General features: G+C 40.3%; 2 protein-coding genes across 4 annotated transcripts; both read right to left on the bottom strand.

Moving 5' to 3' along the window:
* Positions 1-9753: 9753 nt before the first annotated feature.
* Positions 9754-11421, bottom strand: CARTPT (CART prepropeptide). Its single transcript, XM_003408092.3, has 3 exons — positions 11266-11421; positions 10729-10812; positions 9754-9908 (listed from the first exon to the last, which is right to left on the bottom strand). Exons 1-3 carry the CDS (start codon positions 11419-11421, stop codon positions 9801-9803), a joined length of 348 nt encoding a protein of 115 aa, XP_003408140.1. The 3' UTR covers positions 9754-9800.
* Positions 11422-62809: 51388 nt separating this feature from the next.
* Positions 62810-143220, bottom strand: MCCC2 (methylcrotonyl-CoA carboxylase subunit 2). Of its 3 annotated transcripts, none has more exons than XM_003408091.4 (17): positions 142950-143220; positions 139124-139190; positions 133503-133587; positions 124709-124810; positions 119341-119468; positions 117893-118005; positions 109671-109784; positions 100905-100969; positions 95909-96008; positions 95700-95795; positions 92333-92405; positions 89136-89212; positions 86840-86906; positions 81386-81542; positions 74940-75054; positions 71561-71646; positions 62810-68283 (listed from the first exon to the last, which is right to left on the bottom strand). In XM_003408091.4, exons 1-17 carry the CDS (start codon positions 143076-143078, stop codon positions 68166-68168), a joined length of 1692 nt encoding a protein of 563 aa, XP_003408139.1. In that variant the 5' UTR covers positions 143079-143220; the 3' UTR covers positions 62810-68165. The 3 variants fall into 3 exon arrangements, with proteins under 3 accessions (XP_003408139.1, XP_064129034.1, XP_023401300.1); XM_064272964.1 differs by lacking the exon at positions 142950-143220 and adding an exon at positions 142723-142943; XM_023545532.2 differs by lacking the exon at positions 139124-139190 and having other exon boundaries at positions 142950-143055.
* Positions 143221-144179: the final 959 nt, after the last annotated feature.

The following is a 144179-nucleotide window of genomic DNA, read 5'->3' as shown; positions in this document are numbered from 1 at the left end:
ATGGAACAGAATTGAGAACCCAGATATAAATCCATCCACATATGAGCAGCTGATATTTGACAAAGGCCCAGTGTCAGTTAATTGGGGAAAAGATAGTCTTTTTAACAAATGGTGCTGGCATAACTGGATATCCACTTGCAAAAAAATGAAACAGGACCCATACCTCACACCATGCACAAAAACTAACTCCAAGTGGATCAAAGACCTAAACATAAAGACTAAAATGATAAAGATCATGGAAGGAAGAATAGGGTCAACGTTAAGAGCCCTAATACAAGGCATAAACAGAATACAGAACATTACCAAAAATGATGAAGAGAAACCAGATAACTGGGAGCTCCTAAAAATCAAAAACCTATGCTCATCTAAAGACTTCACCAAAAGAGTGAAAAGACCACCTAGAGATTGGGAAAGAATTTTCAGCTATGACATCTCCGACCAGCGCCTGATCTCTAAAATCTATATGATTCTGTTAAAACTCAACCACAAAAAGACAAACAACCCAATCAAGAAGTGGGCAAAGGATACAAACACGCACTTCACTAAAGAAGATATTCAGGCAGCTAACAGGTACATGAGAAAATGCTCTCGATCATTAGCCATTAGAGAAATGCAAATTAAAACTACGATGAGATTCCATCTCACTCCAACAAGGCTGGCATTAATCCAAAAAACACAAAATAATAAATGTTGGAGAGGCTGCAGAGAGATTGGAACTCTTACATACTGCTGGTGGGAATGTAAAATGGTACAACCACTTTGGAAATCTATCTGGCGTTTTCTTAAAAAGTTAGAAATAGAACTACCATACAACCTAGAAATCCCACTCCTCGGAATATACCCTAGAGAAATAAGAGCCTTCACAGGAACAGCTATATGCACACCCATGTTTATTGCAGCTCTGTTCACAATAGAAAAAAGCTGGAAGTAACCAAGGTGTCCATCAACGGATGAATGGTTAAATAAATTGTGGTATATTCACACAATGGAATACTGCGCATCGATAAAGAACAGTGAGGAATCTGTGAAACATTTCATAACATGGAGGAACCTGGAAGGCATTATGCTGAGCGAAATTAGTCAGAGGCAAAAGGACAAATATTGTATAAGGCCACTATTATAAGATCTTGAGAAATAGTATAAACTGATAAGAACACATACTTGTGTGGTTACGAGGGAGGAGGGAGGGAGGGTGGGAGAGGGTTATTTACTGATTAGTTAGCAGATAAGAACTAATTTAGGTGAAAGGAAGGACAATACTCAGTACACGGAAGGTCAGCTCAACTGGACTGGACCAAAAGCAAAGAAGTTTCCGGGATAAACTGAGTGCTTCAAAGGTCAGTGGAGCAAGGGCGGGGGTTTGGGGACTATGGCTTAAGGGGACTTCTAAGTCAATTGGCAAAATAATTCTATTATGAAAACATTCTGCATCCCACTTTGAAATGTGGCGTCTGGGGTCTTAAATGCTAACAAGCGGCCATCTAAGATGCATCTATTGGTCTCAACCCACCTGGAGCAAAGCAGAATGAAGAACACCAAGGTCACACGATAACTATGAGCCCAAGAGACAGAAAGGGCCACATGAACCAGAGACTTACATCATCCTGAGACCAGAAGAACTAGATGGTGCCCGGCCACAACTGATGACTGCCCTGACAGGGAGCACAACAGAGAACCCCTGAGGGAGCAGGAGATCAGTGGGATGCAGAACCCAAATTCTCATAAAAAGACCAGGCTTAATGATCCGACTGAGACTAGAGGAATCCCGGCGGTCATGGTCCCAAACCTGTTGGCCCAGGACGGGAACCATTCCCGAAGACAACTCATCAGACATGGAAAGGACTGGACAATAGGTAGGAGAGAGAAGCTGATGAAGAGTGAGCTAATTGCATCAGGTGAACACTTGAGACTGTGTTGGCATCTCCTGTCTGGAGGGGAGATAGGAGGGTAGAGAGGGTTAGAAACTGGCAAAATTGTCACGAAAGGAGAGACTGGAAGGGCTGACTCATTAGGGGGAGAGTAAGTGGGAGTATGGAGTAAGGTGTATATAAGTTTATATGTGACAGACTGACTTGATTTGTAAACGTTCACTTAAAGCTCAATAAAAATTATTGGAAAAAAAAAAATTGAAAGGGTCCAACAAGATTCAGGCAAGAATATCTGGAAACAGACCTACACCAAGATACTCCTCCTCCTTCCCTAATAGGTTTAAGAGGGATAGGTGTGTATACTTCCAATTTGGATGACACCTTAAATTTATGCTGTGAAGTAATCCCATCATAAGGGTAGGGAAAATGCTAAAAAAGAAAGCTGAAAAGATACAGGTAGGCTCAAAAAAAAAAAAAGATCAGTGTCCCAGGGGAGCAGAAATTCAATGCCACGAGCAAATGGAAGCCTGGGGGCTGCTGGGCTAGAGATGCAGAAGTAGACAGTGCCAGCTACGAGTTTGACTCCTGTGGAGTAAATGGACTAAACTACTCTAGAGAACCAGGCCCACTCCTCGAAGCCAGGGCTGGAGTGAGGCTCTTCCAATCTTGAATACAACCTTTACTTTGTTCTCACTGTTGTAGATGACTACCTGAGGCTATAGCTTTAATCCAGTGAAAGAGGAGGACAATTTCATGGCCTTGAAACCAGGAATTTAATCAAGCCACTTACTGGCTAAAATCCAGAGTCATCACTTGGAAGAGAGCTGGCTAAGATGCCACCAAACCATCTATTTCTAGCATTACCACAGGCCAGGAGACCCAAACCACCACTGTAAAACCTGGCTCTCAGCTTGGAGACTGTCTTAGTTTCCTGGTGCTGCTATAACATAAACACCACAAGTGGGTGGTTTTAAAGAACAAAAATTTTTTTTTTCTAGTTTTTAGAGGTTTAAAGTCCAAATCAGGGTCTCAGCCATGTCGATTTGTTCCTTGTCAATAGCCCTGAGTATTCCTTGATTCCTTGGCAATCCTCTCATGGCATCTGTCCTCCTCTGTGTGTACATGGGTCTCTGTGTCTATACTGCTCTTTATATAACTCAGAAGTAGTTAGGTTTAGGATTCACCCTACACTAATAGGACATCAACTCTTTGATTGATTACATTAGATTGCCTTATGGAAAGTGATTACATTACATTAAGTTACATTACCTTACATGTAAGGTAATTGCATTACTACATTAGATTAGGTTACGTCCACAACTAGAAGGGTTAGAATCCAAGACATATTTTGAGGGGACACAATCCAATCCATAACAGGGCTCAAAGGCCGAGGAGAGGCAATCACAAAGCTGCTAGATGGTGGGGGTGGGGGAGAATACTCTCCTATTTAAAATGAGCCAGCAAACCCAAATTCTAAGACACATGAAGGAACTAATGGTAAGAAAGACAATAGAATCAACCATCAGGACAGGAAATCACCCAGTAACATTTGTTTTATAAGTACACTTGTAAAATATGTTTTTTAAAAAGGTGAAACTAAAACTTCAAAAACAATAGCAAGATGGTATCATTATTTAATGCAAAGTTAAAGTGTGCTGGGTTCTTGTGCCAGAAGAATGAACAAATCTGCCTTGGTAGAAGTACAGCCAGAATGCTCTTTAGGAAGAAGGACAGGGAGACTTTGTCTCACAAACTTTGGACATGTTATCAGGAGGGAACGGTCCCTGGAGAAGGACACCATGCTTGATAAAGAGAAGGGGCAGCAAAAAAAGAGGAAGACCCTCAATGAGATGGATATTGACACAGTGGCTACAACAGTGGGCTCAAGCATAGCAAAGATTGTGAGGATGGCGCAGGATAAGGCAGCGTTTTTGTTCTGTCATACACAGGGTTGCTACGAGTCAGAACCGACTCACCAGCACCTAACAACAACGAGAGAGAGAGGGCATATATGTAATTATCTTGTTGTTAGTTGTCATTGAGTCAGCTGTGACTGATGATAACATTATGTGTGGTCTTTAAGGTGTGTGTCAATTGGCGGGGCCCTGATTCTCAGTGGTTTGGCAATTATGATGTAGTTTAGCAGTGATATAATGATGTAATCATTTCCATGACAAGATCTGATGTAATGTGATCAACTCCATGATGGGCTCTCCTGTGAGTAGCCAATCAGTTGAAAGGGAGTTTCCTTGTGGGTGTGGCCTACATCCAGTATATGTGAATTTTCTGGCAAATCTGACTAGTTTTTTGCTCTGCTTTAAAGCCTGCATTCAGTTCATCAGCATCTGACCTCCAGTTCTTGGGACTTCAACCAACAGCCTGCCATCTTACCTGCTGATCTTCAATTCATCAGCCTTCACATTGGTGAGCCAGCAGCCTGCCTGCGGTCTGACCTGTGGATCTTGGTTTCGTCAGCCCCTGCAGCTATGTGAGTCAGGGGATGCCTGATGCCTGACCCATGAACTTGGGACTTGTCAGCCTCTACAACCCCATGAGTCATTTCCTTGAGATAAATCTCTCTCTCCTTCCCTCCCTCTCTCTCCCTCTCTCTCTCTGTATATATAGGCATCACTGGTTTTACTTCTCTAGAGAAACTAGCCTAAGACATAACAATGAAATATTGCCCAGTCCTGCACCATCTTCATAATCTTTGTATGTTCAATCCCATTGTGTCGGCTGTTGTGTCAGTCCAACTCATTGAGCATTTCCCTCATTTTTACTAACCTCTACTTTACCAAGTATGATGTCCTTTTCTAGCAATTGGTCTTTCCTGAAAAAAAAAAAAAAAATCTGATGAAGTGTCCAAATAAGCAAGTTGAAGTCTGGTCACCTTCTCTTCTAAGGAGCATTGTAGTCATATTTCTTCTAAGGATGATTTATTCATCATTTTGATGGTCCATGGAATATTCAACATTATTCACATAAACAGTTACAGAATGAACCATTTGCTTCTCCTCCTCAGCATATGACTTTATGTCCTGCTCGCCTTGGAAAACAGAAGCCATAAAAGAACTACCCCAACTTCCTGCCAACTCACCTATAAAGTCACCGGCATCTGTGAGCATTCCATGGCCAAGCTGTCCTCCCACACTCTCCCTTTTCCCCAGAGCTAATCTTTCCCCTAAATCTGGATGTTATACTCTCATCCCTGACAGGAGCCTCACTCCATCAATTACCTCCTCTTTCCTCTGAATTTTTAACCTTTCCCTTTCTACTGAGTCCTCTTCTCAGTAGTTCAGGGAACATCAGCTAGAAATATTTGGGTAAACTATTCTCAAGGCAAAACAGTTGTGCTGAGGCCCTCAAGAGTAGAGACCCTGAAGAGCACACCCACCCATATGAAGGTAAGGGAAATAAATAACAAACACATTAACTAGGTAAGAGAGTTATACTCATCTTCCCTGGTGGTACAGTGGTTAAGAACTCAGCTGTTAACCGGAAGGTCATGTCCACCAGCCGCTCCTTGGAAACACTATGTGGCAGTTCTACTCTGTTTATAGGGTCGCTTTGAGTCAGAATCAACTCAACAGCAACAGGTTTGGTTTTGGTTTGGTTTATCAATGAGAAAAAGAAGACTGAGATTTGAATCCAGGACAACCACCTTCCTCACTTCTGGCCTGGCTTTCTCCTGAGATGTTCCTGATCTATGAACATTGATTACCAAAATCTGCCTGGTATCTGATCAAGACAACAACATACACCTGTGAGAGCCCAGGGACCTCTATACACGGGTAGACCCCTGGACCTCTTTCCATTTGTCATTCATTTTTTAAGAGTTCACTAGTCTTTCAGTTCCACAAGTGTATCAACCTCTATCCTGCCTTTGGACTTTTGCACATATGGTACCCTCTGTCTGAAGCACCCTTCCTTTCTCCTCCCTCCATCCATCCCTGCCCATGGCATGATTGGCCCCTTATCCTTCAACTCTTAACTCAAATATCGCCGTCACTGCTATCACAGTATCCTTCATAGAATTTCTAATGGCTTTTTATTTTGTTTGTTTTTTTCTTAATAATTGTTTTCCCCACTAGACCATAAACTCCGTGAGGACAGAGATCATGTCTGCCTTGCTCACCATTATGTTCTTTGCACCTAGTACACGGTAGACACTCAGAAATGTGTGAAATGAATGAATGAATGAATACATTAATGAACTGTATTAAAAACTAGCTTAGTCTTATCTAGCTCGGTGGTTCTAAGAAAGGAAACTGAGCAGAACTACCTGACAATCTTATTTAAACCACTCATCCCAGCACCCTCCTCCCTAATTTCACTATTCATTCATAGATTCAGATGCACCATTATCAGAACTGGGAATGTGTTTAGGGACCATATGTCCCTTCCAGCCCTCCAGATTCTGGCATGGTTTGAGGGGTGTAGTATCAGTACTCTGTGTGGGAAGCAAAGTAGTCGTGCATAATTGAGAAAAGTCCCTTAGTAATTTTCATATGCCATTTCCATCCCCCTGCGAGAATCTCTAAGGAGCTCTGGTGGCACAGTGGTTAAAGCAGTTGGCTGCTAACCAACAGGCCAGCAGTTTGAACCCAGCAGCAGCTCCATGGAAAAAGACATGGTAGTCTGCTTCCATAAAGATTACAGCCTTGGAAATCCTATGGGGCAGTTCTACTCTGTCCTATAGGGTTGGTATGAGTCAGAATCGACTTGACAGCAATGGGTTTGGGTTTTTTTCTTTTTTAAAATGAGAATCTCTAAAGACTTGTTGTGGTGCAATGGTTCAGTGCTTAGCTGCTAACTAAAAGTTTGGCAGTTTGCATCCCCCCAGTGGCTCCACAGGTGAAAGACCTGGTGATCCCTCCCTTAAAAATTACAGCCAAGAAAACTCCATTGGTCTGTTCTACTGCATCACATGGGATCACTATGAGTCACAATCGACACCATGGCACCTAGACAACAAGATGAGCCTCCCTGCTCTAGGTAGATCATTCCCGTGCCTTGTAATGTTCCCCAGATGTTTAGATGTGGCTAGTTGTCAAAGTTCAGACCCCTGATCTTTCACTGACTCTCTGAAACTGGTCTCTGAGCCTTTCATATGGATGACTACTTTTCTCATTAAAACTTTCTTTGATCTTTAAAGTTCTTGTCCCCTACCACAGGGACCTCAAATCATTGAACATACTAAGGAATTCTATCTGAAGAGAAATTCTAATATTTATAAAATGAGAAGGTTACATTTAACCATTATAAAAGGTATATCTAACAAGTCACTCAAGATTAAATATTGCCATCATTAATATAAAATGTCATTGGCACCATGATCTTAAAATCTGGTCTCCCAGACAAAATTTTTAGAAAAAGCCTTTGTATGCCCCAACCAAAGATTCCCCATCACCAATGCCTACCTGGTAACCACTTGTCCAGACCCTTTAGTTTTATTAGACAAGAAAAGAAGGCTGATATACTAGGGGTATGGAGGAGGAAGACGAGATAAAGGGGTTTAGAGCAGAGTTACTATTCCCTTCTTTGAACTACAAATTCCCCCAGCATCTCTTGCTTTCAGGGGCCACAGTCCAGGTTGAAGGTTGAAGCAGGAAGTAGTTCTAAGCATTAGTCACTGAGGGGCCTGTGAAGCACTAATCAATGTTTAAAGCAATTAACTGATCATCCTAGGAGTGACTCAAATGTGAACAATTAAGGGGCTCAATAACGGGGTTAGGATTTTAACTGAAATGCTCTTTGGAAAAGTAACAAAGCATGAAACTATTAAATAATTCTTTGCGGTTTTTAAAGATAAGAAGGTACTACATTTTAATCACTAATCAGCCTGTTAGAGGGAACTCAAATGGAAATGTAACCAAAAAAAAAAGCACATTGGCCCTCAGTGAGCTCGTTTCAATTAAAAAACAAGGTGGTTTCTGGAGAATTTGGAGCCCAAACAACCTGTTAGATTGTCTGACGTGACATGGACAATTCTTTGGAGCCAGAGGGAATAGAGCTGAAATCATGATTTAGGATCAGGTGACTTAAGCCAATTTTTTTTTTTAATTTATTGTGCTTTAAGTGAAAGTTTACAAATCAAGTCAGTCTCTCATACAAAAAGTTATACACACCTTGCTATGTACTCCTAGCTGCTCTCCACCTAATGAGACTGCACATTCCTCCTTTCCACCCTGTATTCCCCGAGTCCATTCAGCCAGCTTCTGTCCACCTCTGCCTTCTCATCTCACCTCTAGACAGGAGTTGCCCACATAGTCTCATGTACCTACTTGAGCCAAGAAGCTCACTTCTCACCAGTATCATTCTCTGCCATATAGTCCAGTCCAATCCCTCTCTGAAGAGTTTTAAGCCAATTTCTTAAATCTCTCTTGGCCTGTTTCCTCCTCTGAGAAATGGTAATAATATCTGTCTTGCAAGATTATCAAGAAGAGTAGACATGCTAATCATCATAAGAACACTGTAAATAGTGATTACATATAATATTTTCTATCAGCATACTATATCTCCCCATGAATCAGGGCACATACTTAATTTTTTTAAGTTCTACTATTATTCAGATGCCTCTTGAGTTTGTTGTTAGCATCTGTTCCTCTCATAACATGACTCCTTAAATGTTACTTTGTCTGGTTTAAACCGTTGGAGATGTGACCTCAGGCAAGCACCCTGAAGTATGGAAAGGCTACTAAACCTCACATTTAAGATTATGTATTTCTTGGGTCAAGTCTGCACCTAACAATTTTTGTTTGCTTACCTCAAAAGTATTTCCTGAAATGACTATTTTTTCCTTTGAATAAAGCATTTTCCCAAGATTGTATATTGACTAGTAGAAAAGGTTGGGTATCACACCCTCAGGAGCACCTGATCTACCTATTTGCCTTCGTTTGGAACAAACTGCAATCCCCAAAGGGTCTGTGTTTTATTGATGTAGAATGGGTAAGATGAGTTGCCAAAACAAAAGTTCTGATTTTTCAAATTGCTTTTTATTTGGCTAAAATCTGAGACAATTGATCCTTTATTGGTCTCACTGTTAAAATTAAGGGTCTTAGTTTTCAAAATCACATCGGCTCAGCACCAACCATCCCTATCTCACCATGCACACTTGCAGCCCTCTCCACTGCAACCAAAGAACAATAAAACCAAAACCAAACCCACTGTCTCAAAGTTGATTCGACTCATAGCCACCCTACAGGACAAAGTAGAACTGCCCCATAGGGTTTCCAAGGAACTGCTGGGGGATTCCAACTGCCTATCTTTGGTTAGCAGCTGAGCTCTTAACCACTGTGCCACCAGAGCTTCTCAAAGAACAATAGAGTATACCAGAGCCTGTGTGAGAAACTCCTAATTAATGAGCAAAACTTCTTGGGGGCTGAGGTATCAGTCTCCCAATAGATTGCTATTTTAAAAAATATTTCTCTTTGAAAACAACAGCCTGATTAGTCTCATCATTCCTGCTTGAATTTCTTACACAGAAACAACGATGCAGGATGCACAATTATTAAAAACACTTTATTATGTATAATTTGTACATGCTTCAATTTGTGTTTCTTCAGGCGACGAATTTTCCAGGTGATGACATCATCTACCAAGATTAGCTACATCTAATTTTCCTCCTGCAGTGCCACATACAAAAATACAGTTTTCAAAGCAAAATTCCCCTTCTTTAAACAAAGATACACAAGAGCTTGCTGGACAAATAAAATGAGAAAAGAATACTTTGCACAAGTATCAACATCATACAAGACATTACCCTTCACACAGTAACTTCTAATGTGTTCTTTTATTTGGGAACAGCAGGAAAAGAGCCCCTTCTCCCTCAGAGGGAAAGTGCAAGCTTTGTTGCCAAACTCCAGGGGTAAAGATGTGGTCCTCCGGGGGAAATAAAGGGAGGGGGATGAATAGAGGAGGGTGGCAGCCCCTTCATAAGCACTTCAGGAGGAACGAATTGCAGGAGGTCCCTCGGGGACAGTCGCACAGCTTCCCGATTCTCGCTCCTTTCCGCACAGCGCACTGCTCGCCGGCGTCACACTGCAAACAACACACGTGTGGTCATCTGGCGTGAGCAACCCTAGACTTCCAAGGGGCAGTCTCCCCGTCAACGTGATTTCTGCCTCTTGGGAGGGATGGATATCTCCCATCACCACCACGAAGGGGGCCTCGCCCTCATCATTTCAGCTAGATTACATTAAACAAATAAATAAAACTTTTTTTTTTTTAAGTATTGGGACCCTCCTCCTTTCCTCCCATCTTTTTGAGAAAGAAAATTACATATATATATATATCACATTTCCCAGCTCTTGCCCTTCCAAAGAAAAAACAAACCAAAACTTTTATCGAAGAAATGAGCAACACTTTCCCACAATTCCTGATCCCAGCTCCCCTCCTCCTGTGGAGAGAAGAAAGATTAAAGTGTGTGTGTGTTGGTGTGAATTGTTTTATCCAAGGAAGGTGACCAGCCCTGAATCAGGAATTTTGATCCAAGAACTCGGATCAAAACACTGGCAGTGCTCCAGAAGGCAGGGAGAAATTGGGGGAGCAAGAACTGAGTGGATTCACCCCCAACTCTGACACTTCTTCCTGAGGTGAACCCAAAAACTCATCCTCAGGAAATACTCTTTCTCACACAGACTCAAGAGCTGGTTCCTGCCATAGTTGTTCAGTCCTCTGAAATGTCAGGTCTACCCTTTGCCCTTGGAGACCGAGGGAGGAGGGCTGGCAGTGTAAGCGAAGGGGTGCCCACAGAATTCTGCAAACCTATTGCCATCCTAGGGAGAAGGTCGTGTGTAAGATTCAAGGTGGTGTGTTTTCTCTTGGAAAAACAGAGTAGGGAGTTACCCCAAAGCCTTACCATGGGGACTTGACCGTACTTCTTCTCATAGATGGGAATGCGTTTACTCTTGAGCTTCTTCAGGACTTCCTGCAGCGCTTCGATCTGCAATACACCGCCCCGGAGCTCGAAGTTGCCGCCTTGGCTGCGAGCCCAGCCCAGGTGCTCACTTCCTGCCCTAGTTATAAGGTGCCCTGGACCCACACATATTCTGAGAGTGGGACTCCGCGACAGCTCAGGGGAGAGGAGGGTGGAAAGTTAGAGGAAGAGAGCGGTCGTCCTGGAGTCGCTGAGCTGAGGCTCGTGTTGATCCGAAAGGCAAAACGGGATTCCTTCTACAGACTGCCCGTGCAGCCCATAAGCTCGACAGACTACAGACTACAGTGGAGCCCATAATCTGGAGACAATATTCGGATAGCAGCGGGTACCTGGGCTTTGCGCTCAGCTCCCCGCGTTCTGTCTCTGGGAATGGGAGTTGGGGCTAGGGGATAGGAGGGCATGCAAAAGGAAGGGACTGAGAGGCAGCCCAAGGGGCTCCGGGGCGAAGGGGATACCGACCAGCTCCTTCTCATGGGAGGGGTCCTCCACAGCGGAGTAGATGTCCAGGGCTCTGGGCTGAAGCTCGGTGTCCTCCTGGGCACCGGCGCCCAGCAGAGGTAGCAGCAACAGGGCGGCGGCCAGGAGTTGCAGCAGCCGCAGGCGGGAGCTCTCCATGGTGCTGAAACTCGGCGCTGCTGGGGCACTCTGCGCTCCCGCATTTTATAGCAAGCCAGAACCCGGGTGCAGGGAGAAAGGAGGGGGCGAGCTACGAAAAGGGTATGGAGGAGGGTCCGGGTCAACTGTTTGTAGGCAGCGCTCCGCGGCGGCTTGACGTCAATGCCCGCCGGGCTCCAGGCGCCGGGGAAAGAAGCTCTGCGCACAGCTTGGCTAAAGCTCAGAGAACACGGACCCCGCGCCCCTAAATGCGGTCAGCCCCGTGGCAAGGGGCCCCCCAGCTGAAGCAGGGGGGCAAAGGGTGAAGGAAGATGATCGGGAGGGGGGTTAGTAAATGGAAAATGCCTTCGGAGAAAGGAGCAGGAAGAAAAGTCCCTCTCCATCACCTAGCAGCGGCGGCAGCAGCGCAATCTACCTCGCCAGCCCTGCCTTTCCCCTCACCCTCGCCGGATGTATGGCAGCAAGAAGAAGGTCCTGCCTCCAGGCAGGGATGTATGCTGAGCACCTAACTAGGCAGACAGACACTCGGGGGTAGAGGAGGCAAACATACTACACGAAAGAAAGAGAAATCGCGGCTATCTCCAAGATGGGTGTGTTAAAGATGAAGAGGAGGCAGGGGAAACAAACCAACCCCGACCAGCGCGATGTGGGGAGTGCAGTACTGCCTCCACCACTTACAAGCTGTGTGACTTTGGACAAAATAAAGACCCTTTCTGAGACTTAGCTTTTTCTTTTGAAAAACGGTTTTAAATGATGTACATCACAGGGTTATCAGGAAGATGAAATGAAAGATTGGGTATGTAAAACTCCTGGCCCTTAGCACAGTCAATGTTAACCCTCCTTGCTCCTGCCTTTTGAGCCTTGAGACTTTCCATGTGGCCTGAGCACTATCTTTCCTTAAGGCAAATTGAACCATCCTCAGAAACCTCCCATTCCCCAGCATCCACCCACCCCATCCTCCACCCACATACCCAGAAGCCTGTCCAGAAAGAAAGGAAAAGGGGGTGAAAAAAATGCAGCTCCCTGATTATAAAAATATCTTCAGAGATCAAAAGTCAATGGTGAACTAGGTCCTCAGGGACTTGCGAAGACACAGTTTTTTAAAAGGTTGTTGTCCTTCAAACCTGAATGCAAATGAAATTCTTGTAGAAGAGGCAGATCCTTCCCCCTTAGACGTAGAGGCCTATTCCATGGCTTCTTTCACCACACCTTCTTTTCCTCAACTGCTCCATTACTGACACCCCAGTGCTGGAGAGTTGCCCCAGTCCACTTATTTCCTATTCCCTACCCACCACCTCCATCTTCTTCTGCCCTCCTCTAATCCAGGTTTCACTAGAAACCAGTGTTTTCCCCTTTAAAAAGACATCAATGGCTTCCCTTCCTACTAAGCACTAAACCTATTTCCTCACTCTAATTTACAAAGTGCTATATGATCTGCACCCCCTAACCTCATAGATTACCACTCACCCCAGAACCCTCCACTCCAGCCTCACTGACCTTCTTTTTTTTTTTCCTCCAACAGTCCAAGATCATTCCACCTTTGAGGTGTTTGCACTTGCTATTCTTTTTTCCTGCATCTCCAAATGGCTGACAGCTTCTTGTCATTCAAATCCCAGCTTAAATGTTCTTAACCACCTAATCTAAAATATCCACCAATTTATTCTCCCACAAAGTGCTCTGCAGATAATGTGGATCATGGGAATAGTTAATACAAAATATGTAGCCGACCACTTCATTTATCAAGTGTTTAATTGTTACCCAAGTGCACACTGGGAAGCAATTCAAGAGGTAATATCTCTTCTGATGAATAGCACACATATTAACAGCATCAAAATATTTGGCTTTGGGGTAAATCCAACTTGAAAAATGTATATAACTCCTTCCCTGAGCCGTGTCTTTAACACACACCTTTAAATTCTGTACAAAAAAATCTTCAGTGGTAGCACATATTACTACTTAAACCTCACAGAGATATTTGGCACACAAGGCAAAAACTACCTCCAGTGATCTTAAAAGTATTCTAAGCTTCAGAAGAATAAATAGCTCCACATAAGATTTAGCTTATACTTCCCTAAAAAAAAACAAAAACCAGTTACCGTCAAGTCACTTCCAACTGACGGCAACCCTATGTGTGTCAGAGTAAAACTGCTTTCCATAGGGTTTTCAATGGCTGATTTTTTGGAAATAGTTTGCTAGGCCTTTTTCCAACATGCCCCTAGATGGACTCAAATCTCCCACTTTTTGGTTAGCAGCCAAATGTGTTAACCATTTGCACCACTCAGGGACTCCATCCTTCCCTAAGGATGTGGATATTTCCAATGCAGTACTGTCTCTCAAACTTTGTTCTACCCAGACACAGGTAATAGCTTTCCTTTCCGGCCACTTATACTGAAAAAATAACTGAAAAGTTCAAATCCTGTTAGGTTGGTGCTATCATCTTCATTAACGAAGACACCACATTTAGCTGGGGGGGTTAGGGAAAGGGTCCTTGGACAACCTTGTGAAGCAATCCAGGGGGAATCTTGATCATTTATATGTCATAATGCTTTTTGCATCTGTGAAGAGAATGACTTGATAAACTGTCTTTAGGAAGCACGGTACAGAAAGACAGACAATTTTCTGCCCACAAGATAACTTATGTAAGTTATTAAAGGAAGGGAGCAAAGGCATAAGATGTTCCACACCATGTTCTACACCATGTAAGATGCATGAAATTCTTCACACCATGCCATATCAGGAAAAAATTTTATGTTATTGCTAGTTGGTAATCATTCCCTTAGACCTAATCACTGTTTCTCTTCACAGATATAGAAAAGGGAGGCAGGTCACCTTGCAAAAGAGAAGCAGTGACTAGGGTGTGTCTATGGAGATTTACTGTGGACAAACCCCTCTGAACCACCCCTCCTAAGATAGAGTCAGCATCTATTTCTGCTCTGTGAAATAGCTCAAGGAGGGACATCTCATCAGCAGTAAAATCTACTGGCACTTATCAGAGAAGGAAAATTTAAAGCTTGGGAAAACCTCTTCTTGTCTCTTAGAGTTTTGAATCTTTCACTATTAAAAAAACCTAATAACTTATTTGTGGCTTACCAAGACAAAAAAAGCATCCCCTGGTTTTTAGTCCAAAAACTCCTTAGAGAATTAGGGCTGGCCAAATCACTCGATGAAGACTCTAGACTCCAAAGACGTTAAATAATAAGAAGGCGATAGAATCCAACACCAAAATGAGATTTTCTCCCAAGCTCTAGGACTTCTCTCTCCCTTCCTCCTTCCATTCTGAATCACTTCTTTTCTTATACAGCCGAGAACACCGTTGGCCTTTTGGGTTGTCATGTTGCTTAAATGTCAGATTACTTTGTTATCCATTAACCCCTCTCTCCACTCTTCACCCAGGTCTAGCTCAACATTAAAATTTCTTTCATTTCACTGGCTCCTTAAATATTTGTGTTTGAGATTGTTTCTCTTCACTTGTATTAGCTACCCTTTCCTCCAGGTCAAACATCACTCTGTTCTCTCTGGTGCACATTTACAATCTCACCCTTTCGTTTCTACATTGTCTGTGCTACACCCTTCCTCCAGAAGAGAGATTAATTTCCATTGATATTCATCTTGTGTTTACCAACTTTCAATCCACAGCCTTCCAAAGGAACAGGCATTCACTCTGATCTGACTGAAAGCCTTTATCACTACTTGGAAGAAAACAATCTTCAAGTAAATGACACTTAGTTGTGCACAGTTGGGAGGTGTTAAAGATGCAGGAGGAAAGAATATGTGCTTCACAGGCAGCCTCTGAAGGAGCAAAGCAGGGGAAATTAGACAAGACTTTCCATTCAATTAAAAAAAATTTGAGTGCCGCTATGTTCAAAGCACTGCTAAGTGCTGTAAGGACTGCTAACAAGACAGAGTTTTTGCTTTTGAGAATCTTTGGGCTTGGTCATGTCCACAAATACCCACAATATAAGAATCCAGTGAGGTGAGGATCCTAATGCAGATAGAGAAGCCCAGAGATGGCAGAGATTAATTTCCTCTGGAGCAAGGAACTGTCATGAAAAAATGGCATATGAGCTGCTGGGTCTTAGGGAATGGGTAGAATTTCAGCAATAGCAAAATCCCACTTTGGGGCTTTGGGAGCAATTGGGCAGCATGAGTGAAATCATGGAGATAAGGACATCAGGGGAACAGTGCTATTCCCCTCAAAAAAAAATGTGTAAGTCCTAATCCCTGTACCTTTAAATGTGACCCTGTTTATAAATGAAATTTTTCTTTTGTTACATTAGTGAGGCCATACCAGGATAAGGTGGGTTCAAAACCTAGTCACTTCTGAGTGGTATCTTATATAAAGAGCAGAATTGGCCCAGACACACACAACAGGAGGAAGGCACACACCATATGAGAACCCATCTATAAACAAAATAATGCCACAGATTTCCAGCAGACACCAGAAACTAGAAGAAAGGCCTATGAAGGAGTCAACACAGCCGAAACCTTGAGTTGCACTTTTAGCTTCCAGAACTGCAAGAAAATAAATTTCTGTTCTTTAAAGCTACCTACTTATGGTATTTTTTGTTAAGGCGGCGCTAGGTAACTAAGACAAACAGTGAGTGGTCTGGGGTGCTGGACAGTAAACAGTGGAAAACAGTGGAGCAAGAAAAGAAAAGTCCAGAGCAGCAAGTGAAAGTTCCAAATTAGGATTCAATGAACAGGAGGTAATAGCATAGGTAAACTCAAAGGATTAAACTTTTCAAATACTAAAACTAAGAGCAATCTCTTTGGCCATAACAATCTGGTCTAAGAAAAGTGACCCCCACCAGATATGGGAAGGTATCTCTGACACAGAGATACCTGCCCTGGGACAAGGGAACCTTTCTTTGAGTACCAGCACAGTAGTACCCTTTGCTGGGGTGCAGCAGACAGAGCGGCATACCTATCTCACACTTCCTGAGCCATTCTTCTCTTCTAACTTTTCTGGATCCAGACCTCCTAAACTCACAGGAAGTGTAGGATTAGCATTAAAGCACCAGACTAGAATGCCCTAAGAGATGAACTATACCATTAAGTAGAAAGCAATTTGAACCCTTCAATGACTGCTCATTGCTGAGAGATTCAAGTTAACTTCCCAGTGTGGTGTCAAAATTTCTCATAATTTAGTCTTGGCACATATTTCCAATCTCATTTTCCTCAACTCCCAACCAGTCCCATCAGAAGATGTCTTATATTTTATTTTGCAAATACGCCATAGTATTTTCTTAATTTTGCACTGAATAAGAGGAACAGGCCCGAGTACACTGTATAACAAATAACCTCCAAAATCTCAGTGACTTCAAAAACACAAAGATTTATTTCTCAATTATGTTACATGTGCATCAAGGGTTGAGGGAGTGTTCTGTTCATCACGGTTCCTCAGGGGGGACTGACAGAACAGCCTCTATCTCTGACCTTGCTGCCTGTGTTCCAGAGAGAAAAAGAGTTCTAAACAGTTTGAACCAATAATTAAAAGCTTTTGTACAGAAATGATACTTCACTTTTTTTTCCAGTTCATTAGCTTCAACTAGCCACATGGCTCCACCACCGTAAAAGAGGCGTAGAAAGTACAGTGCTACCATGTACCATGTACCTAGAATGCAAATATTTGTGGAACAGCATTAATGACTAGCACGTGCACTCTGCATTTGAATGCTTCTGCCTTGACCATATTCTTCCCTGTGTCTAGAATATTCTTGTCACACCTTGAGCATCCAACAAACCCATGCTTCAAGACGCATCCTATCCTTAGCCTTCAGCAATACCTGATCCTTCTCACCACTAGATTTGCCACATCTTTCTTTCTATAGAACTTTCTATGTATGTTTATTAACACACCTAACAAACATTACATCACATTATGGCTAGCTGTTTATGGCTATCTCACTTGCTAGACAGGGAGATCCTTAAGGGCAGAGAATATATCCAATCACATTTGCACTCCCAGGGTTTACCATGGTGCCTGATACACAAACATGGAGGAGAGAGTTAGTTGCTATGAAATGAAAGATAATCCTAAGACACTAACTAGATGACCATCAGTAAACTACATAATCTATTATAGAATTGATTCATCAAGCAGTTTAAAAAAAAATTTTTTTTTTTTAAAAAGCACTGAATATTTAGATTATCACCCTTGTAGCAGGGGGGAAAATATGCCAGAGAGGGTTGAAATAATTTCACAGCTAGCGAGTTTCAGAAATAGGATTTCTGGAGTACAAACCATAGTCTCTCACAACAGTTTCTCCTGTGATTAAGTGCATTTCAGTTGCAAAATGGAAAACTTTTCCCAAATGCAAAACTTGCTGTGTCACCAGGAAGAGGGTTATTGTCTCCACACTCTTGTCATAGACTTCGTCTTCATTGCTTTTCCCTCACACTTTCTTACAATGTGGGAAGAAAACTGGGCATGATCACATCCTAAAGAATCTTGGGAAGTTTAAAACCTGCCCCTGATCACCAATCTCCAGAACACTTTGATGGACTTAGATCAGCGATATGGGTGAAGCGACCCCTGAACTAGACAGGAGTTTGGTTTAGATGTCATCTAAGGCCACTTTCAAAACCATGATTCTGAGAATCTTCTATGCTTCCTTCAGAACTTATCTAAGTGAAGTCTATTTCTTTTGACATAAACTATAACCTCAGGAGAAACAGAATGCCGTCTGGCATTATCCAAAGAGGCAGAGCCTGAGGGCAAAAGTATATTTTATAGGAAGAAGGGCCATCAGCTAGTCTTTCCTTGATTTTCTAGGGGATCTCTGACCCTGACATTTACTGTGCATTGGCAGAAGTTTAATCTGGTTCTGATTTTAACAAAAGATTCATCAAGTTGGCTTGGCTTACCAGCTTAACCAGGGCCCAACTTCTTCTGCCTTGCAAGCTAGATGTATTGGCATTTAGATCTTTGCACTTCCAATCAAGCTGCCTCTCTAAAGCCAGCTTGGCGAGGGCTCTGAGATGGATGGGCTAGCAGTCATTCCCTAAGCTCCTCCAACATTTGTTGAAAGCCCATGGGAACTGTTCTTATCACTCAGGAAGGTGAGATTAGACTGGGACTTCGAGAAAACTGAAGCAAAGAGGATGGTATTGACAGGCTTGCCCAAGGTCATGTGTCAAGTTTTCCTCTCCTAGTAACTGACTCCAGGAAGACAATTGTTGGAAAGCCCAGTTTAGCTTTATGAATGGGACAAGACATGGTAGGCTCTTTTATTTCCGTATAGAAGAAGCTTAGAGAGCTTAAAAAAAAAAAAAAAAAAAAAACCCAGTGCTGTCAAGAAAGCTTAGGGGAGGAAATTCAATCAAAAGAGGAGTACCAGGGAAGTGTCTTAAAGCTACATTTGCCATACAGAGTTCACTGTTTGGGGGAAAGCTTTGGGGGTGGGGGGGGGATTATGAAGATTCCAGGGGGTGCCAAAGACCCTCAACTTCCCTCAGTGCCCCATAAGTTTTTACTCTTCTCTAAGGAAGATGGCTTTTCAATCATACTCTCCTCTCCTAGACTGCCTCCGGGGCCTCTACACCCATTCATCTGAGGATGTCAGCTGTTCCCTCTCTCTTCTGTGTGTCATGGTAGTCTGTGGTTACTATTCCCTCTGGCCAAATGTACAATGATATGTTTATATTGTGGTACTATTTCCAAATATTGAGTGTCCCTCCCTGGAGGAGGATTATACTTTGGGCACCTGCTGAATTCAGATGTGGCCATGTGACTTGTTTTAGCCAGTGAAACACAAGCAGAAGGGTGATGTGTCATTTCCATAAGGAAACTTTAAATGTCAGTACATACTTTGCCCTGCTATTAGCTCTGTGTTCCAAATAGAAGCAGATCTGTCAGCCTGGGTTCTGGAGGGTTCTGGAGGGAAGAAAATGTTCAGAGAGCTACCGTCAATCTTTAGTGAACATGTAGTGTAAGCAAGGAATAAATATTTGTGGATGTAAGCCATTGAGCTTTGGGGGTCATTCATTTCGGCAGCAATTCAGCCTCATCTGACCAATACAGGTAGCAGACTAACATGTCCATCAACATATCTCTTAGATAGTATTAGTTAACTATTACTGCATAAAAATTACCCCCAAAACTTAGTGGCTTCAAACAACACATATATATCACCTCACAGTTTCTGTGGGTCAGGAATATAGGCACAGCTTAGCTGGGTCCTTTGCCTCAGGATCTCTCACAGGCTGCCATCACAAGAGTCAGCCAGGATTGAAGTCATCTCAATAAGTGGGGCAGGATCTGCTTCCAAGATCACTCAGTAGTTGTTGGTGGGATTCACTTCCTCATGGACTGTTGGACTGAGGCCTCAATTCCTTATTGGTTGTTGACCAGAAGCTCCCTCGGTTCCTTTTCTGGTGGCCCACTCCATCAGAATAAGAAGGCAAGAAGAGCCTGTGAGAGAATACTAGGCAAATGTCTCTCTAAAACTAATCACAGAAATGCCATCCCATAATTTTTGCCATATTCTATTCACTGGGGTCCAGCCCACACTCAAGAGGAGGGGATTAGAAAAGGACATGAATACCAGTTGGCAGGGATCATCGGGACCCATGTTAAAAACTGCCTACCACAATGACTTCATCAAAAAAATAAAATCAAAAAGTATTGTTTAAGAACCTAAGCTTGAATAGTGAGGTAAGAGATAGAATTGTGGAATTTTATAAGCAGGGCCCAGAGAGGTTAAATACCTTGCCTAGGAACACAAATAGAGGTAAAGCTGGAAATAAAATTCAAATCAGTGTTATTTCCACAGGCAGAAATAAGTGAAAAATTAAATAACAATAAAAGACAAATTGCATTCAACTGAAACAGAAACTGGGGCACCAATTGCTAACTGAATGGCTGAATAAATCACTCAGACAGCGAGTAAACTAAAAGTGCAGGGAAGCCAAGCTCTTTAGGTTGGGTCAATCAGAAAAGGTAGGTCACGATAAAGATATAAGCCTTTGAAAGGTAGAAAGGTCTGGTTGAGCAGAGGAAGGGAGTAGTCAAACTAAGGCTTCTTCAGGGCCACCCACAGATATCACAGAAATGTTGATGTCACTATTCTTCTTTCTCAATCTAAATTCATCTGATGGCTTTCTCCAAACTTGCATATCTCTGGCTCATTGTGTATCAGGCTGGGGGCCAGTTAAGAGGACCCTCTGGTGGAAGTATCAGAATCAACTCGAAATTTTTGTTTTTCAAACTATGTATTCTTATACTCTACCCCTAAAATCTTGGGTTCCAGAATCTCTGCGGAAGAGGGTAGTCCAGCTCGTGTCCTTTGAAAACCTTGCCTCAAGTGATTCTGATATAACCTCACGGATATACGCCCCTTGTTGTGTAGGATTTTATCCTTAGAAATTAATAGAAGTTGTCAAGGATTTCATTTTACTTGGATCCACAATTAATGTCCATGGAAGCAGCAGTCAAGAAATCAAAAGACACATTGCATTGGACAAATCTGCTGCAAAGGACCTCTTTAAAGTGTTGAAAAGCAAAGGTGTCACCTTGAAGACTAAGGTACACCTGACCCAAACCATGATATTTTTAATCACATCATATGCATGTGAAACCTGGACAATGAGTAGGGAAAACAGAAGAAGAATTGATGCCTTTGAACTGTGGTATCGGTGAAGAAGATTGAACATACCAGGGACTTGCAAAAGGACAAACAAATACGTCTTGGAAGTAGTACAACCAGAACACTCCTTAGAAGCAAGAATGGTGAGACTGCGTCTTATATACTTTGGACACGTTGTCAGAGGGATCAGTCCCTGGAGAAGGACATCATGCCTGGTAAAGTACAAGGTCAGAGGAAAAAAAAGAAGACTATCAACAAAATGGACTGACCCAGTGACTGCAACGATGGGCTCAACAATGGGGATAACAACAATTATGAACATGCCGCAGGACCAGGCAGTGTTTCATTCTGTGATACATAGGGTCCCTATGAGTCAGAACCAACTCAACAGCACCTAACAACAACAGGTTTGTCATGAATAAACTCATTTCGTTTCTGCAAGGTAGTCATGGGCAGGCGAACAAGTAAGACCTTACAACATTCATTTACAACCAGAGAATTAACAATTACAGTTGCAATGTTAGTTCAACGCTTAGAGTCCAAATCTTTACACTTTTACCTTTTGTAAGTGGTCTCAGGAGGAAGACTTGATCACAACTTCAACTTGTGGAGGTCTCTCATAGCTGGGATTAAGGTCAATTGTGCTACACAGAATCGCAGTTCAGATTCTGAGTCTTTGGAGAGAGTCAGACTCCAGACAGAGGTTTCATCTCTGCCTTTTCTTAGTAAGTGAGCAGAAATTCAGGGTTGATATGTGGAATTCTCACCTTGGCCTCACATGATAAAGCCCACTGTGGCATTAAAGACTAGTATGTTATGTCTTCTTTCCAGGGTTAGAGATCAGTTGAATATCACAACTTTTCTTCAGGGTCAGAGATTAGGAAGGTTGTTTAGAATTATGTCTCAAGCCTAGTTTACAAAATTAACTATGTTATGTTTTCTTTTGTCACAGCATGCCAGGTCAAAGTCGACTTCAAGGTTGTTTACATTCTTCATATACTTCAGATGTCCAAGTTCAGAAATTTTCTAAATAACTTTCTAATGACTTACAGGTTTCTAACAGCTTATAGTTAATATTAGAGAGTCTCATAAATGTAGACATAATTCTATTTCTAAGCTCATATTACAAGTGCTTATACTTATGTATTTTGAAATCATAATAGTGACTTATACCTTATGGTACTTGAGAGCATCATAGAAACATACAGAACACCCCTAATTAAGGACTACCGCTTAGGTTCTCCAAATTTGTATCATCTTGTGAGGTGTCAGGGAGCACATTTTGCCCTACAAAGATCTCCAAGGACAAGTCTTTTTGAACTTCCAATACCTCTTACTCATAAAACACAAATAGCTCGATCACTAAGCCAGTATAGACAGGTAAAGTCACTTTTAATGACTTTATAGCAGAGGTTTCCATCATACCCTTATGTAAGGTGTCATGGACACATCCCAAGTGGCTTTCCAAGAGTGCATGTCATACAGATATAAGCCCCCAAAATAGTAAACAAGCAATTTAACTTTGATGAAAGTCTGAGCAGATAGTGTGTTCGCAGTTTTGCAGATGATATAACTGATAGTTTAAGTAACTGGGCCCAGGACTCCAAACAAGTAGGAAGGAGTTTGGACCTCTGAAACCCTAGTGTTTTGTTTTCATTGTCCTTTCATTTTATTTTTATCAACTTTATCATAACAAAGAGGTGGGAAAAAGAGGAAGCAAGAAAAAGAGAAAATAAAACTCGAATTCTGAAAAATGTTTTAAATATTGTAAAAGACATTCCTTGATGGTCAGTACCCTCCTTGTAACTTGAAAAACCAAATAAATCGTTTTCCTTGGGGAGTTGGAAAATGTCCAGTTAAGTCTCTAAGTCCAATCTTTGACTTTCTTTCTGAATATGAAATAGGACTGACCATTTTATGACTGAGACCATAAGCTTTGGACTAGGATCTGTCTTGGGGCCCCATCAGAGATCTTCTCCCTGGGTAGACAGGAGCTGTCTTTAAAGATCTTTTGGCTAGTGGAAGAGCGAAGTCTCACCTTGTGCCGACACAAAACCCAGCATGCCTCACTGAAGAGTAGAGACCCAGAGGAGCAACAGCTGTGAGCATTTATAATGCTTTTTGCCCAGACGCAAATGTCATTTTCTGCCATTTGCACTATTGGCCAGGGTAACTTTCAGATGAAGACATCACAGATGGACACTGGCTGGCACCCGCAGGAAGTCTCAAATGAACCATAGCTATAGCTTTGCCTGCAGTGGCTGTCAGACATTTACAGAAATCCATCTCTCCCTGTACTTAGTAACAAACGTCTCCTCAGGAAAAGAAAAAAAAAAGACTTCAAAGAAAACTGTCAAGTTCATTTTATTTTCATTTCTGAAGCAACAACGCACATAAAAGAGCAAGTAGTTTCTAAACACCATTAACTGTGTCCTAGGAATCTTCAGATTTGCCATAAAGCAGTTGATGTTTGAAACACATCAAGGGAAACTTTGAAATAATGCTCTACTCCCTTCTTATACACTCTCTTTCCCCACCCACAATTCTGTATAAATACCTCTTAGGTCTGGAGTTGTAGACATAAAACTGATAAGGGCCCAGGCACAGATGAGTAAATCAGTATGAAGTGAATAGCGCTGGTGAAGAGGTGCTGGAAGACAGGTAAAACAGCAATTTTGCACACAAGGCTTTATGAACCCATTTCTCTGACACACAGAATTGAGGCTGGAGTGGCATTATGGGGAAACCATAAAGCTGAGGTTTCTAACTTGTTGGCAGATTAGAACCAACTGGGGAACTTTTAAGATACTACCACAGTATAAGCCCAGCAGCCCAGGTGGCGCAACGGTTAAGCAATTGTCTGCTAATCCAGCAGGAGAAAAGACCTAGCAATCTGCTCCCATAAAGATTAAACCCATTGCCATCAAGTTGGTTTGACTCATAGTGATCCTACAGGACAGAAGAAAACTGTTCCATAGGGTCTCCAAGCCCATAGTCTTTATGGGAGCAGGCTGTCACATCTTTCTCCCACAGAAGGGCTGGCAAGTTCAAACCGCCAACCATATAATTAGCAGCCAAGTGCTTAATCATTAAAGCTAACAGAGCTCCTTCCCGTAAAGATTACAGCCTAGGAAACCCTATGGGGCAGTTCTACTCTGTCCTATAGCATTGCCATGAGTCAGAATCAACAACACAGAACACAACAACAACATGTAAGCCCCACCCTCAGAGATTCTAATTCGATTGACCTGGGGTGACACCAACAAAGGTCATTTTAAAAGCTCCTTACCACCAGAAAACTTCTAGGAACTTAGCAAAGTTGCAGGGTACAAGGTCAACAAACAAAAATCAGTTGGGTTTCTATACACCACCAATGAGAAGTCTGAGAGGGTAATTAGAGAAACAATTCCATTTACAATAGTATCTGTTATGGATTGAATTGTGTCCCCCAAAAATGTGTGTCAATTTGGCCAGGCCTTGATTCCCAGTATTGTGTGATTGTCTACAATTTTGTCATCGATTGTGATTTTCCTATGTGTTGTAAATCCTGCCTCTGTGATGTTAATGAGGCAGGATTAGATGCAGTTATGTAAACAAGGCAGGATTCAATTTACAAGATTAGATTGTATCTTGAGTCAATCTCTTTTGAGATATAAAAGAGAGAAGTGAGCATAGAGACAGGGGGACCTCATTACCACCAAACCAGAAGAGCCAGGAGCCTATGTCCTTTGGTCCCAGGATCCCTGCACTGAAAAGCTCCTAGACCAGGGGAAGATTGATGACAAGGACCTTCCCCAGAACTGACAGAGAGAGAAAGCCTTCCCTGGAGCTGGCACCCTAAATTTGGACCTCTAACCTCCTAGACTGTGACAGAATAAATTTGTTTGTTAAAGCCATCTGCTTGTGGTATTTCTGTTACAGAAGCACTAGATAACTAAGACAGCTTCTAAGAGGATAAAATACCTAGGAATAAATCTAACCAGGACCTGAAGGTCTTATACAATGAAAATTATAAAATGCTGCTAGAAGAGATTAAAGAAGACTTAAATAAATGTAAAAATCTTCCATGTTTATGGATTAGAAGGCAATATGGTTAAGATGCCAATACTGCCCAAAATGATCTATAGATTCAACACTGATCAAAATTCCAACAGGCTTATTTACAGAAATGGGAAAACCAATCCTCAACTTTATATGGAATGGCAAGAGGCCCTGAATAGCTAAACCACTGTTGAAGAGAAGAACGAAGTACAACTCACGCTTCCTGATTTTAAAACATACAGCCACAATAATCAAAACAACCTGGTATAGTAAAAGGCATATCCCATATCCCATTGCCATTGAGTCAATTCTGACTCACAGTGACCCTACAGGACAGAGTAGAACTGCCCTATAGGGTTTTCAAGGCTGTAATCTTATGGAAGCAGACTGCCACATCTGTCTCCTGCTGAGCAGCTGGTGAGTTAGAACTGCCAACCTTTAGGTTAGTTGCCAAGTGCTTAACCATTGTGCTCCAGGGTTCCTTAATAGACACATAGACCAATGGGATAGAATTGAGAGTCCAGAAATAAACCATACATCTATGGTCAACTGATTTTTGACAAGGGTGCTAAGTCTATTCAATGCAGAAAGAAAAGTCTCTTTAACACATGGTATGGGAAAACTGGATTACCACATGCAGAAAACTGAAACAGGGTCCATGCCTCATACCATACAAAAAACAAATTTAAAATGGATTAAGGACCTAAATGTGCAATCTAAAACCATAGAATTCTTAGAAGAAAATGCAGGGGCAATGCCTTAAGGCCTAGCTTTTAACAATGGATTATCTAATTTAATAACAAGAACACAAACAGCAAAAGACAAAATAAATAAATGGGACCTCATAAAAATTTTAAAAATTTGTTCATCCAAAGACGTTACAAAAAAAGAGAAAAGATAAGCTACTGACTGGAAGAGTATACGTCCAATAAAAATCTAATAATCAAAATATATATAAAACTCTGACAACTTAACAAAAAGACAAATAACCCAATCATAAAATGGCCAAAGGACTTGAGTAGACATTCCACCAAAGAGGACATTAAAATGGTGACCAAACACATGAAAATATGCTCAACATCATTAGCCATCAGAAGAATGCATGTCAAAACCACAATGAGATACCATTTCACTCCCACTAGGATGGCTAAGGCTAAAAAAAAGAAAAAAACAGAAAAAGGTTGGCAAGGATGTATGGAGAAATTGGAACCCTTATCCACTGCTGTTGGGAATGCAAAACGGTACAGCCATTATTTTATGTGGTGGTTCTTAAAAAAACTAAAATAGAACTACCGTCTGACCCAGTAATTTCACTACAAGGTATATACCCACAAAACTTGAAAGCAGAGCCTCAGAGACCTGTACACCTGTGGTCCTTGCAACATATCTGCAATAGGTAAAAGGTGGAAACAACCTAAATGCCTGTTAACAGGTGAATGGATAACTAAAACATGGTACATACATGCAATGGAATACTACTCAACCAGCAGGAGAAATGAAGTCTTGACACGCGCTATAATGTGGATGGAGCTGGGAGACATGCTGAGTGAAATAAGCCAGTCACAAAAGGATAAATATTGTATGACCTCACTATAAAAAGACAAGAAAAGGCAAAAGTAAAGAGACCAAAGTTTATTAGTGGTTACCAGGGGCAAAAGGGAGGAGGAAAGAGGGGTGTTAATGGTGATAGAAAAATCACGTTGAACAACAGTAGGGTTATACCGATTATTGTAATAGCCATCAATAAGTTGTACACCTGTAAAAAGATGAATTGGCAAAAGCTGGGTGACAGATATATTTACAAGAACAACAAAAATAAAAGAAATAGCTTTCTGAAGCTGCTTATATACAACCAAAAACTTCATAGGATTTGGTTCCTTGGTTTGGAGGTTTAAGGTCATTGTTTCATGGGATATCCCAATTAATTGGCCTAATAATGAGTTTAGCACTTCTGTTCTACCTTCTGGTTCATTTCGTACTGCCTGGGGTCTTAAAAGCTTGCAAGCAGCCAGCCAAGACACGAAAATTGGTCTCAGTTCACCTGGAGCAACAGAGGAAAAAAGAGAGTCAGGAATAGAAGGAGGATATGGAATGTATGGCTAATTGCATCCATGATCAATCATCTCCTTTGCTATGAGACCAGAAAAACTGGATGATGCCCAGGTACCATTACTGAACATTTTGATCAAAGATTCTATAGAGAAGAATCCTGATCAAAAGGGGGAAATGCAGAAGAGAATGTCCAGTTCTCATGGAATCTAGACTTTCTGGAGCTATGAAGATCAGATGAACCCCTGAAACTATTACCTTGCGATAACCTTAAACCAAAAATATCCCCTGAAGTCATCTTAAAACCAAACAATAATTTAACTTAACTAGTAAAAAAAGGTCTACCAAAACAATATGCTCTTTTAAGATCTATATGGGATCAAACTGACAACAGCAACTTGAAAGATTAGATAGGAACCTTAGGTGGGAGTAAATTTACATTAATGGCAGAGGAACTACTCAGAAAAGAGGGTGAGAATGGTTACACAATTTAAAGAACGCAATCAATTTTGCCAAATTGTACATGCAGAATTGGTTGAATTGGTACATGTTTTGCTGTGTATATTCTCATCCACAACAACAAAATAAAAAGTAGGGGAGAGGGGAATTAATGAGGGAGTTATATTACTCTATACCATAGAAAACACTAACAGGCAATTTAGCATAGTATTTAAGGTCATTGACTCTGGGGCCAAACCACCTGGCTTGAAATACCAGTTCTGCTACTTAACAGCTGTGTGACCTTGTGGAAGTCTCTGTGTCTCAGTTTCTTCCTCTGTAAAATGGGAGTAAAAGAGTCTGCCTCTTAGAATGGTTGTGAAGGTTAGAAGAGGTAATAAACGTATATAAAGCTGTTAGAACAATATCTGGCCATAGTAAGGGCTCAACAAATGCCCACCATTATTACTACTACTGAAAAAAAGCTCTTCAGGTGGAAGTTAGGAGTCCCTCGTGGCACAAAAGTTTAAGAGAGCAACTACTAACTGAAATGTTGGCAGTTTGAACCCACCCACCCAGAGGTGCCTTGGAAGATAGGCCTGGCAGTCTGCTTCCAAAAGGTCACACCCTTGAAAAGCCTGTGGAGCACAGCTCTACTCTGCACACATGGGGTCGCTGTGAGTTAGATTGACTGGACAGTTGGTTAGTGGAATTTGAAGTATCTCAGTCTTATAACTAGTTGAACATCATCTGGACTTTTGGGTCAGTTTAGCTGTGTTCTAGCTTAAGAGACAAAACTCAGATATCTACAGGGGCCAGCAAGTAATGTAAGGAACAAAAAGGGCCAGATACAAGGCAACAGAGGTCTTCAGATTTCTTCAAAAGATGAAAACTTGAATTTTTATGTGAAGCTTCCCAATTTTAAAAATTTGACAGTTGACTTAAAATGAAATTCTTTGAAGATGCACAAGGCAGCAGCCTTAGTTCCCACCCACAGCGTTTCCTATGCTGGATCCTCAGATGACCTGTGTATCTCGTTCTGTCCTGGATAAACTAATACGATTGAGGAAAGAGAGGACAAGCCTGCAGAGCTTGATTGCGTGACCTGTAAACATTGGCCCCCATCAGTTTCCAAGGGGAGGGGTTCGAGTGGGGTTCTCATTTATACACATGTCTTTAATTGATGTACGACAAGGCTGTACTTGGGGGAGACACAGGAATATTCCCATGACCCAAATTGGTGACCCTGACCTTAAGAGGCTTTACCGGGACTTAGACAAAGATGTGCCACGGGGACCAGGACTTTAAAGGGAACTCAATAAAAATAAGGAAGGGAATATTGACTCCCCAAAAGAGCACTGTTGAGCACTTTTATGAAAATCATTAGTGTGTTGTACAGAAAAAGGCACAAGCACTGAAGCCAGACAGTTACCCCGTATGACGCTGGACAAACCAAACCATCTTTCTGAGCCTTACACTCCACAGCCTTGAAATGCACATAAAAATGCCTCCCCCATAAAGTTGCAATGATTAGATATAATAAATATTTAGTACCCAGCACTGTGCCTGGCACATAGAATATGCTCCATAAACTCCCAAACAGAAAAGGCAACAATTTTCGTTCCTTGGTAATCTAATCAAAGCATATCAGAGCCCTCACAGTTAAGAGTTCTTTCAAACGTCAAGTTTAATTCAAAATTGCTTTTGCTTATCTACAGCAACTGAAAATCAGACATTCGTTCCACAAATAGGAATTTAAACACAGGTAATAAACGCCTTTTCCCATCAGAGCTCTTGCTTTCTCCTAGCGTTTTACTAAAACAAAAAAAAACAATCCTGTTGGCACCAAGTAGATTTTGACTGTAGACAGAGTGAAATGGCCCCACTCAGTTTCCAAAGAGCAGCAAGGCTCTGGTAATTCCTATTGCCCACTGAGTTCTGCTCACTTTTCCACATACCTCAACTATATTACAGTATTTACTCTACAACCTGCCTCTCAGCATACCAGGATTTGAACAAATCACAATTTGATACCCACATATTTGTTGCCATCGAGTCAATTTCGACCCACAGCAACTCTATAGTAAAATTGCCCCAAAGGGTTTCCAAGGAGTGGCTGGCGGATTTGAACTGCTGACCTTTTGGTTAGCAGCCAAGCTCTTAACCGCTATGCCACCAGGGCTCCCTAATCACAATTTAGTGGTCTACATAACATCTCCTGACATAGCTACCCTTGGGAAAGAGAATTGTGTCTTGTTCATCTTTTCATCTTCTTCAGATACAGAAATGCCACCCAGGAGACCAAAATTATACCCAGTGGACATTCCCCCAGCCTCTTTGTGCAAAGCCCCACCTAGCCTCCAGCACTCACTGCTAGTTCTGAACTCGTATTTCCATCTCGGTGGGCTACAGTCAGGGCTTACCATCTTCCAAGACATCCACCCGGTTTGGGAATCATATTCAATTTAACTCCACAGACATGTAATGATTTCTCTGTCCAATCACTCTGCCAGGACCCTCTGAAGGAAAAGAGAAACATTACATGGCCCTTCACCCAAGCCCCCCACAATATTGTGTCCCATGTTTGCTTGAAAGGATGACATTCCATCAGTGGGTAGACAGCTTTTTATTAATAATTCTCTGCTCCATAACTCTTCACCAAGCCATCTCTGATTCAGATGCCCTGGTCCAGGAGTGGAGTGGGTTTTACTATTAACTAACGTAACTGATTATTTTTAAACAGAGAATTTTTATGTCCAAGTGGATCCCCTTCAAAGCAGATGCTCCAGGGAATAGTATGCTGTTGCTGTTAGTTGTTGTCAAGTCTACTCCCACTCATGGTGACCCCATGTACAACAGAGTAGCACTGTGCTCTGTAGGGTTTTCAGTGGTCCTGTTGTTGTCGTTGTTGTTGTGTGCCGTAGAGTCTATTCCGACTCACAGCAACCCTACAGGACAGGATAGAACTGCCCTTTTGGTTCCCTACAAGGCACACAACAATAACAACAATAAATCTTTACAGAAGCAGGTCGCTGGGTCATTTCTTCTGAGAGCCGTTGGTGGGTTCAAACCGCCAGCCTTTTGGTTAGCAGCCGAGCACTTAACCATTGCACCACCAGAGCTCCTTCAATGGCTTTATACCTATACTCAAAACCTCAGGCCCTGCAGCGTTTTTGTTGGAAGGTTCGCTATAGTTGATCTAATTAGCAAACAGTTATTGAGCCCTTATACACCAGTATGATGGAGAGATGCAAACATTTCTTTGTGCTTAAGCAATGCCTAGGCTGCCCTGTGGGGGCATCAAACAATTGTAGTAAAGTGTGAGATGAGCTGTAAAAGAGGAAATTGTGAAACGCTCTGAACACTGAGCTGTGCCTGAGTTGTTGTTAGCTGCCTTCGAGTAGCACCCTCACATGCACACTCATGGGGGCCCCATGCACAATGGGATTAGATCCTTGTGATCCATAGGATTTTCATTGGCTGATTTTTAGAATATCACCAGGCCTTTCTTCCTAGTCTTAGTCTGGAGGCTCCACTGAAACATGTTTAGCATCATAGCAACACACAAGCCTCCACTGATCGATGAGTGGTGGCTGTGCTTGAGGTATGTTGGACAGAAATTGAACTCAGGCCTCCCACATGGAGGTCAAATATTCTACCACTGAACCACCCCACTGCCTCCTGAGCTGTGCTTCCAGCCCCTTTCAAATCCCGTTCTCCAATATAACAGCCATTGTGATCTTTTTTAAACATAAATTGAGTCTTGTTCCCCTGCTTAAATCCCTTCACTGCTTACCTTTGCGCTTAGAATAAATTCCTAACATCTTTCATGTCTCACAAAATCCAAGTGTTCTGATCCTTGCTGACCTCTCCACTCTCATATATTTATTTAAAAGGAAAAAAAAGTTGCTATCGAATCAATCCCAACTCATGGTTACCCCATGTGTATCAGAATAGAACTGCTCCATAGGATTTTCTTGACTGTAATCTTTACAGATGCAGTCAGGCAGGCCTTTCTTCTGTGGTGCCACTGGGTGAATTCAAACCAACAACCTTTACAAGTCAAGTACAAACTATTTGCGACACCCAGGGACCTTTTGGAAGGCCTACTGGATGGGGCTAGAAGCCCATTCCTCTCCCTCTCACATGTGCATTCACATACACATGCATGCATACACACAACACCCATAGGCATGAGAGGAGGGGCAAGCCACACAAAGCACACCAGGGCTCTGCAGAGGGAGACACAAACCTGCCCAAGGGCATTGTGCCTGACAGTGATCTCTTGTGAGGTACAATTTGGGGTTTATTTTAAGATCTTAAAATCCTGGCCCATCACTCCCAAGTTCTTTCCCAAGGCAGTCTCTGTAGGGCCTTTGCTCTGGGGCTCCTGTCTAACCCTGCAGAGTCAGTCGCAGGACGACCTTGACACTGCCACCTGGGACACGGGTGTGACGGTACAAGTGAGGGACTGTGGACCACTGGATGACATCATGCATGATCTAAGCCCTGGATTTTCAGTACAGTACAAGCTTCATCATAAGATCTGACAATACAGATCCGATGCCTCCAGAATGGAATGGCTAAGATTCCTTTTCCTAGTGACCAGGCAAATCGAACTGAAAGGGCTGTTGGTAATACCCTTTGATTGTAGCTCAAGGGCTATTTCCCTGGACTAAGCCAGGGTCTTGTCATTAGCTTATTCTTTTATAGCTGTACCCACTGGGGGGATTTTAGCTCTAAAATATATAACATTCGAGAAATGGGAAAAAAAACTTTTATGATTTATAGTGAAGAGGTTGGGGGGGTGTGAATAATTTAGTATTTTTAGGATAGAATGGAACTTCTTATTGAACTGTAACCCAGAAGAAAAGATGCATTAGAGCCCTGGGAGGCGGGGGAGGGGGCAGGGACATTCAGTAGATTCTAATACCAGAGCACCGCCAAGTGTGCCAATAACAGTAAGTTGTCACTAACAGAGGCATCATCACTCTAGGCCACACATTGCTCAAAGCATTCCTCATGTAAACTGAGGACCAAGAAATATGCCATTTTCAGATGAGGAAACTAAGGCTCAAAGAAGTGACATGGTCACTCAGTTTGTGAATGGTAGAGTCTGAGGTCCCTTGTTAGTTGCTGTTAGATGCTGTGAAGTGGGTTCGGACTCATAACGATCCTATACACAACAGAATGAAACACTGCCCCGTCCTGCGCCATCCTCATAATTGTTACTATGCTTGACCCCATTGTCGCAGCCGCTGTATCAAACCATCTCATTGAGGGTCTCCCTCTTTTTGGTTGATCCTCCACTTTACCAAGCATGATGTCCTTCTCCAGGGACTGATCCCTCCTGATAACATGTCCAAAGTATGTGAGATGCAGTCTCGCCATCCTTGCTTCTAAGGAGCATTCTAGTTGTACTTCTTCCAGGACAGATTTGTTCGTTCTTTTGGCATTCCATGCTATATTCAATATGCTTTGCCAGCACCACAATTAAAGGCATCAATTTGTCGCTCTTCTTTATTCATTGTCCAGCTTTCTCATGCATATGAAGCAACTGAAAACACCATGGCTTGGGTCAGACACACCTTAGTCCTCAAGGTGACATCTTAGCTTTTACACACTTTTAAGAAATCTTTTGCAGCTGATTTGCCCAATGCAATACGTCTTTTCATTTCTTGACTGCTGCTTCCATGGGTGTTGATTGTGGATCCAAGTAAAATAAAATCCTTGACAACCTCAATCTTTTCTCCTTTTATCATGATGTTGCTTATTGGTCCAGTTGTGAGGATTTTTGTTGTCTTTTTGTTAAGGTGTAATCCATACTGAAGGCTGTGGTCTTTGATCTTCATCAGTGCTCCCAGTCCTCTTCACTTTCAGCAAGCAAGGTTGTGTCATCGGCATAATGCAGGTTGTTAATGAGTCTTCTTCCAATCCTGATGCCCATTCTTCTTCATATAGTCCAGCTTCTCAGATTATTTGCTCAGCATACAGATTGAATAGGTATGATGAAAGGGTTCAGCCCTGACACAGATCTTTCGTGACTTTAAACCGTGCAGTATCCTCTTGTTCTGTCCGAATAACTGCCTCTTAGTCTATGTACAGATTCCTCATGAGCACAGTTAACTGTTCCAAAATTCCCATTCTCCACAATGTTATCCGTAATTTGTTATGATCCACGTAGTCAAATGCCTTACACAGTCAATAAAACACAGGTAAGCGTCTTTCTAGTATTCTCTGCTTTCAGCCAGGATCTATCTGACATCAGCAATGATATCCCTGGTTCCAATCCTCTTCTAAATCTTGCTTGAATTTCTGGAAGTTCCCTGTCGATACACTGCTGCAGCCGCTTTTGAATGATCCTCAGCAAAATTTTACTTGCATGTGATATTAATGATATTATTCGATAATTTCCACATTCGGTTGGATCACCTTTCTTGGGAATAGGCATAAATATGAATCTCTTCCAGTCCGTTGGCCAGGTAGCTGTCTTCCACATTTCTTGGCGTAGAGGAGTGAGCTCTTCCAGCACTGCATCCATTTGTTGAAACATCTCAATTGGTATTCCATCAATTCCTGGAGCCTTGTTTTTTGCCAATGCCTTCAGTGCAGCTTGGACTTCTTCCTTCAGTACCATCGATTCCTTAGGTCCCTAGGTGGAGCAAATGGTTTACACTCAACATTAACCTAAAGGTTGGTGGTTTGAACCCATACAGCTAAACTGTGGAAGTAAAGGCCTACCAATCTACTGCCTTTAAGATTACAATCAAGGAAACCCTACGGAGTAGTTCTACTCTGCACACATAGGGTGGCAAATAACAATGACAAGTCTGAGCCCAAAGGCCATGCCTTCTGCCACATGGCCCCATCTGTTCTTCCTGCAACCATCTCTGTGCCTTAAACTGGGGGGTGCGGGGTGGGGTGGGGAGTTAGTGAATAAGCCAGGGAAAATGCAACTTGAAATCAAGAAGGAAGCCACCCTCCACAGACCTGCCATGCTGTCCTCTCCCTGCCCCCATCCAGGCTGCCTCATCATTAGCCTCCCCTGGGGCAGATGGCTCTCAAGGACCTGCAGGAGCAGAGGGCAGAACAAGGACAAGTGGACAAAATCCTCAAGACCCTCATCTCCCACTATTCACACTGTCCTATTCACCCACAAGCACAGGACACCTGGGGACTTGGCTTTGAAACATGGACAGCACTTGGCATTAGTTACCACAGTTTTCTGAACCTGAAAACAATGTACTTTTTAAAAGCTGCCTTCTTTCAAAACTCCACAGATGGAGCTGAATCGAATGGGTGCCGTTTAAATATAATCTAGCATAAGTTTCTTTCTTGATAGAATAGTAATAATAATAGTAGATGCCCACTATTTACTGAATAAGGTCCCTGGGTGGCACAAACAATTTGTTCTCAGCTATTAACTGAAAGGTTAGCAGTGTGAACCCACCCAGTAGCACTGCAGAAGAAAGCCCTGGCAAACCGTTTCTATAAAGATTGTTGTTGTGTGCCAGCAAGTTGATTCCAACTCATAGCTACCCTACAGGACAATGTAGAATTGTCCCATAGGGTTTCCTAGGCTGAAATCATTACAGGAACTGATCGCCAGGTCTTTTTTCCATGGAGTTGCTGGTAGGTTCCAACCACTGACCTTTGGGTTAGCAGCCATTGCACTGCCAGGGCTCCTTCCATAAAGATTACAGCCTTGAAAACCCTATGAAGCAGTCCTACTCTATAACACATGTGTCACCATGAGTCAGAACTGACTCGATGACAGCAGGTTTGGCTTTTTGATATTTACTGAATATCTACTAGGTGTAAGGTGCTTAACATGAATTATTTCTGAATATATAAGAAATAATGTCCACTATACTAACATATTAACAGTTTTTAATAGTCGTTCATAGTACCGTAATAGTTACAATTAAAATATTAAAATACTTTATTTATCCATTTTTAATCATTAGTAAAAGTAACAATTTTATCATTTCAGACCTAGCACTTTTTTATATATAATTTATTTTCTTGTTGCTGTTTGTTGAAAATATATATAGCAAAACATACACCAACTCAACCATTTCTACATGTATAATTCAGTGACATTGATTACATTGAGTTGTACATCCATTCTCACCCTCCTTTTCTGAGTTGTTCCTGCCCCATTAACATAAACTCACTGACCCCTAAGGTTCCTGTCTAATTTTTCAAGTTGCTGTTGTCAATTTGATCCCATATAGATAATTCTTAAAAGAGTATAATCCTCAAGGCAGACATTCTTTACTAGTAAAGCTAAACTATTGTTCAGTTTTAAGAAGACTTCAGGGAATATTTTGGTCTAAGGTTTAAAGGTTATCTCAGGCCAATAGTTTCAGGGGTTAATCCAGCTTCCATGGCTCCTGAAAGTCTGCAGTCCGCGAGAATTGAAATTCTGCTCTGCATTTTCCACCTTTTCAAAAGATTCTTCTACAGAATCTTTGAACAAAATGTTCAATAATGGTAGCTGGACACCATCTAGTTCTTCTGGTCTCATGGCAAAGGAGGCAGTTGCTCATGTAGGCAATTAGCCACACATTGCATATCCTCCTCCTATTCCTGACTGTCTTTCTTGCTCTGTTGCTCTAGGCGAACAGAGACCAATTGTTGTATCTTAGATGGTTGGCTTGCAAGCTTTTAAGACCCCAGGCACTATGCAATGAACTAGGAGGCTGAACAGAAGCACTGAACATATTAGGCCAATTAACTGGAATGTCCCATGAAACCATAACCCTAAACCTCCAAACCAAGGAATCCCATGAAGTTTTTGGTTGTACATAAGCAGCTTCAGCAGCTACAGACCTAGCACTTTTATAGCACGTATAGTTTAGAACATTTTGTCCTCCTAACGATGTTATTACTCTTTTTTTTTTTTTTGAAAATCAGGAAACTGAGGCTGAGGAGAAGTGATTTAACCAAGGTCACACAGCTAATGGGTAGCAGAGCTATGGGCCTAAACATCTGATTGCAGAGTCTAAGCATATGACCTCTCTGCTCTTCTCCTTCAAATGCTTAATGATTTTCCACTGAGAGTTCTTGAGAGAGCAAACAATGACTGCATAAAACTAATTGTAAAAACAATAATACTAAGCAAATTCAGACAAGAATCCTTCCCTGGGACAGAGCCAGAATCCCATACAATTGGTGGAAACATTTTTACATGCTGGGTTAAGGTCAAAATAAATGATGAGTGTTTAATGCTACCCATTATAGAGATTCTAATGTTTTTAAGATTAAGTAAATACTTAGAAATGCTTACATTTGGTAACTTGTCCAGTGTCACCATTTATAAATTAATGGGCATGGTTTGTGATGTATTACCTGGATGTTTGTGGGTGACCAGCCAAAAACCCATGCAGATGAATCTTGGGGACAAAACCCTAAATATTTTATTGTGTCCACACGCATATGTGTGTATATGGAAGTACTTGTGCGTATATAAGCATGTGTGTGCACGTGCCATGTGTGTAATGTACAGCAACCTGCAAGGTTTACTGATAGGAAATAGGATACTCAGGTACGATATATAATGTGTCCACCATCACACAGTTACATGAGTGATGTTGTGTTGTAAGGTGCTGTCAAGTTTGTTTTGACACATAGCAACCCCATGTAACAGAACAGAATGGTCCCATAGGGTTTTCTAGACTGTAACCTGCAGGTCTTTTCTCCCACAGAACTGCTGGATAGGCTGGAATCAGCAACCTTTCAATTAGCAGCCCAACACTTAAAGGTTACACTACCAGGCTCCTTACATTAAATGGTAAAGCCAGGATTTGAAGCAGATCTAATCCAACATCTTGGTTATCACTTGTTTTTCACGTAAAATTCTATGGAGCAAGTTTGATACAAGCTGGGAACATCTGCTTTTGTAGCATGTTTTTTAGTACATCATAGACTAATTGTTCCTTCCTCCATTTTCTAAGTGGGCTATTTTAAACTAGAATATATAGTAACAAAAAAACAAGAAATTTTGTGGAAAACATGTCTATGGATACTGTTATTAATTTATTATCTTTGTTAGTCATTGAAATTGTGATCCTTATCACAATGGTGACCAGCAGGATAATTCTGAACAAGATATCATCTACAGAGCAGGCAGGGGATGATCAGACCTCACGGTAACTGGGTCACACAAACAGAAACAAAATGCCTGTGAGCTCTGCTCAGTTCCTTAAAATGCTTGATTAAAAAACATAATTTACATTTCTTTGCCTTTAGCCACAACTGTGAGGCAAGTGTCAACCTTTCCCTTTGCTTTAACTCTAGCTAACCCAGAGGTCATTTAAGATAACTTCCCAAAGGTCGCAGTACACATAGAAAAGGATATTGGCTGTCAGGTCCATTGAGTTTAAGATTCAGGCTGCTTTCAGCCAGAACTGACTTTCCTGGCGTGGGGGTCCAGTTGCCTTAGCCCTCCACCAGCTCAAAGAACAAAGGGACCCTCTTGGGAAGGCCTGCTCTATGCTGTTTATGTTTCTCTCTCTCTCAAACTACTTCAGAGATCAGGATTAGGGTTTAGGGATAGGTAGGGCTGGATTAAAACATAGGTGGGTCCTAAACACTGATAATCTGTGGTGCCCACTCCTCTGCTTACTCATGTATTCAAGATATGTTATATTGGGATATGTGAGTTTTATATGTATACTCAAAACCACATGTATATATATGTGAGTGTGTATGTCTTAGCTATCCACGATGTAACTTCTTTTTATACGCAACTATAATATTAGTGAATGAATGCAAAATTGGTGTATGTCATTTTAGTTGAATATGATGAACTAGATTATAAAATTTTTAGTGGATGCAGGGTACTAAGATTTCTACTATATTCCACATTTTCTACAAAAAGAATATTTCACATATTCTACAACAAAGAAAATGAGTCAGTGAATTCATTCCTTGTTTTAACAATTAATGTAAAATACTGTTGATCTTCCACAATGAAAAACTGACTTTGGCAATTTTGCTTTAAATGGCTAAAACTTCTATTTTAATGTTTCCTCTGTAGTAAATGCTATAATTATAAATGAAAAGATGTCAAAAAGAAAATTTAATGATCAGAAAATAAATATTACAACAAATTACTATATTTTATTTTTAGATAGATTTTTCATCTTTAACGTTATAATTAAAAACATTTCTTTCTATTCTTTGCCGTTAACAAACTCTTCAGTGATTTTATCACAATTAAGCTGCCGAACAATATCTACTTCCATAATAATAAAGATAACGAATTGAGTCTTTCTTGAATCCTTGTATGCTGAGAGTTTTTGAGTCTCTTTAGGGACGAAAATGAGTGTTTGGTTGTATGGTTTGTGATCGTTAAAGTCAGGAATATGTGTAAAGCAATTTCAAAATTGGGAAATATGTGTTGTATTTTAACTTCTATTATGAAATCGTACATGCCTACATAAGTAAAAATTTTTTTCCTGAACTTGTAAACTTAGTTCTCATATAAGAATGAAATTGTCGCACTTCTTTGTAAATGTTTATATTTAAGTCATTGGAATAAGCCTGTACTAATTTCTTGGATGCCTTCATGAATTCTTCATCAGGTATATTCACTTTGTTTAAGAAGGAAAAATCTATTTGAAAGAAAGTCATACACTTTCACCCTTCTTTTCATGCAAGAGGCAAGTGTGTCAATAATGGTGTAGTATGTGGTCATGAGAAATTGATCTCCGGCACTCAATGAAATTTCTGGAGCTCTTCCGTCATTTACTTGTTTCTTTCTAATGCTTCTGTGACAGTGAACTGCCTGATAATCAGTATTCGGCAGTATTTGTTTTGTTGTCTTTTCAAATTTTTCAAAATATTCTCTTAAATTATGTAAACAGCCTGTTAATGACTGGTAGAGATCTATGCATGTCTTTAAATTTACTTCTGAATCTTAGGGGGCTTGACTTGTCCGATGAAAATGCTGCAATATATTATTCCACATAACCAACATAAATACATACTCTAGTGTTCACATTTTGTTGGCAATGTTTTCAGCTTCTCTTTTGGTATCTCCTTTTTTTAATTTGGTCTTCAGCAATATTTGCTAAGACATCTAGAATCTCAGTGTATGAGTTCAGGATTGCACTTGTTGCTACAGCAAGCACTTCCCAATGTGGATTAGAAAGACATTTTAATACTCAGTCATTGCATAAATATGTTTTTAAAAACGTCCGCCAGTGAGTAGAGGCAGTAAAAAATGTGTAGAGTAACTGAACAGCAGAAAAGAACCCAACTGCTCCCAGACAACAATCTACTGCCCTACTTCCTACAAGATGAAGCGAATGTGCAGCACATGGTATAAAAATGGCATGGTTGTTATGTTCTAAAATTTTCCTGTGCGTGCCTTTATAATACCCTGACATATTGGCAACGTTGTCATAGGACTGGCCTCTGCACTTAGAAAAATCAATTTTGCAAATTTCACATGACTAGTAAAGTACCTGATTTGCAATTTCTTCACTGGTATGACTTTTTAAGCTAGTAAATGTGATAAATCACTTGTCAGGTTTTCCATTCTTTGAAGATACGTATCTTAAAACAATACTTAGCTGATCTGTATGGGAAAGATCAGGAGTGGACCTACAGACAAACTGAAATACCAAGCTATATTTATGTCACTAAAAACAAATGATCAAACTTTACACTTATTAAGTTTAATTCTTCACATGTTGTTTTAGGTAAATTCAATGGATTGCCATTTCCTGTGTTACCATATTTGGAGACGTGACCTGCTAAAAATGGATCAAGCTGAACAACAAGTTCAAGTAAACCCCAATAACTTCCATTTTGTGAGGACCCAAACCCTTCATTTTTTCCTCAAAAAGATAGCCTGAGTTCAGCAATTGTTATAATGACAGCAACCATGCTTTGCAAAACAGTTTTCCAATACTGATGCTATGCAGTAATTTGTGTTTCCAGTTTATGAGTCAAGCCAAAACCAAGTCTTCGGTTTAAATATGACAACATACAATATCTGTGATTTGAACTGTTTTCATGTTTATCAATCATATTCGAGTTGCACTGATCGCTAAACCCATCCATAGCAAATAGAGAATTAAATGATTTAGGACTGAATAGTTTGCAAACAAAACAATACTCAGAGCCAACTGATGGAGAATATAGTAGCCGCTTCTTCTTACAATTTTCACCATTAGTTTTGCACCCTACAAATATATTCTGGCTACAGAACCTTGTTCATTCACCATCCAGAAATTTTCGACACAAATTTTCAAATGATCCACTGTGATGCTGACAATCACTTGGCCCTCTTTTGATCCAATAATTTATATCATTATTAGAAAATTATTCCATAAAGCAAGATCTGTACCTTTGTCATATATGGGATCCTCAGATACAACAATCGCAGATTCTAAAGCAGCTTCACTTTACACCATTATTCACTTTTTTACTACAGCAAGTAATGGATGCAGAATTTGGAACAAATTCTGTTATATTCTTATTGTTATTAGTAATTTCAGCACTAGTGTTACTAGTACAATGATTTGCATCCATGAAATTTGAACATTCAATGGAAGAAGTCTCTTCTGATTCCTTACATTTTAAAAAGGAAGTTAATCTTGGAATCATCTTTAGGGATTCACAAATCCTTTACTTCTTATCTTCTGTGAGTTTCCATTTTTGTACTCCACTTAGCTGCTGTTTTATTTTACTTGGATATAAAATTATGCCACTTTTTAAGTTTGTTTCTACCATAGAAAATAAATTTGAATAATTGAAAATAAAATGTGTAAAATAAAACTTACATTTGAATCTGGACATTAACACAAAAATTTATATTTGAAAATTAGTAATTAAAAAAATTGATTTGAAACATGTAATTTTGTTCTTCAGGTCTGAGATAATCAAAAGAAATAGTATGTACAAGACAGTTGGGAATAATTTCATTCATTTGTCCTATGATGTTTGTTGGCACTAGTTTTTTTTTTTTTTTTTTTATGATGTTTGTTGGCAGGCCCTTAGCAGAGCTCCACAAGTGTTTTTCATCTTGAAATCATACTTTAAAACTTGCATGTTCATTTTCTCTCCTTTGATGCTGCATCTTCACAATTCACTGGACTACTAGTTATGCCCAACGGGGGTGAACGAGCGCAAAGAGCATGATGCAAATACAAGGGTATGCTCAACCCGAAGGCTGGTTTTGGTTTGATTTGCATAGGACCAGATTTGCATTGGGCAAATCTGCTGCAAAAGACCTCTTTAAAGTGTTGAAAGACAAAGATGTCACCTTGAAGACTAAGGTGCGCCTGACCCAAACCATGGTATTTTCAATTGTATCATATGCATGGGAAAGCTGGACAATGAATAAGGAAAATAGAAGAATCATTGCCTTTGAATTGTGGTGTTGGCAAAGAATATTGAATAAACCATGGACTGAGAAAAGAATGAACATATCTGTCTTGGAAGAAGTACAGCCAGAATGCTCCTTAAAAGCGAGGATGGCAAGACTATGTCTTACATACTTTGGACATGTTGTCAGGAAAAATCACTCCCTGGGGGTCACCCCGGCACCCCTCCAGGGATCTTGGTGCAGCGGGTAGAATAATGGGGAGTAGGAAGGCCAGGGGATCTCTGAATGGTGCAAACTGTTAACTCTCTTGGCTGCTAACCAAAAGGTTGGAGGTTTGAGTTCACCCAGAGGTGACCTGGAAGAAAGGCCTGGCAATCTACTTCTGAAAAACTATCATTCAAAGGAGAATGAAGATCACCAAGGTCGTACGATAACTATGAGCCCAAGAAACAGAAAGGGCCACACGAACCAGAGACTTACATCATCCTGAAACCAGAAGAACTAGATGGTGCCCGGCTACAACCGATTACTGCCCTGACAGGGAGCACAACAGAGAGCCCCTGAGGGAGCAAGAGATCAGTGGGATGCAGACCCAAATTCTCATAAAAAGACCAGGTTTAATGGTCTGACTGAGACTAGAAGAATCCTGGTGGTCATGGTCCGCAAACCTTCTTTTGGCCCAGGACGGGAACCATTCCCGAAGACAACTCATCAGACATGGAAGGGACTGGACAGTGGGTTGGAGAGAGATACTGATGAAGACTGAGCTACTTGTATCAGGTGGACACTTGAGACTGTGTCGGCATCTCCTGTCTGGAGGGGAGATGGGAGGGTAGAGAGGGTTAGAAACTGGCAAAATGGTCATGAAAGGAGAGACTGGAAGGAGGGAGCAGGCTGACTCATTAGGGGGAGAGTAAGCAGGAGTATGGAGTAAGGTGTATATAAGCTTATATGTGACAGGCTGACTTGATTTGTAAACTTTCACTTAAAGCACAATAAAACTTATTTTTAAAAAAAAAAATCTATCATTAAAAATCCTATGCAGCTCCCACTTTGAAATGTGGTGTCTGGGGTCTTAAATGCTAACAAGCGGCCATCTAAGATGCACCAATTGGTCTCAACCCACCTGGAGCAAAGGAAAATGAAGAACACCAAGGCCACACGACAACTAAGAGCCCAAGAGACATAAAGGGCCATATGAACCAGAGACCTACATCATCCTGAGACCAGAAGAACTAGGTGGTGCCGGCCACAATCGATGACTGCCCTGACAGGGAGCACAGCAGAGGACCCCTGAGGGAGCAGGAGATCAGTGGGATGCAGACCCCAAATTCTCATAAAAAGACCAAACTTAATGGTCTGACTGAGACTAGAGGAATCCCGGTGGCCATGCTCCCCAGACCTTCTGTTGACACAGGACAGGAACCATCCCCGAAGACAACTCATCAGACATGAAAGGGACTGGTCAGCGGGTGGGAGAGAGATGCTGATGAAGAGTGAGCTAATTATATCAGGTGGACACTGGAGATTGTGTTGGCAACTCTTGTCTGGAGGGGGGATGGGAGGATAGAGAGAGAGGGAAGCAGGCAAAATTGTCAAGAAAGGAGAGACTGAAAGGGCTGACTCAAGAGGGGGAGAGTAAGTGGGAGTAGGGAGTGAGATGTATGTAAACTTATATGTGACAGACTGATTGGATTTGTAAACGTTCACTTGAAGTTTAATAAAAGTTATAAAAAAAAAAAAAATCCTATGCAGCAATTCTCATAGAGACCAGACTTAATGGTCTGACTGACACTTGAAGGACCCCAGTGGTCATGGCCCCCAGACCTTCTGTTGGCCCAGGACAGGAACCATTCCCAAAGCCAACTCTTCAGACAGGGATTGGACTGGACAGTGGGATGGAGAGGGATGCTGGTGAGGAGTGAGCTTCTTGGATCAGGTGGACTCTTGAGACTATGTTGGCATCTCCTGCCTGGAGGGGAGATGAGAGGGTAGAGGGGGTAAGAAAACCAAAAACCAAACCCACTGCTGTCAAGTCGATTCCAACTCATAGCAACCCTATAGGTCAGTGCAGAACTGCCCCATAGAGTTTCCAAGGAGCACCTGGCAGATTCGAACTGCCAACCTTTTGGTTAGCAGCTGTAGCACTTAAGCACTGCACCACCAGGGTTTCCAAGGGGGTTAGAAGCTGGCGAAATTGACACGAAAAGAGAGAATGGAGGGAGGGAGTGGGCTGTCTCATTACGGGGAGAGCAACTGGGTGTATGTAGCAAGGTGTATATAAGTTTTTGTGTGAGAGACTGACTTGATTTGTAAACTTTCACTTAAAGCACAATAAAAATTTTAAAAAATATGTCCTATGGAGCACCGTTCTCCTCTGATACACATGGCGCTGCCATGAGTTGAAACTGATTCAGTGGCAACTGGTGTTTTTTTTAGGAAGGCCAGGAACTTGGGAAGCCCAGAGCTGTGGAATAAGGGCCAGAAAAATTGGCTCACAATCTCTATTTTGCCCTCTACCCTCTGGGCAACATTCTCTCTCTTTTTTTAAATGATACATATTTTTAATTTTTCTAATAAACTCTAATTTTTGGAGCAATAAAAACTGTTCATGTTGATAACATCCTGTAAATCTTTGTTTGTTTGCCATCACACATACCACATTTAGTTAAATGCAAGGTGTGAGTTTCTAGATCTGCCCTCAGGGAGGCCTCTGGGTCCTCAGAGGCCCAAGGAGGAGGAAATAGGGCTAAACCTGGATTTCTAGATTTCTTTGTGAAGATGCTGAAGCTGAGAAAGGCCTGCACAAGGGAGATTGCAGTGTCTGTCCCAGAGATGGATCAAAAGAGAGAATGGGCAGTCCTCTCTCCTGGGTATTTGGGACAATTGCTTCTATCAAACCTGGTCTTTCTGTTATTGTCCCACCCCCATCACCACCCTGCCAGTGAAGTACTCTTTTCTTTACTCCTGCCTGCCCCCGTCTTACTCCTTCTCTGCAATTCTTCACTAATTCGACACATTAAAATACTCCACCAATTGTCCAAGAATTAGTCACACCACTCAATTATTCCTTGAGCTCTTTATTACTGACAATTAAATAGTTCTTGGCTCAGTCATGAGACCTACTATGTCTCACTAAAAAAGAAATACTGTTTCAACCATTCTCACTCCTACAAATCACACACTCTTTCAAGTCGGCAACAAATGCCTGTAATTGAATATCTGTTGAATAAGTAATTCTTTTACATAATATTTTTTTTTTCTTTTTGGGGACACTGGTTACCAGCCCCACAACATATCAACACCCTCCCTTCTCCACCTTGGGTTCCCCATCACCAGCTTTCCTGTCCCCTCCTGCCTTCTAGTCCTTGCCTCTGGGCTGGTGTGCCCATTCAGTCTCGTTTTGTTTTATGGGCCTGTTTAATCTTCGGTTGAAGGGTAAACCTCAGGAGTGACTTCATTATTGAGGTAAAAGGGTGTCGGAGGTGGGGGCATACTCGCAGGGTTTCTCCAGTCTCTATCAGACCAGCAAGTTTGGTCTTTTTTTCTGAGTTAGAATTTTGTTCTACATTTTTATCCTACTCTGTCTGGGACCCTCTATTGTGATCCATGTCAGAGCAGCCTGTGGCGGTATCCAGGTACCATCTAGTTGTGCTGGACTCAATCTGGTAGATGCTGTGGTAGTTGTGGTCCATTAGTCCTTTGGGCTAATCTTTCCTTTTTTTTTTTGTATGATATTTTGTTGAGTTTTTGGTGAAAGTTTACATAGCAAGTTAGGTTCCCATTTGACAATTTCCACACAAATTGTCCATTTATCACAATCCGTCAACATTCTCACTTTCTTTTTTTTAACAGTTTCTACATGTACAATTTAGTGACATTGATTACATTCCTTGAGTTGTACAACCATTCTCACCCTCTTTTCTGAAATGTTGTTCCCTCATTAATATAAACTCACTGTCCCTAAGGTTTCTATCTAATCTTTCTAGTTGCTGTTGCTACTTCGATCCCATATACATCATTCTTAAAAGAGTATAATGCTCAAGGCGGAACTTTTTTTACTAGTTAAGCTAAGCCATTGTTTGGTTTTAGGGAGATTTCAAGGAATATTTTTGGTTTAAGCTTTAAAGATTATCTCAGGGTAATTGTTTCTGTGGTTCATCCACCCTCCATGGCTCTAGGAAGTCTGGAGTTCACGAGAATTTGAAATTCTGTTCTGCATTTCCCCCCTTTTCATCAGGATTCTTCTTTGGAACTTTTGATCCAAATGTTCAGTAATGGTTAACTCACTACTGAAGTTACTCCTGAGTTTCACCCTTCAGCCAAAGATTAGACAAGTCCATAAAACAAAACAAGACTAAATGAGCACACCAACCCAGGGACAAGGACCAGAATGCAGGAGGTGACAGGAAACTGGTAATAGGGAGCCCAGGGACAAGAAGGGGAGAGTGTTGACATGTTGTGGGGTTGGCAATGAATGTCACAAAACAATATGCATATTAATTGTTTAATGAGAAACTAATTTGATCTGTAAACCTTCATCTAAAGTATAATTAAAAAAAAATAAATGTTCAGTAAGGGTAGCCAGGCACCATCCAGTTTTTCTGGTCTCATGGCAAAAATGGCAGTTGTTCATGGAGGCAATTAGCCACACATTCTGTATTCTCCTCCTATTACTGACTTTCCTTCTTCCTCTGTTGCTCCAAGTGAATAAAGACCAATTTTTGTGCCTTAGATGACCTCTTACAAGCTTTTAAGACCTCAGGCACTACCCAACGAACTAGGAGGTAGAACAGAAGCACTAAATGTGTTATTATGCCGGTTAACTGGGATGTCCCAGGAAACTATGACCCTAAGTCTCCAAACCAAGGAAGCAAATCCCATGTGGTGTTTGAGGATAAATAATATTTAAATTTTTTTTTCTAATAAACCCTAATTCTTGGAGCAATAAAGACTGTTTATGTTGACAACATCTTGTAAGTCTCTCTTCTTTTTTTTTTTTTTCCGCTTTTTGCCTTCACACATATCACATTTAGTTAAACACCCAGTGTGGATTTATTTACAGAGTGAAGAGATTTTTAACATCTCCTCTGCCAAAGATCCCTTGATAACTGCTGTCTCTTAGGGACAATGTGCACCTCTGGGGAATTCTTCCATTAGCCATGGTTCATCGCCACCCTCGAAATTTATTTTGTTTCTACATGTGACTCTGTAAATAGAGAAGCCTAACGTAGTGCTTTGGCATTGAACAAGCCTGAGTTCAAATCCCAACGCAGCCACTGTTTCTCTCCTACATGTGCATAAAGAGCCGTGTACATGGAAGAGTGCTACAACACTGTCCTTAATAGAAAAACATAGGAAACAACTCAAATATTCATCCCTAAGGAAGTGTATTCACGTAACAGAAATTACACGAGAGTTAGAAGAAATGATGCAGTACAGACAATGACAACAGCTCACATTACCAAGTACTTACAGGGGACAACTGGACAAATTTCTGTTCTGTAGCTGGTGATTTCAAGTGCACTCCCACGGAGCAATATCAGTAATGCTTGACTGAAAATACAAAAATTCAGGATAAATCTATATCATCAATAGAAATAAACAATTGAACCCATTTGCTTTAGAAATGGACAGCCAGTGGCGTCTTTTTTTTACTATAAAAATACGTCTTTAATAATAACAACGCCAACAACAAATACCAGTTTGCAGTGCAATGGGCTTGTCTTTATACATGGCCTTTCTAGCCCTGGGTTTGTAGTTCTGCCAAGATGATTTGCAAGGCCACGGTCTTGCAAAGGGATTCGACAGTTTACCATACAAATAAGGCACATAAAACCTCTGCAGGAATTGAACAGTTTACTATGCAAATAAAGTGACTGTGGTCTACCGAAAGGATTGGTCAGTTTTGGTCTTGGTGGGAGGAGTGAGTTTATGAAAGGACCAAACCCACAGAGGTTGAGGGGAACCTCAAGAAGAACAACCTGGGGCAGAGTGTGTCCTTCGGACACGGGATCCCTATGCTGGGAACCTCCTAGACCCAGAAGACAGAGAGAGCTGTAACATTAGAGAAGGTATGAGATGGCACAGGATGGCTTGAGACAGTGCAACCGCAGGAGCAGTAGGAACCAGCGCTAGATGGCTGCAGTGGGCTTCCTGATCCAGAAAGCAAGAAAGCTGAGCACCTTCAGGCAGGAGGCTTGCTGGGTTGGTGGAGTGGGGTGCCTCTGGGCACTATGTCAGTGGAGCTAAAGAGCTGTAACACTTGCCCGTGCAGGGTACAGGCCAAGCCCAAACTGGGTCGGCCCAGGTCGAGAGCAAGGCCTGCCTACAGGCACAACCAAGAAGAAACTGAGAGCTGTCTTGGTTGGAAGCTGTCATAATTGAGGATCTACATCCTGTCTCCTGAATTGTTCTTGTTACTTTCAAATTGATCCTGATTCTGAACTGTAACCTGTTACTTCCCTAATAAACCCAATAACTGTTAGTATAGTCTGTAAGTTCTGTGTGGCCATTGCAATAAATTATTGAACCCAGCAGAGAAATAAAGAGTGGCACGGGAGGGACAGTTGGGGTCAGAATTGGTAAAAAGGTTGGAGAGTGAAGGTATGCCTGACCTCCACCTCATAGAAATTATCACTGGGCTGATCTTGATTCTTCCCTCCACACCTCCTGTGAATTTAGATGGCTTGTCATACCCCTATGTTACACAGTTATTGAGCACTTTTTGTGCCAGGCACTATTCTAAGTGCTTTACATGTTTTAACTCAATTAATCCTCAATAAATAAATAAAGTAGGCATTGTTAGAGTCCACATTGTATAAATAAAGAAATCCAGGCAGAGAGATGATAGGAGATTTGCCCAAGGTCACACAACTAGTAACAGTAAGGCTGTGAATTAACCCAGGCAGCCTGGCTCCAGATGTTGTGATCTTATAACCATATCGCTGTTTCTGTATTTGAATTAGCATAAACAGATGTTAATATAAAATGTGAGTGGAAAAAACAGAATGCAGAATTTTATGTATCATTTACAGAAACTTAAAGAGCATGTAGGTATAATAACAATACCAGGTATTGGCTATAAACATAAAAATGTATAACGTAAAAGTATTTTTAAGTGGACTGGAAGAAAAAAAAATCTGCTACACTAAATTCATGACAGCGGTTCTCTCTACGGAAAGAGGGGAAAGCAAGATCTGGGGCTGGAGGGGAGGTGATAAAAGAGGATTTAACTGTATCTCTAGGAGCCCCTGGGTGGTGCAAATAGTTAAGCACTCAACAACGAGCAAAAGTTGGCGGTTTGAACTCACCCAGAGGCACCTTGGCTCACCATGAGTCGGAATCCACTCAACACCAACTAACAACAACAATTGTATCTCTAATGTTTTATCCCTTTTAAAAGGAAATCTAGAAAATGAATATTATAAATTTCTAACACACTTCATTCTGGTTGATAGAAATATGAGTGCTTGTTCTATTATCCCTTGGATTTTTCAGTATTTTTTAAATCTCACAATAAAAAAGTGAAAAACAAAGGGAAAAATGCACAAATTTCAGCTGTGCTATTTAATAACTGGAATCTTGAATAAGCTACTGATCTCAGAGACTCGGGTCCTAATCTATAGAGATGCCAAGGATATTATTACTGCAGCCCTAGGGCTATTGCAAAAACTATGAGGTCATGTGTGTAAAGTACCTTATTGGTGCCAAGGAAATGGTAGCTATTATTTTCGAGACTTAGCCTAGACATGCCTAGGACTGACATAGTCGGAGCAAAAGTGACTGAGAGAATGTGAGGACTTTGAATTTATGGGTTTCTTTCTTAAAATTTTGCAATATGAGAGGTACTTTAAAAAGAGGAAAGGTGATGGAAGTGCTGGGCTGGCCGTATCAGAAATAAAAAACAAACCTATAGGGTCATAACGACCCTATAGGGCAGAGCAGAATTGCCCCATAGGGTTTCCAAGGAGCTGCTGGTGGATTTGAACTGCTGACCTTTCGGTTAGCAGCCATAGCTCTTAACCAGAAAAGAAGAAAGTCAGCCTACAAAAAAAAAGGTCTTTCTTTTCATCACAAGTCTGGAAGAGAAACTTGTACCAAAATGAAGAGTCATTCCACAAGTTGATCTTTTTTATTGTTGTAAAAACACATATAACACATTTGCCAATTCAACATTTTTTACATGTACAATTCAGTGACACCAATTACATTAACGATGTTATGCAACCATTACCAGTATCCATTGCCAAATTTTCCATCACCATAAAGAGATACTCAATGCTTCCTAAACAATGACTCCCCTTTTCTCCCTCCTTCCCACCTCTCGTAACCACTAATAAACTTTGGTCTCTACATATTTGCCTATTCTAGATATTTTATATAAGTGGGCTCATACAATATTTGTCCTCTTGTGATTAACTTACTTCATTCAGGATAATGTTTTCAAGGTTCATTCACATTATAGCATGTATCAGAACTTCATTTCTCTTTACGGCTGAGTAATCTTCCATTGCATGTATATGTTGTTGTTGTTAGGTGCTGTCCAATGGGTTCCAACTCATAGTAACCCTATGTACAACAGAATGAAACACTGCCAGGTTCTGCACCATCCTCACAATCACTCCTATTTTGGGGCCCATTGTTGCAGCCACTGTGTCAATATATCTCATTGAGGGTCTTCCTTTTTATCACTCTCTATTTTACCAAACATGATGTCCTCCTCCAAGGACTGGTCCCTCCTGATAACATGTCGAAAGTACGTAAGAAGTCTCACCATCCACCCTCCTAAGGAGCATTCTGGCTGTACTTCTTCCAAGACAGATTTGTTCCTTCCTCTGGCAGTCCATGATATATTCAATATTTTTGCCAACACCGTAATTCAAAGGCATCGATTCTTCTTCCGTCTCCATTGTCCAGCTTTCACACGCATATGAGGTGATTGAAAATACCATGGCTTGGGTCAGGCACACATTAATCCTCAAAGTGACATCTTTGCTTTTTCAATAGTTCGAAGAGGTTTTTTGCAGCAGATTTGCCCAATGCAATGTGTCATTTGATTTCTTGACTGCTACGTCCATAGGTGTTGATTGTGGATCCAAGGAAAATGAAATCCTTGACAACTTCAATACTTTCTCCATCATGACCTTGCTTATTGGTCCAGTTGTAAGGATTTTTGTTTTCTTTATGTTGAGGCATAATCTATACTGAAGGCTGTAGTCCTTGATTTTCATCAGCAAGTGCTTTAAGTCCTCTTCACTTTCAACAAGCCATGTTGTGTCATCAGCATATCACAGGTTGCTAATGAGTTTTCCTCCAATCCTGAGCCACGTCTTTCATATTTATCCGTTTATTTATCCATTCATTTGTTGATGCACATTCCACAAGTATTGACATAAGGTACTTGGAGTGCCCATTTATCATCATTTTTGCCACCCAACATCTAAACCCCCTTCCTGTGCTTGGGAAATCTACCATTGTATAAATCTTGGTGGGAGACAAGGATACAACTTCCTCAACATAAACCACAAAGGACAGATACTGGCTGCCTGTGACTCCTGGCCTCTAGCCACAGCCAGATAACCTAAGTTTGGTCAACTGGATGTTCCCACCTTACAGCCCTGACTTAGACAAATGTGACAAAGAAGCGGAGCAATTCAGCGTTCACTGTGCTGGCAGCAGCCGTGGTATCTGGTATGCAAGTGACTGTACCAACTATGCAAGGGCAATGACAGCAGCACCCTGGCCAGGATGCTCTGGAGCAGAGCCTTGGCTGCCATTCCTGTCACCTAGGTTCCTAACCCTTGGTTCCTCCCATCTTTCAAGCTTGGTCCTCCATGCTCTTATCAATTCTAGGAATTAATCAATATCCTCTGATCAATTTAACTTACATTGTTTGCAATCAAGAATTCTAATGGGTACACCCTGCTGTATGTAAGGTTCTGTGTTTGGTGAATGAAAGCTACTAATGCAACTATAAAGGCTTTGGGAACAAAAAGTCTTAGGTTTAAATCCCATTTCTGCCACATATTGCAATGATACCATGGGCAAGGTATTTAAAATTTTAAGCCTTGGTTCCCTCATCTAGAGATCAGTACTCACCTTATAGAACTGTTATGAGAATTGAATGAAATAATGATTAGAACATTCACTAGCTTGCAGGAAGGGCTATGATGATAATGATGAAGAAGATGGTGAAAAAGGAAGAGAGGAATGGTTCCTGTCCCCAGGGAGCCAAAGGAGAAAGATTAAAAAAAAAAAAAAAAAGGGACATAAAAATTTATGCCATAAGGACTCTGGACTGTACCTACTGTAAAGAACTAGAAAGCCAGTCAAAATGTACAAAACAACAGTTTTCAGACATTAAGCACCAGGCAGTGCAGGGCTGTGATCCCTAAAAAGAGAAAAATAAGGTGAGCCCAGCACAGTGAGGGAATCCAGAGTATGGTTACCCTGAGCTGAGGGAAAACGAACCCATAGTATGGGGGAATGAAGCTTTGAAGCTAATCACCTTTACTTCAGTTTCAACAACATTATCACCACAGAAGAAATCTTTTTAGGTCCACATTTTAATGCAGTTTTTTGTATCAATAAACAAAGCAGAAACTTGCTGGCACTTTCCATATCAAGAAATCAATTTTTCTAAGGCTCAGTTCCATTTTGCATTCATGTGTCCACATAGACAAAGACGCAGTGATTTGGGCTTGAGTGAGCCTTTCAGAAACACCCAGTAATTGGTGCCAAACATATATCAGAGCTCAAGTGACAGAAATCAAGCAGACTTTCTGACTCACTCCATCTTTTACGTCTTTAGTATAGCACAGCAACCCTTCTGCAGTAATAACTCTTTCCTCCCATGTCAGACTTTGTACTTGTCTCCCTAGTCATGGATCTAGTGACAAGATGAGAATGGAGTGGGACTTGAGGATGCTAAAAAAAAAAAAACAGACCCATTGCCATCAAGTCTATTTAGATGCATAGCGACCCCATGCGTTACAGAATACTACTACTGCATGGGGTTTTTTTGGCTGTAATTTTTTTTTAATTAATTTTTATTAAGCTTCAAGTGAACATTTACCATTCCAATCAGTCTGTCACATGTAGGTTTACATACATCTTACTCCCTTCTCCCACTTGCTCTCCCCCTATTGAGTCAGCCCTTTCAGTCTCTCGTTTCGTGCCAATTTTGCCGTCTTCCCTCTCTCTCTATCTTCCCATCCCCCCTCCAGTCAAGAGTTGTCAACACACTCTCCAGTGTCCACCTGATTTAATTAGCTCACTCTTCATCAGCATCTCTCTCCCCGCCCCCCCCACTGACCAGTCTTTTTCATGCCTAATGAGTTGTCTTCGGGGATGGTTCCTGTCCTGTGGCATCAGAAGTTCTGGGGAGCATTGTCTCTGGGATTCCTCTAGTCGGAGTCATACCATTAGGTATGGTCTTTTTATGAGAATTTGGGGTCTGTATCCCATTGGTCTCCTGCTCCCTCAGGAGTTGTCTGTTGTGCTCCCTGACAGGGCAGACATCGATTGTGGCCGGGCACCAACTAGTTCTTCTGGTCTCAGGATAATGTAGGTCTCTGGTTCATGTGGCCCTTTCTGTCTCTTGGGTTCTTAGTTGTCCTGTGACCTTGGTGTTCTTCTTTTGCCTTTGCTCCAGGTGGGTTGAGACCAATTGATGTATCTTAGATGGCCGCTTGTTAGCATTTAGGACCCCAGGAGCCACAATTCAAAGTGGGATGCAGAATGTTTTCATAATAGAATTATTTTGCCCATTGACTTAGAAGTCCCCTCAAACCAAGTTCCCCCGACCCCAGCCCCTGCTCCGCTGACCTTTGAAGCTTTCATTTTATCCCGGAAACCTCTTTGCTTTTAGTCCAGTCCAATTAGGCTGACCTTCCTTGTATTGAGTGTTGTCTTTCCCTTCACCCAAAGCAGTTCTTATCTACTGATTGATCAATAAAAAGCCCTCTCCCTCCCTCCCCCCTTTGTAACCACAAAAGTATGTGTTCTTCTCCGTTTTTTCTATTTCTCAAGATCTTATAATAGTGGTCTTATACAATATTTGTCCTTTTGCCTCTGACTCATTTCGCTCAGCATAATGCCTTCCAGATTCCTCCATGTTATGAAATGTTTCAGAGATTCGTCACTGTTCTTTATCGATGCGTTAGCATTCCATTGTGTGAATATACCACAATTTATTTACCCATTCATCCGTTGATGGACACCTTGGTTGCTTCCAGCTTTTTGCTATTGTAAACAGAGCTGCAATAAACATGGGTGTGCATATATCTGTTTGTGTGAAGGCTCTTGTATCTCTAGGGTATATTCCGAGGAGTGGGATTTCTGGGTTGTATGGTAGTTCTATTTCTAACTGTTTAAGATAACGCCACATGGATTTCCAAAGTGGTTGTACCATTTTACAATCCCACCAGCAGTGTATGAGAGTTCCAATCTCTCCGCAGCCTCTCCAACATTTATTATTTTGTGTTTTTTGGATTAATGCCAGTCTAGCTGGTGTGAGATGGAATCTCATCGTAGTTTTAATTTGCATTTCTCTAATGGCTAATGATCGGGAGCATTTTCTCATGTATCTGTTGGCTGCCTGAATATCTTCTTTAGTGAAATGTGTATTCATATCCTTTGCCCACTTCTTGATTGGGTTGTTTGTCTTTTTGTGGTTGAGTTTTGACAGAATCATGTAGATTTTAGAGATCAGGCGCTGGTCTGAGATGTCATAGCTGAATATTCTTTCCCAGTCTGTAGGTGGTCTTTTTACTCTTTTGGTGAAGTCTTTAGATGAGCATAGGTGTTTGATTTTTAGGAGCTCCCAGTTATCTGGTTTCTCTTCATCATTTTTGGTAATGTTTTGTATTCTGTTTATTTCCTGTATTAGGGCTCCTAGGGTTGTCCCAATTTTTTCTTCCATGATCTTTATCGTTTTAGTCTTTATGTTTAGGTCTTTGATCCACTTGGAGTTAGTTTTTGTGCATGGTGTGAGGTATTGGTCCTGTTTCATTCTTTTGCAAATGGATATCCAGTTATGCCAGCACCATTTGTTAAAAAGACTATCATTTCCCCAATTGACTGACACTGGTCCTTTGTCAAATATCAGCTGCTCATACGTGGATGGATTTATATCTGGGTTCTCAATTCTGTTCCATTGGTCTATGTGCCTGTTTTTGTACCAGTACCAGGCTGTTTTGACTACTGTAGCTGTATAATAGGTTCTGAAATCAGGTAGAGTGAGGCCCCCCACTTTCTTCTTCTTTTTCAGTAATGCTTTGCTTATCCGGGGGTTCTTTCCCTTCCATATGAAATTAGTGATTTGTTTCTGTATCCCCTTAAAATATGACATTGGTATTTGGATTGGAAGTGCGTTATATGTATAGATGGCTTTTGGTAGAATAGACATTTTTACTATGTTAAGTCTTCCTATCCATGAGCAGGGTATGTTCTTCCACTTAAGTATGTCCTTTTGAATTTCTTGTAGCAGAGTTTTATAGTTTTCTTTGTATAGGTCTTTCACATCCTTGGTAAGATTTATTCCTAAGTATTTTATCTTCTTGGGGGCTACTGTGAATGGTATTGATTTGGTTATTTCCTCTTCGGTGTTCTTTTTGTTGATGTAGAGGAATCCAAGTGATTTTTGTATGTTTATTTTATAACCTGAGACTCTGCCAAACTCTTCTATTAGTTTCAGTAGTTTTCTGGAGGATTCCTTAGGGTTTTCCATGTATACGATCATGTCATCTGCAAATAGTGATAGCTTTAGTTCTTGGCTGTAATTTTTATGGAAGATCACCAGACCTTCCTTTCGCAGCCCCACTAGCTGGGTTCGAACTGCCAACCTTGAAGTTAGCAGATGAGTGCTAATGATTTGCGCCACCCAGGGACCTTTTAAGGACACCAGGCATCCTTTATAAAGCAACTGCCCCAGGTAAGATTGTTACAAGGTCTTCAAAAAAGAGTGAATTTGGGATTCAAGATTTTCAGCTTCATCTGAATCCATCCAGATGCCCCCATTCCAAGTCTTAAGGTCCCATTCCTACTGGGTCAGTGCCCTAATTCTCATAGGAGAGATGTGTCAAGGCTGTGAATTCAATTAAATATTGTGTCTGATTTTCCGCAAGATTGGCTTTGTGGCTATTAGAAACGGTTATTTTAGGGCTGTCATTGAAGCTCTCTGGTTCTCTGCGACTAGAGTTGAGAATTTAAAAACCTAACCTTGCCATTTTCTTCCTCTAAATGCTCCAGGCTACTCGGAAGAATCTGTCAGAGGCAATTTCCCTTTGTATTAATCATTACTGCCACAAGGCCAAGTACAGCAGTGGCTCGTTCCGCAAAGGCACTCGTGTCAGTAGACACTTCATCACAATTAACCACATGTGAGATAGTTTAGAGATTGGATTTGCCACCAAATAGGTTTCAGCACCAAACTTAAAAAAAAAAATTTTTTTTTAATTTCATAGTTCTTGAAATTTTAAAACTATAGATGAAAGGTTATAAATCTGTGGTAATATAACTATATCGGGGGAGAAGGAAGAGGAGATGGAGCTGGTTCTGTAAATGAGCAAAAAAATTTATTTACTATAGCAAGAAGTAAACAGATAATTTCTAAAGTCGAAAAGCAAAGAAATGTGATTATATATGCATTTATATAAGATATGGAGCTAATCAACAAAACAGCAAAATACATAAATGGTTAAAAGTGGTTGCCTCTGTGAAGCAGAGCAAGGAATGGATGAGGAAGGTGGAGCAGGGAGCTACTACAAGCCTGTTTGTTCTAACCATTTACATGTATTACTTGATTTGAAAAAAATTTTTTTAAGGAGTTTAACGAGGCTCAAAACACGCAGGATGTTATATGCCAAGGAACACGCCCCACCCCCAAAAAAACTCATTGCCATTGAGTCAATTTGGACTCATGGCAACCCCATGTGTTAGAGAGTAGAACTGCTCCATGGTGTTTTCTTGGCTATAATCTGTACAGAAGCAGATCACCAGGCCTTTCTTCCACAGTGCCTCTGGGTGAGTTCAAACCACCGACCTTTAGATTAGCAGCCAAGAGCAAACCATTTGTACCACCCAAGGACCTATACCAAGGAAAGGCATTTAAATTTCATCCCAAGTGGTAGGGAGTAAACAAAAGTATTTAATCAAAAGTGTGGCATAGTCAAAAAAAATAAACGCTTTAAGAAAGGTCAGGAGGGTCTGTACATTCTATACCTGACCTGATTCTGCCATCTCAACTTACAAATGGCAGCCCTTCAGATCTTAGAAATACTGATTACATCGCCCCATAGTCACTCTCCTCTAAGCTAAATACCCACTTCCTTCAACATCTTCTGGATTATGCTGTTCACATCCTCCAGATCAGTGGTACCCAACCTATGATGTTGCTATGGATTGCATTGGACTCGCCCAAAATATGTGTGAAATCCTAACCCCTATACCTATGGATGTAATCCTGTTTGGAAAAAGGGTTTTCTTTGTTATGTTAATGATGCCGTATCAGTGTAGGGTGCGCCCTAAACTTAATCTCTTCTGACTTATAGAAAGAGCATATCAGACCCAGATGTGCATGCAAACAGGAGAACACAGTCTATCTGATGAGGAGGGAGGCACATGATTCTGCAAGCCCAGGAACTCCAAGGATTGCCAGATACTAGAACTTGAAACAAAGGACAGCCCTCTAGAACCACACCCTGAATTCAGCCTTGTAGCCTCCAGAACTATGAGAAAATAAATTTCTGTTCTTTAAAGCCATCCACTTACAGTATTTTTTGTTACAGCAGCACTAGCAAACTAAGACACAGAGTAAGGAAGACGGGAGAGTCACAACGGCACCCAGTTTTCTGGGCTGAGCAGCAAGGCAGATGCTGTTGCTGAGAGCAGGACTAAATGCCTACCACCTAGGCCCATCCCATAGGCCTTCCTAGAGGCTCCAGAGAAATGGGAGCATTCTCATCACCTGTGTGTTTGTGTAGTTGAAATAAGCCTGAAACCTTTACGGATCTAATTCAATTGTGGGACTAATTTATTTGATTAAAAATAATCTCAAGTTATCCACCATCCACATTGGTGACAAATCTTCCCTTCTTTAGTCTAGTTATGCTTGGCTGGATGGGATGAAGTGCCAGAGGTCCTCAGAGACCTCAATCCCCTGTTTAATCCACTGAGAAGTTACAACACAGGCAGCAGGGCATAAAGAAATGACTCAGAAACAATCCTGTGGAAGCAAGATGTCAGCTGCTTTCCATTATGTCATATTATGTAATATATTCTTTTGTTTTTGTTCTGATCTTAAACTTTTTCCATCACCTTGGATAAATTTCATTAGAAACATTTAGCTATTGGTAACCACTCAAGGGAAGTACGTATACAAGGCAAACCTTCATCTGTACTGTGAGTTGTACCAAGAAAATTTATATACGACTGTTATGGATTGAATTGTGTTTCCCAAAGAATATATACTGAAGTCCTAACTCCTGGTAGGAAACCCTGGTGGCGAAGTTGTTAAGAGCTATGGCTGCTAACCAAAAGTTGGCAGTTCGAATCCATCAAGCGCTCGTTGGAAACTGTATGGGGCATGACCTTGTCAGGAAATAGGATCTTTGAAGATCTTATCAGGTTAACATGAGGTCATACCAGAGTTGCATGGGTGCTAATCCCATCTGAGTGGTGTTTTAAAAAAGAAAACAGACTTGGGGAGTTAGACAAAAAAAGGACAGCCATATGACTACAAAGGCAGGTGCAAGCCAAGGAACACCAAGGATTGCTGGCAGCCACCAGAAGCTAGGAGAGAGGCAGGCATGGAACAGTTTCCCTCTCAGAACCTTCAGAAGGAATCAACATGGCTGATAGCCTAATTTGGACTTCTAGCCTCCAGAATGGTGAGACAGTACTTTTCTGTTCTTTAAAGCCACCTACTTTGTTATTTTCCTACGGCAACCCTAGGAAACTAAGGCAACAACCTAAAACTTAAGATTTTAAATTCACAGAAGTATCTTAAAATCAACAGTTGCCTCATTTTGAAGTCTACTAATTGAGCCTTACCCTGTGCAGTCATTCTCAGCTTTGACAATGCATTGGAATCACTTCGGGAGCTTTAAAAAATGACTAAATTCCTCAGGTGATTTTAATGTGTAGTCAGGGGTATGAATCACTGACTTAACTGAACACTTAGTGAGAAGTTAAGTTTACCCTACCCTGAAAACGGGAGAGGGAGAGAAATGTGTAATGACTTAGCTAAAAATATAACAAACAAACAAAAATCCATTCCCATCAAGTCCTTTCCAATTCCTGGCAATCACATGTGTTACAGAGTGGAGCTGCTTCACTTCGAGGCAGAAAGGTGTGGCAGTCTACTTCGTAAAGACTTACAGCCTTGAAAACCCCATGAGGCAGTTCTACTCGGTTCTATAGGGTCTCTATGAGTTGGAATTGACTCAAAGAAAGTGGGTTTGGTTTGTTTGTTTTTTCATCTTTATAGAAGCAGATCGTTAGGCCTTTCTCTCACGGTGCTGTTGGATCGGTTCAAACCGTCAACCTTTAGGTTAGCAACCAACTGCAAACTGCTTGTGCCAGAATGGTGATATCACCTAAGCAGAAATTTATCTTAGAATCTTAAAATTTTAAAACTAGAAAGGAATTCAGAAATCATCTAGAGCAGCGGTTCTCAAAGTGTAAGCCTCAGACCAGCAGCATGAGCATTAGGTGGAAAGCTGTTTGAAATTCCTGGGCCCGTTGCAGGCTTAAGGAATCAGAAACTCTGGGATGTCAAAAAAAAAAAAAAGCTATATTGTAACAAACCATCCAGTTGATTCTGATACAAGCTCAAGTTTGAGAACCACGGCTCTAGGGCAATTACAGTGAGCTTTAAAAAATATGGAATTGACTCCCCAATGATTTAGATTGAAGCATATTTTAAAATCTACTTAGCTGATTCTAATGTGAAACCAGAGTGAAAAAACCACTGATCTTCCCTCCCCTTTATTAAGAAATAAAGAAATGGAGGGGTTAGCCAAAGATTAGACAACTAGTTAGCACCACCACCTGCCCAAGAACCCAAATCCCTTAATTCCAATTGAGCTCTTTGCAATAAGCAATTATCTTACTCGGGATGCTAAATCCATTCTAATACGGATTTAAATTATGATCCATACATCAAAAATTTCATGGCTCCTTTACTTGCACTGCTCAGTTCTAGTAACTTGATCCTGTGCTGCTTGTTGTGTTGCCATGGAGTCAATTTCGACTCATGGAGCCCACATATGCGCAGAGTAGAACCGCTCCATAGTGTTTCCAACGCTGTCACCTTTCAGAAGCAAATCACCAAGTCTGTCTTCTGAACCACCTCTGGGAGGACTGAAACCACCAACCTTTAGTAGCCAAGCATTTAACCACTTGCGCCACTCAGCCACCTGATCTTGTGATTACCTTTTCTATATCCCTCATGATGGACAGTTATCTAGTGCTGTTACAACAGAAATACCACAAGTGGAGAAGGCTTTAACAAATAGAAATGTACTGTCTTACAGTCTAGTAGACTAAATGTCCAAATTCAGGGAGCCAGCTCCAGGGGAAGGCTTTCTCTGTCAGCTCTGGAGGAAAATGCTTGTCATCAATATTCCTCTGGCCTAGGAGCTTTTCTCAGCGCAGGGATCAGAGGCCAAAAGGATGTGCTCCCTTCCTGGTTCTTCATTCTTGGTGGCATGAGTTCCCTAGTCTCTCTGCTCACTTCTCTTTTATATATTAAAAGAGGTTGACTCAAGATACAACCTAATCTTGTAAATTGAGTCCTGCCTCATTAACATAACTGCCTCTAATCTTGCCTCACATCATAGAGGTTAGGAATTATCACATCAGAGAGGAAGTTTGGAAAATCACATCAGATGACAAAATCAGGGACAATCACTCAATATTGGGAATCATGGCCTAGCCAAGTTGATACACATTTGGGGGGACACAACTCAATCCAAAACAGAGAGATAAGTTTAAAAGCCAGGCCACGTTAAAATCAAGAAAAAGTACAAAGATAAAAATATCAGTAGCCCCAAAACCTAGTTAACAGTTGATTTCCTTATAAAGTAAAAACAAGAGCTTCACAAATATTTGCAAGCATCTATAGAATAATGCAAAGTGTTAACATTTCAAAGGGATTGTTGACAATGTTTACCAGTCATATAAGACCATCATCATGGCCTTAAATGTACCCAAAGGTCACTTAAAGTTACCTAAGAAGTCACTTAGTTCTACCGCCTGTTTCTTGGTACCAAACCCAAAAAATCCATTGCCATCGAGTCAATTCCAACTCACAGTGACCCTATAGAACACAGTAGTACTGCCCCCATCGAGTTTTCAAGTAGTGCCTGGTGGATCTGAACTGCAGACCTTTTAGTTAGCAGCCGTAGCACTTAACCACTACACCACCCCGGTTTCCGTTTCTTGGTACAGCTGTATTTAATTATCCCCAGAGGAAGACTGTCAGATTCTTAAGGCAGAATTCCAATTAATGGTACCCTAAAATCTTGTTCAGGGACATGTTTCATTGAGTAAAAGGTTGCAATAAATCATCTCCCTTGCAATTTACACACACAATCCATCTAGCTGGTGATGGTAGTGGGAAATCACATCTCTTCTGTTTTTAATGTTCCTCATATTCAAGGACAAATACCCTCAGTTGGAAACCCTGGTGGTGTAGTACTTAAGTGCTAACAAAAGGTCGGCAGTTCAAATCTACCAGGTGCTCCTTGGAAACTATATAAGGCAAGTTCTACTCTGTCCTATAGGGTCACTATGAGTCAGAATTGACTCCACCACAATGGGTTTGGTTTGGTTTCTACCCCGAGTTGTAGCCCTGGTGGCACAATGGTTAAGAGCTACCACAAGCTATGGCTGCTAACCAACGGGTCAGCAGTTCAAATCTACCAGCTACTCCTTGGAAAACCAATGGGGCAGCTCTACTCTGTCCTATAGGGTCGCTATGAGTCGGAATCAACTTGATGGCAACGGGAACCCTCAGTTTATTCATCTGTCTCCACCATCATTTTTACTTAGTTCCAATGTTCCAGTGGATTCATTTCTGAAGCCTTTTTAAAATGTGAGCCATAAACTTTTCACCAAATTTAAAAATACAAAGAAACTTTTTAACATTTGCCTTGCATGACATGCTAGCAGTGAGAGTTTGTTACCGCAAGGATCAAAACCTGACTGGCACCAGCCAGTGCTTTGCACATAAGAAGCATCCACAAGTTAAGCAAATGATTAATTAGTTACTTATACATTCAACAACAGAAGCTTCTGCTTGCGTAGGAAAAATGATTTATTTATACAAATTCTATTTTGAAAACACTTTTCTTGAAAACTGGAAAATGGAAGCAATCTTGTCTCCCTTTCATTCTTCAAGTACCCAGGGAAGCAAATTTAGATACTAATAAGCTGCATATTTGTAAAATTCTAAGTTACTCATATTGTCCTATAAAAGTGGTAAAATAAAACAACAAAAATAGACCTGCATATTTTGGTAAAACAATTGTTTATTGTTGGATATGCAAAATAACCTAATTGATTTAAATGTGGTTTTAGTAATAACTGTCATCTTCCTAAGAAAGGCACAACTCCTAAAATATCCACTAATCCTTGGCTTAATGGTTCCTACCAAAGGAATAGCATCTAGTCTTGACAAAGAAAATCATTTTGTTTTCTGACATGGATGCAAATTTTAATTGAAAATATTTAATATAATTTGCTATTTTAAAATATTTAATGTTTTCCTTCTGAAAAGGCAACCTACCTCTGAATTGTGATCACCTATCTGTATACCCCCCGAAAAACTCAACTGACTTCCTGACTCAAATGAAGCCCACAGAGAACACTACACGCAAATGTTTCAAATATTAATTTTATTAGAAAAACCTTTCATGGTGGTGTTCATGGTTAAGTAATAAAATCAATTACTTAATTTTAAAAACTACGTAGTCTGAGTTTATCAATTACAGTATGAGTTTTTTCGTTCTTGCAACAAATATTTGTGCACCTACAAAGTGCGAGGCGTTGAAATACAGGATAAACAGGAGGATGCTTGCCCTCAAACAGCTTACATTCCATTCTAGCAGGTGGAACGATATTAAAGAAATATTTAAAATAAGATGATGAGTTTGACATAGAAGAAACGGATGGTGTTTTGTAAGAACTTATAGCAGGACATCTAACCAAGTTCAGGGAAGTCACAGAGATATCCTTGAGGAAGGTGTTTAAACTGAGCAAATGGAGTGCTTAAGTAGAAGAGTAAATACTTAAGCAGAAGGAAGAGTGGAAAAAGAATGGAAGCAGAATAGTTCAGATAGAGGGAAACCTATAGACCCTAAGGTGGGAAGGACCTGGTAGATTCAAGGAACTGGAAGTCATCCAGAAGGGCTGCAGCACCGAGTATAAAAAGATAGTCAAGATGAGACTGAAGAGGTATCAAGCAAGATCATGGAAAGTATTAGGGGTCTGGCATTTCTTCTCCAGGAAACCACAGACACTTTCTACATCAGGGAGTAGTGTAACTGTTATGGATTCAATTGTGTCCCCCCAAAATGTGTTCCCAGTATTGTGTGGTTGTCTTCCATTTTGTGATATGATGAGATTATCTTATGTGTTGTAAATCCTAAATTCTATGATGTTAATTAGGCAGGATACAATCTACAAGATTAAGCTGTATCTTGAGTCGATCTCTTTTGAGATGCAAGAGAAGACAGCAGAGAGGAGACAGACCTCATTACCATCAAGAATGAAGAACGAGGAGGGGAACCCATCCTTTGGACCTGAGGTCTCTGTGCTGAGAAGCTTCTAGATCAGGGGAAGGTTAACGACAAGGACCTTCCCTAGAGCCAACGGAGAGAGAAAGCCTTCCCCTGGAAACCGTTGCCCTGAATTTGGATTTCTAGCCTCCTAAACTGTGAGAGAATACATTTCTATTTGTTAAAGCCATCCACTTGTGGTATTTCTGTTATAACTAAGACAATGACCAAATGTGCACTTCAGAGTTGTCATTCTAACTACAGAGCAATGAACAGATTAGAGTAGGTAAGACTGGAGTCAGGTAAACAACTTCTAAGTCCTGTGGTGGTAAGAGACAAAAATGAGTGAGATACATGGATAGGAAGACTCAACATTGTGAAAAATGTCAATTCTACTCTACCCAAAGCAATCTACAGATACAATGCAATCCTGATCCAAATACCAACGAGATAGAAAAACTAATCACCAACTGTCTTAGTCATGTAGTGCAGCTATAACAAAAATACCACAAGTGGATGGCTTTAACAAAGAGAAAGTCATTCTCTCACAGTCTAGACGACTAGATGTCCAAATTCAAGGTGCCAGCTCCAAGAGAATACTTTCTCTCTCTGTCAGCTCTGGGAGAAGGTCCTTGTCATCAATCCTATATGGAAAGGAAAGATGCCCCAGATAAGCAAAAGCATTATTGAAGAAAAAGAACAAAGTAGAAGGCCTCACACTACCTGATCTCTGGCCTACTATACAGTCACAGTAGTCTAAACAGCCCGGTACTGGTACAACTACAGACACATTGACCAATGGAACAGAATCAAGAACCCAGATATAAATTCACCATCTATGGTCAGCGGATCTTTGACAAAGGACCAAAATCCATTAAATGAGGAAAAGACAGTCTTTTTAACAATTGTGCTGGCAAAACTCGATGTCCATTTGTGAAAAAAATGAAACAGGATCCATACCTCACATCATACACAAAAACTAACTCAAAATGGAACAAAAAACTAAATATAAAACATAAAACAATAACAATCATGGCAGAAAAAATAGGGACAATGCTAGGGGCCCTAATACATGGCATAAATACAATACGAACCATAACTAACGATGCGCCAATGCCAGAAGAGAAACGAGGTAACTGGGAGCCCCTAAAAATTAAACACTTAATGCTCAGCAAAAGACTTCACCAAAAGAGTAAAAACAGAACCTAGAGACTGGGAAAAATTGTGGGCTATGACATATCCAACAAGGGTCTAATCTCTAAAATCTATAGAATACTTCAACACCTCAACAACAAAAAGACAAATAATCTTATTAAGAAACAGGCAAGGGATATGAACAGACACTTTACCAACGAAGACATTTAGGTAGCTAACACCACATGAGGAAATGCTCGAGATCATTAGCCATTACAGAAATGCAAATCAAAACTACAATGAGATAACATCTCACCCAACATCACTGGCACAAATCAAAAAAACACAAAATAACATATGTTGGAGAGGTTGTGGGGAGATCAGAACTCTTAAGCACTGCTAGTGGGAATGTAAAATGGTACAACCGCTATGGAAAATGATATGAAGCATCCTTAAAAAGTTAGAAATAGAAATAACACATGATCCAGCAACCCGACCCCTAGGAACATATCCTAGAGAAATAAAAGCCATCACAAGAATAGACATATGCACATCCATGTTCATTGCAGCATCGTTCACAATAGCGAAAAGATGGAAACAAACTAAGTGTCCATCAACAGACGAATGGATAAACTACGGTACATACACACAATGGAATACTAAGCAACAATGAAGAACAATGATCAATCTGTTGAACACTTCACAACATGGATGAATCTGGAGGGCATTATGCTGAGTGAAATAAGTCAACCACAAAAGGACAAATACTGTATGAGACCACATTATAAAAATCTGAGAAAAGGTTTACACACAGAAAAAAATAATCTTTGATGGTTACGAGGGAGGGGAGTAGTGGGGAGGGGAAATCACTAACTAAATATTAGACAAGTTAACTTTGGTGAAGGGAAAGACAGCACACAGCTTGACCAAGGCAAAGTCATAGAAGCTTCCTAGACACATCCAAACACCTTGAGGGACCAAGTTACTGGGATTGAGCACTGGGGACCACGGTCTTCGGGGGACATCTAGTAACATAGTTCATAAGGAGAATGTCTTACATCCTACTTTGGTGAGCAGCATCTGGGGTTTTAAAACCTTGCAAGCGGCCATCTAAGATACATCTATTGGTCCCATCACATTTAGAGCAAAGAATAATGAAGAAAATCAAAGATACAAGGGAAAGATCAGTCCAAAGGACTAATGTACCACATGAACTACAGTCTCCACCAGCCTCCTCCCAGAAGAACTGCAAGGTGCTCAGCTACCATCCCCAACCACTCTGACAGGAATCACAATAGATGGTCCTGGACAGAGTGGGAGAAAAATGTAAAACAAAATTCAAATTCACAAACAAAAGACCAGACTTACTGGTCTGACAGAGAGTGGAGGAAACCCGGAGACTATGGTCCCTGGACACCTTGTTAACTCAGAACTGAAGTCCATCCTTCACCCAAAGATTAAACAGGCCTATAAAACAAACAATAACACATGTGAGGAATGTGCTTCTTAGTTCAATCAAGTAAACAAAATCAAACAGGCAACACCTGCCCAAAAAGCAAAGACAAGAAGGCAGGAAGTGACAGGAAAAATGGATGAATGGACATGGAGAACCCAGGACAGAAAAGGAAGGGGGAGAGTGCTGACACATTGCAGGGTTTGCAACCAATGTCACAAAACAAGGTGTACATAAAATTTTTAATGAAAAATTACTTTGTGCTGTAAACTTTCACCTAAAACACAATAAAACTTGTCAAATATAAAAATAAATAAGATAATCAATAGGTCTTGATGACTGTGTTAGAGGTTCCTAAAGACACCCAGTCTGGTGTACTTGTTATATATGCAGGTCTAGAGCTCAGAGAACTCAGTTAAGAACTGTCCACAAGGAGTCATCCAAGCTTAGATGGTGACCGAAGCCCTGAGAGGGGTTGAAATGGCCCACCGAAAATAAATCAAGGTACAAGGAACACATGGATTTAAGAATGAGAAGATACTTCTGTATTACAAGTAGTCCCCAGCTTACAACTGGGTTCCATTCCAATGACTCATCGTAAGTTAGTTCTGACCTAAGTTGAATACCTCATTTTTTTTTTTAGTTTTCATTATTATAGTCTTTTATTATCAGTAGAAGAAGCCCTGGTGGCACAGTGGTTAAAGTGCTTGGCTGCTAACCAAAAGTGGTTCAAAACCACCATCTACTTCACCGGAGAAATATGTGGCAGTCTGCTTCCATAAAGATTTACAGCCTTGGGAAACCTATGGCGCAGTTCTACTCTGTCCTATAGGGTCGCTATGAGCTGGAATTGACTCGATCGCAGTGAGTTTGGTTTGGTTTCGGTTATTATCAGTATCTTTATAAATCCAGTCTTTATTTGTCTTTGGGAGTTGGTACAAGAATGATAACATCAGCAAATTACACACTGCAACACTGTATGTGGTACATATTACTAATGATAAGATGTATCAAAAAAAAAAAAAAAGATGGTCGTAAGTGAGGTTCATTGTAACTCAAATACTTGTAAGTCAGGGACTACCTGTATTTGTATCTTTTAGAATAAGGACATATTCATATATTACTAATAAAAATTAAAAACAAATATAGGAAGGGGAAGTAAGAATCAGTAGAGAAAGAGAGAACTACAAAGGAAACCAACAAAGAATTGTCAAAGAAGTTGGTAGAAAACCTAGTGTGTTAAATCATGGGAGTTAAGAACAGCATTTCAAGGACAAGCGTTCAACTGATTAGAATACTACAGAAAGTAAAATCAGATGAAGATGGAAAAGAATCCACTAGTTTTCGGCAACATGGAGGTCAATGGGGGCCTTGGAGAGGGCTGTTGGCAGTGGAAGCCAGAAAGGGGTACGGTGAGGAGAGAATGGGTTAGGAAATACAGCCCAGAGTATAGACAAATTTGACTATGATGGGAAGAAAGTAAGATGGTGGCTGGATGGAAAAGTAATAGATGCCTTTTTTAAAATAAGTGTGTCAAATATCATCATGCATAATCAGCAAAGCATTCATTTCAGTGGAAATACAACTTTATGTTAATAATTTCAGTAATACCTGGAATTTACAGTAACAGAACTTTTCATACTACTTGTGGGTTACAAAGGAATCCATAAACCATTCTCTTCATCATTGGTGATAAAACTAGGCCAAGAGAAATTTCTCTGAGAAAATTTAAAAGGGGTTTATGTTCATCAAATAAATGTCCGCATTGATTTTTTTTAAGTAGAAAAGTATAGTGCACTGTGATAAGAAAACAATTTTATTACAATAGCCACATGTTCAAAAATCTTAACATTTTAAGGCTACTAAATGTGCTAACTTTAAATACACGTCCAACGGAAAACACTTCACTGCAGTTACATCCTAAAGGTGCCAAAGTCAGTCTTCTGGATTGGTGCGTTGAGAGCTGCACTAATACTGAGACCCACGACAAGTCTGGTGTCCACTGGATCAATGATTCCATCATCCCACAGCCTGATAAAAGAACAGAAAGTAATTATGAAGTCACCACCAAACTACCGTTTATATACTCCACACCCAGAAATGCCAAGATGTTTGTCTTCAGGGAATATAGGGGTCTACTAATTAGCATCTGTGTACTGCCATCTTACAACAGAAACCATGCTCAACGGAGGACGGAAGGAAAGAAAAATGACGTGAGCTTAGTCCCAATTCACTATAGAATGTCATATTAAATTTAAGGCATAGCAACTACTTACTACAAAAAAATCTCAAAATAATCCCTGATTTTAAAATATTTTCACTTCAGGGAAAACCTTCCTGTCCACACAATGTACAAATTAAGTTGGTTCATTCTGGTGAATGTTGAGAACCGCATAAACCTAGGTAACAATCTTATACATCTCCACTGGAGAGGGTGTACCCCGCAAGAGTTCCCCCAAATTCTTAAGAAACTATGAAAATTACTGAATAGGTGTCAGCACATTTTACTAACAAAATAAATGCCTTTGGATGTAGTTCTTCGAATTTTTGCAACAACTGGAAAAACAAGTGATAACTTTAAAACTGCTTTAAGTAGAAATATTAGTTTGCTTTTCATCGATAATCTTAAATTTATAAAGAAAAATGAATGAGAAATAATGCTTTTTAAAGGTTATTAGTAGGTGGCAGTTTTCCTTTCTCTAAATAAACTGCCTTCAGGATCTGAACATAGCATCAATTATTAAGGCACACAGACAGAGCAGGAATCAAATCTTTGCTCATAAAACATTCATAAGAGGGACTTTGAAAGTATCAACAGCCAATAAAAGAAAGCCACCCTTGTAATTTGTAACCCATGTCAACTGATCACACCCCCTTCTGCAGGCTACAGCAATGATACAGCAGGCCCAGTAAGAAGTGGCTGATTAGTGGTGTCCATTAAAAACGCTGAGGTAATCAAACACCTGATTAAAGTTTGATTATAAGAACAACTGAGCAGAACAAAACCAGTGTGTTGCATTTGTGATATGTAAGGATTAAGAAAAACTAAGGACATTACAGTAGCAGACAATGACAGAGCTCTCTGAAAAGACAGATCTAGCCATGTTCAAGCCTATCCAGACCAGGGAGTTTTATTGTTAAGCCAAACCCAAGGAAGGTGTCCTAAGCTGGCTTGAAAGCCCTTTCATCTTTGAGAGAAAGTTGCTGTCTCCATGTCACCACCTGTTTCACAAGGAAGGCTAGGCATCTATACATTAATAGAAAAACCTTACTGTCTTTTAACATTTATTTCCAGAGATAAGTCTGTCTGGGTCATCTGTTCTCCTACCTTGAATGTAATCCATTAGAAAGAAAGAAAAAAAAAGGAACTAGAGAAAAATGTACAACAAAATTCAAACTCTCCAAAAAAAAAAACCAGACTTACTGGTCTGACAGAGACTGGAGAAACCCTGAGAGTATAGCCCCTGGACACCCTGTTAACTGAGTACTGTGGTCACTCCTGAAATTTACCCTTCAGCCAAAGACTGCTGTTGTTGTTAGCTACTGTCAAGTTGGTTTTGACTCATAACAACCCTCTGTACAATGGAATGAAACACTGCCTGGTCCTGCACCATCCACACAATCGTTTGTATGCTTGAGCTCAAAGATTAGACAGGGCCATAAAACAAACAATAATACACACAGTTCAACCATGTATATGAGACTAAATGGGCATAGGCACATCAACCCAGTGGCAAAGATGAGAAGGCAGGAGGAAACAGGAAAGCTGGACAAATGGAAATGTGGAACCCAAGGTTGAGAAGGGGAGAGTGTTGACATGTCGCAAGGTTGGCGACCAATGTCACAAAACAATATATGTATTATTTAATAAGAAACTAAATTGTTCTGTAAACCATCTAAAGTGCAATAAAAAAAAGACGCTGATCATATGAAAACAATAAAGGATTCGATCTTTTTCAAGAGATGACATCTCAGCGAGGGCTGGAAGACAAATGAACAGCTCACATAAAATATGCCATTTTTCAAAGTTTAATATTTCAACTGTCTGTGAATTTCAGTCAAAATCCTACGTGAAAAAACTGTAGGTGAACTTGCAGTACATATTTTGTATTTTATCTTAAATCTCCTGGATGGTTTGCTAGTTCTCCTTCGCTTTTACTGGCTACTGTATAAGTCTGTTTAAATGATGGCAAAAAGAGGAAAATGATTATTTCTCAAATCAAAGACTGTAAAAAATATTTTGTTCTTAATTAAATGATGGCCCACCACAACAAAAATATGCCTGTAAATTCTTTTGTAAAGACATGTATTTAGCAAGGGGAGAAACAAGACTTTTTTAAAACCCCAAATGGTATTATATGAACTCGGACACTAATTACGCTCTTGAAAATAGGTATGCTTCATCTTTGCACACCAGCGGTTAAGAGCAGTGCCTGCCAGGAAGGATGCGTTCCAATGACTGAAATGGATCCTAACGCTTGATTTTCCTTTCTCCCTCTTCTCCAGTTTGCCTTCACAAGTACCAGTCATAAATCACAGCATAACCTAATTTTAAAAGACACAAATAGTTGTTTTCTTTTTTCCATCTGCCCAAGGGATAAAAGAAAAACATGACGCTTATCCTTCAGAGTGGAGAACATTAAAGTTGTTGGGAAGAAAGAAGTCTGAAAGCCCATCTCCAGCTGAGACAAGCATGATAATTTATTACCTCATTAAGTGGTATAAGAAACAAACAGCTAGCAGCTGCAATGCGCATGAGGTAATTACTTTGCACTGACACACGAACCCTGGCTGTGACTAATCACCTCCTGAATGTGCCAGCACACTTGTTAACAAGCGCCAGTAAGTTTTCGATTTCAGGCTTAAATGGGGTAAAAACAAAATAATCAAAGAGAGTGGTATGACAGGCATCCACATTTTTAAGTAAAAAAATAAAGCCTAAATCCTGAAAGTGAAACAGTCAGGATTGTAACTCTTAAGTGCCCAGCTCCTAGCATGGCCCAGAAGCCAGGGCCTGAAGACTTCGGCACCTCTGGCTGCAGTGCCCTCCAGTCACTGGGGCGGGGGACGGGGTGGCAAATGGTGGTGGATCCACAGCACTGGGAAGCCTGGGAAGAGGGACAGTGTTTCAGCAGCAGGCGTTCCCGTTAGAAAGAGGCAGCAGCACAAAATCAAGCGTGTGCAAACATGATTTTTTCATTCCCACAGGGCTGGACCATCCTGACTGCTCAGACCAATATAAAGCTGCGTATAAAGCTGCCCTGCCAAGACGCCCCCAGCAGGCAGCGAGCCACTGGCTCCTTCCTACCTTGCACTGGAATAATAAGGGTTTCCTTCCTCTTCAAACCTCTTAATGATGGGCTCTTTTAAAGCTGCTTCATCAGCACTGGAGAACTGAAAGAAGAGAGACCGTTAGAAAGCGGGCTTCAATGAAACAACAGATCCTGTTTAGATGACCTCAAAAAAAAAGGTGCAAAGGTTTTATGAATAATAATATTATAACTTCCATAAGCAGAATCAGGTATAGATTAGAAGTGATGCTTTAACATGCATTACCTCACCTGAGACACGAGTAACAAGTGAGTGCACCATTACCTCTCCCTTATCAGAAACAACATCTGAGGCCACTTAATGGAAAGTCAAAACCAAGGGTACGGCTGTACTGCAGCTGGGTACAGTAACACATGTGAATGACACAACATAACAAAGCGGCTACGTTATATATAGCAGCCCCTGTTTAAAAAGGTGAAGTATCTAATTTTCACTCGAAATGGCTAAAATGTAAAAAATTTTAAAGCTTAAGGGGTAAACATCAACCACACCTTGAATAAACTCTTCAGTCAATTTCCTGGATAGTCGAGAGATATTTCTCCCTAATTTTGCCTATCAAGTATTACCAGGAGCAAGTGATAATTAATTCAGATGTAAAAATCTTCGTAAGAACTTATTTTGAAATCCTGAAAAATATTTTCAACTTAAAAAAACTCCCACACCAAAAACAAAAGACTTATTTCAAATAAATCACCCCTTCTTTTCTGTAAATACTTTAATATCATTTTACAGATCAGGAATTTGGAGGGAGGTCCACTAGTGCCCTGTACTTTCCTTTCACATATGAAAATAGATGAATTCAGAATTATACGTATATCAAAAAAAAAAGAAATCACCATGCTAGGCTTCTTGGATACATAATCAATGCCCATGGAAGCAGTAGTCAACAAATCACGCAACATACTGCATTGGGCAAATCTGCCTCAGGAGACCTCTGTAATATGGTGAAACACAAAGATGCCATTTTGAGGACTAACATGCACCTGACCCAAGCCACAATATTTTCAATTGCCTCATATGTATGTGAAAGCTGGACAATGAATAAGGAAGACTGAAGAAGAATCGATGCCTTTGAATTATGGTGCTGATGAAGAATATTGAGTATACCATGGACTTGAGGAAGAACAAATAAATCTGTCTTGGAAGAAGTACAGCCAGAGTGCTCCTTAAAAGCAAGGATGGCAAGACTTCACCTCATATACTTTGGACATGTTATCAGGAAGGGACCAGTCCCTGGAGAAAGACATCATGCTTGGTAAGGTAGAGGGTCAGCAAAACAGAAGAAGATGGATTGACGCAGTGGCTGCAACAATGGGCTCAAACATAGCAATGATTGAGGATGCCACAGTGTTTCACCCTGTTGTACATAGGACTGCTGTGAGACAGAACTAATTTGACGACACCTAACAACAACAACGCTAGGCTTCAGAGTTTAGGACACATCTTTGAAATATCTGGTAGGATTTCAAATCCCACCCTGTTCACCCCACCCCCACAGAGCTCTCCCTTTGCTTTGATACTAATTGATACTAAAGTAAACCTGAAACCTCAACTCAAGTCTGTAGAGCTCCTGCTGCTCGGAAAAGACAATCAGGGACGTGAAGCATAGATAGGTGCATTCAAGGAGTGCGGTGCGATGGATCGCTTTTCTGGACTTTCTCACCATGCTCTTGTAAATCCCACCCAAGTGTTTGGATGGAAGTATACGTATAAGATAATTGTGGCCTATCAAGGGGATTGGACAGCTTGCTAATAATGCAACTAAAGTTCGTGGCACCCATGTCAGGGTGGGACCATTCAAATAAGGTCTATGGAACCCTAATGAAGGGAATGGCCAGTTTTGCCATTCCACTAGGCCTAAAATGAGGCATCCCAGAGGCAGGAGGAGGCATGGTGAGCCAGGAGAAGAAAGCTGAGCACCTTCAGACAGGAGGCTTGCTGGGGAGTAGGCTGCCTCCAGACACTCAGTCAAGCTCGGTTTGCAGACCCACGGAACCAGAGCTAAGCACCTTATGGCCAAGGCTTACTGGTGGAGTGGGGTGCCTCTGGGCACTTATCAACAGAGCTAAAAGAGCTTTGTAACACTTGCCCAAGCAGGGCAGAGACTGAGGGGCCAGAGAGAGGCATGCCTGCAGGCATGGCTGAGAAGATGCCATCCTGATGGAAGAACTGTATCCTAAGCGTCCCTGAACCTGAATTGTATAACCTGTTAGGTCCCTAATATATCCCGTAATTGTGAGTATGGTCTGTGAGTTCTGTGTGGCCATTGCAACAAATTTTCAAACCCGGCACAGTAGTAGAGAGCACTGTGGGAGGGACAGTTGGTATAAGAATTGGTAAAAATGGAGAAGGGAAGCATGTCTGCCCTCTGCCTCACGGGAATCAGCCTTGGGCCATTGATTTTCTCCTTCCCTCTTGTGAAGTTACAGGAGGTCAGATGCTGCCCCCAAGCCATTTTTACAGGGAGGTGGGAACACCCTTCTCTGACTTTATATTTCCCCAACCTTGCAAACTAGGTGGTTGACCAGATGATTCCTGAACACCCTGCAAACTAGGTGGTTGATCAGCTGACCCCTGAACAGCAGGGCTGAGGACCTGAAAAGGTAGGACCTCTTCTACTTCATTCCCTGCTGTGCTGAGGCAACAGTGCACCTGAACAATTTCAGGAACCTGCAGCAATCATTTTCAGGCTTGTTGCTTATACAAAATAGTTAAAAGTTTTAACAAAAATTAATGCAAAATTTCAGAAGACTCTAACAGAGACACAAACAAAAGAATCAGTTTTTAAAAGCCACTTGCTGATTTGCCTTTCATCAAGTCTCCACTGCCCTTTCCATTTTTTCTCTTTTACACTTTCACAGTATAATCGCATTATACATTTCTCATTAGGCAACCGGAGCCCTCCCACTCAAGGTATCCTTAACAACTGAAATGTAAAATACAAAAAAAAAAAAAAAAAAAATCTGCTGCTTTAGGTCATAAAATCAAAGAAATAAATCAGATGTATTTATATCTCACTAATCGAAAATGACTAAGACTTAAACATCTTTATGCTTCACACAGTCACACGCAGTTTCTGAAGTGTTTTCTTGGCAATTCTGAAAAACCTATAAACTATCACAAAGAAGGCGCCCCAAATGAAACAGCTTTAAAAGAAGAAATGTAGAAAATGTATGAGTAAGCCAAAACCGCTGAAACAACTTCTAGGTCAGCTTTTGTCCAAAAGAAAGCCAAACAGTTCATTCCGGAATCCCACCTACCCATGAACACAGAGTGATTCTGGGCTCTCTGCTCCTTGGTTCTGGGTGCTCACCGGTGAAAGCCTAACCCAGAGATGGATAAGGAGTGGCATTTACCTGTTTCCCTTCCCGTGCTTTTTGGTCCTTTGCTATTGTTGCTAACACACTTGCTGCCTGCTCACCTCCCATCACTGAGACGCGAGCATTTGGCCACAGGTAAAGAAATCTTGGACTGGGGGAAGAAAAAAGGAGTCAAATTAATTCATTGTACAACACAGGTTTGCTAATTGTCAGAGGCCCATGTTTCTCCTTTATATAAGTGGCTCTAATTCTAGTTCTAGCTGCGTATTACAATCATTTGGAGAGCTTTAAAAAAAATACCAGACCAATCTCCAGGGATGGAGCCTGAGCATGGATGTGATTTTTAGGCTCTCCAGGTGATTCTGGCATGTAGTGACAGTTGAGACCACTCCTGTAAATGATCCCAACTGAGAAGCTGAGCTAATACACTTTGAATACATATACATGTTTTTATAGACTTTATAATGCAATGTAACACAAACCTCCAAAACTACATAATTACATAAAGTAGAAAGAGTTTCTTGAAATGCCAGTCACTGATTCTCAACCCTTCTGATGGTTGGATACATTTGTCTTCCTTTTCTTTCTAGAAATGTACTAATATAGTATCACCATTATTATTTATCTTCAACAAAACAAAAAATAAAAGATCACGCCATAATTCTCTTTTGCAACTTAAGCTTTCATTAGCAGTCCATCTTGGAAACCATTCAAAGTTAGTACACAGAAGTCTACTTTATTCTTTTTAATGGTGGCAGAGCACTCCACTACATGGCTGTACAACAGTGTATTTAATACTTCTCTACCTATGAGCCTTCCTAATTTTTTGCTTCTACAATACTTCTGTAATAAACTTTCTTGTACTTATCTATCTGGGCACTTGCAGGCATGTTTCCACAACAGAAGTTGCCAAGTTGTTCTCCACAGTTGTTGTATTACTATATACAACAACTAACAGTGTTGAAGTGCACCTGTCTCCTCAGACCCCCAGCCAATAATGGGTATGGGATCACCCACCTTTGCCAACATAATAGGCAAAAAAAAAAAAAAAAAGGTTCTGATTTAAATTTGCAACAAATATATTGATTCACTTCAGAAAAACCCGTAAACAAGTCGTCATCTTTTGTTTTTAATCCATTTGAACATGCAAAAAAGAAAGTCTTTTCTTTTTCCATCTCCAACAATGAGATACTTTTTGAGGAAGAATGGGAGTGCACAGGAGCAAGCTTTCTAAAGCTCTGCTCGGCAGCCCATTTGGATGGGAATATAGTTGCAGTCATGAGCCAGACAGGCTTTCTTTTCAACAAATGACATTTGAACCACTTCAGTCAACATACAGCAGGCATGATAACCCAAAAAGCCAAAAGCACACATGGCATAAGGATAGTAGTGAATTTAAAAAAAGATTAATTCATTCACTAAGATGCTCACTGAATGCCTACAGTACACCAGGCTCTGCTCCATGTACTCAGGATACACAGTGAACAAAATAAGGCAAAAATCCCTGCCATTATGGAGCTTATGTTATAGTGGTGGAAGACAGACTATAAATAAGTAAAACCTCTAGTATGCTAAGCCAAAAACCAAATCCACTGCCATCAAGTCGATCCGACTCATTGCGACACTACAGGACAGAGTAGAACTGCCCCATAGGGTTCCCAAAGAACATCTGGTGTATTTGAACTGCTGACCTTTTGGTTAGCAGCCATAGCTCACCATAGCTCTTAAGCACCGTGCTACCAGGGCTCCTCTAATATGTTAGGTAGAGAAAAATAAAGCAGAGAAGGCGATCAGGAATACAGAGCTGGGGAAGTCTGCAATTTCAGAGAGGGGCCAGGGTAAAGTCATATCACCAAGAAGGAGTGGAAGGAACCAGCCATGCAGACGCCTGGATGGGAATTCAGGTAGAAGGAAGAGCAAGTTTGAAAACACTGAGATGGGAGAACACTTGGCACATTTGAAGAATAGCAAGGAAGCCAGTAGGGCTGGATTAGAATAAGCCAGAGGGAGAGTGGAAAGAGGAGGCAGAAAACTCACTGCAGGCCAGATCAAGGGAACTGAGTTCTACTTCCCAAGTCTACAAATCATTTTACCGCTGTCTCAATGCCCTCAGTCGGAGGGGTCCCAAATCTACCGTTCCTCAATGTTTTAAAATGTTTTAAAAACAATAATGCCTGTGATGAATGCATCAGTGGATCTTTTTAATTTTTTTTTTAACTAAAGTATAATACACATACAGAAAAGTACACAAAGCTCTGATCAGGGTCACAATAGATGGATCCTGACAGAAAGGGAAAGAAATGTGGAACAGAACTTCGAATTCTCTAAATCTAGGCTTACTGGACCCATTGAGACTGGAGGAATCCCCGAGACTATTTGCCGTGAGATACTCTTTAAACCTTGAACCGAAACTATGCCCTGAATTCACCTTCTCCTGAAATAGCAGATTAGCTCCAGAAGTAAAGAATGTCACCCTTGAGTACTGCATTCTTTTTAAAAATCATCTATATGAGACCAAATGGACAAGTTATTCTAAAGCATAGACGAGAGGGTAGGGGGGAGGGGCCAGTTAGATTAAATAAATGAGAATGGAACAATATAGAACAGAAATAATGAGAATATTGACAGATGTGAAGAATACAATCAATATCACTGAACATTAAGTATAGAAATTATTAAATATGAGCCTGTTTTGCTGTGTATACTCTCACGAAACATAGAAAATATTAAAAAAAAAAAGTACACAGAGCATAAACATACAGCTCAGTGAATTGCCTACCACAAAGTGAACACTACCAAGTCAAGAACACTTCCAGGGGTCCAGAAGCTCTTTGCATGCTTCCTCTTAACCACTCTTTCCTCCCTAAAGTAACTAGTACCTTGACTTCTAGTATTATAGTATAAAAACCAAAACCCACTGCTGTCAAGTCAATTCCAACTCATAGCAACCCCACAGGACAGAGCAGAACTGCCGCATAGAGTTCCCAAGGAGTGCCTGGAGGATCTGAACTACCAACCTCTTGATTAGCAGCTGTAGTGCTTAACCACTACACCACCAGGATTTCCATTACAGTATAGAGTTGCCTATTTTTAAACTTTACCATACAGTGTGTTGTTCTGTGCCTGGCTTCTTCCACTCAACACTGTTGTTTGTAAGATTTTACTAAGTTGATGCTTATAGCTGTGTAGCACAATTTATCCATTCTACTGTGGATAAAAGTGTAAGTCCTCTCCACTTTGGGGCTAGAAATAATGAACAGTGCTGCCAGGAACATTCTTGCGCAAGTCTTTTGGGGTGCATGTGCACCTATTTTGGTTGAGTAGAGTTGCTGGGCATGCATCCATTTACTCCTGCCAGCAGTGTATGAAAGATCCACATCCTTATACCAGCCCAGTCTTTTCTACTTCAGCCATTCTGTTGGGTGTGTACTGGTTTCTCATTGTGTTTTTAATTTGCATTTCCTTGATGACTAATGAGATTGTACCATACCATTTCGTGTTTATTGGCCATCTGAATACCTTCTTTTGTGAAGTGTCCAAGTCTCTTAGCCTTTTTTCTATAAGTTTGTCCAGACACAAGTCTTTCTCAACTACATGTTACAAACACAAAAATCTACGGCTTCCTTTTTTTCACTCTCTTAATGATGTCTCTTGGTGAAATTTTTAATTTTAATGTAGTCCAATTTATCAATCTTTCTCTGAATGGTTAGTGTTCTCTGTTCCTATTTAAGAAATCTTTCTCTAGTCCTATATTCTAAAGTGTCTGCCAGAAGTGCCTTTCACATTTATATCCACAATCCACCAGGAATGACTTTTGTGTATGATGTGGAGACAAATTTTCACTTGTTTTCATGTAGAATCCAGTTGGCCTGGCACCATTTATTAAGAATGCATCCTTCCTCCACGACCCTTCAGCACCATCTTTGTCATTAATCAAGCACCAATAAATGGGTTGATTTGTGTCTGGCTCACAATTCTAATCCACTCATCCACTTATCTATCTTGCACAAATACTACACAACCTGCATTGTTGTAGTTACTGCAACTTTATCACACCAGTCAGTGTTTCATTCAGTTGTACACAGAGTCACTAAGAGTTGGAACCAACTCGAGGGCTCCTAAAAACAACAACTTTATTGTAAATCTTCATATCTGGAAAAGCAAATCTCCCCTCCTTCCTCTTCTTCAAGAGCATCTTGGCTATTCTTGGCCCTTTGTATTTCCATTTAAATTTTTACAGCCAGCATAAGTTCTATCAAAAAATTTTTTAATTAAAATTCAAAATAAAAAAACTGCTAGTATTTTGTTTGGGGCTACATTGAGATCAACGTATACCAAATTGAAAGAGAGATCAATTTGGGAAGAATTTTAATTCTTTATAGTTTTGAGAATTCTAATCCATAAACTTGGTATATTCCTCTATTTATTAAGACTTTTAAATTTCTTTCAACAATGTTTTACAGCTTTGTGTATATAAGTCTTATAAATTTTTCATTAGATTTATTGCTAGGTGTTTGGTGTTTTTTGATGCTGTTGTAAATGGAATCTTTTTATTTCATGTTCTAACTTGTACTAAAATTTTTCTTGTTTTAGTATATTAACCTTGTAGCCAGCAAGCCTGCTAAACTCACTTATCAATTCTAACAATTTATCTGTAGATTCTTCTGGGCATTTTATGGGAACAATTACGTTGTCTTAGAATAATGAAATACATTTCCTTCTTTCCAATCCTTATGTCTTTTATTTCTTTTTCTTATCATACTGCACTGGCTAAACACTCCAGCACAATGTTGAATAAATGCGGAAAAAGCAGGCATTTCCTTATTCCCAATCTCAAAGAAAAAAAAACTTCCAACATCTCATCATTAAGTATGACATTTGCTGTAAGTTTTTTGTAAGTACCCAATATCAGATTAAGGAAGTTCCCTTCTATTTCTAGTTTGCTGAGAGTTTTTATCATAAGTGGCTGTTTAATTTCATCAAATATTGTGTCTGTAGTTCTTGAGGTGATTGTATAATTTCTCTCCTTTATTCAGTTAAAGTACTGAATTGATTTTTAAATCAACCTTACATCTCTAAAATAAACCCAACCTAGTCATCTTGGATGAACCTTTTTATATATTGCTGGATTTGGTGTTACTGGTTCATTTTTACATCTATATTCATGAATGAAATTAGCCTATAAACTTCCTTTCCTGTAAATGCCCTTGTCAGGTTGATAATCAGGGTTATACTAGCTTCACACAACAAATTGGGAACTGTTCTTTCTTTTTCTTCTTTCTAGAAGAGTTTTTATAAGACTGGTTTTATTTCTTCCATAAATGTTTAGTAGAATTGAAGCTCTCTTGGCCTGCAGTTTTCTTTGTGGGAAGATTATTTATAAAGCTACTTACATTTTCTATTTCTTCTTGTGTCTGCTTTGATAAACTATATTTATCCATTTCATCTAAATTTACTGGGCATAAAGGTATTTTTTATAATAGCCTCTTAATATCTGTAGTCATATCCTGTTTTCCACTCTAGATATTGGTTATATGTGCCTTCTCTAATTTTCAGTCTTGCCTAGGGTTATTGATTTCATTAACCTTTTCAAACAACTTTTGGCTTTATTGATTCTTCTATTTTATGTTTGTTCTCTATTATGTCCTTTTTCCTATTTTCCTTGTGTTTTAACATGCTGTACTTTTTCCATCTTCCTGAGCTAGATGCTTGGCTGAACTGATTTTCAGCCTTCTTTTCCAGAATATACATTTAAGGCTATATACCTCTCTCAAAGGAAGACTTTAGTTGTATCAGAGAAGTTTTGATATCTAATTTTTCATTATTAGATAGATATCTGCCACCAAATAGATTCCGACTCATTGGGTACAACAGACTGAAACATTGCCCAGTCCTGCGTCCTCTTCACAACTGCCAGCACACTTGAGTCCACTGTTGCAGCTACTGTGCCAATCCATCACCGACGGTCTTCCCCATCCTTGTTGGCCCTCTGCTTCACCAAACACAAGGTCCTCCTCTAGCGATTGATTCCTCCTGATGATGTGTCCAAAGCAAGCAAGTTGAACAATGTTCTGCTGTGATCCATAAGGTTTTCATTGCTAATTTTCAGAAGTGTATCACTAGGCCTCTCTTTCTAGTCTAGTTTAGTCTGGAAGTTCCCCTGAAACCTGTCCACCGTGGGTGACCCTGACCGACAACATAGCTTCCAGCACCACGGCAACACATAAGCAACTACAGTATGACAAACTGAGGGCGGTAGTTTTCATTATTAGCCATTTTAAAATATTTCTTCATCCCCATTGTAGATTTCTTCCAAGTAGTATCTTAGTATTAAATTTAATTTCACCCCTTCAGATGACACAAAGTATGGTATAACTGATTAAAGTTTGTGAATGCCACCCTATATTTTAAATAAACCTAAAATAAACTGACTATAATTATACTTGAAGTATGTTTCAGATACAATCATGACAACCACCTACCTATATGCTCTGCCACACATCCCATAGTTGCCAGCCCCATATGACCCCCCAATGATGACGGTTATCTTAGGCACATTGGCACAGGCTACGGCAGTCACCAGCTTAGCACCGTCCTTGGCAATTCCTTCAGCTTCATAGTCTTTACCAACCATAAATCCTAAGAGAAAGAACAGAGCCTGTGGGTGATGGCATTAATGTCAATTCCCCCAAGGGTACTGTAAGTACATCTTGCCTTAAATTAATTTTACTACAGCCCTCCCACCCTAATATTTATACGTGAAATATACCCCAAAAAAGTTTGCTTTAAAAGGTAAAATAAAATTTTCTCCAATCACTTTCTAAACTTTCCTAAGATGGTTCATCTGATACACACAAGATCTTCTATAACGATGCAATTTATCTTCAAAAAATTATCTCAAAACAGTAGCTTGATGATGAAAGAACGTGACATGGCAAGCCAGGGAAAAAGTACAGTGATAAGCCCAACAGAGAGGGCTTCAGTATGCACTGACCTGGTTTAAAAATATGGATTATTCCTTCTGAAATGCTGCTTTAAAACCCTGATGAAGTGAAGATTAATGTTTTATAGAGATGGGTAAGAGTCCTTGCCAGTGACTCAATAGCAAAATTTTAAAAACTCATTATACAGGGTCCTTCCACTTCTTCAAGCCCCTCAACTCTGTTGAAATTGCTCTGTAGCTTCACTGTGAACTCTAGGCCTTGGACTCCTCCTTCTTCTCCCCCTAAACACCAAGACAGGCTTTATTTACCTCCCTACCCAACCCAGTTTCCAGGGAAGGCATTTCATTCATGAACCACAGACTTACTTGCCCACTTGATCACCACTATTCCTGCTCTGTAAATCTCCAGTATTGGGTCATTCGATTCCACCAATATTTATGGAGCACCTATAGTTGATGCTGGGGGCACTACAGTAATGACATGAACAGTCCTGGCCTTCAAAAAGCACCTTCTGCTTCCTCCAGGTACCCATCTCCACTGGGCCGTCAGAATAGCCCAGAAACCCCCTTAGCTACCTCATCTTGACTACCTGTAACATTTCAACAACAGCTGTCTCAAATATCAACTTTCTTCAAGCTCTCATGGCAACCCCGCTCCCTCACTGCCTCCCCCCTCCGCTATTCCTGTAGATGATTCTGCCTTCAAAAAGGAGATTGACGCCATCTCATTTGACCTTCTCCAAGCCTTCTCCTTTCCACCTCTAAAAAAAACTCTGCATAAAAGGCAAAATGTTGATGTACACTGAGTCTGTTCACTTCGGCAATGCAATTGATGAGAACATCTTAAGATCCTGGTGAAGAACCAGATGGTATCCGGTGGAAAACCAGCACCATGAGTTTAAAGAGCCTGCAATGGCTGCCATCTAGGAGCTCAACTAAGCCCAGGTATTGATCATAGATGTATTATCTCCAATCTCTGAGCAAAAGGAGGGAATGATTTAGAAAATAATATTGGAATCATTATTCCCTGTCCTTGAACACAGAGAATGTGACCCAGTTGGGGCTGGGCTCACAAGGATACATCAACCGTGCCCTGAAGTATAATGACAATTATCTTTTTCTATTAGCATTCAGTGAATGCAAAATTTGTTGGACCAATGAAGGCCCTCCTGTCATTACTGAAACCTGTATTAAGAAAGGCAATTCAAAATGTAGGATCACAGTTTCTAGCCAATCTAAGAAAAGGTGAAGCTTTCAATGGTTTTGCCCGTTTTATAATGTTAATATATACTGACGGCTCTGTAACATTCCTTGGGCTTGGTCAGACAGGCTCTAGCAGTGTGCTTGTCTGTTTTCTCACTCTTGCCTATTCTGTAATATTCTTCGGACACAGGCTGACATGGCTCTAGCAGTATGCTTGTCCATTTTCCCACTTTTGCCTTTTTGAATATATGCCAAATAAAACTTTCTTTTTGCTTTACTAAAAAAAAAAAAAAACAAAAAAAAAACTTCTGCATAATCATGCTCCCTTTCTTCCTTTACTCTTATCTCTGTGAAAAAAATGAAAAGATTGTTCCTGAGCCCTCTTCTCTCCTAGATGTTCTTATCTATTCCCACAGTTTTAAACATCATCTCCATATTATAATGTTGTTGTTGGGTGCCATTGAGTCGGTTCCAACTCATAGTGACCCCAAGCACAACAGACCAAAACACTGTCCAGTCCTGTGCCATCCTAACAATTGTTGCTATGCTTGAGCCCACTGTTGCTGCCACTGCCACTGTGTCAGTCCATCTCATTGAGGGTCTTCCTCTTTTTTGCTGACCCTCTACTTTACTGAGCATGATGTCCTTCTTCAGGGACTGATCCCTCCTGACAACATGTCCAAAGTATGTGAGACGCAATCTCGCCATGCCCCCAAGGGGCATTCTGGTTGTACTACTTCCAAGACAGATTCGTTTGTTCTTTTGGCAATCCATGGTATATTCAATATTCTTCGCCAACACCACAATTCAAAGGCATAAATTCTTCTTCTGTCTTCCTTATTCATTGTCCAGCTTTTACATGCATATGAGGTGACTGAAAATACCTTAGTCCTCAAAGTGACATCTTTGCTTTTTAACACTAGAAAGAGATCTCTTGCAGCAGATTTTCCCAGTGCAATGAGTTTTTTGATTTCTTGATTGCTGTTTCCATGGGTGTTGATTGTGGCTCCAAGTAAAATGAAATCTTTGAATATTATGATGGTGCTTACATTTCCATCTCCAGCAAAAACACCTTTTCTGAGTTCAAGATTTATCCAACTGCCTCTGTATATCTCCAACAGGATGTCTCACAGGTCCCTCATGCATCACTGCAAAACAAAATTCAGCCTCTGCTCTTTGCCCCCCACCTAATCAAAAGAGCAAAACAAAACTAAAATGTAAGTATCTTCAAAGCACAATGTTTAGCTTAATGTTGGTTAATAAACCATGGATCATTATTAGAAACAAGGCCCCTGGACTAATTCAACTTCAATATCATTTTTATCTGCCCTTTTACATAGTTTGCTACATAGGGTCCTCTTTCAGGCTACCCTCTGGATATCACTCCTCTCAAAACTCATCAAATCAAATATCTAAAACTTAAATACAGCACCAGGTGAAGATATTTTATTTTTTAGTACCATTACTATTTAAAGTCATGTTGTTAACAACCAGACTGTTTACCTTAACTTCTTGGGTACAATATTTTCTAGGTGGACTCAAAATATACTTCATTCCATTTTCAAAAAAATGCAGACCTCTACTTCCTCAAAACTACAATCCCTTTAAATCTGTTGGCTATCTATCGTAGTTTTTACCAGAAATAAATATCAAAGGCTTCCAAGCATTTGCATCTTTTGCACAGCCATTCTTTTTCTGGAACCTCTCCTAAAAAAGTATTATTATAAAGAGAAAAAGCTTTATGTACCTTTACCATATTATGTGTCACAGCAAAAAGGGCAGGGGAAATGATTTAAGTCACAAATGTGATGAGAAAAACCATATGATAAGCCACTAAACTATGTCTGAAAAAAAGAGAGTGACTGGACGAAAATATACCAAAATGTTACAGAAGTTGTTTTACGGTTGTTTTCTACTTTACTGTCTTTTATAACGTTGTTTTAACGAACAAGCATTACTTTCATACTGGAAAAACATTATATTTAATGTCACCTTCCTTCTTAGACTTAAACATTCTTAAACATTCATAACAAAGTGGATGGAGTTAGATACTGCGCTCCATGACTATCTCTGCGACGTTATCAGCTTGTATCGATGGAAGAGTGCCTGTAGCATTCCTTGGACTTTCATAGCTTGTCATCAAACTGTGTGCAATACAGACTGTTGTTACTGATGCTCACAAAAAATCTGTACTTTCAACAAATATTGTATGAGACCAGTACTGTAAAAATTCATGAAAAGGTTTCATACAAAAAGAAACAATCTTTGATGGTAATGAGAGTGGGGAGGGGTTGGGATGGAAAAACACTTAATAGACAGTAGACAAGCAGTAACTTTGGTGAAGGGTAAGACAGTACATAATACTGGGGAAGCCAGCACAGCCTGTACAAGGCAGGGCCATGGTAGCTCCACAGACACATCCAAACTCTCTGAGGGCCAAACTGCTGGGCTGAGGGCCGTGGGGTCCATGGTCTCAGGAAACATCTAGCTCAACCGGCATAACAGAATTTATAAATAAAATGTTCTACATTCTACTTTGGTGAGTAGCATCTGGGGTCTTAAAAGCCTCTGAGCAGCCATCTAGGACACTCCACTGGTCTCACGCCTTCGGAAGCAAGGAAGAATGAAGAAAACTAAAGACACAAAGGAGAAATTAGTCCAAAGGACTAATGGACCACATCTACCAAGGCCTCTACCAGAATCAGACCAGTACAACTAGATGGTGCCCAGCTACCACCACTGACTGCTCTGACAGGGATCACAAAAGAGGATCCCAGACAGAGCTGGAGAAAAATGTAGAAAAAAATTCTAACTCAAAAAGAAAGACCAGGCTTGCTGGCCTGACAGAGACTGGAGAAACCCTGAGAGTATGGACCCCAGACACCCTTTCACCTCAGTAATGAGGCCACTCCTGAGGTTCACCCTTCAGCCAAAGATTGAACAGGCCCATGGAACAAAACAAGAGTAAAGGGTTTTATTTTTTTACTAGCCCCGGTGCGGGGACTGGAGAGTAGCAGGAAACAGGAAAGCCGGTAATAGGGAACCCAGGGTTGAGAAGGGAGAGTGTTGACAACCGTAGGGCTGTTAACCAGTGTCATACAACAATGTGTGTACTAACTGATGAGAAACTAGTCTGTTCTGTAAACCTTCATCTAAAGTTTAAATAAAAAAAAAAAACTGCACTTTAGTATGACCTAAAGGATGACCGTTAAAGTCATCATTTGTGTCTTTTTTGTTTGATCTTGATTTTTTACTTCTGTTTGTATTTGATTACTTCATTCCGTTTGCTTTTTTTTTTTTTTTTTGGTGAGGTGAACTTTTTTTTTAATTGTAATAAATATGTATGTAACAAAACATTTGACATTTTACATGCCTTTTTTTTTTTTTTAACATCTTCTCAACTCCACTCCAGAAAGACACTTGAGGGTACACAATACATACTGAAACTATTTTTCAGAAGTTTACCAAATCCTATGGCATTTTATCAAGTCTCTTCTCTTTAACATAGCTGAACAATTTGACACTTTTGACCATTCCTTTCCTCCTCAAATTGATTCCTTGCTTGGTTTTCATGCCTCCCCACTCCCCTGTTCCTTCCAACTACCCCAAGCCAACGGCCCTTCTCAAACACTTTCATGGGCTCTTAGGACTCCTCTGCATTCTGAACATCCCCAAGGATTCAGTAGCGTTTCGTTCTTGGTTTCCTCTGTCCCCTCAACAGTCTTCCACCATCACCTCCTCTCGCCTCACTCTTCTGCTGGAGATCTAGTCCCACGTGCTACTTTCTTACCAGTAATGTTTTGAAGGAACAGAAGAGGAATATTTCTTTGGCAGCACAACTGGATGAAGTGAGATCCCTATAAGCAAATAAAAGTCTTTTTAAAGGGGGATTATCGAATCTATAATCATCACACATCCTACAAACAACATCACAATTGGGTCAAATACAATAAAAATACACTTTGCTTGGCTAGTCTGACCTTATATTAACAGTAACAATGACACTATGGTGGTGATCCATGATCAGTAGGATGTGTGGCTGTGGGTTTGTACTGCACTTGTTTTGGACGGTCACCTGTGTAACCACTGGTGCACAGCTGTAGGACAACTGCCATGCAGGGGAAGTAGTCGATCATAACATTCCTAACAGCAAGCAAAATTTAAATAACAGAGAAGAAAGAACTGCCTGTCAGTGAGAACTGTTGACACTTGCTATAAGATATTCTCTGGTTCTTCACTTTAAAAAGGATAGAATATAAACCCTTGGGGTCGCTATGAGTCGGAAGTGACTTGACGGGATATAACAACAACAAAAACATGGGATGGCTAGAATGGCATTTACGTTTTGATGACCACCTGAAATACTTTCACACACCAAGATTACAGTAAAATATATCTTTCTTACCAACACACCCCAAATAAACGGGGTTTTACATTGGATGAGTGATAGGGACCTTCCAAACTTGAGTCTAGGAAATTAATTATTTAATAAAACAAAATTATAACTGTTCCTTTCCATAGCTTCTAAAAATTACAGAAGTAAGAAAACTTTTATAAACCATTTCTTTTATGTTTTGGCTCCCATCGGCTGATCCCTTGACCTTTGCTGGGAAAGCCTTGAGAGGCACCGAATCTCAGCATGATTGCTTGACCTCAATATGACTGTATTCACAAGCACAAGGAGATCACACAGACCTCTGTGGCTTATTTCAACAAATGAAATGCCAGGCTGAGGGCAAATAAAATGCTCAGTTTTGTTGGTGCCATACTAACAAATAAAACTGGGTGGAGCTTTGTTTGGCCTTAGCCTGACACTTCATTTACTGAAATATGTACATTACATATTTCATTAAATATCATTACTTCAGAAATATTTAAAGAAACACTACATATACACTATTAAATGAAAACAAGTAAAACCTCTGTATATCTCTCTCTATATAGTTTTATATATGTGTGTGTGTGTGTGTGTATAGAGAGAGAGAGCCTAGTAGAGCAGTGGTTAAGAGCTAAGCTACTAACCAAAAGGTCGGCAGTTCAAACCTACCAGCTGCTCCTTGGAAACCCAATGAAGCAGTTCTACTCTGTCCCAAAGGGTCACTATGCATTGGAATCAACTCGATTGCAAGGGTTTGGTTTTGGTTTTATATTTACACACACACACCAATCTTATAAAAAAATAAAAACAACAGAATAAAAAAAACATAACAAAATGTTTCTGGTATAATTATGGACGATTTTTTATTTCCTTTATTTTCACTTTCTTGTTTCAGTTTTATAATCAGGGTAGGGGAACAATAATGAATAGGATATAGAAACTGAATTTATTGGTAAAACACTTCACCAAAGCCAAATTCTTCCTCAGAGTATGCTACCTATATTAGTAAGAGACATCTCACCTTGCCGTATACTCTAATTTCAAGAGGCAAAACATCTTTTTTTTTTTTTTAAGAAAACAAGTAACTACGTGAATTACATTTATCCCAAGTTTAGGTAACTCTGAGACACTGATGACTGAAATCAAATACTGAGCCAAAAGATATTCAAGAATTTCCTCTTTTAAAGCCAAAGCTCCAGGAATAAGCTCCTACTATCCTCCCCTTTCCAAAAAGTAAAAACAGAAAAGAGAGAAACTGATAACAGGATAGAACAAAATAAACAAATCATGTCTCAGAACTACCTGAAGAGGATCTTAGAATACCTCAACACATGAAGCACTTGAGAGTGAAACTCTCAAGATGTGTTCTCTATCTTCTTAGAATATGTCACGTCTTCTACGGTAATTATAATTACTATATAATTATAATTTGAGTATTTTATAAGAACTTTCCTAAAATTAATAATCTGATATTTTAATAGTGCTCTAGATAGTTTAATGTAAAAAAAAGTAAGCCACCACAAAAATTGTTTGTAACACTAACTCACACCCACAACCATACACACACATACACACAGAGTTCTGTTTGTTAAGGCATCTGGTTAATCATTTAAAAGCTTTTATGCAGTAAATTTTAATTCATTAATTGATCTTCAGAATTATGTTAAACTACAACAGAAAATCTTAAAACATTTTTAAGAGTACTTGCCTTTTTTGCAGATTCAGAAAAGAGGACTCCATTGTTTCCAACAATACCTACTGGGTATCCAAATATTCTAGCAAATCCTTAAAAAATTTCAAAAAAGATTTATGTATTTTAGAGGGCTTTTAACTCACAATAACAAATACACATTTATGCATGCTTTAATTTCAGATCAAAGTTTGAAATGTAAGAGATTTTATGATATAAAAGAGTTCATGTCACAATTCTTTATGCCTAAGGTACTAGAGTCTAGTTTTTTGTTTTGGTTTTGTTTCAGAAAAGTTGTATTACATGTAAAGATATCCACTTGTCTGGTTAGTTCGGTTAAATGGTTGGCTTGGTATGTCATCCATTCATTCATTCACTCAACATATATCTGGGTGTCTGCTGTGTAGTAGGCACCAGGGATATGCTGGAATATAGCAAAACAAAGACGTACTGTCCTTTAAAGGTCAACTTTAAGATCTTTTGGCCAATTTCAGGTGACTAGCCTGCCTGAAAATGGTTGCGGTAATGATAGGATCTTAAAAGAAAAAGGATAAATTCAGCAAGGCCAATTTGAGAAAAAAACAGAACACAGTCAAGCCTGGTGATAACTAAGTTTAAAGTAAGAAACCCAGTTAGAAGAAAAATGAATCACTACACTTTCACGTCTGTGTTTGCATCTTTTTCTTTCTCCTGCCCACAGAATTCATTTACATCTCGCCACCACTCTCTCTACCACTCTGAACGCCCACCCCCCATGCTCACAAACACACAGGAGAAATAAGGGAAAAGAAAAAGAAAAACACAAACTGCTGTTTTATAATGCAGAAATTTTTAGGTGATTTCAGGGAAGGCTAATTGTTTTGAAAATTTGAAGAACGAAGAACTTCACTAGAGAGATAGATCTTCTCAAGAGTGTGATTTTCAACAAGCAAAGTGAATAAAAAAGCCGACTTTGAACTTATAGAGAGGTATCAAATACTTGGAACCCAAGAGTCAACAAACTGTACTTATGGAAATGGGTCAAAGAAAGCATGCTACAAAAGTTTCTGGAACAAAAGTTCTCTGTCTCTTCAAGCTCCAGCTGGACAGGCAGTGGCTGACTGAAAGACAGACCCAGTGCATGGTACCCACCACAAAGCAGGAGCTCAAAAAGTTTGCTGAGGAAAAGTTAATGGATAAGATAGTGGAGATGGCTGTACAACATGATGGACACAATTAATGTCACTGAACTGTACACGTAAAAAATGTTGATATGGCAAATATTTTGTTAAATATATCTTTACCACAAAAAAAATTAATGAATGAGAGAGTCAACAATGAATTTTTACAGTTTGTTTCTGTTATTTACTCTAGCCTTGTCTTGATTGTTTTGTTTTCTTTTTTAATCATGATTTTATGTGATAAAATCAACACTGGTTTGATGGCCACCTAGATTCCTCTTTGTCTTTCAGGCCTAAATTCCCAACCTATGTCTGTGCTGTACATTCTCAGTGGCACTCACTGCCACTTACAGAAGCAATTCAGAGAGGGGCCAAATCCTAAAAAGGTCTAGCAGTCCACTCTTAACCTGTCACACTCATAAAAGGAGATGGGAACCCAGCCCAATCACTCACCGGTAAGATGCTATCCCTGAAGATGCACTGTCCTGTTGACTATTTAGACCTTCAACCCATACTTAGCCCAGCTTGGGGTTCACCAGGCATAGGACCTACTAAGTAGGGCACATGTCCCACTATATATGGACACCCATGGAGGGAGGGCCTTCACCAACTTCCTGATCCACACCTGAGGTCCAAACAGGAGAGCAAAATGTCCAGGAAACTACCAGGGCCTATTATCGTAGGTATTGAGGCAGGAGGAAACCCTTGTCAGCTGCCAGAGACACTTGATCCTCATAAAAATCTATTCTTCTCCTCCCTCTCCCTTACCTTCTCATGCCCACCTTACCCTCTCATGCTTCCCCTCACCCTCTCACGTCCACTCCACATCCTCTCATGCTCACCCCTCACCCTCTCATGCCCACCCCTCCCTCACCCTCTCATGCCTACCCGTCACCCTCTTATTCCTTCCCACTCACCCTCTCATTCCCTTCTTCTCCTTACTACTTATTTGAATTCTAGGGCAGTCAAGAAGAGATGGGAAACTGGATATATCCCTGGTCATCTAGGGGGCAAGGGTGCCACAAGCCTTTTAGCAAGTACGGGACAAGTACTTTTGAGTAGATGACAAGGACAGCCCATCCATCTTTAGAGAAGGCAGAAACTGCTCTAACTTGTTTTAAACTGTTTCACATTGAGGGTTACATCTTGAACTATTTGGTGACAAATCCTGACTATACATCAAACAAAAAGCTCTTAATCACTTAAATGCCTAAATACAAAAACATAAATTCCACTCCCAGTGTGAGCCCTCCGCTTGCTCATAAATCAGACCAGGAGAACCTGTTGTGACTTTTCCTTAAGCCTCAACATATATTTGCAGTTTGGATTTTTGCAGATAGTTTCTATTCTACTCTGATATACTGTCTTCAGATTAGCTACTAGATTTTCAAACTTTTTAAGACCAAATAAAATTTATAAAATTTGTTTTGCCATTTATCCAAGATAGACTATTATGGGTCTACCATCTGCATCAAATATTTTCCTTCAAAGGTCTACAGAGTTAAACAGTTTTGACAAATGAATTAACTTTTACAAACATCCTTTTTTTTTTCATATTTGGTATACTTCCCTGTGTTTTCAATCTAGTATTTGCATAAATTACCATAAGATCTACACAGAAGCTGTGGGAAGCCCTAACTCACTGTATCACGTCTAGGAAGTTAAACATAAAACTTCCCAAGGGAACTGGAGACTAAAGAACAAAGGAGATTGTGCTAAAATTTTCAAAATAATTATAGTCATCAAGAAAAACTAAAAGAACTGCAAATATTTTCTAACTTTACTATGATAAAACATTTTTATACAGTTAATGCCACAAAGTCATAAATAAGGGCCTAACCACAGCATCTAGCTGTCATCATTTTAAACTCTCTGGATCCATGAAGCCATTCAGCTACAATCTTTTAAAAATAGCTCCTTTTGAATACTGACTCACACATTTGTACTGCTCTAAATAACAAAGCTCATGCCAAGTGTTTCAAAGCCTTGAGACAAGACATCATTATTTTCAAAGTAACAGGAAATGCTCATAAGTTCAATTCTTCTCCATCATACCTGTGACTAATGTGTCTCCATACAAGGCTTTGAACTCATTGAATTTGCTTCCATCAACGATTCTAGCAATGACCTAGGAGGAAAGATAACAATGTCCCTGAGAAATCGCATTAACAAAAGAATGTTTGTGTTAAAGTTATTTATAAGGAAAACAAGTTCACAGTGAAGTTGTCACTTTCACAAAATTTCACCCTACACAGAAAATCTTCTCACCAGAATTACACTTTACATGCATGTCCTGAAGCCATGCTGAGCTCTGATTTTACACTTCACTATAAAAGTAACAGCACCATGTTGCACACAAGAGAAGCAAATGAGACTCCATGGGCTGGTTGCCAGCCTGAGAGCTTGAAGGACTGTTCAACTGGATCCTCAGAGCTTTAGGGAATCATTCATGAAGCAGAGGACATGACACAGAGCTTTGAGTCAGAAGACATGGATGCCAAGTAACAGTGTCACATGTGGTCTGTGTGTCCTTGAGTAAACCACTTAATCCCTCTAAGTCTCTGTTTTCAGGTCTGGAAAAACAGGACAAAGCTGTGAAGATGTGATGAACTAAATTAGGAGCCTAATAAAAGAAAACTGAAATTAAGAACCATCTTCGAGTCCCAGCTCTACCATCGAGGAACCAGAATCACAGGCTGGTTACCTAGAAGTCTCTAAGTCTCCATTTTCTTTGTTTTTTTTTTTTTTTGTTGTTGTTGCTTTTGTTTGAAAGTTATAAGGTGTATTTAAAAAGTGCTCACTAAAGCACACTGCCTGGTGCTCATTAAAAGGTAGCTGCTGCTATTATTATTATTTTAGGCCCCCAATAAAGGTTTAATGATTCTGAATCTGATGTACTTGAAGGATCATCCCACGTACACATTATTAATCTAAAAGGAGTAGAAATTACTAGTTTATCCTTAGGGCTCATAATTATACATCAGGACTATTTCGAAGAGTCCCAAACAAGAAGCACATTTCAGACTTCTTCACAAACTATTTTAGATGATAGGCATTATTTTTCCACCTACCTCATGCTTCCCTTTTTCTGTTTACCACATCAATCAAAGCCTCCTTTTATAAGATGCAAAGGCTGCAAAAATGAGTGAATGTTTCCCAATATCTTTCTTTCCATAAAGTACAAGCTTACTTTGAATTATTATTTAGTTATTTTCCTAAAAGGCCTGATAATATGAGAAAATCACATTGCTCTGTTCTAGGTACTACATACCTCCAAAATTGTACCTTTTAATAATCAACATATAACAACTACCATTCTTTTCACACATCAAAACAGTAAACGGTCTCAAAATAATCAGTGCACCTTCAAAATAGTGCGCAGATAGAACAAATTAAAAAAGGGAGAAAGGGTACTATTTACTAAGAGTAGCATAGGAAGAAACAGAAAAAGTCTACAACAAAGATAAAGCCACTCAAATGGGACAGCAATCTAGGGCCATTTAGTATAACACGACCTTCCTATAGTTCACACCACCCAGCAACATAAGGTATATCAACTCATCTTCACAAAAATCCAAGTTTCAGGAACAGACAGGGCATCAGGTACTATTTCAATTTCTAGAAACAGAAACAAATACTCAAGAGACGTTAAATTCCCCTATCACTGACTGGGGGAACAAGGACTGGAATCTGGGTTTTCTAACTCATATTCCAGTGCTATCCCATAGCTCCATAGACTCTTTAAGACCTGCACACATGGCTTACTTCCTATTATAGAAAATATAGTAAGTTACAATCATATTCATGAGCATGAATCAATGAAAGATAGAAGTTGAGGGTATTTTAAGAAGCCTGGAAGGAGTCTATCTTTTTAAAAAGATTTCCATTAAGATGAAATGGAAATACCATGAATGCATGGATTTGGATCTGCTTTTGTGTATCCCTGGTGCCTGAAACAATGTCTAGCATAGAACAAGTACTCTATAAATACTGCCGAATAAATGAAAAAAGGTATATATCCTGAAAAGAATGAATCCTTGGCCATCTAGAAAACTTGACTACCTGGAACAATTCCTTTTTCAAGTACATCAGATTTTAAGTACCATATTTTCTGAGCCTGTAATTAACTGAAACGTCAAATTAGAACCCCAATCCTAAAACTTACAATTAACCAAGTCCTTTGCTAATATGAAGTATCAGTTGAAGCTCCATAAAATCCAAGATTTAATACTCTCTAGAAATAATACAGTATTACCTAAATAATTATATATAACCATATAATACAATATTATAGTCATCAATTCATTCAACAAGTACTGAATGCCTACCATGTGCCAGGTATGGTATAGTTCTAAGAACTAGGGATCTAGCCATGGAAAAAGTTTCATGAAGAACTTTGAAAGACATGGAGAAATATTTTAATATTGGGTAAAATTGAAAAAGAAAATACATGTCTATGCTGTATCAACATCTAGAAATGTGTATTGTGTGTATGTACGTGTGTGTATACACACACATTCATACATTAAGGCAAAACACCAAAATATTAGTTGCTTTCTATGACAGAATTTCCTTTTATGTTTTTCTGCATTTTGTAAATTTTTCACAAATAGTACATAATAGTTTAATAGTCAAGGGGAAAACTAACATAAAATATTAAGACTTTTAGCACAGAACATGATATTAAGATAATTTCCCAATTTAAAAATCCTTTTTCCAGCTATGGATACCGATCAAAATAAAAGACTACATGCTACATGCAAACACTAAGCACTAGGAATCTGATCTGTAACCATAGCAACATCTTCTCCTGTAATCAAAAGTCTCATCTTTGCTAACGTCATATTGATCTAAAAGGGTCTGTTTTTCTTTTGCAACAATGTACTGACATTTCACCCAGTTCTCAAAATAAAAACACTGAAAAGAAAGAGCTGAAATTGCGAAGGTGCCCTACATCATTCCTAATGCCCACATGAAAATGGAGGCCTGTTTATGAACAAACAGAGCTTTGTCATTGTGAGATGAAAATGGTACAATAAATAAGAGGGTTTTTTTCCCCTCTCTGAGCCCTGGTGGCACAGTGGTTAAGTGTTCGATTGCTAACCAACAGGTCAGCAGTTCAAATCCACCAGCAGCTCCTTGGAAACCTTATGGGGCAGTTCTACTACGTCCTATAGGGTCACTATGAGTCAGAATCGACTTGACAGCAAAGGGTTTGTTTGCTTGCTTGTTTTTATGGTGTATTTACAGTGTACCAAAGATACCTACACTATGGAAAGATATCTTCCCCTTACCTGTCACTCCTTGAGATCACCATCAGTCCCTAGGCATGAACATATCTTAACAGACTTTAGCTCCGAAACGTGGATTCACAAAGAGACGGACAGCATGGTGTATAGTTCACAGACCCATTTTCACATACCTCTCGAATATCAAAGGTCCTCTTAAGGTTAGCACCAACTATTCCATATAATTCATCAGCAGGAAATAAAGGGTCTTCAGAAGGTTCAATGGTAACCTACAGAAATACAGAAAAATCTTATTAACCTGTTTAAAGACATCATCTCAAGGTGACATAAGCCAAAATGCTTTCCAAGAAAAACAAAAGATATAAGAACAGATCCTACTCACATCCAATTTCTTCTGGTAATTTAGACACCTCACGGCCTTCCTAGTTAAGTGAAGGGCATGAATTTCATCCAAAGCATAGTGGTCAGTCACTCCAGACTTTCTACAGAGTAAAGCACACTAAAATAATCAGAACAGGGAAAAGGGAAATGATTAAATACCTTAAACCCCAAAAATCTTCCCTCTTCTAAGGATGATGGCACTTTTACCTTCAAAATACTTTTTAAAATGTCTTCTTATTTGTACTCATAATGTCCCTGGTAAAACAGTATTATCCTTGTTTTGCAAAAAAAAAAAAAACTTCGCCTTATGACCACTAGCAGCTATACAAAAATCCATGCCTTCTGTTTCTCCACCTTGGTCTTCTACTAGAGGGTCTTGCTGACTACCCAAAAAAAAAAAAAACCAAACCCAGTGCCATCAAGTTGATTCCGACTCATAGCGACCCTATAGGACAGAGTAGAACTGCCCCATAGAGTTTCCAAGGAGCGCCTGGCAGATTCGAACTGCCGGCCCTTTGGTTAGAAGCCATAGTTCTTAACCACTACGCCACCAGGGTTTCCTACAGCATACATTAAATACCCATTCCATGCACCTCAAACAAAATTCTATATGATACAGTCCAATCATGCTTTCATGATGTCAGTAACAGCAGAAAGTATCTGTGACTGAGCTTCTAATAAAGATACCAACTACATCCTTTGTTTCTAAGTCTGCTGAGCCCTCTCCTTAGAAAGCTACATCACAAAAGTAAGCCATCATAGGTAAAAACACAAAGGCTTGAATACAACTGCCCCTCAGATCACAGGTGGACATGGGTATTGATAAAATGATTTTGCAGCAAGGGTCATGGAGGTTCTTGTTCAATTTCAAGTTTGGTGTGAATGAAGCATGGGCTTGCTCAAGTTATTAGTTCTGTCTAGACTAGATGGCTTGTTATTTCAGAAGCAGATACATATGACTTCCTAGTAAACCAAAACCCACTGCCATCAAGTCAGTTCCAACTCATAGTGATCCCACAGGGCTTCTAAGGCTGTAAATCTCTACAGAAGCAGACTGCCACGTCTTTCTCCCACGGAGCCACAGGTTTCAAACCACTGACCTTTTGGTTAGCAGGCAGTCACTTTAACCACTGTGCCATCGGGGCTCCTAGTAAAGTATTCTAAAAAAATTTTTTTAAAAACTAAAGTAAGGCAGAAAAAAAAAAAGATTTCTGGTTAATTTTATGAGCCAGGATTCTGCTGCCACAATCTAAATTTTGACATCTGTCTAGGGAAAACACCAAAACCTTGGGAGGCATTTCTTAGAGCCAGGTTCTCACAGTGGTTTCATGTCCCTCTCCACCTCTAGAGCGGGTACTCCTAAATCAGAGTAGAGGCCAAGCTCACTCCTCTTTATAGTCCTCCAATGCCTTGCAAATGACAGACCCTTGAATTTTTCATTTAATCTGGCATTTTTCAGCTGATCTATCTTTCAAACACTTCACAGTAGAAATTCAGTAAGCAACCAGAAGTAAAAGGGATTGCTTCTAAATTGGTACATCTTTACAATAAAATGCTTCCTTATAAAAACTGCCTATTATTTATCACAACAGCAGAAGCGGGAAACCTTTGATGACACACTATATTCTAAATGTTTATGTAAGATCTTAGGGATGACTAATCAGAGAGGTATAAATATGTATTTATAAAGAGAAAGAAAACCCAAAGCAATATGAATACTAAATTTTATGACACTGTTTAAAAAAAAAAATCATCTAATCATTTTTTAATGATTTTAAACAGTTTATTAGCAACAATAATAGCTAATAGTAACAGTGTGCTTAGTGTGTACCAGGCACTGTGTTAGGAGGTAGGTACTATTCATATCTTCATTTTACATGAGGAAATGAGGCTCAGGGAGGTGGGGTAGTTTGTCTAAGTCACAAGGCTAATAAGTGAGGCAACTAGAAGATAAATTCCAGAGCCTACACTCCTAACTTGATACATTGCCTACAGCTTTCATAGGCACCAGATTACTTTTTTAAAAATAGTCAAAATAATAATAATAATGCTCCTCGAAGAGTATCTTCATCTCTTTCCTCTGATTAAGCCCCTACAAACAATGGTAGCCCACTTAGTCCTACTCACCCTACTCTACCTGTGCCCTCATTCTCTCCAGGTTGAAACATCCACTCCAGTCATGCCAATTGACGCCCTGTCTCTCTGAAATGGCGAGTAAATGGCCAGATAGTGTGAGGAAAGGGCTAACTCAGCAGGACTGGCCTATTTCCTCTCTTCAGGACTGGCCCTTGGCCCTCTCTTAGAAGATGAGCTCTGAAGGTGAGCCCTTGGAATATTCTGCCTGATAAGAGTGTTTTTGTATGCCTGAGGCCTTGGGCCAGGCAGTAGCAGTTTGGTCAGATAATTTATGCTAAGAATGAGATTTATAGTGAGCACCTGTTTTTGCTCTGAGGTGCTTAAATCTGAGTAGGTAAGGTCAGTTACGCAGGCACTGCATGCCTACGTGACTGACCCCCAAGAAAAACCCTGGACACCAAAGCTCAGGTGAGCTTCCCTGGTTGGCAACACATCACACATGCTGTCACATATTGTTGCTGGGAAAATTCAGTGCATCTGTGTGACTCCACTGGAAACCCTGGTGGCATAGTGGTTAACTGCTATGGCTGCTAACCAAAAGACTGGCAGTTCAAATTCGCCAGGCACTCCTTGGAAACTCTATGGGGCAGTTCCACTCTGACCTATAAGGTTGCTATGAGTCGGAATCAACTCGAGGGCAATGGGTTTGGTTTGGTTTCTTTTCCATGACTCCACTAGGAAAAGGCTCCTGGAAGCTTGCAGTACCTGGTTTCTCCTAGACTTTGCCCACACGCCTTTTCCCTCTGCTGATTTTTTCTGTAATCTTTCACTGTAATAAACCATAACCATGAGTATAACAGATTTTCCGAGTCCCTCTAGAGAATCACAGAGCCTGAGAGTAGTCTTGGGGTCCCAGCACACAGATAGTAACACTGCAACTATGCTCATACAGTTCCATTCACCTGAGCAAGTAAGTATTTTGTTCAAACTCTGCCAGAAAACTCAATCCCTGTCTCCAACCTTTTCTCTGACTACCTCAATTCTACTTCATTCTTTCTTCAGACTTTAGATGTAAAATTGGATACATACTAGCCAATTAATTTTGTGATTTTTTTTTTTTTTTTTGGTTCATTCATTTATACACCTCTTATTAGCCTAATTAAACTATAAATCATTGAGGGCAGGTAGGGTTTAAGCTTGAAATTCTTCTATATTGCTCCTAACACTTAGTATAATCAATCTACCCCTAATAAGTGCTCAATGAGAAAGGAATGAATGAAAAACTGAGGCAAATGTCCCTTAACCAACTAATCAAAAGCAGGGCAGTGTTTTCTGATAGGAATGTAGAAATGCTGCAACCTATCTTCCTTCTCCCACCTACTGAACTCCTCCCGTTGCCACCTGCCTCCCTGGCTTTGCAGTTTTGCAGAGCAAAGGAAGGTTTACCGTACCTGCTAGGCCACTGAGTTCAATGATTAGATCTACATGCCATCTAAGTTTGAGTTCCTCAGGACATGGTCCTGGGCCCTCTCCTCCACCTACATTCACCCCAAAGTGAGCTTGCCTAGTCCCATGGTTTTGAAGTCCACCTTTATGCTGATGACTTCCAAATAAAATCTCTAGCCCACATCTCTCCCCAGAGCTCCAGACTCTTTTACTCAACTACCCACTCAGTGTCTCTACCTGGGTTTCTTACAGCATCTCTACCTTATCAGGTCCAAAAGGAATGCCTGGCCCCTTACTCCATCCCCAAATCTGCTCTTCCTCCAGTCCTCCCAATCTCAGAAAATAAAACCATTTCACGTCATCATCTGTCACCTCTTTTTCCTGTATTCCTTATACGAAATCCATGTACAAGTGTCTCAATTCCACCTCTAAAATGAATCTCCAATCTGTTCGCTTCACTCTACCTTTATTATCAACCATACCCATCTACACATCCACCATTTGTCACCTGATACTGATCCAATCACACAACGGGCCCCTACTTAGAGTCCTGCCAATCCTCCATGTAGTCTCCACTTGGCAGCCAGAGGGATTTTTCTAATGAAGTATCTGATAAAAGCACATCTTTGCTTAAACCCTTCAATGGTTTCCCATTGCTCTTAATAAAAGAATCCAAACCCTTTGAAGACCAAAAATAATAAACAACAATAATAATAATGGCAGGTTGATTTGTAGGTACTTACTTAAAGCAAGTACTGTTTCAAGCAATTTATATATAATTTCATTTAATCCTCACTAAATCCTAGGAGGTAAATCATATTCTTACCCTGAACCCTAACCCGAAAAGGTTAGATCAGCAGCATGCTGGCCAGCTTGCACCTCGCCCACAAGAGCTGACGGCACATATCTCTCTTTGATTTCACATTTGTGATGTCACGTTGGTAACATGAAAGCAGCCATGGTGGGATGATTTATACCACAGAAATTGGCAAACACCACAAATCGGGGTTTCCCCCACCCAGAAAGCCAGTTACTAAACATATACCAGTGTACCACTGGGTTACATCCACCTTTTATATGCTCTCCCTATACTTCTCCTTTGTAGCCCTCACTACACATATATTTAATTCTTTTGTTGTTATTAATTATTATAGCTCCTTGAGAGCAAAGACAACATCTGTCTTGTTCACTGCCTTATCCCCAGCACACAGAACAGCACCTGGTACATAAATGCTTGTTAAATAAATAAGAAACTGTCTCTCCAGTGCTTCTGGGATGTAACAGGACAGCCGACCATATTGGAAGTACAACCCTACAGCTTAAAGAATTTAACCTGAAAACAGCAGATGGAGAATGAAAAAGAACATGGTTTGATCTGGCAAGATTAGCACTTGAAAAAATAATTTAAAAATTCTTTTAAACAAACAAACAATATCTACCACAATTCTGGAAAGAAACGGCCGTTTCTCTTTCACCTGCAATGAAGATCAGCACCTCCAAGGTCCTCAGCTGACACCTCTTCTCCAGTTGCTGCTTTAACCTACAAGATGGATAAAAATCAGTGGTGACATCTGCCCATCAGAGATAATAAAAATGCTTTCCTAACATGCACATCTCCTGACTATACCTACCACCCTCTCTTTCACAGAGTGAAAGATAGTTGTGTTTTCTCATTCCATCCATTCAGCAAGCCTAGATACTTTCATCTCTGGTCTACGGATGGAGAAACTGAACCCAGAGCCAATAAGGAACTTGCCCACAGGCCCTGAGCAAGTGAAAAAACCAAAACCAAACCCGGTGCCATCAAGTCGATTCCAACTCATAACGACCCTGTAGGACAGAGCAGAACTGCTCCATAGAGTTTCCAAGGAATGCCTGGTGGATTCAAACTGCCAACTTTTTTGGTTAGCAGCCGAATTCTTAACCACTACGCCACCAGGGTTTCCTGAGCAAGTGAAGGAGCCTGCTTTGAACCTAGACGTTTCTGACCTGGAAGCCCACCTCCTTCCCCTGCATTATGCTACCTCAACACACATGTTAAAACCCTTGTGTCTCTACATATGCTGTCTCCACTGCCTGATCCCTCCTCCCTCTCACCTTCCTGGTGAATTCCCACTTGTTGAAGCCTCAGCTCTATGTGGCTTTTCCTAGCCTAATCTGGCCTTCCTGTCAATGATACCCACAGTATTAACAAAGCAATGTTTGCTCATCTGTGGTCCAGGATTATTCCACTTACACCTCCAACCTGGCACTTACCAGGCTGTAGTACAGTAATCTGCCATGTGTCTCTGTCTTTTCCTCTATACTGTGAGCTCTTTGAAGGCAGGAATTGTGACCTATCCACCTTTGAATATTCACATTTGAATAAACAGGTATTGAATGAACGCTTTCTTTTCATAACTCATCAACTAAAAATTTCCAGTTACCACCAAACAAACAGTGCATCTCTCTTTAAGGTGGAAAAAAATCTCCTTGATTATCTACATCTAAGATTCAGCAGATATAATTAAAAAGAAGGAAACTTCAAGTTATAAAATTAAGAATGACTTAAGTATAGCCTGAGAAATTCTAACAGGAAGAAGAAAGAAAAATTATTTAGTGATAAATGCCAAATTGATATCTTAGGAATTACTTATTGATTCCTACTTCTTTGGGATGATTAATTTGTTTCCTTTTCTTCAAACAGGAAATGTTTTTATTAGAATAATGAACATTAATCTAAAATACATCATAGAAATAACTTATGATCCTACATCAAAAGTTTTGTTATAAATAAAACATTATGCCACAAGGAGAGATAATTAAAATTTTCACCTCCAATTATTCTACCCACAGAACTAAATTCTTGGTTCTCTTCTTTCCAAAAAATTTCGTGTAAAACAGAATTCAGTCCCGAAAATAACTAATTATAAGTATCTGGATATTTAAGTTTGTAAAAAGGAATAAACAACAGATATGCTGTGTTTGGAAACCCTGGTGGTGTACTAGTTAAGTGCTATGGCTGCTAACCAAAAGGTCAGTAGTTCAAATCCACCAGGCACTCCTTGGAAACTCTATGGGGCAGTTCTACTCTGTGCTATAGGGTCGCTATGAGTTGGAATCGACTCGATGGCAATGGGTTTGGTTTTGGGTTTTTACGCTGTATTTATGTTCAGGTATCTGACTGATATAAACTAAAAAAAAAAAAACAAGGATTTGTCATCAATTATGTACTGAACACCCACTACATGTTTGATAATGATGAGAGGTACAAAGACGATAAAAGTCAAAGAGAAAATTAAAACAGCTCATTCTACTAAATAACAAGTGCAGAAAATACAAAGGGCTGGATAACAAAAAGCTCCTTCAAAAACTTATGTACTTCACCAAAGAAGGCATTCAGGTAGCTAACAGATACATGAGGAAATGCTCATGATCATCAGCCATTAGAGAAATGCAAATCAAAGCTACCATGAGGTACTATCTCATCCCAGCAAGGCTGGCATTAATCTAAAAAATGCAAAATAATAATATGTTGGAGAGGTTGTGGAGAGACTGGAAGACTTACACACTGCTAGTGGGAATGTAAAATGGTACCACCACTCTGGAAATCGATTTGGCCCTTCCTTAGAAAGCTAGAAACAGAACTACCATACGATCCAGCAATTCCACTCCTTGGAATATATCTTAAATAAAAGCCTTCACACAAATAGGTATATGCACACTCATGTTCATTGCTGCACTGTTTACAATAGTAAAAAAAATGGAAACAACCAAGATGCCCATCAACAGACGAATGGATAAAAAAATTATGGTATATTCACGCGATGGAATACTATGCAACAATAAAGAACAATGACGAGTCCGCGAAACATCTCATAACATGGAGGAATCTGGAAGGCATTATGCTGAGTGAAATTTGTCAGTCGCAAAAGGACACATAATACAGGGAAAGTCAGCACAACTGGACTAATTCAAAAGCTAAGAAGTTTCCTGAATACAACCAAATACTTCGAGGGACAGATTGGCAGGGACGGGGTCTGGGGGCCACGGTTTCAGGGGACACCTAGGTCAATTAGCATAACAAAGTATATTAAGAAAACTTTCTGCATCCCACTTTGGTGAGTGGCATCCAGGGTCTTAAAGGCAAGCAAGCAGCTATCTAAGATGCATCAATTGGACTCAACCCACCTGGAGCGAAGGAGCATGAAGAATACCAAAGACACAAGGAAAATAAGAGCCCTAGAGACAGAAAGGGCCACATAAACCAGAGACTCCATCAGCCTGAGACTGGAAGAACTAGACAGTGCCTGGCTGCCACCAATGACTGCCCTGACAGGGAACACAACAGAGAATCTCTGATGGAGCAGGAGAAAAGTGGGATGCTGACCTCAAATTTTAGTAAAAAGACCAGGCTTCAATGATCTGACTGAGATTGAAAGGACCCCAGAGGTCATGGCCCCCAGACTCTGTTATCCCAAAACTAAAACCATTCCTGAAGCCAACTCTTCAGACAAAGATTAGACTGGACTATAAGACATAAAATGATACTGGTGAGGCATGTACTTCTTAGCTCAAGTAGACACATGAGACTATGCGGGCAGCTTCTGTCTGGAGGCAAGATGAGAAGGCAGAGGAGGACAGGAGCTAGTTGAATGGACACGGGAAATACAGGGTAGAGAGAAGGAGTGTGCTGTCACATTGTAGGGAGAGCAACTAGGGTCACATAACAATGCGTGTATAAGTTTCTGTATGAGAAACTCACTTGAATTATAAATTTTCACTTAAAGTACAAAAAAAAAAGGGAAAAAAATTGCTATCCATTTTTTTAAACTACTAAATGCTACATAGCAACTGAACCCCACACTGTTTGTGGAATCTACAAGGCCTTTTCTCAACTTTCAGTAAAACAAGCATCAGAATTTAGAACTCTCAAACAGATGAGATGCTGCTGCTTCTGTTTCCCCCGCTAAAGATGGTCTTCCAGAGGCAGACTACTGAATGAAGTTCCTCCTCTAACAAAACTGTAGGCTTCTCTAGCTAAGCTGTTTCTTTTAAACGTATAAAACTGAATCCACTGAACAGACATAATAACTATTTCTCCTTAAAAAAAAAGGCTTCTCTACAAAACACCTAGCGTTATTCCAGGGTTATGATCCTGCCTGTATTCTCAATAAGATGCTTGCAATTTTTAGTCATATTTTTGTTTTCTAATGAAAAATAAGAACTACTCATGAAAGTTTGTACCCTGTGCAATATAAAAGTATGTTTTGAGTGAGTTTTCTTTTGATTAGCCAATGATAGTATCATATAAAGCTGGAGAAAAATCAAAGAATAATAAACAGTATACCAAACCAATTGCCACTGAGTCAATTCTGACTCATAGTGACCCAAAAGGACAGAGTAGAACTGCCCCCACAGGGCTTCCAAGAAACCCCTAGTAGATGTGAACTGCCGACCTTTTGGTTGGCAGCTGTAGCTATTAACCACTATGCCATCAGGGTTTCCAATAAACAGTACAGGCTTTTTCAATACTCCCTTGAGACTTTTAGGACTTTTGAAATAGCAGCTCTTCGGGTTTACTCAATCTTCAATAAAATCATTAAAATTAACTCAATCATTTTAAAAATACACTTATTTTATTTCAAAGCATAAGCTCTTTTTAACATACTCTTTTTAATAAGCTTTTATTAGTATTTCAAAGCCAAAGATAATCTTTGGCACACTTGAAGCAATACTTTCTTTTGAGATATAATTCACATACCATAAAATTCATCAATTTAAAGTGCACAATTCAGTGGCTTTTAGTACATTCACAAGTTTGTGCCACCATTACTACAACCTAACTCCAGAACATTTTCATCATCCCAGAAAGAAATACTGTACCCACTCTCCATTCCCCTTTCTCCCCTAGCCCTTGGCAACAACTTCCTGTCTCTATATGGATTTACCTATTCCAGACATTTCACATGAATGGAATCATACAACATGTGGCCTTATATGAATGGCTTCTTTCACTCAGCATAATTTTTTCAAGGTTCATCCATGTTGTAGCAGGAATTGGTACTTCATTCCTTTTTATGGGTGAAAGATGTTCCGTTGTATGGATATACCACATTTTGTTTATCTATTCATTAGCTTATGGTCATTTGTGTGGTTTTCACTTTTTGGCTATTATGAACATCTGTGTACAAGTTTTTGTGAAGACACATGTTTTTATTTCTCTTGGGTATATACCTAGGAATTGGCAGGTCAATGTGGTAACTCTGTTTCAAGAACTACCAGGCTGTCCAAAGGACATTTTACATTCCCACCAGCAGTGTGTGAGGGTTCCGATTTCTCCACATCCTCACAACACTTATTATTGTCTGTCTGTCTGACTATAGCCATCCTAGTGGGTGTGAAATGGTACCTCATTGTGGTTTTGATTTGCATTTCCCTAGTGGTTCATGCCACCATCTGTCTCTCAGTTTGATGTACTGTGGTGGCTTGTATGTTGCTATGATGCAGTAAGCTTTCAGACTAGGAAAAAAAAGCCTGGCAATCTACTTCCAAAAACTAGCCAGTGAAAACCCTATGGATCACAACAGAATACTGTCCAATACAGTGTGGGAAAATGAGTCTCCTAGGTTGGAAGGTACTACACAATAGCTGCAACAATGGATTCAAACGTGCCAACAATCATGAAGACAGCACCATTTAATCAACTGGGCAACGTTTCATTCTCAGTGGCAACTGACAACATTAACAAATAGTTAATTACACTGAGCACATTTTCATGTGCTTAATGACCACTTGTATATTTGTGTATTCCAATGCTTTGCTTATTTTTTGACTAGACTATTTGTCTTTTAATTATTGAGTTGTACGAATTTCTTACATATTCTAGATACAAGTCCCTTATCAGATATATGATGTTCAAATATTTTTCTCATTCTGTGGGTCGTCTTTTCACTTTCTTGATGGTGCCCTTCTTTGAAGCACAAATTTTTAATTTGATAACATCCCATTTATTTTTTACTTTTGTCGCTTGTGTTTTTGGTATCATATGTAAGAGGCTTTGCCTATTCCACAGTTAAAAAGATTCATTCCTTTGTTTTCTAAGTTTTATAAATATAGCTCTTACATTTAGGTCTGTGATCCACTTTCAGTTAATTTTGGGATATAATGTGAAGAGAGGGTCCAAATTCTTCTGCATGTGGCTATCCAATTGTTCTAGCACCATTTGTTGAAAGGACTATTCTTTCCTCATTGAATGGTTTTAGTGGAAGCAGTAAGTATCTACTTATTTTTTCTTCTACCTCATCTGTATTATTGTTCAATTCAAGGTCAGTAACAAGTTGATAAGCTATTAAGTGAAAATAATAAGGTGCTTACACATACAGTAGTCCCCCCTTATCTGCAAGGATATATTCCAAGACCTCCTGTGGATGCCTGAAACCATGGGTAGTACTGATCCCTACATACATACTACGATTTGTCCTATACATACACATAAGGCAGCTTAATTTATAAATTAGGCACAGTAAGAGATTAACAATAGCTAATAATAAAATAGAACAAGTATAACAATATACCGTAATAAAAGTTATGTTAATGATGGAGCAGGATGGCATGAGATTTCATCATGCTACGTACTCATTTAACATTTTCAAACCACAGTTGACCTCGGGTAACTGAAACCACAGATGGGGGGGGCTACTGTATTATGTTAACTTTCATGTGAAATGGAGGGAGATGGGGATATAACAGTATGCTTTTATATGCATAAAAAAAACTCTGGAAAAGATACAATAAATGTTGAAAAGTAGGGGACAGGGAACAGGCTGGCAACAAGAACTCTGACTCTTTGAGTCTTATGAATGCTTTATCCATTAAGTTTTAAAAATATATATAAAATAAGAACAAGTTACCAAGAATAACTATGAGAGGTTACTCTAAATTTCCAATGTTAGCAACCTTTACAAGGCACTGGAAGGGCCAGCTACATAATTAGCAGACCTAAATGAAAAATGAAAATGTGGGGCCCCTTACTTAAAAAGCAGGAAAAAAGTGCCATTTAAGCATTTAAGGTACTAAAATATAAGGCTTTTTCCTTTATTCTACAATTCCCTTGACCTGCCATGGTGCTTTTTATTTGGTATTTAATGTGTGCTCCCTCAAGTATGGAATACTCCCCTTCCCAGGCATCTCTGCTTCCAATGGGCCCACCGCTCCAGCCCACGGGGGACATATGACCCCCAAGGGATTGCAACCTCCACACCAGGATGCTCTTGGTACCTGGATTGGGAGCAGACAAGAAGCTCGTCACCCTCTCTGCAACCAAGTCGCCTGCTGGAGAACACACCATGACACTGCCAGGCAGGCACTGCGCTCCACACTACGCCTACACCATAGGAAGCATACCCCACCCCAACCCTCCCTGCACCCACGCACAGGCCCCACTGGGGACAGAGTGCAGCAGCAGTTGGGTGGGGTCCAGGGGAGTGGGTAGAGGCAGAGCAGGGGGCCAACAGCCCACTCTAGGGAGGTGGTAGGAGGCCAGATCAGGCAAGAGTCAAGGCTCCAGTCCCCACTGCACATTCTCCACTGTCCCATCAGACTTCACTTACAAAACACAAATTCAAAGAGAAAATTATGAAGAATTTTAAATGGTAACCACAGAGCCTGCAACGCCATGCATAGGGCCCTTGGGAGTGAAGCCCTATGCAACTTCGCTGGTCACCTTCCCATGAAGCCGGCCCTGATGACTGCGTTATGTCTCCCTAGTCTCCTCCTCACCTCCCCACCTGCCAACTCCCTTCCAGTGAATTGCGGTAATGCTTTCATTACTCTGCCATGCTTAATCATGGGCTTCAAAATGATAAAGAGAAGTTTGGATAAAGATACAAGTAATTACAACACCTTAAAACAAAATGTACCATTAAACATGTCAAATCTAAAAATATTAAATAAATGAAAAGAAGTGAAGGCTATTATAAAAATTTTTTTTAATAGCACAATACTTTGAATGTACTTAGCTATGCTCGTCAGAATCTAAACGTATTTGTGTATTGTGTATTTCTAGGACCTTTAATAAAATTCTTCTTCATGTGTCCTATGCCCAGTGAGGCAAGTTAGAGATTGGATATCAGCATATGAACTTATTCAGGTATGACAGAAAATTTGGACCCATGATTGATAGAAAACCCAATTTACTAATGAACTTCCCTCTTCCTTTAAAATTTCCCCTTCCTTATTTAACAGCCTCCCACTGTAATTATGAAGGCTGCAGTTGTTGCTGTTGTTAAGTACCACTGAATTGGCTCTGACTCATGGCTATCTTACATATATCAGAATGGATTGTTGTTCAGTCCTACACATCTTCCTGATCATTGGTATGTTTGAGTCCACTGTTGTAGCTACTGTCTCTATTTATCTCACTGACAGTTTCCCTCATTTTATCTGACCCTCTGTCTTACCAACCACAATGTCTTTTTCTAGAAAGTGATCTTTCCTAATCACTAATGACATGTCCAAAGTAACCAGGCCAACGTCTTGCCACCCTTGCTTCTAATTTGCATTCTGGTTGTATTTCTTCTAAGACTGATGTGATCATTTTTCTGGCAGTCCGTGATATAGTCAATATACTTCACCAACGCCATAGTTTAAATGCATCAATTCTTCTGTCTTCCTTTTTCATTGTTCTGCTTCCACATGTATATAAGGCCACTGAAAAAATCACGCCTGGGTAAACCAAAAAACTAAACTCTTTGCCATCGAGTTGATTCCAACTCCTAGCAACCCTAGAGGCAGAGGAGAGCTGCCCCATAGGGTTTCCAAGGCTGTAACCTTTATACAAGCAGACTGCCGTATCTCTCTCCTGCAGCCTGCCACATCTTTCTCCTGCAGAGCTGCTCGTGGGTTCAAACAACTAACCTTTCAGTTAGCAACCAACGCTTAAAACACTGTACTACCAGGGCCCCTCTGGCTTGGGTAAGGCGCACCATAATGATCAAAGTGACATCTTCGCTTTTTTTTAAACCTTAAGGAGGTCTTTTATAGCAGATTTTTCCAGTACAATAGGTTGTGTAGTTTTTTGACTGCTGCTTCCATGGATGTAATTATGATGGTAGATGATCAAAATTTAAGGCTCAGCATGTGGATCTACCAATAACTGTTCTGAAAACCAGGAAACTTAATTCTACCACACTGAAAGATTTTCTGTCAAACAGATCAGCACAGAATGTTCCAAAGCACATTAGTCAAGAATATGTTCTTACCAAGGGAGGTCCTGCCAAGAAAATGGTGCCCTGCTTGCGTACAATGATGTTTTCATCAGCCATTGATGGCAGGTAAGCCCCTCCTGCCGTACAGGAGCCCATGACCACTGCTATCTGGAATCCAAGCACACAACAAACAATGAGGTAGAGCTCAAACAGTGAACTGTATAACTTTTCTATCTGTAGTCCCACAAATGTTGCAGTAACCAGAGAAAATTACTAGTTGATCCCTGGACTTCATCTTAAAAATGGAGTCCTCTAAACATTTGGAACAGTTTCCTAACTTCTCGTATCAAAGCATTTTGAAGGGCTTATGTCACAGCTACAAAGTTTACGGACAACCTCACTGTGAGAGAGAAGACTGGGTTGATTAGACTATTGGCCTGAGCCACTAATGAGGAGAAGAAACCCACAATACACCCATGATTCAGCTGAACTGTATTAAAAGGATAACTTAAAAATCTAAAGTAATAACAAGTCCTCTTAAACAATTGCCACTTACCTCACAGGAATACTGAAATAATTCTCCAAATGAATGTTATTAGTATTTTGTGTTAATACTTTTTAAAAATATAATACTTTCTAAATAGAATAGTTTCTAAAAAAAATTAATGTTATCATTGCAGTTAAAACTCTTTCTCAAAAGAAAGTTCATTGTGAAGTTGGGTGTTGAGTACATGGAGGTTTACAGTATTATTTTCTTTCCTTCTGTATGGTAAGTTTTTTTTTTAATTTCTTCATCAGAGATTAGTATGGCACAAAGAATAAATAGGTGTTTGGCTGATTATTCCTAGATACGAATAAACAATATCACCAAAGAAAAAGAAGCATGTCATGGATATTATTTAAAAAATTATCATATGAAAGTAGTTTTGCTATTAATTTCAACGTCCCATCAGCTTCCCTTACAGTCATGCAAATACCTGTTTTTAAAAAAAGCATATCAGACTAGCATTAATCCAAAAATGAGAGGAAGCATGAGTTAACGTTTTTTCATCTAAACAGACTATCACAAAAAGCATTTTTCCGTAACTAAAGCTTTCATGTACGTTATTAAAAGCAGCCGCAGCATTTATCTGTCAGCATGTTACTAAAGTATTTTATCTCTTATTGTTTTGCTTATCAAACCCCTAGAAATTTGTTTACAGCTACAAAAACTCTTGCCCATGAGCACAAAGAGATATTCATTATTATACTGCTTATTATAGCAAAAAAATACAAATAACCTAAATGTCCATCAATACAACATTGTAAATGGATAAAAAGCTCTTTAAAAAAAATTTGACACAAAAATAACAAAATGAAATATTAATACTTACTAAATCCAGGTGGTAGGGTCATGAGTGTTACACTACTCTCTGTAGTGTATGCATGGTTTTAAATATTTTATGGGCTTTTTTTAAAGCCAAAAAACTAGAAAAGGTTTTGCAGGGAGGAAATTGTGAAAAGCACACACCGTCACTCTGACCTCTTGTTCCTGGTAATAGAACACCAGGTTCAGCTCAAACCATTTCAGGGCCCACTGCCCCCCACCCGCGCCCCCCCCCACAAAAAAGTGAAGAGTCACAATGATGTAAGAGAAAAGAAGAGCAACTATCAGTGTGTATTCACACACCAAACGGTGGAGAGGAGGAGACAAAGAAAGAGGAATTATTTTGTCAAAATGTAGTAATACAAAAATGAGAGAAATTAAATGCCATCATACCATATCAGGAGGGAACAAAAGATCTACCAATTAAGTAGCAAAGTCCCATGAAGGAAGAGCTGACAAATTATTAGCTAGACATATATACTTTAGGGAATTTTCTCATAGGCCAACGACATTCCAGATGCACGTCCCCTGTAAGCAAGGCAATCTGCAATCTCTGACACCTGACAATATATCATAGATGTACAAAACCTATTAGCAGGCGACAGTGGTAGGAGCCTTCTAACAGCCCCCAAGAATTGTGTAAGCCCCTCCCCTTGAGTGTAAGGTGAATCTAGTGGCTTCTAAGGAATAGATTACAAGTGATGTGATCTTACTTCTGTGATTAGGTTATAAAAAGACTGACTTCTGTCTTGCCCTCTCTCTTGCTGACACATTCCTTTGTCCTCACTTTCTTGCTTTGATGAAGTAGCTGACATGTTGTGAGATGCTCTATGGAGAGGCCACAGGGCAATGAACAGAGAGCGGCCTCTTTGGCCAACAGCTCGTGAAGAACTGAGGCCTCAGTCCAATAGCCCAAAAGGAACTGAATCCTGCCAATAACCACATGAGTGAGTTAGGAAGAGAATCCTTCCCAGTCAAGCCTTGAGATGACTGCAGCCTTGTGAGAGACCCTAGGCAGAGGACCCAGCTAAACTGTGCCCGGATCCCTGACTTACAGAAACTGTGAGATAATAAACGTATGTTGTTTTAAACTGCTAAGTTTGGGGTAATTTGTTCCACAGCAATCTATAACTAATTCAGACATCAAAAACCATCTGTCTTAAGTGACTACAACTGAAGTAAATTTGGAGACCTGGGACAAACTCTATTTAGAAGTATTTTGTTGTTGTTGTTTCTCTTCAATGTATCTCTCTGTAAACTGTTCATCTATTCCAAAGATGAGAGACAGACCACAGCAGAATTCTGTACCAGCCCCAAGAATGCTGAAAAAACTAAGAGCTAGACATGGATGAACCTTGAAACCATTATGCTAAGTTAAAGGAATGAGTCACAAAAGACTACATATTATATGACTCCATTTCTGTAAAATGTCCAGAATGGGCAAATCCATAGAGACAGAAAGTAGATTACTGATTGCCTAGAGCTGAGGGGTCAGGTGGAAATGGGGAGTAACTGCTAACAGGTGAGAGATTTCTTTTAGAGATGACAAAAAGATTATAAAATTGATTGTGATATTGGCAACACAGAAATGTACACTTTAGCCCAATTGTGAGTCATATCTCAACAAAGATGTTATTAAAATTTAATAAAATCAACTGCTAGAGTTACTTGGCATGCAGAATCAAAATTCCCATATGTTTTCATCAGTAAAGAAGACAAACCATTCTAGTCACAAGTACCAAACTTAATATTGCTGAAACAAATTCTGAGAGTAGAAACGAAAATTAAATAAAACTCAGATAAGAGAAGTCAACATTATCACAGAATCTCCTCTTCTCATCATTTAATTCCGAGTGATTCAATCACTCTCAGAACGGAAAGGCACCACAGCATCTCGGCTCAGGGACAGAGTGAATGTATAGTGTGCCAAGAAGGGCTTTGCCATTGTGTTTGCTCCTTCTACTCATAAAACACAGAAACCCCAGTGCTAACAGTACTGACAACTCTCCATGTCCCAAAGCATTTGGTTGCTTTACAACAAAGCTCTTACACAGGCCTCACTGGACAAATTATCTGGAGGTGCAGAAAGAAAAATCTACTGCATCTATACTAACTAACCCTTTGCCATCGAGTAGATTCCGACTCATAGTGACCCTATAGCACAGAGTAGAACTGCCCCATAGGGTTTCCAAGGAACCACTGGTAGATTCAAATGGCCAACCTTTTTGTTAGCAGCCGAGCTCTTAACCACTGAGCCACCAGAGCTCATCTATACTAAAAAAATAAAAAATACTAAGAGAGTATTAAAAGGATTTAACATAAATGACCGTAAACTATTCTAACCACACTCAGAAGTATAATCTGGCTGGCCTTGGGGACACAACTCTAGGCATTGTGCCAGGAGAGATACCACAGTGACCCTCACTGGCATCAGGACACGGTGAACTCCAAAGAACTTCACTGAGCAGGGCTGCAGTCCACCCAGTCGCTGGTGAGGTGGGCCCACTTTGTGATACGGATGAACCAAGAGATCCCTCTTGCCAGCATGAGGAGGTGTATGGTGTTTATAAGACTTGTATCAAAAGCTAGAAAGCAGCAAAATGGCTAAGAATGATGTGTAACTGACAATAACAATACTTGTCATCACCTCCACAGAAGGCACAAACAAAATTTTTAATAATAGGGTATGTGGAAGTGGTATGCTAGAAAATAGAGGTAACAGTCTAGAAAAACTTTGGCAAAATTTCATTACCTTCCAGGTCTTGCCTGAACAGAGACTGGTTCTCACTGCACCAAAAACAAATTATATATTGTAGGTCAGCGGCCTGCCCTATGGAAAAGGGCTTACTTAGGAAGCCATGAGGTTTTATACGTAATTCTGAAAAGCTATGTGAACTCTAGACCTCCATTCTCCCACTAAAAAAAAGCTGTAGAAAACTATCCAGTTCAAAAGAATACTGGGATAAGTGTAATATAACTTGGTGGGTGAAAAAATTCCAATTACTTGAGGGAAAAGCCATTAAAAATGTAATAACATAGGCCATTTAAGATACTCCACTGGTCCCACCCTGTCAGGAGCAAGGGAGAATGAAGAAAACCAAAGCGACAAGTGACAGATTAGTCCAAAGGACTAATGGACTGCAACTACCACAGCCTCCACCAGACTGAGTCCAGCTAGATGGTGCCCAGCTATCACCACTGACTGCTCTGACAGGGATCACAGTAGATGGTCCTGGACAGAGCTGGAGAAAAATGTACAACAAAATTCTAACTCAAAAAGGAAGACTAGACATACTGGCCTGACAGAGACTGGAGAAACTTTGAGAGTATGGCCCCTGGACACCCTTTTGGATCAGTAATGAAGTCACTCCTGAGGTTCACCCTTCAGCCAAAGATTATATAGGCCCATAAAACAAAATGAGACTAAAGGGGCACACCGGCCCAGGGGCAAGGACTAGAAGGCAGGAGGGGACAGGAAAGCTGGTAACAGGGAACCCAAGGTGGAGAAGGGAGAGTGTTGACATGTCTTGGGATTGGTAATCAATGTCACAAAACAATATGTGTACTAACTATTTAATGAAAAGCTAGTTTGTTCAGTAAACCTTTATGTAAAGTACAATAATAAAGAATAAAAAAATATAATAATATGTTTTTCTGAAATCTCTCATCTTACTTCTTTTTCAATTCAAAGTAATTGTGGAAAGCAGATATTGCCTGTATCACATTTTCTATCTGTACCTAAAAAGCTGCCCTTAAAAAATAAAAGGCACAAAATACACATCAATCCAATAGCTGTCAGGAATTTAAGAACATTACCAAATATACTGACTGAGCAACACTGCTGATTCTGGAGTACTCATGCTTATCTGTGCTGACTAGATGGGTTGAAATGTACACATCTTAGTTATCTAGTGCTGCTATAACAGAAACACCACAGGTGGATGGCTTTAACCAAAAGAAATTTATTTTCTGACAGCTTGGGAGGCTAGAAGTCTGAATTCAGAGCACCGGCTTTCTCTCTCTGTCAGCTCTGGAGGAACAACCTTGTTGATCATGACAGCCCCTTCTCAACTGTGTCTGGAGGCAGGTCTCTCCCTGCCCCTCGGCACCTCGGCCCAGCCTCTGCCCTGCTGGGACAAATGTTACAAAGCTCTATAGCTGCACCAATAAGTGCTCAAAGGCACCCTACTGCATCAGGAAGCCTCTTGCCCAAAGGCACTCAGCTCTCTCTCGTTCCATGAGTCAGCTCCCACACCATCTCATGCTGGTCTTCTGGTTCTACTGTCGCCGTCTTTCTGCTGCCACTTCTTGCCGTCTCCAGCATCACAGCTCTCTCTCTGTGCCTCCTGGTTCTAGGAGGTTCTCAGTGCAGGGACCAAAGGATGCAGTCCGCTCCCGTCTCTTCTTCTTGGTGGTATTAAGACACCCTATCTCATTAACAACCTGTGTCATGCAGATGACACAACCTTGGTAAAGTACGTCAGTGAAAAGGAAGAAGACCCTCAACGAGATGGACTGACACACTGGCTGTAACAATGGGCTTGAGCATAGCAACAATTGAAAGGACGGCGCAAGACTGGGCAGTGTTTCATTCTGTTGTGCATAGGGTTGCTAGGAGTTGGAACTGACTCCACGGCACCTAATAACAACAACAATCTGTTTGCTTCTCTCTCCTTTTGTCTCTTATAAAAAGTGTGACTCAAGCAAGGGCATAACTTGAATAAGGGTGGTAAGGGTGGTGACTGGGACAAGGGTAGTGATTTGAGTCACCCTCTAATAAGGTGGTGGTGACTCAAGATATTCCATCCTAATCCTTCCTTATTAACATAGCGGACAACTCGCTCCCAAATGGGACCATAACCATAAACACACACACACAAAAAAAACCACTGCCTTCGAATTGATTCCAACTCATAGTGACCCTATAGAACAGGGCAGAACTGCCCCATAGGGTTTCCAGAGAGCGGCTGGTAGATTTGAACTGCTGACCTTTTAGTTAGCAGTCAAACACTTAACCACTGCACCACCACAACCACAAGCATAAAGGCTAGGATTTATAACATATCACAAAACGGAGGATAATTCTCATCAGACCACAAAATGGAGGACAACCACACAATACTGGGAATCACAGCCCAGCCAAGTTAACACATACTTTGGAGGGACACAATTCAATCCATAATAACTCATAATACAAAAGTCCATCTTACACAGAACATTCCATTTCTTCCTCATTCTTTTTATCCAAGAGCCTCAAAGTAATCAAACTGAGGGATTTCATTTCTCCTAAGCACTGACTTCATAAACAGGTTGAAATGTGTTTAAAAATAGGTATATAGGGCCTCTCCTAACTAAGCCCCTCAAAACAATAACCAAGGTCTGAAACAAGCAAATCAACAAGATAAATTTTGAAAATAATGAGCTAGGTCAAGAGAGACAGAAGAGGGTGGGAAGAGAGGGAAGGAGAGGCCTCAGAATAATTTTGAATACATCTCCAAAAAAGAACAAGTAGGCAGAAACACAAACAGATAAAAAAAGCAAGGGACCTGAAGAACTGCAAATAAACATGGCCAGATGAATAATGCCTACTTCAGAAGATATAAACTGTTAGTACAAGCAAAAACATCTTGGTGCTGGTATACTAAGGATTATAGCGAAACAAGGAAAAGAACTGACGCAGCAGAGCACAGATCAATCTACAGCAAATTAGACTACCACTAAATTATAAAAATTAGTGGTAATGTAAGACCTAGAAAGCCAAGTATGAAGAGCCCACTTATGAAGAGAATTCTAAGTCTCACACTCAAAAAGCCAACAACATGGTAACTACAATCAGGAAAATACCATATGTATAAGAAGCACATTGGAATCCTGGTGGCACAGTGGTTAAGAGCTCAGCTGCTATCCAAAAGGTCAGCAGTTCGAATCCACCAGCCGCTCCTTAGAAACCCTATGTGGCAGTTCTACTCTGTCCTATAGGGTCACTATGAGTCGGAATCGACTCAAGGGCAATAGGTTTGTTTGTTTTTTTTAAGAAGCACATTGCCAAGATCATCATGGCAACAAGCATGGATTTGGAGAAGGCTCAGAAACAGTATGCTCAGGACATGAGACTCAGACACCAATATACCATCTTCAAAAAAATACATAAAATCACTTGCCGTTGAGCTGATTTTGACTCATAGCGACCCCATGTGTGTCAGAGTAGAACTGCACCCCACAGAGTTTTCAAGGCTGTGATCACTCAGAAGTAGATCATCAGGCCTTTCTTCCAAGGCACCTCTGGGTGGGTTCAAATCACCAACCTTTCAGTTAGTAGTTGAGCGCTTAACCATTTGCATCATCCTCAGGGACTCCATAGGGAGTCCTAAAAGCTACCATGAAGGAAGGAAAAATGAAGCAGAAGAGAATACAGAAGTAAGTATCGAGTTTAAATGTCTTCTCCTTGAGCACAAGAAGACATTTCAGACCTTGGAAGATATGTAGGAATCTGTCTATATTTTCACAGCTGCAAAGATACGGACATTAAGGTTGTTCCTTAACTTTTGCCATAACAAGCAATGTTACAATAAACTTTCTTGTACATGTCTCCTCATACATACACTATAATTTCTCTATAGTCTTAGCAAAGGAACTCCTGAGTACCCTTTCTTTTTAAAATCTGTTTTTCCTTGGATGAATAACCCTTATTACTTTATAGGAATATTACCATAATTAACCAAAGACTCAGTAAAGATACTCATTTCATAGGGACTCATAGTGTTTGGTTTGGTTCAGCAGAAATAACCTTTAAGACACTTTCTATGGAAAAAGATTAAGTTCTGTTTTTTATTTTTAGTTCATGTCACAGTATCTGGTAAGCACAGACATTTGGAGCAAAAAGCAGTACATTTCATTAACAAGAAATTACCTGTGTAATATTTTTAGAAGACATAATTGCCTGATTATAGAATATGCGACCAAAGTGATCTCGATCTGGAAATACATCTGCTTGTCGGGGTAAGTTGGCCCCTCCTGAATCAACTGAAAACAAGGAAAATGAAAGAAATAAGTAATCTCTATAAATAAAATAGACTAAACATATGGAAACTTATTTGGTGACACCATCAGTTCTCAATCCCATTCACAAAAATAGCCCAGCACTCTAGGCTATTCTAGAGCCTCTTTCTCCTATCTCCCAAAGTAGCCAAACAGATCCACTGTTTGCCCCCAATACCTGTTAGGCTCTTCAACCTCTGTGCAAGATTCCACTTGAAATGTATTAGGGCATTCTCTTCTTTAAGGACCAGCTACGGGCCCACAAATACCATAAATTCTTAACCAGTTCAGCTAAAAATCTAAACCAATACAAAGAATTCATGTGGCAATTTATCATATCTTGCCTTCTGATGCAGTTTTTAACTGCAGATTACAATAGTAGATAAGAACGTCAGCTGGGTTGAAAACAGAGCTCTGTTGCTTCACACCTATGTGACTGGTTGCTAGCCATTCTATGCCTAGGTTCCCTCATCCGTGAAATGAAGATAAAAGTAACAATCCCACAGAGTTGTTATTCAGGTGAGATGAACTAATGTATGTGAAGCACTCAGTTCAGCACATACTGTGTGTGCACATAGTATATGTTTAAAAAAAAGGAAAGAGAGAAAAAGTTAGCTCATCTTATACCTATTATTGTTGCCTGGAGCTCTTAGGTCTTTTATCGTCAATAAACACAATGACAACCTATCTTTAATTCATTAGAAGCTCTCTCGGTACATGACCTGCAAACAGTAGGGTCTCATCTGCCATTTTCTATATGTGAAAAGCAGCTCGCACTGAGTCACCCAGCTAAGTTAACTTTCCCAGAAGAAAGATCTCTGCATCAGTGCATCTATCCAAATGCCTGCATAAATGAACAATATGTGTTGAAGTTTTACCAGACTAACCCAATATCCAGGGAGTGCCAACTCTGAACTACCTTGCTTTTAGGTTCTTTTGGAAATATCCATATCTCTTAGATGCATTTTAAATTTCAAACAGAAATTTATAGTCATTTAAAATTAAATTTACTTTAAATTACATCTCTCAAATTATATACATACTCAAAAAAAGAAAAGAAAAAATCCACACATGTAGAGGACAACAATGCTGCATAAACCAGCTTTTTTCAGGGGTTATTCCTGAGTGATATCATTAGGAGTAGCTTTATTTACTTTCAGCCCTCCTCCCCAGAGTTTTAAGCAAAGAACATGCATTTTCTTTGTAATTATGGGAGAAACAAAGTTTTTAAAAATACTCATCGATAATATCAAATATACAGCCCTCTAAACAGTCATCATTGTACCAGCTAATAGTAGTTTCACAACTCTTGTGACTTACCCAAATAGATGCAGGTGAGCCTGTTTTGCAATGCAATTTCTTGTGCTCGTACATGTTTTTTCACAGTCACTGGGTAGTAAGAACCTCCCTTAACAGTGGCGTCATTGGCAACAATCATGCATTCTACTCTGAAAGGCAAAAATTTCATTGGAAAGAGAATATGAGAGATTTCTTCAATATTAAAGGCCAATCACACCTACGTCTCACTCTGAGACTCTCCGATATAACCTTCAACTTCCAGCACATATCACTAATGACACTCATTAGAAGACAATCTTATGTTATAAAAACAATGTTTAATCATGGTTCACACATGCATTTATATGATACATAATGATCACTTTTAACAAGTTTACAAATTCACCTTGATTTTTAAAGAGTCATCAGTCCTAGCGTGTGGCTAAATGCCTCCAAGAAAAACTGCCTCCTCTGCCATGAGAACCGGGAGAACAGAATGTGCCCAGCTACCATTACTGAACATTTAGAATAAAGATCCTATTGGAGAATCTTGATCAAAAGGGGGAAAATGCAGAACAGAATTTCATATTCTCATGGAATCCATACTTTCTGGAGCCATGGAGACTAGATAAATCCCTGAAACTAATGCCCTGAGATAATCTTCAAACCTTAAGCCAAAAATATCATCTCAGCTGCTAACCAAAAGGTTGGCAGTTTGAACCCACCAGCCACTCCGCAGGAGAAAGATGTGCCAGTCTGCTTCCTTAAAGATTACAGTCTTGGAAACGCTATGAGGCAGTTCTACTGCAATGGGCATGGGTGTTTTTTTAGAAGCTTCCAGAAGTTTTAAGAGCTCTGATTATTCTTCAGTTACCTACCCCACCCCCTAGAGCTGGGGGGAAGAAAGGAGAGATGTTGGGGTAATCAGATTCTACAAGCCTGGGACTCACACCTTGAGGAGGGGTATCTTCCAGCTGGTTCTGAGTTTGGGAGGGGAGGTAGGTTTAAGATGGAGACTGGAACCAACTGTAATGACCGGTGAAGAGGCATTGCTGAGTTGATGCTCACGGAAACAGCAAGCAGACAGGAAGCAGTAGGCCCCTTCTCCTCCTCCAGCCCCTGCAGCTCCCTCTAGCACCCCCTGTTGGCAGCACCTGGCAGTGACCAGGGGACAAAGGAAAAATGTAGCTTTCAGAGTCCTAGCCCCAGCATTACCAAGGCAAGTTTAGAGGGGAGCTTGGGGCAAGAGACAACAGCTTAACTGGTACAAAGGTGAAATAACTTTATAAACTGTCAATGCTACCCATGGGCATTTACTATTATCACAATTTCTTCCCTACAGTGCCTAGGCTAACTCCTTATTCTTTCTCTTTTAAAAATATTTTACAATATGGACTAGCAAAGAATATAAATCCTTGGTATTATCAGCATTTTAAATTGTAATAAATGAAAAATACAAAAAAAAAAAAATCCCAAAGTCTTCTTAAATCCAAACAACAGATTAGCTTAACTAGTAAAGAATGTCTGCCTTGAGCACTATGCTCTTTTAAGAACTATCTATACAGGATCAAAGTGAAAACACCAACGTGAAAAATTAGACAGGAATCTTAGTTGGCAGTAAGTTTACGTTAATGGTGGGGGGGGGAACAACTCAGAAAAGGAGGATGAGAATAGTTGCACAACTCAAAGAATGTAATCAGTGCCACTGAATTGTACACGTAGAAATTGTTGAGTTGTTATGTGTTTTGCTGTGTATATTCTTAACAATAACAAAATAAAATAAATTAAAAGAAGAACTCTACAGAGTAATTCATTGAATTCCTGTTGAAAATAAAGTGGAGAGAACAGTAATTAAACATGCAGCCTAGGGTAGTATTTAGCTTCTCACACTAGGGTATGTGGCCAGCAGGGTTTAGCACAAGATAAACATGGCTCCTCTCCTTTGAAGGTCAATTTTATTCACTAAGTCTCATGGAACCTTTCCTACATTAACATATTATAGAGTGGAATGCAAATTTTTAATGACTTTAATATTAAACAAACTAGATTTCAAAGGAAATTTAGGCTTAAGGCAGGTTGCAGGGCCAGAACCCACAACTCCAGGGTGTGTGTTCACACTTCTCTGCCACTGGGGGGGGGCAATGCACTAGAAAAGCTTATGAAGCTCCGGTGCTGGAAAGAGGCCAGGCTGTGAGGTCAGACAAAACTAGACTGAAACTCTGGTTCTACCCCTTGCTAGTTATGTGACTCTGGACAAGGACACACCCACCTTTGCTTGTCTATTAAAAAGTCACAAACATGTTACAGAATGGGAAATAAAATTAGTCCACAAAAACGCTGTATTAAACATCTGTTGGTTTTGCCTGCCCAACATTCATTATTCTGGCAACAGAATTCCTCTTTTTCTTCCAGAAATTACCTTTTCTTTATCCTTAATTATTAATCCCTGTAGCTCAAGGGGGCTGACCCAGGGCTCAACCCTGCACCTTTCTACTCAAAGGCCATACGCTGGCTCAGAAACCGACACCAGCCCCAAGCTAACCACTTAGGACTTCCTTTTCCACTGCAGTTGCTAAGCTTATAGACTATAAACCAGGAACTACTTGGAGGCATCTTTGCCTCTGTGTTTGCAGAGGCAAAGCCAAAGCTGATTAAGGCACAGCAGGAATAGAAAACAGCTTGTAGGAGCCTGATTATACTGCTTGGGCTCCTGAATCAAGCCATGCCCAAACTTCTCAGTTAAGAAAGTCGATAAATTCCATTTTCTCTTAAACTAATTTGAGCAGGTCCTGAACCTGTACAATTTCCAAGTGCAATTATTTCTTTCCAAGTCGGAAACTTTCTAGGGAACAAGGTGCCAAGAAAGAAAATAAAATATAAAAGCATAAACAATAAAATATTTATATATCCTTTTTTACATTTGTGTATGTAAAAAAAAAAAAAAAAAAAGGACAAGAACATGCTCCAAAGGTGTTCACAATCATTACAAATTGAGGTATAATTAAGGGTAACCCTTGTGGGGCAGTGGTTAAGCACTCAGGCTGCTAACCAAACGGTTGGTCGTTGGAATCCCCCAGTTCTATTCTGTCCTATAGGGTCGCTATGAGTTGGAATCGACTCTATGGCAACAGGTTTGGGTTTTTCTGGTTTACTCCCCTACTAGAAGCCCTGATGGTACAACAGCTAAATGCTCGACTGTTCTCCAAAAGGCTGGCAGTTGGAACCCACCCACTGATTCCTCAGGAGAAAGATATGGCAATCTTCGCCTATAAAGATGAAAGCCTAGAAAACCCTATGGGGACAGTTCTACTCTGTCACCTGGGGTCACTATGAGTTGAAATCCACTCCATGACCCCTAACAACAACCACCCTCCTTCTTAATGATGTATTTCCATGACATACAAATTTAGTAATAACTCTGCATTAAGTTCACATTTCTTTTAAAAGACTAATTTTTAAGTGCCCCATAAGGCTCCAAGAAAATAATGCCTCCATATTGGGTGAACATGAAGCAAATCACAATTGGCAAAGAGCCACGGGGGGGGGGTCTGAAGGTAGGGAAAGGAGCAAGGAAGGAACAGCAATAACCCAAAACCCAGTGCCGTCGAGTCAATTCCGACTCATAGCTGCACCTACCCTGAAAGCAAGGCTTGTGGGGAGAAGATGGAGGAACATACATCATAAACCAGCATCTGAGTCAAAAGTAATTGTGTCAGGCTCAGATTCAGAATAACTGAGCTCAAAGCCTAGCTTCCCCAGGGGCATGTGATCGTAGGCAAGTTACTGTAACTCTCTAAATCTATTTCTGGAGCCCTGGTGATACAGTGGTTAAACACTTGGCTGCTAACCAAAAGGTCGCCAGTTCAAACCTACCAGCCACTCGGCAGAAGAAAGATGTGACAGTCTGCTTCCATGAAGATTACAGCCTTGGAAACCCTACGGGGCAGTTATACTCTGTCCTAAAAGGCCACTGTGAGTCAGAATCAACTCAACGGCAATGGGGTTTTAAGCCTATTTCTTTACCTGTGGAATGGTGATGACAATAATAGTACCCATATCACAGAGCTGTTGTGAGGACTAAGACAATTAGTAGATGGAAAGTGTTCAGTAAGTTCCTGGCACACAGTAACTACGTGATGAAAGTGAGATTATACAGAGTTGATCCTCATTACCCATGGATTCCATGTTTAAGAATTCATTTACTCACTAAAATAAATTCGTAACCTCAAAATCAACACTCGGGCACTATCACAATCTTTCATGAACATGCACAGAACGTTGAAAATGTGAACTGCCTGATGTACATGTTCCCACCTGAGGTTGAACGAGGCAACACTCTGCTTTCCGGTTTCAGCTTTCATACTGTAAACAAGTATCCTTTTCGTGGTTTACTTAGTGCCATGTTTTTTGCAGTTTTTGTGTTTTTTGTGCAGGCAGTTTAAAATAGTCTGCAAGCCATTATAAAGCACTTCAAGCGCTGAAGTTCTGTCTAGTGTTCCTTAGTGCAAGAAGGCTCTGACGTGCCTCACAAAGAAAATTTGTGTTAGATAAGCTTCTTTCAAACATCAGTATAGTGTTATTGGATTAGAATTTAATGAATCAACAATATACTTTAAATGGGTATCTTTAAACAGAAGCACACATAAAACAAGGTTATGTATCAATCAGCTGACAAAAATGTTGTGACCAGAGGCTTACAGGAATCTAACCCTGTATTTCTTTGGGGGGGGGGGGGTGTGTGTGTGTCTCTGTCTATCTGTCTGTCTGTCTGTCTGTGTGTGTCTGTGTCTGTGTCTGTGTGTCTGTGTGCATAAATAAGTTTAACATCTAGCAATCTAGATTCCCTAAGTATACAGTGGTTCTCAAACTTTAGCATATGAAAACCAGGAGGGCCTGTTAAAATACACATTGCAGGACTCCACCCTGAGGGTTTCCAATTTAGGACTTCTGGAGAACACCTGAAAATGTGCATTTCCAAGAAGTTTCCAGGTAATGCTGATACTGCCAATGCTGTTGTCTAAACCAAAAGCCAAACCCACTGCCATCCAGTCAATTCTAACTCATACTGGCTGCTGTCAAGAGACTGCATTTAGACAACTACTTCCCTAAGACAGTGGTTTTCACTCTAGTTGTGCAAGACATTCCCTGCGGAGACTTTGAAAACTACACATGACAGACCCACACCTGGAGATTCTGATTAAGTAGGGAGGTCTGGATTGAAGCCCTTGGTTTTTTTCCCCCCTTTTCATCTTTAAAACTCCACACATAAATCTAGTATATATCTCAATAGAAAACTTCAGCCCTAAATAATATAAACAGTACTCCAACTTGCATGCCAACGTGCAAAGTTAAGTGCCGGATGCCTGTACCTCCTCTTCTGACCACATTGTGAAGTAGGTAGAATACTCACCCTGCTACTCTGCCAATGCCTGTAATGATGCCACCTCCAGGGACCTCCTCATTGCCATATAACTGGTAACCTGCAAACTGGGATAATTCTAGAAATGGAGACCTGCAAGGGAAAAGGATGTTGCTTGAACTAATGCCGTTAAAAAAAAAAAAATCACACTTAAATTGTTATACATGGAAAGCAAAGATTTTTTTCTTTAACACGGCAATGCTTCAAATACCCGTATTATATATAAATCCAACAAAAGGAATTTTTTTTTAATTACTTAAAATTTTTAATAAAAGAATTTACAAAAAAAAAAATCCAGTGTGAATATTTGGGGAACTCATGGTATATTCACACAATAGAAAACTAAATACTTATTTAAAAAAGATGTTGTACAGTGTGTTTATACATATAGAAAGAGAACAGCAGCTAATACTTATGTGACACTTACCGTATGTCAGGCCCTCACCTAAGACCTTCAGAAACACTAACTCTTTTACTCCTCAGAATTACTCTTAGGTGATCCTATTATGATCCCTATTTCTTAATAAGGAAACTGAGACACACAAAGAATAAATAACTTGTCTAAGGTGACACCACTAGTAAATGGCAGAGCTAGGATTTAATATAAGAAGTTTGGCCCCAAGTCCAAAACTGGAGGTGAGGCCAAGACGGCAGAGTAGTCAGACCCTTCCTGTGGTCCCTCTTAAAACGAGACCCAAAAAAAACAAGTGAATCGATTATACATGACAATCTAGGAGCCCTGAACATCAAAGGCAAAGTTGAGGCATCAGACTGAGCGGCAGGGAGAGAAAGGGATGGTTCAGAAGCAGCAAGGAGTTGCCAGGCCTGACCCGGCAGCAACCAGTACCCTGCAGGCTGGATCAGCTGGATCAGCTGGCATCCCAGCAGTGGTGCCTGGGATGCATCTTCCACATCAGGAGAGACCGAATGGTGGACGGTCTGCTCAACCCTCCAGAACCAGTGAGAAACAGCACTCAATCGGCAAAAGATAAGTACATGCATTTAACCTACCATGAGGATCAAAAAACACCCTCTTTGGGAAGAACCCCTCCCCACTCTGTCCCAGGTCCAGGCTGGCTTCAGCAATTGCTGCGTCCCCTGGGACGGAAGTAGGATCCATTGTGCACGCTGAGCCATTCTCCCAGCTTTGGAGAGGAAACAAATTAACAAACAGGAAAAAATAATCTGCCAGCTCCCCTATGCCGGGAACTCAAGGCAGGTACAGCTCCTTTGCCTAGGCACAGGCATATGCAGTCCACAGATTTTGAATGCCTTTCACCTCGGCATTGACCTGTGTGGGGTCATTTCAACAGTGTAGGCCCTCAATAGCACAGTACGACAGGGAATATATCTGAAGCCTAATTTCAACTGTATCAGCTATAAGGTGGAGTGGCAGGTTCGTGACATTTGACGTCGCTCTGCCCATTAAGCAGGGAACTCACCTACTCACATCAGGTGCCTGAGGACTGGTGGCTCCATCCACGTCACCTAGCCACCCACAACAGAGGTCCAAGAGTAAGCGGTGCCTCCCAGTCCTTACAGCCAACAGCATTGGGTGTCCATAGTCCAGCTGCAAAATCCACCCACCTATGTGCTCTAGGGAACAGGGACATGCTTTCCTACCAGACTCAGGGGCAGGCATCAGGCCCCTGTCTTGCTCAGCATGTGACCTCCTACTGCAGCCAGATACCTATGCCTACTCCAAACATCCCTGTCCATCTGGGATGCTGGTGAGAGCCTGCGCCACATACTTGGTGACCAACTACCTAGACACCTGAGCTGAATCCATACAAGAAAATGGACTCCTGGGCTCACATACCTAGTAACAGCTCTAACCACCTGGTGACAGGACGTGAGATCTTCAAAAGTGCCAGTAATCAAACTACCTCACACGACCAGCCTATTTAGGCATATCAAAATAAGAAGCTAGGACACAGTAAGCAAACATAAAATACATAAATATAATAACTAACTGATGGCTCAGAGACAACAGTCAATATCAAATCACATAAACAGGCAGACCATTATGGCTTCGGCAAGCGCCCAAAACAAAGAATCAAAAAATCTTCCAGAGGAAGAGAAATTTTTGGAATTACCAAGGGTAGAACTCAAAAAATTAATATACAGAGCTCTTCAAGAGATCAGGAAGGAGATCATGCAAAACGCAGAACAAGGCAAAGAACACAAAGACAAAGCAACAGGAACTTAGGAAGGTTATACAAGGGCATAATGACAAATTTAACAGGCTACAAGAATCCACAGAGAGACAGCAAACAGAAATTCAGAAGATTAACAATAAAATTTCAGAATTAGACAACTCAATAGAAAGTCATAGGAGCAGAATCAAGGCAATGGAAGTCAGAATTAGTGAGATTGAAGATAAAGCACTTGGTACCAACATGTTTGAGGGAAAATTATAAAAAAGAATTTAAAAAAATGAAGAAACCCTAAGAATTACGTGGGACTCTATCAAAAGGAGTAACCTGCGAGTGATTGGAGTACCAGAACGGGAAGATAACCGAAAATACAGAGAGAATTGTTGAAGTTTTGTTGGCAGAAAACCTTCCTGATATTGTGAAAGATGAGAAGATATCTATCCAAGAAGCTCATTGAAACCCACACAAGGTAGATCCCAAAAGAAAGTCACCAAGACATAATATAATCAAACTTGCCAAAACTAAAGATAAAGAGAGAAATTTTAAAAGTAGCTAGGGATAAAGGAAAAGTCATCTACAAAGGACAGTCAATAAGACTAAGCTTGGACTACTCAGCAGAAACCACGCAGTCAGAAGGCAATCGGATGACATATATACAGCCTTAAAGGAAAAAAATTGCCAACCAAGAATTATATATTCAGCAAAACTGTCTCTCAAATACGATGGCGAAATTCGGGCATTTTCCGGATAAAAAGAAGTTTAGGGAATTTGTAAAAACCAAACCCAAATTACAAGAAATTACTAAAAGAAGTCCTCTGGTTAAAAAATCGATAACATCAGATAATAACCCAAACAGGGATATCAACCCAGATAGGGAAGTCACAAATAAATCAAAGCTAAATCACTGAAAATAGGGAAACAGAGACGTCAATATGTAAAAGATGACAACATTAAACAAAAAAGACGGATTAAATAATGTAGTCATAGATCTTTCATATGCAGAGGAAATCAAGGTGATATACGGAAACAAAAGATTGGTTTAAACTTAGAAAAATAGAGGTAAATATTAAGGTAACCACAAATGAAACTAGCAATCCTACACATCAAAATAAAAAACAAGAAAAACAGGCTCAGCAAATATAAAATCAACAACAATGAAATGAATGAAAAGAAAATACACAAAGAAAAATAGCACAGAAAATTCAGTGGAATAAAGAAACTGTCAACAAACACACAAAAAAGGAGTTTGGCCCCAAGGATCAAGCTCTTAACCACTGCACTATTCTATCTCTGTTACATAAACATTTAAGATGTGCTGCTGTTGTTGTCATTTTTGCTCTTGCTGTTGTTAGGTGCCATCGAGTGAGTTCTGACTCATATCGACCCTATGTACAAATGAATGAAACACTCCCTGGTTGTGGGTCACCCTCAAGACAGTCGTTGCTATGATTGAGCCCACTGTTGACAGCCACTGTGTCAATCCATCTCATTGAAGGTCTTCCTCTTTTTTCACTGACCTTCTACTTTATCAAGCATGATGTCCTTCTACAGGGACTCCTAATAGTGTCTCCAAAGTACTTGAGATAAAATATTGCCATCCTTGCTCCTAAGTAGCATTCTGGCTATACTTCGTCCAAAACAGATTTGTTCATTCTTCTTTGTCAACACCATAATTCAAAGGCCTCAACTCTTCTTCAGTCTTCCTTTTTCACTGTCCGGCTTTCACATACCATAGCTTGGGTCAGGGGCAGCTTAGTCCTCAAAGTGACATCTTCACTTTTTAACACATTAAAGAGGTCTTTTGCAGCAGATTTGCCCAGTGCAATATGTCATTTGATTTCTTGACTGCTGCTTCCATGGGCATTGACTACGGATCCAAGTAAAATAAAATTGATTTCAGTATTTTCCCCGTTTATATTATACTGCTTATTGGTCCAGAGCTGCCAAGTTTTGTTTTGTTTAAGTTGAGGTGTAATTCATACTGAACCCTGTAGTCTTTGATCTTCATGAGTAAGTCCTTCAAGTCCTCTTTGCTTTCAGCAAGCAAAGTCGTGTCATCTTTCAGCAAGCAGAGGTTGTTAATGAGTCTTCCACCAATCCTGATGCCGCATTCTTCTTCATATAGTCCATCTTCTCAGATTATTTGCTCAGCATACAACTGAATAAGTATGGTAAAAGGATACAACTCTGCGGCACACCTTTCCTGATTTTAAACCACATACTAACCCTTGTTCTGTTCGAATGACTGCCTCTTGGTCTATATGTACAGGTTCCTCATGAGCACCATTAAATGTTCTGGAATTCCCATTCTTTCAATATTACCCATAATATGTTATGATCCACAAATCTGAATGCCTTTGCATAGTCAATAAAACACAGGTAAAAATCTTTCTGGTATTCTCTGCTTTCAGCCAGATCCATCAGACATCAGCAATGATATCCCTTGTTCCACATGCTCTCCTCAATCTGGCTTGGCAGTTCCTTGTTGATGTACTGCTGCCACCACTTTTTAATTACCTTCAGCATAATTTTACTTGCACGTGATATTAATGACATTGTTTGATAATTTCCACATTTGCATGGATCACTTTTTCTTTGGAATGGGCACAAATACGGATCTCTTCCAGTCGGTTGACCAGGTAGCTATCTTCCAAATTTCTTGGCACAGACAAGTGAGTGCTTCCAGTGTTGTGTGTTTGTTGAAACATCTCAATTGGTATTCCATCAGTTCCTGGAGGCTTGTTTTTCACCAATGCCTTCAGTGCAACTTGGACTTCTTCCTTAAATACCAGAAGTTCTTGATCATATGCTACCTCCTGAAATGGTTGAATGTCGACCAATTCTTTTTGGTACAGTGACTCTCTGTATTTCTTCCATTTTCTTTTGATGCTTCTGCATCATCCAATATTTTACCACAGAATCCTTCAATACTGCAACTCGAGGCTTGAATTTTTTTTATTTATTGTGCTTTAAGTGAAAGTTTACAAATCAAGTCAGTCTCTCACACAAAAAGTTATATACACCTTGCTATGTACTCCTATACGGTCACTGTGAGTCAGAATCGACTCGACAGCAGTGGGTCTGGGTTTATGTACTCCTAGCTGCTCTTCCCCTAATGAAACAGCACATTCCTCCTCTCCTCCCAGTATTCCCCATGTCCGTTCAATCAGCTCCTGTTCCCCTCTTCCTTTTCATCTCGCCTCCAGACAGGAGTTGCCTTACAGTCTTATGTTTCTATTCACCAGTATCATTTTCTATCTTAAAGGCCAGTCCAATCCCTGTGTAAAGAGTTGGCTTCAGGAATGGTTCCAGTCTTGGGCTAACAAAGAGTCCAGGGTCCCTCTAGTCTCAGTGAGACCATTAACCCTGGTCTTTTTACGAGAATTTGAGATCTGCATCCCACTGTTCTCTTGCTCCATCAGGGAGTCTCTGTTGTGTTCCCTGTCAGGGCAGTGATCAGTGGTAGCCAGGCACCATCTAGTTCTTCCAGTCTCAGACTGATGTAGCCTCTAGTTTATGTGGCCCTTTCTGTCTCTTTGGTTCTTTTCCTTGTGTCTCTGGTGTTCTTCATTCTCCTCTGCTCCAGGTGGGTTGAGACCAATTGATGCATCTTAGATGGCCGCTTGTTGAGGCTTGAATTTCTCTTCAGTTCTTTCAGCTTGAAAAATGCTGAGCTTGTTCTTCTCTTTTGGTTTTCTAACTTTAGGTCTTTGCACATTTCATTATAATACTTTATTTTGTCTTCTAGAGCTGCCCTTTGAAATCATCTGTTCAGCTCTTCATCATTTCTCCCATTCATTCGCTTTAGCTACTCTATGTTCAAGAGCAAGTTTCAGAGTCTCTTTTGACATCCACTTGGTATTTTCTTTCTTTCCTGTTTTTTTTTTTTTTTTTAATGGTTTTTGCTTTCTTCCTGTATGATATTCTTGATGTCATCCCACAGTTCTCCTGGTCTTCAATCATTAGTGTCCAATGCATCAAATCGATTCTTGAGATGGTCTCTAAATCCAGGTGGGATATACTCAAGGTCATACTTTGGCTCTCGTGGACTTGTTTTAGTATTCTTCAGATTCAATATGCACTTGCATATGTACAATTGACGATCTGTTCTTCAGTCAGCCCCGGCCTTGCTCTGACAGATGATACTGAGGTTCTCCATCATCTTTCTACAGATGTAGTCAATTTGATTCCTTTGTATTGTATCCAACAAGGTACACATATAGTCGCTGTTTATGTTGTTGAAAAAAGGAATTTGCAATGAAGTCACTGTCTTATAAAATTCTATCATGCAATCTCCAGCATCGTTTCTATCACCAAGGCTAGTTTCAAACTACCAGTTCTTCTTTGCTTTCAACTTCTGCATTCGAAGCAGCAGTAATTATCAGTGCATCTTGATTGCATGTTAGATCAATTTCAGACAGCTGAAGTTGGTAAAAATCTTCAATTTCTTAATCTTTGGCATTAGTGATTGGTTTATAAATACGAATAATAGTCGTATTAACTATTTTCCTTGTATGCCTATAAATATTATCCTACCACTGACAGTGTTGTACTTGAGGACAGATCTTGAAATGTTCTTTTTGACAATGAATGCAATGCCATTCCTCTTCGATTTGTCATTCCTGGTATAATAGACTATATGATGATCCAATTCAAAATGGCCAATACCAGTCCATTTTATCTTACTAATGCCTAGAATATCGAACATTGTGCATTCCGTTTCATTTTTGACGACTTCCAATTTTCCTAGATTCATACTTCATACATTCCATGTTCTGATTATTAACGGATGTTTGCAGCTGTTTTTTCTCATTTTGAGTTGTGCCGCATCAACAACTGAAGGTCCCGAAAGCTTTACTCCACTCACGTCATTAAGGTCAACCATACTTTGTAGAGATAGCTCTTTCCCAGTTGTATTTTGAGTGCCTTCCAACCTGAGGGACTCATCTTCTGGCACTATATCAGACAGTGTTCCACTGCTATTCAAAAGGTTTTCACCATCCAATATTTTTAGAAGTAGATTGCCAGGTTCTTCTACCTAGTCTCTCTTAGTCTGGAAGCTCTGCTGAAACCTGTCTACCACTGGTGACACTCCTGATATCTGAAATACAGATGGCATAGCTTCCAGTATCATAGGAACACAGAAGCCACCACAGTACAACAAACTGGCGGATGACTGGTGGTTCAAGGTACAGTAAGTGGAAAAAAGGGAAGTCATAAAACACATTTAGTATGATTCAACTTTTTGTTTAAAAAACATATATATATATATATATATATGTAGGTGTCTGATACATATATACATAAAAATGGTTTCAAGGATATACACTACTAGGTGTTAACAGTGGTTGTCTCTGTGTTGGTGTCCATGTTTAATATTTCCTATATTAATACTGCTTTTGTCATAAGAAAAAATATGTTTTTTGGCATCTTCATCTACTCCTCTCTCTCATCGCACAAGCAACCCTTCAGAAAATTCTGTCAGCTCTGTCTTCACAATATAGCCAGAATCTGACTATTCTTCCTACCTCAACTACTACCACCCTAGTCAAAGTTACCATCATCTCTCCCTTGAATCACTACAATAGTTTTCTAACTATCCTGTTGCTTCCACCCTTGCTGCCCTACTCTACTCACAGCATTTTTTTTTTTTTTTAGCCAGAAAAACATAAGTCAGATACACCATAATAGCCTCCTGCTCAAAACCGTGTAATGGTTCCCATTTCTCTCAAGGTAAGAGCCAAAACTCTTAGAATAGCCAACAAGGTCCTACATAATCTCAACCCCTGCCTCCTACTACTCTTCGCTCCAGTCATTCTGGCCTCCTGGCAGCTCCTTGAGAATACCAGGCACACCCTCACCTCAGGGCCTTTGCGCTAGCCATGTTCTCTCTGCCTAGAACACTCTTCCCCCAAATATTTGCAGAACTCTCTCTATTCATGCCTTCAAATCTTGTTCAAGTGCCACCTTCTCAGGGAGGCCTACCCTGACCACCCCATGTAAAACCACAACTAACCCCAACTCTTTCTCCCCCTTACCCTGGTCTACTTTTTCTTTTACCCATGGCATTTACCACCTTCCAACATTCTATATAATTTACTTATTACATTTATTATTTATTTTCTATTTCCCCCTGCTACAATGTAAACTCTACTTTCAGGAGGGCAGGAGTCTTTGTCTATTTTGTTCATTGATGTATCATTAGCACCTCAAACGATGTCTGACACCTACTACCAAAAAAAAAAAAACAAAAACCAAACCTGTTGCGGTCAAGTCAATTCTGACTCATAGCAACCCTATAGGACAGAGTAGAACTGCCCCATAGGGTTTCCAAGGAGCAGCTGGTAGATCCAAACTGCCAACCTTTTGGTTAGCAGCTTAGCTCTTAACCACTGTGCCACCAGGGCTCTTAGTAGACTCTCAATAAACATTCATTGTTGGATGAATGATAAAAAGCATTTATGTCAGGATGGCAGAATTACAGGGGATTTTATTTTCCTATAATGTGATAATACTTTTATCACTTAAAATGCTTATTTCAGTCATTACAATAAGAATTAGAATTCAAAATCATTTTATGAGTACCAAGGAATAGAGAACACTCTGTTAGCACACAGGTAGGTACCAACCCTGGATCTATAAGATTGTCGATTCTTTCTCTAGGTAACAGTTTTCCTCTTGATATGTGAAGGGCTCGGGCTTTCTCACCACCTCCTATGATAAAACAAGATTAGATTATATTTACATGATACAAGATCTCCATTTAACTTAATGCCAGAGAAACTTAGAAGGTTTAGTCCAAAACAGAGTGACTCTTTAAAAAAAAGTTCGACTTAATCCTGTGAGAAACTGCAAATTTTTCAGATCATTCACTCAACTTAACAAGCTGCCAACTTTCTAAAGTAAATAAACTGACTTTTTTCCTAAGCAAACTATCCCTGACCCCTCAGTACATTATGCATTTTCTGAATTCACTAGTAACTAAAGAAATTACACAGCATTTTTCTACAATTCATGCATTGCAAATTCTGCCTTATCTCCATCACATTTATTAAATAACCTACTACATATATCTAGTACTGCGCTACATGCTATGAGAAGTTTGAAAAACTCCTACCTTCATTTGTACCAAATGAAAGCATTATTTTAGAAATAACTTCCATGATAAGCACAGTAAAAGATACCTAAAGGTGACATTAGCAACCCATAACTTTTGAGGCCCTCAAATAGGACAGAGCTTGAACAGCTTATATAGCAATTAAAAAGACCCCTTTTGTTAGTATCTTAACTCAGAGATTTTCTTTACTAGTTGTTCCCAATATTGTTCACAACGTGACAGAGAAAATTACACTAACTGAAGAGCCTGCTGAGGTAATATGGTGAGGTTGCTTGATGCCAGAGATGTACCAAGCCTCATTCAGCCAACACAAGCACTGAGGAGCTCCATGTCTTGGGAACACCTATAACCCACTCTCACTCAGCAAACCAACCATAACAGATTAGGAATAAAAGTATCAAATTGTATCATATTTTCATTGTTGTCCAACAATTCCACCTTCATATTGTCTTTATTTAATGAAACGTTAAGGTATTTAAGCCTCCTTTTTTTTTTTTTTGGTCTTCGGGTGAGAAAAATAAGTTCGTATCTGTTTCAAACAAGCTTCCCAAGTTGAACCTTATTTTTCCAACCAGGACTCTTCACCATATTTGAAGGGATTTTTTTTTTTTTTTTCCTGCAGAGGTGAATGACATATTTTTAAAATTAAATCTGTTTTAAGGTTACTGAGAAAATTCTATCACGCATCTAATAGTCTTTTTAAATTAAAATAATGCTGGGACAGAAAGACTTAGTAACATGATAGTGTGAATTAAGGCAGATCAGTTCTCCCAACCACTGGCCAAGTTCTCTACTGAGGTGTGTTTAGGGGTAGGTGAAGGAGGGAGAGGTTACAATGGAGCAGAGGAAACTTTTGGGAGTGATGGCTATGTTCCCTGGAGCCCCTGGATCCAGTCACCTTTTCATGGTTTGGTTACAAGAACCAATAAATGCTGCTTTCTAGATTAAATAAGTTTGATTTGGATTTCTGTGGCTTGAAACTAAAGAATCAGGATACATGGAGACAAGATAAGAAGGCAGATGGGGACAGGAGCTGGCTGAATGGACACAGGGAATACAGGGAGGAGAAGAGTGTGCTGTCTCATCGGGCAGAGCAGCTAGGAGTACATAGCAAGGTGTGTATAACTTTTTGTATGAGAGACTGACTTGATTTGTAAACTTTCACTTAAAGCACAATTAAAAAAAAAAAAAAACACCGTCTGCATGAGTGCTATATGCTTCCTTGAGCAGTAGGATGAGGCTACCTCACATTTCACCCTTTCTCTTACTTTGAGAGCAAGTTACATTTTTTGGTAAAACAGTGACTGTTGTACCCAGGCTTGTCTCCCAGACTTTTTGTTGGTTGCTGATAAACTTATCTCAGCTGACTTTTGTCTGAAACTGCAAACATGAATCTCAGCTCATTGTTACCTAATATTGTCTCCCAGACTTTTTGTTGGCTTCTGATTAACTTCTCTCAGCTGACTTTTGTCTGCAACTGCAAACATGAATCTCAGCTCATTGTTACCTAATACTCTCTGCTCTGCTTCATCTCATATCATTTATAACTCTTTATGACTAAAAGGTCTTTTGGTCTTCTGCTGCAAAAGACCTCTTTAAAGACCTCTCTAAAGTGTTGAAAAGCAAAGATGTCACCTTGAAGACTAAGGTGCACCTGACCCAAGCCATGGTATTTTCAATTGCATCACATGCATGGGAAAGCTAGACAATGAATAAAGAAGACAGAAGAAATGATGCCTTTGAATTGTGGTGTTGGCAAAGAATATTGAATATACCATGGACTGCCAAAAGATCAAACAAATCTGTTTTTGGAAGAAGTACAACCAGAATGCTCCTTAGAAGCATACTTTGGACATGTTATCAGGAGAGATGAGTTCCTGGAGAAGGACATCATGCTTGGTAAAGTACAAGGTCAACAAAAAAGAGGAAGACCCTCAACGAGATGGGCTGACACAGTGGCTGCAACAAAGGGCCCAAGCGTAACAACAACATGTGGACATGGCGCAGGACCCACAGTGTATGTATTCTGTTGTATGTAGGGTCGCTATGAGTCAGAACTGACTCAACAGCACCTAACAACAATGATTAAAAGCAACAAAAACCCTACTGGCTTTAGCAATAGGACTTGTTTTAGTTTCTATTACGTAGGGATTGATCCACCATCTAAGACACGTTGTATCTCTAAATCTGCTTTACTTGCTTCATTCATAATTGAGCACTGTTAGAGCTGGGTGACAGGCACATGTGTTTTATATTATTACTCTCCTTGCTTTTGTATATACTTGAAATTTTCTGCGATAAAAAGTAAAATGAAGTCCTGCAAATGGGAAACTCTTAAAAAAAAAAAAAAAAAGAATCAGAATACAGGCCACTTTTGAAATAATATTCTTAAGCAGCTATATGAATTTTATAGCCTTCATTTTTTTAAGCTCTTTCCAATACCCTCATAGGTAGAAAGGAGCAATTATTACTATGTGAATGAAGTCTTTGCTTTAACTGCTCCCACTCTCTGTTTTCTGTTTGCTTATGTCACAGTAAAGAGTTTAATTGATTTTGACTCAACTGCAATGGTAAAAAAAGACAAAAACTGTAATATTCCAAATGAGTCTATTTTCTGCCCTTTTCAATTAATTTTGATTAATCTCTTAAGTGGAGAGAAGACAGAAATGTCTGTTTGTAGTGAACACCTATAATTCAGAGTCTCAAGTTATGAGTTATTGAAAATTTACTACAGGGATTAAATAATTTGACCAAAACTACTTAATTATTAAAATAACAAAACCAGTCCACCCCACCAATTTCAAAATTCTACAAAGGACCAAAATACTGAGTGCACTGCTGCACAAGGCACAGAACCCCAACTAGTAGCAATACTCTCTCCAAGGATGTTACGTTGAGACATTTTGGCAATAGTGAAAGTCATTTTAATTACAAAAGTACATCTCAAACAGTAAATAACAGTTTTGTGATGGAAAGTAGACAGAAAACAATAAACAGAAACTAAGTTCACAGTTTCATGGTGAGAAATCGATGCTCTCTCTTTCATCACTGGGCAAGCACGTCAGTTGTCAGCAGGTGCACCGTGGTTTAGGTGCTCCAAGCAGAACTACTCAGAGTACACCCAGGTTCCGCAGGCAGGACCTCCTGTGCCTTGGTGGGATTTTTTGTCACTGCCCGGCCCATTTACAGTTGCTCAGGCCCACCTGCAGCTGCTCAGGCCCACCTGCAGCTGCTCAGTCCCACTCATCTTGCTGCCTGCCACAGCTGCCTCTGGGCCTCTCACTCTCAGCTGGGGTTTTTGCTGCCGCCCTGGCCCACTCGTGGTCTCCATTGCTTCTGGTGCTAAGAGCATTACAGTTCTCAGCCCGCTACTATCAGAATGCTCTGCTGCCACTTCTCTGTTCAGCGGACACCAGCTGCTGTTTCTCCTGGTCCTACACTCTTACTAGGTCCAGGGTTTCTGCCGTTATCGGTGTTAGTCTCTTCTGAAGAACTTTCCAATCTCTTATCACCTGAGCTGATGTCTTCACCCCGGGACAAAGGAGTTCTTAAAGCAGATTTTCCTGTGTCCTCAGGGGACATGTTCACCCGTCCTCCAAGAGCAGATTGTTCTTACTCTCCAATCTGGAAGCCTTCTTGAGCCTCTGTTTTCCCAGGCTTTTACTGCATTACCACAGGCCTCCTGAGGCTAAGTCAGCATCAGGCTCAGGTGATCCCGCCTAGTCAGGTTGGCCTCTAATCATCGGCTCACGCATGGTCCTCCTCTCAGAACTAGGCCCAAAGGCAAAATGGTCCACTGCAAAGGGGTTCCATTCCTCAAACTGAGCTGCTTTCTTCCCTAAGACACTACCCACTTGAGTAAGCAACTTCAGATTGCCTCTTTGTTCATCTACCATAAGTCAATTATCTTGCCTCATCCTTAAAGTCCTCAAAGAGAAAAAAAAAAATCACATAAATGGTATTTTTATTTAAACTAAAGAGAAATCTACCAAGATTTGTCTGAATTATTTCCCTAATTACCTGTACTGGGAGTCTGTCCTCTGCATGTAGTAAGATCACATCTAAGAATGTAACACTCTTAAATCCACAGATTTACAGATATAACAGAAAAAACGCTCTATTAACATGCTGAAAAGATGTTTTTAAAGATGAAGGCTACAAAATTCATATACGTCCTCCTAAATAAAGTACTTGTAATATATAATATATTAAGAATCTTATTTTGAAAATGGTCTGTACTCGGGCTTTATTCTGTATTCAAGTCACATGGCCCTATAAAAGGAAAATTGTCTTAGATACCAAAAACACCACAACAGAATAATGAATCTCACCATATCACAAGGTATTTGTTTCTGCATTAATATTTCATACGCCTCCCTATACAATTCTGTCCAAGTAGAAAGAATGTCCGGTTTAAAAATATGAATTAGTGATAATTTGCAAAAGTTTTTAGGAAATCCCATTTATTTAATTAGCAAGAAGCCCACAGAGAAATTATTTCCAAGCTATGCAACACAGCAGAAAATGCGTAATTGTGTGAAGTTTAGTATACAGCATGAACACAGCTGATGAGCAGGAAATGTTTCAAGTTGCTTTAAGTAGGAGAAAAATTTCAGTGTAATGCTGTGGCTGAAATAAGACTTTAAGAAAAAATAGCTAAAAATTTGATAAATTTTAGTTTTTAATTCATTCAAAATAGTGACAATGCTGTATAAGCAGGAAGAACTAACCTAGTAAAAAACCTAGTAATAGGAAACATAAATTGAAATAAAACGCCTGCATATCGGCGAAGAGCCCCGGTGGAACAGTGGTTAGGAGCTTAGCTGTTAACTGAAAGGTCAGCGGTTTGAACCCACCACCTACTCCTTGGGAGAAAGACATGGCAATCTGCTCCCATAAAGATTTACAGCCTTGGAAACTTTATGCAGCAGTTCTGCTGTCCTACAGGCTCGCTGTGAGTCAGAATCGACTCATGGCAGCAGGTCTGGTTGTTTACATATTAGCAAATGCATAGTCTTGAAGAGTCCAAAGCTTAATGCTATGTGTTCTTCCTAAAACCAGTAACTATAAAGCAACATTTTGGTAAAAAAAAAAAAAAAAACAGTAATAAACTGAAGAATAAATGCTGTTTACCCAGTCTTATATGCTGTGCTCGTTCATGGAGTTGACTGACTAGTGCTTTCATCTGTTCGTAGTTTTCCTAAACAGAAACAAAAAAGGCGGAGGGGGTAGAAAATATTAGGAAACAATTCTCTTTTTACAAAAATAAGGCTCAAGAACATAAGTCTGTGCCACCCTGCTGCATGTTCTCCACACTGGGCCACCCAACCATGTGGTCTCAACCGTGGCCATACACCAGAATCACTGGGAGTTTAAAAGAAAAAAAAAAGCTGATGTCTGGTTCTCCCTGTCATCCAGAGATTCTGATGACATTGGTCTTGGGTGTGGCCTAGGCACTAAGATCTTTAAGAGGTCCCTGAGTGATTGTGATGTGCAGACAAAATAGAGGGACACCAGCCTATAATCTCCATTCCCAAGTTTCCATTCAGGGCAAAATGGAAACATATCAGATGGAAAGGGTTTGGTATGGGACAAATCTCCCATGTTACTATGGAAACGTTTTCAGAATATCATAGTGTCTGTTGACACTAACAGGGGAAGCCAAGACCTCTGCTTTATGATTAAGCCCAGGTTATGAGATCCATTTGGTTCACACTTGGCAAATACCGAAACTCCTCATGAGCTGTCTCAGATGAGAACAAAGCTCTGCACCACAGCATGTCTGTTCAGCCTATCATCAAGAGGCAGCATTAAAGCAGCTTGTATAATGTCACTTGAAAAGTATAAAGGGACTGAGAACAGCCAGTGAGGCCTCTGTACCAAGAACCTCCAGGTGGAAACACTGCTTGTAAGCAAGGGCTGTGTCCTTAACTTCTTTTGTCACCTGAGAGAACTCTATAAGAAAGATAACTGTTCTGGCAGGGTCCCAGGCAGGGTGGGAGAAAAATACAGGGCAAAATTCAAATTCACACACACACAAAAAAAGACTAGGCTTGCCGGTCTGACAGAGACTGGAGACACCCCGAGTATAGCTCCCAGACACCCTTTTAACTCAGTACTAAACCCACTCCTGAGGTTTACCCTTCAGCCAATGATTAGACAGGTCTATAGGCCCAACCATAACACACGTGGGAGATGTGCCTCAGTTCAATCATGTATACACGATTAATGGGCACATCAGCCCAAAAGCAAAGACAAGAAGGCAGGAAAGCACAGGTAACCTGGATGAATGGAAACAGGGAATCTTGGATGGAAAAGGGGAGAGTGTTGACACATTGTGGGGCTGGCAACCAATGTCACAAAACGATTTGTGTAGTAGCTGTTTAATGAGAAACTAATTTGCTCTATAAACTTTCGCCTAAATCACAATAGAAAAAAAAAATGGAATGCTAGGCTTTTTAGTAGAAAGGCCTCCTCCAGTTTGGGCGGAGAAGAGCTGTGGGAGATGGCGTCTGCAGCATCTCCAAAACCTTCTCTTTGGGGCTTTCGCCCTGACCCTGGGGCTACAGTCCCACACTGTGGCTCAGGGATGGGTGCACTATGCTGACTTCTGCTTTGCTCTGCTCTCATTCACCACCTTCCAACACACAGGTGACAAAAAGACCCAATTAATACACTGTTGCTATGTGGAAAAGACACTTTATTTCACTGCACAGGTAAACTGAAGCTACTATTGTTTGTTTAATGCTTTTTACAGTATATTCATGTCAATGTTAGCACTTATTCTAGAGTTAAAGATCCACCTAATCACCCTTCAGCCAAAGATCGAACAAGACTAAAGGGGCACACCAGCCCTGGGGCAGGGCCTGGAAAGCAGGAGCGATCAGTAAAGCTGGTCATAGGGAACCCAGGGCTGAGAAGGGAGAGTGCTGACATGTCGTGGGGTTGTTAACCAATATCATACAACAATGCGTGTACTAACTGTTTGATGAGAAACTAGTTTGTTCTGTAAACCTTCATCTAAAGTTCAATAAAAACATTTTTTTTTTTAAAGATCCACCTAAATTAAGTGTCTAAGTGTTTCAGAAACCTTGATCTTACGAATCCTTATTGATGGTCAAGGGCCATTACCAGGTAGGCAGCCTTCTAAAATGATCCAGTGTTTGAAATTCCACTTTATATCTCTACCCCTCTCAACACAATTTCTGGAATACACAGATCAACAAATTCTGTTGTTTTTAACGAAAGATCTTCTCATCGAGTTTAAGGAATGTCTGCAAAGGGGCCTCATCCATCCTTGCATTTCTTCACTTTTAAGCAGTCAGTATTCTAGGACACCCTACAGAATACACTGTTGAAACAGCTGGGAAAATACGACTTGCCAATTTTATTCAACGTGTCACTCCATGTGCTATTGGAATTTAGTCCTGCCAGGGAGAAAAAGAATAAAAAACCTAAGAGCATCCATTATCTCAGCCAAGTATGTAAAAGGTTAACCCATTTACTTAGGAACAATCTTATTCTCTGTTTAAAACTGAACTTTCTATCATGGAAAGTCTCAAATATGTGCAAAAGTAGACTTAGATAACGAATCGAATGTACCCAATGTACTTCAACAATTACCTATATATAGTCAAGTTGTTTCACCCATGCCCCCACCCCTTTCCCTGCCACAAATTATTTTGAAGAAAATCGCAGACATTCTAACACTCCATCTGTATTTCATTATCTCTAAAAGATAAAGACTTAAAATACATATATAACCACAATACCATTATCACATCAATAATCCCTTATATCCAGTTAGTGAAGACACTTCCCCAACTGTCACATAGATTTGTTTTTTACAGTTTGTTTATTTTAATAGGATTCTATAGGGTTGCTTTCATAACCCAGTACTTAAGTTCTTGTAACTCACTTGGTTTGTATAGCCTCTCCTCCCATCATCCACCCTGAATCTGGCTAGCTCCTACCCAACCATCGAGATCTAATTTACTCATTACTTCCCATCTGTAACTTTCTGTGAGCACCTTTTCAAAAACTTAGACATAGCTTATCATGCTGCACTACAGTTACCTGCTTTCTGTGTTTCTCACTAAAATATGAGCTCCATTCCTACACAAGTACCAAAATACTGCCTAATGCACCGTAACCACTTAATGTTTCTGAATTACACATTCTCTCCTGACCCCAAGAAATCTTGCTGGAAATTGTTTGTCTGAACCTGCTGGTTTTCTTTCCATCCCCTTATTTCCCCAAAGGCAGGAGCTCTTTAATGTGTCTTCTCTGTGAGTTATTTGCACAATTTAAATGTTATTTGTATCAGCTTAGAAACCACGGGACAGGTTGAAATATCCCAACTCACTAGCTGTGAGTTGTTTCTTTGACCTTAAGATACTTTCCCAGTTTCAAGAACGGCCATTCAAAGGTACTCTGGAATAAGTATTTTTCCATTTTCTATTAATATAACCAACTATTTAACTAAAGTCTGTTAAGCACGACCCAGGCAGGGTTAGCTATGCGTGGACAGTGGTTCCCAAAGCCGGCTGCCCCCAAACCCCTTGAGGATTTCATTAATAATGTTGATATAGGACCCCACTCCAGTGATTGAAAAGGTCCAGAATATATTCAGTAAGATCCCCAAGTGACAATACTAACCCAGATCCTAAGAAGCACTGATTTCGAAGAGATACAAAGTGCAGGGTCAGCTCTAAAAGTGAACTAAAACTTACTTGACTTGGAATTATTTTCTTTTTCAAACTGCACGACACCCTAGTGCATCCCAGAATCACGATCCGGGCTCCAGAGAAAAGAGCAGCAGCTGTTAAAGTGTCCCCACCCTCCACATGCTTCCTAGCTCCCCAGAGTGTGTCCAGTTCGTTCCTGGCGAAGGAAGGGGAATCACAGGCTCCGACCAGGGGTTTGAGGCCCGGGCTGCTGGGGTGCTCACCCAGCCTACCTGGTAGACGACAGACTCCAAGTCTGGCTGTGTGCCCAACGTGGCCTCCGAGTCCCCGTGATAGGCGCGCAGCCCACGGGCAGCGGCCCGGGCGCACGGACGCAGGGGTAACCTCAGGGCAGCCCACATCGCCGTGGGCACAGAAGGAGAGAGGAGAGCGAGAGAGCGGCCAGTGCTTTCCCCTCCTGGACCTTCTACTACAGATCCAACCCTGTTCTAGTCTTTGCAGCAGCAGACACCCCACAAACTCCTCTCAGATTCGCCGGTCAACCCCGGCACGTGCCCAAGCACGCTGCCGGCGATTGGTCAGGGCCGCGCGCTACGCCCTCCCAAACCAGCCAATAAGGAACAGAGGCGCAGCCCCGCGATGCCCTGTCCTATCGCGAGCCTGGGCGTTCCGGCTGGCGCTCTGGTCATGGGGAGGGGCAGCGCTCACCAGGGACCTGAGGTTGGGATTGTTTGGATTCGGCCTCAGCTCCTTTTCTATGTTGTTTTTTTTCTTTCTCTGCTAATAATTAAAAGGTTATCTGGGCACATCAGAAGGTTTATCCTTATGTGAGGACTAGAAACTGAGCAGGCATTAACCTTCCCTAAGAAATAAAACTCTTTGGCTAAAGTATATATTTATTAATTTAACAACAACATCAAAAAAATTTCAGCGTCTAATGTGTCAGCGGCACTGGTGACACAGTGGCTAAGAGCTCACCTGCTGATCAAAAGGAGAGCAGTTTGAACCCACCAGCCGTTCCTTGGAAACTCTGTAGGGCAGCTCTACTCTGTCCTATAGAGTCTATGAGTCTGAATGGATTCCGTCAAAAGGGGTTTGGGTTTTTTTTGTTTTTTTGGAATGTGTGTCGGCGCTCTTATTCAGAACAGAGAGCCCCCACAGTGCTGTATTAAAAATCATGTTTCCTTTGCTGGGCTTCCCCGGACCCCAGCTTTTCATTTGAATCCTGCTTTTGCTTGGAAGTTATATGTAAACCCCTTTGCGCTTGCATAATATGATGAAGAATTTTGCTGACAGAACTTGTATGAACTACCTACTGGTAAACCCCTTTAAAAGTAACTTGCCTGCCCGCCCTTGGCGAGCGGTCTTGGCAGCAGCATCTCTGACTCCCTTTCCTTGTACAATGAACTGAAGGTGCATTTCCCGTTCCTGTCTCTCCTTTTTTGGCCAATACGAGTCATGCCAAGCAAGAACCTGGGGTTTCCACCAGATAACATCGTGGT

Source organism: Loxodonta africana, chromosome 2 (genome assembly GCF_030014295.1).
Source record: "Loxodonta africana isolate mLoxAfr1 chromosome 2, mLoxAfr1.hap2, whole genome shotgun sequence".
NCBI classification, from domain to species: Eukaryota; Metazoa; Chordata; class Mammalia; order Proboscidea; family Elephantidae; genus Loxodonta; species Loxodonta africana.
The sequence above is the reverse complement of the archived record's forward strand: the minus strand, read 5'-3'. Positions and strand labels throughout refer to the sequence as shown.

Bases quoted from the DNA above. Each gene is read 5' to 3' on its own strand.
- MCCC2 (XM_003408091.4), bottom strand. From the start codon at position 143,078: ATGTGGGCTGCCCTGAGGTTACCCCTGCGTCCGTGCGCCCGGGCCGCT. The intron at 133,588-139,123 runs GTAAACAGCATT...GTTTTATCATAG, and splicing joins AGCACAGCATATAAGACTGG to GAGGTGGTGAGAAAGCCCGA. The intron at 71,647-74,939 runs GTAAATGCCACT...CTCTTCTTTCAG, and splicing joins AAGCACGGGAAGGGAAACAG to TTCTCCAGTGCTGATGAAGC.
- CARTPT (XM_003408092.3), bottom strand. From the start codon at position 11,421: ATGGAGAGCTCCCGCCTGCGGCTGCTGCAACTCCTGGCCGCCGCCCTG. The intron at 10,813-11,265 runs GTCGGTATCCCC...GGTGTATTGCAG, and splicing joins CCTCCCATGAGAAGGAGCTG to ATCGAAGCGCTGCAGGAAGT. The intron at 9,909-10,728 runs GTAAGGCTTTGG...TGTTGTTTGCAG, and splicing joins AGTACGGTCAAGTCCCCATG to TGTGACGCCGGCGAGCAGTG.